This window comes from Saimiri boliviensis, chromosome 2 (assembly GCF_048565385.1).
Source record: "Saimiri boliviensis isolate mSaiBol1 chromosome 2, mSaiBol1.pri, whole genome shotgun sequence".
Classification (NCBI taxonomy): Eukaryota; Metazoa; Chordata; class Mammalia; order Primates; family Cebidae; genus Saimiri; species Saimiri boliviensis.
The window spans coordinates 232749997-232871892 of NC_133450.1; the positions used below are offsets into that span (position 1 = coordinate 232749997).

General features: G+C 40.8%; 1 protein-coding gene and 1 pseudogene across 1 annotated transcript; one reads left to right on the forward strand and one right to left on the reverse strand.

The window, feature by feature from the left end:
* Window positions 1–28515: 28515 nt before the first annotated feature.
* Window positions 28516–112022, forward strand: MFSD14B (major facilitator superfamily domain containing 14B). The gene is made up of 12 exons (XM_003938207.4): window positions 28516–28889; window positions 61367–61462; window positions 79194–79256; window positions 88274–88401; window positions 90566–90680; window positions 94631–94849; window positions 96766–96879; window positions 102011–102082; window positions 104390–104502; window positions 106360–106457; window positions 109416–109558; window positions 110264–112022. The coding sequence occupies exons 1-12, from the start codon at window positions 28782–28784 to the stop codon at window positions 110507–110509; spliced, it is 1515 nt and encodes a 504-aa protein (XP_003938256.1). The 5' UTR covers window positions 28516–28781; the 3' UTR covers window positions 110510–112022.
* On the reverse strand, window positions 51827–52799 carry LOC141583486 (very-long-chain enoyl-CoA reductase pseudogene; annotated as a pseudogene).
* Window positions 112023–121896: the final 9874 nt, after the last annotated feature.

Genomic DNA, 121896 nt, shown 5'->3' on the forward strand with positions numbered 1-121896 from the left:
TCAAACCTGACAGCCTCTCAGGGGACAAGAGGGAGACAGGATTTAGAGAGGAGATTTGAAATTCTTCTGCAGTGTGGTGGGGGGTTGATGGGGGTGTTGAAAAAGGTTCCTATTATGGATATTGAATATTTTATAAACTTTTCTTTAGAATATCAGTATATAGCTTGGACAATATTATTTCATCTGAATTTATGTAGAGAAATGCAACTCAGCCATCTGCTTGTAAACATTTAAAAGGTGCCAAACTAGAAAATAGGGCATTAACAATTAAAATTTTTATTTTATTTATTTATTTATTTATTTTTGAGCCCCATTTTGTTGCCCAGGCCAGAGTGCAGTGGCACAATCTCGGCTCACTGCAATCTGTGCCATCTGAGTTCAAGTGATTCTCCTGTCTCAGCCTCCTGAGTAGCTCGGATTACAGGTGTGTGCCACCATGCCCAACTAATTTTTGTATTTTTAGTAGAGACGGGGTTTCACCATGTTGGCCAGGCTGGTCTCGAACTCCTGACCTTAACTGATCTGATTGCTTTGGCCTCCCAAAGTGCTGGGATTACAGGCATGAGCCACCACAGCAGCCAAAAATTTTAGATTGAACTACATTTTATTTTACTTGCTATTGGGTTAACATATTTAGCATTTACCTTTAGGGTTCTTAAAAACATGTTATCAAGGTGTTATGCAAGAGTTTACCTCTTATTTATTTATTTATTTATTTATTTTTTTAGGATAGAGTCTCACTCTGTCACCAAGGCTGGAGTTCAGTGGCATGATCTGAGCTCACTACAACCTCTGTCTCCTGGGTTCAAGCGATTCTCCTGCCTCAGCCTCCCGAGTAACTGGGATTACAGGTGCGTGACATCATGCCTGGCAGATTTTTTGTATTTTTAGTAGAGAGTGGATTTCATCAGGTTGTTGGCATGTTACTGGTTTGAGTGATTCTAGTATACTGAACTTTCAGAAGTTTACCTACCTCTCAGTCCTGTGTCTTAGGTAGATGTTTGTAATCTGATTCACTTTCAACAACCTAATGTCCATGAATAATAATCTTATATTACTATTCTCCCCCAACATTGAGTAGAAAACGCTGGTTCCCTTACCAGTCTCCAAATCTAAATTGAATGGTTTCACTTAAAAGTTACTCAGTTGAGGCTGGGCGCAGCGGCTCATGCCTGTAATGCTGGCACTTTGGGAGGCTAAGGCAGGTGAGTCATTTGAGGTCAGGAGTTTGAGACCAGCCTGGCCAACATGGTGAAAACCCATCTCTACTGAAAATGAAAACATTAGCCGGGCGTGGTGGCGCATGCCTATAATGCCAACTACTCAGGAGGCTGAGGCACGAAAATCACTTGAACCCAGGAGGCAGAGGTTGCAGTGAGCCGAGATCGCACCACCGCACTTTCAGCCTGGGTGACAGAGCAAGACTCTGTCTAAAAAAAAAAAAAATTATTCGAGAACACTTAATAGTAAGTACAATTATTAATTTAGTTACTTTAAGTTGCACTGATGCTATCATCACACCACAGGGCACCTAACGCATAAAACAAATGAGATGAAGTCAATTATTTTTTTTTGACACAATAAATTTTATTGTTTCCTTAATAATAGGCTCTGGACAAAGACAATGGAGATAATGACAACACATTTAAACTCCTATAACGAATTAATGTCACAAATTTCCAGTGGTTCAACATATTAAAATGCAAAATATATAAAGAAAAAAACAAGAAATATAAATATTCAGATTTTTGTAGTAGTCAATTATATTTTTTACATTAATTAACAGTGCTACAGAAATACATTAATCCCTTGGTAAATTTGTTTTAGACCAACTGACAGCTATCTGTAAATGTGGCTAAATGTAAGCATTAGTACTTTATCTTATTTTGTCCCTGTACTTTAAGTAAGGTTTTACGTTAAAATGTCATTATTTCCTTAATCTGAAGAATTAAAGGAAACAGCTTGGTGGTTTGGGAAGAACACTTAGTGATGGAGGCTCGCTAAATCTGGCCCTGGCAAAGTTCTGATTAGCTTGAGATTCACAAAGTAAGCTGGGACCTGAAAAGTTAGAGTTCCAATTTTGATTATTTGGAACACTTTTGTTCTTTCCTCGTCTTGCATGGCCTGCCCTGCAGCTGCTGATGAGTTATAATGCTGCCTTTTTTCTTATGAAGAATCTTCACTGGGGGATTCTGACCCAGGGCCTGTCTATTTTTTGTGTTTATTTTTGTTTTTTGAAATGGAGTCTCACTCCATTGCCCAGGCTGGAGCTCAGTGGCGAGATCTCGGCTCACCGCACCCTCCACTAACTTTTGTATTTTCAGTAGAGACAAGGTTTCACCATGTTGGCCAGGCTGGTCTCAAACTCCTGACCTCAGGTGATCCACCCTCCTCAGCCTCCCAAAGTGCTGGGATTACAGGCATGAGCCACCGCGCCCAGCCTGGTATGAAGCTGTTGTTGGTCCTGCCAGCATTTCTAGATTGAGGGACTGGAATGTTATACCTCTCTCTACCACCTGTCTTCAGTTTCTTTGTCACCTGTCCTCTTCCTTGGTGTCAAGACCAGGACAATAGGTGTTGCTTTCCAACAGTTCCTTTCCTTTTGTCTCAATACAGAAGTTTTCATGGGCTGATCTGCTGAGTTCAGCCTGGGAACTGAGGCCAACATCGGAGTCCCCTCATCACTCAAGTTTGAAAGAAGTCCTAGTGACTTCAAGCTCAGAACGATGAATGGGAGAGCCTCCCTTTGGACATGGAATTCTCCATCCCTTTCCAGGGAGGGAACAAAGCCCACAAGCACTGGTGAGTGAACTGCTGACCACCCCTGCATCTCCAACCCTGAGATTTAAAAAATCTTTTTTTTGGCCGGGCGCGGTGGCTCAAACCTGTAATCCCAGCACTTTGGGAGGCCGAGGCGGGTGGATCACGAGGTCAACAGATCGAGACCATCCCGGTCAACATGGTGAAACCCCGTCTCTACTAAAAATACAAAACATTAGCTGGGCATGGTGGCGCGTGCCTGTAATCCCAGCTACTCAGGAGGCTGAGGCAGGAGAATTGCCTGAGCCCAGGAGGCGGAGGTTGCGGTGAGCCGAGATGGCGCCATTGCACTCCAGCCTGGGTAACAAGAGCGAAACTCCGTCTCAAAAAAAAAAAAAAAAAAAATATTTTTTTCTCTCTTGTCTTTACAAAAATAACATGGTGGCCGGTTATGGTGGCTCACGCCTGTAATCTCAGCCCTTTGGGAGGCCGGGGTAGGTGAATCGCCTGAGGTCAGGAGTTTGAGACCAGCCTAGCCAACAGAGTGAAACCCTGTCCCTACTAAAAATAAAAATTAGCCAGGCTTGGTAGCAGGCATCTGTAACCCCACCTACTCAGGAGGCTGAGGCAGGAGAACTGCTTGAACCCAGGAGGCAGAGGTTGCAGTGAGCCAAGATCACACCATTGCGCTCAAGCCTGGAAGAAGAGTGAGGCTTTAATCTCGAAACAAACAAAGAAAGAAAGAAACTGATTTTACCTGACAAACAGTGCCAGAGGTTTCACCTGAAGGAAAGACTGACCCGGCAGAGAAATCCAGCAATGAGGGTGAGGGTGGGAGTTCCAGAGGGGAAGGGGCACAGGTGGGGCCCGGAGCCAGGTTACGGATGCATGCTCCTCCCAGGTAGCACCAGGCCCAGCCCTGCTCCTCCCATGCATGGAAGTGGCAGGAGTTTATGACAGTGGCCCTGACAGCAGGTGGCTGGCCTCCTCTGTGCCACTGCCCATGGAGTGCTGTGGTGTCTGTCTGCCTTCTTTCTCCTCACCCTCCCTTGCCGCACACCTTTGGCCCTTCCTCCCTTTCCTCTTCACCAGGTCCAGGTGAGTGGGTTGAGCCCAGCCTGCGTAAAGGCCTCGGGCGGGGGAGCCGCAGCAGACCACAGGCATCTATCTATAGGAGTGTCCAGGTTGCATCTGGGGACCAGTCCTTCGAGGAAAAGGTGTCATTCAGTGCTCTTATCCTACACACTGTAATGGGGGTGACTGATTTCTTTTGGTAGTGTTTCTTTTCGACAGAAGGGGTCCCGCATGTCAGAAAGAGGTTCTTTTTTTTTTTTTTTTTTTCCGCAGAGAAAGAGTCTTGCTCTGTCACCCGTGCTGGAGTGCAGTGGCGTGATCTCAGCTCACTGCAACTAAGCCTTCTGGGTTCAAGCGATTCTTAACGTCTCAGCCTCCTGAGTAGCTGGGACTATAGGTTCGCGCCATTATGCCCAGCTAATTTTTGTATTTTTGTTGAGACAGGGTTTCGTCATCTTGGCCAGGCTCGTCTCAAACTCCTGGCCTCAAGTGATCTGCCTGTCTCCGGCTCCAATGTGCTGGGATTACAGGCGTGAGCCATTTCGCCAGGCCAGAAAGAAGTTCTTGGTGGGACAAGACATCAAAACCAGCTGGCAGCCAGTTCCCCTATCCTTGCTTTCTGTTTCACTAATTGTTCAGGGAGGAAAGAGTTGAAGTTTTAAGTGCAAGTATGATGCAGGCCACTCGCCTGGCATTTCGTGATGTTTTTTCATTATTCACTTTCCCTAGGTCTGATTCTCCTGTATATGTCTTTCAGTGCTGTATAAACCTCTCCAATGCAAGGGACCAGCTCTTACATTTCCTATGTTGTTTCCTAGAGAGATAGATGGATGCCTATAGATATAGATATAATATAAATAATATATGATACGTATTTGTATATACTTAATACATATTTTTAAATATACGACTTGCTGACTTGTATAGTACTGCTTGGGCAAGACAGATAGGTGGGAATAAAACAACAGTTGTCCTGCATGGCAGTCGGCTGCCTCTCCTGCTCACTGCCATGTGGGTCATCATGAATGGGAAAGTCCCCTGAGCACTACTGAGAACTGGGGGATATAGAGGTTGACACTTCACCAGGATTACTGCGCTTCACCTGGCTGAACACCACCTCTTAAGTCTCAGCTTAACTTTCACTTCCTCTGGGAAACTAGTTCTGATTTTCCCTCATAAAACTAGAAAACATAAGTCCTCAGGAATCCCACCGTTGAATGAACTAGGGAAAGTGGGTAATTTTTAGTAGAGACGGGGTTTTGCCATGTTGGCCAGGCTTGTCTCGAACTCCTGACCTCAGGAAATACGCTATTTTCCTTAATTTTCACATTTTCAACAATGAACAGGCACAATTTGCTAGTGAACAGGACCCCAATTTATTGTTTCCCTTATTATGATATTTCTCTATTTGTCTTATGATTCTACTTTAAGAAGACATTAATTTAATATGGAGTTGTAATTTATTATGTTGGGTACGTATAAGCCGTAGAATCAGGTTGAACAGAGAATTTTCTTGGTGTAATTAGTACAAATGTTTTATTTGTTTATGATCTGCACCAATATCTCCTTCAGAGGCAGGCAAGAGGGACTATGCTCTGAAACCTGGAACCCCCCAACACATTCTATACACCCCAGTACCTACGTTGCTTTGTTACAGGCGCATGGTACTTTTGTCTCTCAGGACCCCATGCTCTGTGCTGGCGCAGCATGACCCAAAGCCCTAAACACCCATGCTTATATGCAACGCTGTTCACCAAGGGATGTCTCTTGACCTATGCTCCCAAAACACAAGGCGCCTGCATACAATGGTCATGGGAGTTTGTGGGTTGTATGCCACTGACGTCAGAGCAGATTCTGTTCCAATTAGAGGAAGGATTTGAGAGGAGGAAGTACTTTGGAAAGAAAAAAACACAGTTGCCTGCCAAATCCTTACACGTGGATAGCATGAAAGCAATTAGCTCTTGCTTAATTGAAATATTGATATGCTGAGCATTCATTTTCTTTTCACATTCCAACTCTGATTCCTGAGGTACTTACATTACTCTGGTATTCACCATAGTTGCACATAACACCTGAGAAACATTTTGTAATACTGAACGATGCATGGTATTCTTTCATTTGTGTGTATGTAGGGCTAGATGGAACAAGCATCCATACTATCAGTAGAGCATAAATTACATGCAAATTTTAATTATAAAAACATGGGTGGGCCAGGCGCGGTGGCTTATGCCTGTAATTACAGCACTTTCGGAGGCCAGGGCAGGCAGATCATGAGGTCAGGAGTTTGAGACCAGTCTAGCCAATATGGTGAAACCATGTCTCTACTAAAAAACTACAAAAATTAGGTGTGGTGGCACATGCTTATAATCCTGCTACTTGGGAGGCTGAGGCAGGAGAATTGCTTGAACCCGGGAGGCGTAGGTTGCAGCAAACCAAGATTGCACCACTGCATGCCAGCCTGGGCAACAGAGCAAGACTCCGTCCCCCACCCCTACAAGAAAAAAGTTTAATGTTTTAGACAGGTGTATTTGTCAAGCTAGGAAGATAGAGCATGTTTTATCTGACAGTTTGTTAATTTGTTTTGCAACTTAAATACCTGGACATAGGATATTTGAGTCATCTTTTGCAGTCTTAGTCTGGGCCCTGCAAGTGTTAGGAGAAGGTCTGAACTACTCTGATGGTTTGATTTTAGTTTTAAAATTTTTTGAAATGGAGTCTCACTCTGTTGCCTAGACTGGAGTGCAGTGGCGCCATCTTGGCTCACTGCAACCTCTGCCTCCCAGGTTTAAGTGGTTCTCCTGCCTCAGCCTCCCAAGTAGCTGGGTTACAGGCACGTACCACCACACCTGGATAATTTTTGTATTTTTAGTAGAGATGGGATTTCACCATTTTAGCCAGGCTGGTCTCGAACTTCTGGCCTCATGTGATTTGCCCACAGTACTGGGATTACAGGCGTGAGCCATGCCCAGCCACAGTTTGATTTTAAATACCAATAACCTTGATATTTTTGCAGGCCTACTTGTTTATTATGTTTCTCTCTGGGATTTTTTTTTTAAGAACAACTCAACAAAATTAATTTCCTTTTTATTGTTGGACAACAGTGTTTCAGGCATACATCAAACAGGCCAAAAAAAGAAAAAAAAAAAGAAAAGAAAAAGAAAACCCACTGCAATTTCGTAGATAACAAGGGAAAAAAAGAAACCTTTTGTATTTGGCCTTTTTATTTTCTTCTTAAGATAGAATTTCATTCTTATTGCCCAGGCTGGAGTGCAATGGTGGGATCTCACCTCGCTGCAACCTCCACCTCCTGGGTTCAAGTGATTTTCCTGCCTCAGCCTCCTGAGTAACTGGGATTACAGGCATGCACCACCATAGCCAGCTAATTTTTTGTATTTTTAGTAAAGACGGTGTTTCTCCATGTTGGTCAAGGTGATCTCGAACTCCTGACCTCATGTGATCCGCCCGCCTCAGCCTCCCAAAGTGCTGAGATTACAGGCATGAGCCACCGCACCCAGCTGGCCTTTTTAACCATCTCATGCTTATAGTACTGCTAAGTATATACACGAAAAAGTTACTGGAATGCTCATGTAAGATTGTTTTTCTGTTGTCGTTTTTGCTTTTTTTTTTAACAAGGTTTTTTTTCTCCTTTGAGATGATAATGAACATGGTCACACCACAAGTAAAGTCAGAAGTAGGACAGAACACTCTGAAGGCTGGTTTGGTTGTTGGAGATCATTAAAAATGGCTGACCCTAACAATATGTACAAAAATATAAAATGTACATAAAAATACAAACAAATTTCCTTTTTAAAGTACTTTTAAGAAAAAAGCAGGGCCTTGGGAGTTTTGGTTCTTTTTTCTTCCCCTGTTGCAAATTCTCATGGTTTGGGTTGGGTGGTGGAGCGCGCGTGTCATCTGCAGGTGGCACTGCCCGTGGTGGGCGGGCGGACAGGCCTCTACTCAAAGGTGGTGACCACGTTTAGATTCTGAGATGGGAAGTACAAGGGGAATAGGTCACGATGGCCTTTTTTTTTAGTTTACGTTTTCCTTTATTGGTGTCTAGGCATCCTCATTGGTCTTCTGCTTGGTATTGACATCATCATCCTCAGCATCTTCTGCTGTCCGCTTGCCCATAGCTGACTCAGCTTCCTCATCTTCATCTCCATCCTCCTCCTCACCATCACCTTCTTCCTCCTCTTCCTCCCCACCTTCCTCCTCTTCTTCATGGACCTCAGTGTTAGCCTCCTGCTCCCCATTTTCCTCATTCCCGTTAGCAGGGGCATCTCGTCCGTTTCCGCCTCTTCCACATCTTCCTTCTCCTTTAAGTCGTTGGTGTGATTTTGGAGCTGGTGTCTGTGGCTGCGGCTGACATGGTGGGGCACGCCGGTGATCCGATGCAGGGGATTAAAAAGAAAGCGAAAGTTCGGGGACTCTGGCGATAAAGCTGCCAGAGTCCTCAGCGGAAGAGGCGAGGCACGCAGTAGAGGTGGCTGCGGTGAGCAAGGAGCTGGACGAGGAACAATGCAAAGATGGCTTCGGAGCAGGCAGTCTGGATCTCAAACTGTTAAGGCCTAAAATCATTAGCGCTGCTTTCTCCCTCTGAGCCATATGTGGCTTTTCACTTTATTTTCAACCGAATGCTTTCACTGTTTTGGGTTTAGCAAGGTTTTGGTCTTAAAAATATTCAACAGTGCAGTTAAGAGACCAAATGACTTTATGCATGAGACATTGTAAGATGCGAAATTTTCACATAGAATGGTGACTGGATTGGAGGAAATTAGTCATTATAAACATTCCTCTGGATTTCTACAGTACAGATTTTACTCTCAGGCTTTCTTAAAGTTGGAAAGGAGAAGGAAGAGTGTAACATCTCTTGCAAAATTCCAGTTTACATGTAGGACAGATAGGAATCTGGGAGAGAGGTGACTTGCCCAAATGACACACTGATTTGGGATCTATAAGGTGGAACCATTAATTCTTATGCATAAGGCTTGATTCAGAATTGCTTTTTATTTTAATGGAAGTTCTGTAGAAAGGAATACTTGGAAAAATTTAGCTACTTATAAATGCTTGGAAAATGAGGAAAGAGAGAAGTAGTTTAAAACCTTACCACCTCTGTCCTCCTCCTCCTCCTCCTCCTCATCAGAATCACAGTCAGTCAAAGGTAGCACTTTATTAGCATTAACAAAGTTAGTATGAAAATACAAAGTATAGGGAAGTTGCCACACCCAGTGTATACAATTTCCAAGTCACACTTCTCTGTTTCACATTTATTTCTTTCTGTGTTTCACCTTAATATGGTTATAAGACCACCAGGTTGGATTGCCTGTTGCACCAAAATGTACCAAAATAGTGGGAGTTGCAGCAGAGAAGGAGATGAATAATTGTAGGGCAACTGAACGAGAAGATGAGAGGAAACCTCAAATCTGCCTCCCTGGGAGGTCTGGGGATGAGTATTCTAAGGGATCTGGACAGGTGATGGGCTAAAGTATGGGGACTGCTGATTGGTCGAGAAGTGGGGAGTGAAGTCATTGGACCAGGAGATGCTGGGTCAGTTTCCTGGTAGGGATCTTCAGACCTGTTGGCATCAGGGATTCTGCTGGAATTCAGGATCTGTAAAACACCTTAAGCAATTCTTGGGTAAAAAGGTCCAGTGTCAGTTTCTATCAATGGGACAAATGGGGGAGCAGGTGGTCAGTGTGCTGCGAGCCCCTCGGTTAGTTAGCAGCTGCAGGGAAAGGAGTCAGGGCACACCAGTGCATCCTGGTTGATGCCTGACCACAATTCTGCCTAAAGCCTGGCTTGGAATTCTCATTAACCCTGTGAGGGTGTTTTTTCCCTTGGGCTTTTGCCCCATTCTAAGCAACACTTCTATGGATATTTTTGACTACATATTTTTTGTAGCACATACTGGGAAATATTCTGTGTGCTCAAATTAATTTTTGCCAAGAGTGTGTGTTTCTCATTTTAATATCCCAGAGCTTCTCTTGTATTTTAAGCTGCAGTGGGTAAAGGAAGGTATATCTTCATTCCTTTGTCATTCCTTTGTGGGAGGATTGCTGGAGCCTGGGAGGTGGAGGCTGCGGTGAACTGTGATCATGCCAATGTACTCCAGCCTGGGTGGCAGTGAGACTCTGTCTCAAAAAAAAAAATTAAACTGATAGAATTGTACACAAGAATAGTCAATTTTACTGCAGGCTAACTTAAAAATAATGTTAAAATATATAAAATAATGTTTACATGAATACAATAAAAATGTTAACATAAATAACATAGCCATGTGAAAAATAACTTCACAAAAGAATTTCCAAAAGAAAAAAGTTATAATGAGAAGAAGGGCATTGTTTTACAATTTTGCAATTTTTTTTCTGCCTTAATAGAAGACATTAGATTCAATTGTATATATACAACTCTGTGTATCTTACAGGCTCAGCAAAGTTCTACTGTACACTCATGAGACCACGAAAGTAAATTAGACAAGTTGTTCCCAGTATTATTGTTTTTTTAATACACTCAGTGTGTGCAAGTATTATTATTATTTTTTGAGATGGAGTTTTGCTCTTGTCCAGACTGCAGTGCAGTAGCATGATCTCAGATCACTGCAACCTCTGTCTCCCGGGTTCAAGCAATTTTCCTGCCTCAGCCTCCCAAGTAGCTGGGATTACAGGCACATGCCACCACATCCAGCTAATTTGTGTATTTTTAGTAGAGACAGGGTTTCACCATGTTGGCAGGCTGGTCTCAAACTCCTGACCTCTGGTGATCCACCTGCCTTGGCCTCCCGAAATGCTAGGATTACACAGGCATGAGCCATTGCAATTGGCTGCCATTTCTTTTTTAAAGCGAATAATGGGATTCCTTTTAAGGAGTGGCCCATCATGGCTGAAAAGACACTTGTATACCCCATTTCAGCTCATACTGCACTGTTCTGTGAGCAGTACTATTCTTGGAAGCCATTTACAGTCTATAAGTCAGAAAGTTACTTCCTCAGAAACTTTCTGAAATCTATAAGCAGCTTCTTTGAGGATGGCCTTTTGTAATGTGCATATGACCCCAAGATTCTGAAACTGACTAGGACTGATTGCAGCATCAGGAAGGAGGAATTTCCTGCCTCTGAGAGGGTTGGGCAATGCGGAGGTTGGGGCAGGTGCCACCACCCTGGGGCTCAGACTCAGTGGGTTTGCCTGGGACCCAGCTCTGTGAGCTTAACCAATATCTCGGGGTAAAGGTTATTACAGAGGACAATCTGATCTGGTCTAAACTATATTTCAGCCTGGTACAGTGGCTCGCGCCTGAAATCCCAGCACTTTGGGAGGTCAAGGCCAAAGGATTGCTTGAGCCCAGGAGTTTGAGACCAGCCTGGGCAACATGGCAAAACCTCGTCACTACTAAAAATAAAAAATTAGCTGGATGTGATGGCACATACCTATAGTCCCAGCTACTCAGGAGGCTGAGGTAGGAGGATCACATCAGTCCAGGAGGTTGAAGTTACACTGAACCAAGATGGTGCTACTGCACCCCAGCCTGCGAGACAGAGGAAAACCCCGTCTCAAACAGAAAACAACAAAATCCCATTATAATTGGAGTTGGCTGTGTTTCCCCCAGTAGGCAGCCTCATTATTGAAAGTTGGAGGCTTACCATCCAGCTAACACTGTGGATGGTTAGACTGCTTTATCCTGCCAGCCTCTGGGAAGCAGTCAAGGCAACCAGGCCTTTGCTGGAAAAAGGAGAGCAGGCAGGAATACCAGATGCAGCCCCTCAGCCTTGGAGTTCTCCATAACTGTAAGAAGTAAATTACTTTTATTTATAAATTACCAAGTTTCAGGTATTCTGATGTAGGTAACAGAAAATGAAGCAATATAGTACCAGTGGTCCAAGATCTTTAAAGGGAGCGCCTAGGTCCAGTATCTGGAAGAAATGTTCCAACCGAACAGCAGAAAGATTAAAATATGGGTAAAGGACTTAGAGATTTCTCTAAAGGTATATAAACAGTCAACAAGCACATGAAAAGATATTCAGCATCATTACTTATTAGGGAAATGCAAATCAAAGCCACAGTGAGGTACTACATCCTACCTGCAAAGGTAACTATAACAGTTTTTTTTTAATTTTGAGTCAGAGTTTCCCTCTTGTGGCCCAGGCTGGAGTGCAGTGCCATGATCTTAGTTCACTGCAACCTCTACCTCCTTGGCTAAAGTGATTCTCCTGCCTCAGCCTCCCGAGTAGCTGGGATTACAGGCATTTGCTACCATGCCTGGCTAATTTTTTGTATTTAGTAGAGATAAGGTTTCACCATGTTGGTCAGGCTGGTCTCGAACTCCGGACCTCAGGTGATCCACCCACCTTGGCCTCCCAAAGTGCTGCAGTTACAGGCGTGAGCCACCACATCTGGCTTATAATAATTTTTTTTAGGCCTGGTGCAGTGGCTTATGCCTACAATCCCAGCACTTTGGTAGGCTGAGGATGGTGGATCACGAGGTCAAGAGATTGAGACCATCCTGGCCAACATGGTGAAACCCTGTCTCTACCAATAATCCAAAAATTAGCTGGGTGTGGTGGAGTGCACCTGTAGTCCCAGCTACTTGGGAGGCTGAGGCAGGAGAATTGCTTGAACCCAGAGGGCGGAAGTTGCAGTGAGCCATGATGGTGCCACTGTACTCCAGCCTGGCAACGTAGCAAGACTGTGTCTGAAAAACATAAATAAATATCTTTTTTAATGGAAGGCAAGTGTTGGTGTGGATGTGGAGAAATTGGAACCTTACACTGCTCTTGAAAATGTAAAATGGAAAACAGTTTGGCAGATCCTCCTAAAGTTAAACAAGAATTATTGTGTGATCCAGCAATGCTGCTTCCAGGTATATACCTCAAAGAGTTGAAAACAATATTCAAAGAAAAACATGTGCATAAATGTTCACAGCTGCACAATTCAAAATAGTCAAAAGGCAGAAATAATCCAAACGTCCATCAAACGATGTATGGATAAACAAATGTGATAGATACATTCAGTAGAATCTCTCCTTTAAAAAGAAGGAAAATTTGACACATGGATGAGCCTTGAAGACATTATGCTAAGTTAAATAACTCAGTCACAAAAGGAAAAACGCCATATGATTCCACTTATATGAGGTACCTAGAATACTTACAATTGGGAAGACAGAAAGTAGAATGGTGGTTGCCAGGGATTTGGGGGACAGGAGTGGAGAGTCTATAATGGACTTGGAGTTTCAGTTTGGGAGGGCGAAAGAGTTCTGGAGATGGATAATGGGGATGGTTGTACCAAAAGGTTACAGAACTGTCCACTTAACATGATTAAAATGGGCCGGGCATGGCGCCTCATGCCTGTAATCCCAGCACTTTGGGAGGCCCAGGTGGGTGGATCACCTGAGGTGAGGTGTTTGAGACCAGCCTGGTCAACATGGTAAAACCCCGTCTCTACTAAAAATACAAAAATTATCTGTGCATGGTGGTGCATGCCTGTAATCCCAGCTACTCAGGAGGCTGAGGCATGAGAATCGCTTGAGCCCAGGAGGTAGAGGTTGCGGTGAGCTGAAACTGTGTCCCTGAACTTCAGCCTGGGCGACAGAGACTCTCTTAAAAAAAAAAAAGAAAGAAAAGAAAAGAAAATGGTTTAAGTGATAGATTTTTGCTATATATATTTTACCACAACTTTTAAAAAGAAATGAAGTGTTGATACTTCATTAACAATGTGGATGAACCCAGAAAACATTATGACAAGTGAAAGAAGGCAGAAACCGAAGGTCATATGTTGTTGTATGATTTCAATTATATGAAACATCCTGGATAGGTAAATTCACAGAAACAGAAAGCAGATTGGTGGGTGCCAGGGGCTGGGGGAGGAGGGAACAGCGAGTGACAGTTTGATGGGTACAGGAGTTGGTGTGATGAAAATATTTTAGAACTAGAGGTGATGTTTGCCACAACCTTGTGAATATACTAAATGCGTGTTTTAAATTGGCTAATTTCATACTATGTGAATTTCGCCTCAATTTTTTGCAACAGAGACTCCTTCAGGGTGAGCGAAGGCCTGGAAACCAGAATGCAGATAAAGAAAAGGAAAGAAAGAGACCATCAGTGCATGCAGCTGTCAGCTGGCCGCTGGGACCTGAGGAGAGTCACTTGTGGAGGCGCCTGGTCTTTGTCCCTGACGTGTCCTGTACAAGGCAGGCATTAATACTGTGATCCTTATTTGAAGCTCAGGTTTGATTTGTTCTTAAGTACCTAGTGTTACCCCCAAGCTTGTAATAGTATTTTCTTAGTTGTTACAGCCAATATCTCAGAAGTAAGATGCTTGGGAAACCAAGACAAGGAACTGTGTGTTGCAAACAGCATCACCCTGGAGAAGAGGTGGCAGGAGGTGACCTACAGAACATGGAGCAATAGCCTAGAGCAAGAAACAGAACAAAAGAGACCAGAGGCGTTAGGCAACCTCCTGGAAGCACCAACGGGACAAGCACGTATTCAGGGGCCTTTTAACAGACTAGACTTCCAGTATCCTCAGATGGGGCTAGACATGTTATGTAGACATTCAAGACTAGAGAACTCAGGGCCATGTGATTTATACCCAGAAATGCATGCACAGCAGACGTGTGCCTGTGGAGTGGAATTCTGGAAAAGCTCACAACCCAGGACATAATGCAGACTCCTCCAACCGCGGCACCCTCCAGTCCTGAGAAAAGTGCTGATTCTCCATCTGAGCACCCTTCTCCTGCAACTTCAAGAGAGAGTTCACCTAAGGGTCAGACCAGTGCCTCCAAACCCAGCTCCCCACGTCTGCCTGTTGGTGGCACTTGTGGGAGAAGGGGAGATGGTTTGAAAAGAGCCACAACAGGAGTCACCTGGACAGGGTGGAGCTTGGTGGAAACTGACAGTTGTGCCGTTGGAGGCAAATGTGGAATTTGGTATCTTCCCCAGCATCAGGCACAAGAAACTCTCCAGTGCCCATGACTTTTGACAGTGACTTCAAAGCACATCTTGGAGACCCAGTTGGCCCAGGCACCACACAGGCAGGAGCTCAGCCTCACCCACAGCAGGATTCCTAGTGCCAAGAACACCATGCGTGCATAGCAGATGATCAGAGTAATTGTATGTGGCTGAATCAGTGAGCAGGAAGAGAGGGGACTTGATCCTGGCTGCAGACTAAGAGACCTCATTATAACCTAACACATGAGGCCCAGCACGGTGGCTTAGACCTGTAATCCCAGCACTTTGGGAGGCTGAGGCTGGAAGATTGCTTGAGCCCAGGAGTTCAAGACCAGCCTGGGCAACATAGTGAAACCCTGTCTCTGAAAAAAAAAAAAATTACCTGGGCATATAGTCCTAGCTACTTGGAATGCTGAGGCAGGAGGATTGCTGGAGCCCAGGAGTTGGAGGTTACAGTGAGCTATGATTGCACCACTGCACTCTAGCAATAGAGCAAGAACCTCTCTCTCTACAAAAACTATATATACATATAGTGTATGTGTGTGTATGATTCAGAAAAAAATAACCTATTCATTGTAGGGGAGAAAAGAGCCTGACTTTGGAGGTGTATAAGCACATAGCTGGGTTCAAATTAGGCTCTGATCCCTCTGGCTCTGTGATAAATGGCAGGACATGTTACCAAGCTCAGCATCAGCATCTCTACCTGTGAAATGGGCTTGATTCAGTATCTACCACACAGGACCACTGTAGTATTAAGTGAATTAATGCTTGTGAAATATTTAGCATGATGACCGACACATGGTTCTCAGAAACAACTATTGCTATTAAGTGCCATACACTTTGGTTTTCACAGAGCTAACAATTTTTTTTTTTTTTTTTGAGATGGAGTTTTGCTCTTGTTACCCAGGCTGGAGTGCAATGGTGCGATCTCGGCTCACCGCAACTTCTGCCTCCTGGGTTCAGGCACTTCTCCTGCCTCAGCCTCCTGAGTAGCTGGGATTACAGGCATGCGCCACCATGCCCAGCTAATTTTTTGTATTTTTAGTAGAGACGGGGTTTCACCATGTTGACCAGGATGGTCTCAATCTCTTGACCTCGTGATCCACCCGCCTCGGCCTCCCAAAGTGCTGGGATTACAGGCGTGAGCCACTGCGCCCGGCCCACAGAGCTAACAATTTTTACTCTAGCTTTGTGTCTTTGAAAGATTTTTGAGCTCTGAGAATGCCCTTTTAAAACCTCAGCACTTCTGGAAGAGATAACACTTTGAGCTTCAACAGCTGGCATTTTTGTCAATTAGTTAACAGTGTGCTGAAAGCAAGTCCCTGGAGAGAGTGTCCACAGGCATGAGCCACAGGGATTACAGTGCGAGGTCTGTGTAGGTAGCAACTGAGGATGTCAACAGAGAAAGCACAGAGTACCAAAGACAAAGTAGCCCAGGACAGTTCTGTGTTCGCTACCTGGTTGCAGCCTGGACACCCAAAGATAAAGTTGAAAACACCTCTAATGCAAGAGGCGGATGCCCCAGAGACTGGCTGATTCTGTGGCTGATTCCCCAGCCCTGCTATGGTGCAGCTTTGTGACTTCTTGGAGAGCCTACATGCAAGCAGAAAAGTCCCAGGGTAAAGAAATGTGGATATTCCACACATTTGAAAAAGAACTGGAGGGGTAAAAAAGCCAAGCTGTCCCAGTAGGCCCAGGACTGCCCTGGTCTTAACACTAAATGTCCCACATCCTAATGACCCTTAGTCCCAGGCAAATCAGGCCAGTTGGTCGTCTAATTCAAGGTTATCAAAGGAGGTAGGTTTTAACATCCTTTTCCCTTTCCTGTTATATTGAGACATGGGGTGCTATTGAATAAACTTGATTCAATTTCTTTAAAAAGCCAGAAATTGTGCTAATAGGTTTTGCTCATGTTTGGTATTTGAATTGGACTATATACAGTCTGCATGTTTGCCTTATTTTCCATTATATAATGGCACCAAATATCACAATTATTTTTAAAAATTGTGTCTTTAGTACTGGATTACTAGGTGTTGAAATGCTTTATAATATACTTATGAAAACATTTGTACAAATAATTGTATCCTCCACATGACATTTAGGAAAGTTTAGTTTGGCTGGGCACAGTGGCTCACTCCTGTAATCCCAGCACTTTGGGAAGCCAAGGCAGGTGGATCACCTAAGGTGAGGAGTTCGAGACCAACCTGGCCAACATGGTGAAACCGCATCAACAAAAGCAAAACTCCGTCGAGAGAGAGAGAGAGAGAGAGACAGAGAGAGAGAGAGAGAGAGAGACAGAGAGGAGACAATGTTAATTAGCATTATCTTTTTTTTGGCAAAAGATTTAAAATAAGAATAAACGGCCGGGCGCGGTGGCTCAAGCCTGTAATCCCAGCACTTTGGGAGGCCAAGGCGGGTGAATCACGAGGTCAAGAGATCGAGACCATCCTGGTCAACATGGTGAAACCCCGTCTCTACTAAAAATACAAAAAAATTAGCTGGGCATGGTGGCGCGTGCCTGTAATCCCAGCTACTCAGGAGGCTGAGGCAGGAGAATTGCCTGAACCCAGGAGGCAGAGGTTGTGGTGAGCCAAGATCGCGCCATTGCACTCCAGCCTGGGTAACAAGAGCGAAACTCCGTCTCAAAAAAAAAAAAAAAAAAAAAAGAATAAACAAAATAAAGTTTGTGTACTAAGAGAACAATGGAATACTTCCATAGTTTCTTGAACAGCTGTAGTAAAGCCAGAGTATCCAAAGTGTCCCCAGCCTGTAAGTCTACAACATGAACATGAAGCTGTAGCCTCACAGCTCTGCACACTTCCTCACCATCCACATCTGCTCATGCTGGTGTTTAATCCCTACCCAAGTGTCACCCTGGACTTGTCCTCGAGGACATGCCCAGTGGACTCAAGTGCAAGTCCACCTGTATTCTTGGGCCTCTCCTTCATGATGGTGCCTTTCACTATGATGCTCCCATTCCCTTTGAGCTCGAGGGCAAGGCCAAGCTGCCCCACCTTCCAGATGGGAAGTATGCTCCTCCCCACTCTGGGTCCAAATAGGTCACCAGGGCCCTGGTCCTCTGAAAGCCTACTGAATACAAGTCGGTAACATGAGGCTGTTTTGTTCATTACCCATATAATTCAACAAACCCAGTTTGTGACATAGTATTAACTTGTGGCCAGAAACTCCAGAGTCATCCTGCCCTAGCTTGAATCCTTGCACCACTTACTGCTCTGTGGTCACAGACGCCATAACTAATCTAATTCTGTTTCCCCGAATTTGAAATGCAGACAATGTCCATGGGTTTGTCCTAATGACACAATGACTGTGTATTAAAGGGTTTACTATTGACCCGTCATGTCTCAATAAATGTGCTACCATTCTTTCTCTGTGTTGACACTGGAGGTACAATTGCAAATAAGACAGGTACTTGTCTTCAGGATGCTTGCAGTCTAGTGGGCTAGTTGGATTTATTTCAGTTCAACTATTGCTTAACAAATGAACAGTAGGATGTATTGTCAAAAAGATGAATGTCCAGAAAGAATCTATCTGGTACAGAAAGAATTGTGATAAGTACAACAGAAAAAAATGTGGCTGGGCACGGTGGCTCACACCTGTAATCCCAGCACTTTGAGAGGCTGAGGCAGTCAGATGATGAGGTCAGGAGTTCGAGACCAGCCTGATCAATATGGTGAAACCCCATCTCTACTAATAATACAAAAATTAGCTGGGCGTGGTGGCACGCGCTTATAGTCCCAGTTACTCAGGAGGCTGAGGCACAAGACTCTGTTGAACCTGGGAGGCAGAGGTTGCAGTGAGCCGAGACAACAGAAAGAGACTCCAATTTTAAAAAATGAATATAGCATCAGGGTAGACAATGATGGTGCTAGGCAAAATTACTCAAAACTAGGAAACAGAATAAAGATATTCCACTTCTATCAATGTCATGGTACAGGATGATTGTCTGACAAACCCACCCAAGGGTCTTCTGACTCTCTAGGAAAAAGAGTTTTGACTATTTATTTTTGACATTATTACTGATTAGGCTCAGATATTTTACAGCCCTGTAAAGTTAGAAATTATCTCCTAAGAAACTGATGAGTTGGTTTTCTTTTCCATGGTGGAAAAATGAGATAACCCCAACTGCTACAGTTTAATTGCCCAATAAGACATTAACTAGGGCTGCATCTAATGTAGCAATATTAATTCATACTTCCATTTTGTTCACATTGACTGTAATAATTCTAATTTTTCAAATTCTCTTTTGAACTCACTTTATGGGTTCCCTTATTATTGAGATAAATAAAATGTTGCCATGTGTGCACTATCTTTTTGGGTAAGATTATGGGTTTTTAAAATTTGTTTTGTTTTTTGAGAGGGAGTCTCGCTCTGTCGCCCAGGCTGGAGTGAAATGGCGTGATATCTCGGCTCACTGCAATCTCTCCCTCCCAGGTTCAAGCGATTTTCCTGCCTCAGCCTCCTGAGTAGCTGGGATTACAGGCACCTGCCACCACGCCCAACTAATTTTTGCATTTTAGTAGAGACAATGTTTCTCCATGGTGGCCAGTCTCCAACTCCTGACCTCAAGTGATCTGCTTGCCTCAACCTCCCAAAGTGCTGGGATTGCAGGTGTAAGCCACCACGCCTGGCAAGATTATGTTTTTTTAACATTCAGAGAACTATATGTTGACAGAAATCTAAACAAAGTGGATAGAAGGTGCCAGGAAAGGTTATGCAATACAGAAGGGGAAACTTGGGCAAGACCTGGTGGAGATCATACCTGAGCTGAGTCTTAACAGGAATTAGATAAATTAGCTGGAAGAGAAGGAGAAACAGGCTATTTCAGACAGAGGGAGCCTCACAGGTGATGGGAGCACAATGACATGGGTGTAGAAGAATGCCAGGAGATGAGGCTGAGAGGTGGGCAAAGGCCAGAGCCTGAGGCATCCATGTCATGCTAATTCGTCAAAGCCTTTTCCTTCATGAAAATGGGATATCTTTAGTTGGGGAGACAGAGCGAGACTCCGTCTCAAAAAAAAAAAAAAAATGCCAAGCATGGTGGTTCACGCCTGAAATCCCAGCACTTTGGAAGGCAGAGGTGGGCAGATCACAAGGTCAGGAATTCGAGACCAGCCTGGCCAACATGGTGAAACCCCATCTCTACTAAAGATACAAAAAATTAGCCAGGCATGGTGGCAGATGTTTGTAATCCCAGCTACTCAGGAGGCTGAGGCAGGAGAATCACTTGAACCTGGGAGGCAGAGATTGCAGTGAGCCAAGACTGCGCCATTGCAGTCTAGCCTGGGCAGCAAAGTGATACTCTTGTCTGAAAAAAGAAAAAAAAATTTTTTTAAAGAAAACAGGATATCTTGAAGAATTTTTAGCTAGAAAGTGATGTAGTAAGATAGATTTGTGTTTTAGAAAGACCAATATTTTTTTCCAAACTTTTAGGTTCAAGGGTACATGCCCAGGTTTGTTATATAGGTAACCTAGTGTCACGGGGTTTGTTGTATGGATTATTTTGTCACCCAGGTACTAAACCTAGTACACAATCGTTATTCTTTTTATAATCCTCCCTTCCTCCCACCCTCCGCTCTCAAGTAGACCTCACTGTCTATTGTTCCCCTCTGTGTGTCCTTGAATTGGCATCAATTAGCTCTCACCTATAAGTGAGAATATGTGGTATTTGGTTTTCTGTTCCTGTGCTAGTTTGGTAAGGATAATAGCCTTCAGTTCCATGAATGGTCCAGCAAAACACATGATCTCATTCTTTTTTATAGCTGCACACTATTCCATGGCATATATGTACCACATTCTCTTTATCCATTGTCATTGATAGGCATTTAAGTTGATTCATGGGCAGTTAGGTTGGACATTTAGCATGGGCATTTAGGTTGATTGCATGTCTTTCCTATTGTGAATAGTGCTGTAGTGAATGTTCACATGCATGTGTCTTTATGATAGAAAGATTTATATTCTTCTGGGTAATATACCAATGATGGGACTACTAGGTTGAATGATAGTTCTGTTTTTAATTCTTCGAGGAATTGTCACAGTGCTTTCCACAATAGTTGAACTAATTTACACTCCTGCCAACAGTGTTAAAGCATTCCCTTCTCTCTGAAACCTTGTCAGAATCTGTTATTTTTTGACGTTTTAATAATGGCCATCCTGACTGGTGTGAGATGGTATCTCACTGTGTTTTGATTTGCATTTCTCTAATGATAAGTGATATTGAGCTTTTTTTCATATGCTTGTTGGCTGCATGCATGTTTTCTTTTGAAAAATGTTTTTTCATGTCCTTTGCCTACTTTTTAGGGGCTGGGTTTTTTTCTTGTTGCTTTGTTTAAGTTCCTCACATTAACAGAGCCTGGACATTAGACTTTTGTCAGATGCATAGTTTGCAAAATTTTCTCCCATTCTGTAGGTTGTCCGTTTACTCTGTTGAGAGTTTCTTAACCTATATAGAAGCTCTCACATTTAATTAGATTCCGTTTGTCAATTTTTGCTTTTGTTACAATTGCTTTTGGCAAGAAAGACTAATTTTGTGTGTAGAGTACATGCATAAGTGGAAGTGAACCCAAAGATATACAGCAAACTACTGAGAAATGGGAAGGGTATGAACTAAGGCAGCAGGCAGGTACAGAACAATCTGACATGTAAAATAAATAGGGCACGACGTAGGAGCGGCGAAAGAGATAGGAACTGGGAAAGGTCATAAGCAAGATTTGATTATTGACTATGCGAGGGTGGCAAGGAAAAAGAGGAGCTGACCTACATCAGCAATTCCTGTGTAGGGCATAGAGATTTTATCACTTCTGTTGTGAGGATTACAGGGAGAGCAGGTAGCATGCCACATATATTTCTAGCATGTGAAACAGAAATAGGGCAAGGGAAAAGTACAACTTTTTATATGGTTCACACACATTGTAGAATAAATAAACTCTTTACCTGGATCACTCAAAATTCCACTTTTTTTTTTTTAAGATGGAGTTTTTGCTCTTGTTGCCCAGGCTGGAGTGCAAGGGCATGATCTCAGCTCACCACAACCTCTGTCTCCTGGGTTCAAGTGATTCTCCTGCCTCAGCCTCCCGAGTAGCTGGGATTACAGGCATGACCAGCACGCCCGGCTAATTTTGTACGAGGTTTCTCCATGTTGGTCAGGCTGGTCTCAAACTCTAGACCTCAGGTGATCTGCCCACCTTGGCCTGCCAAAGTGCTGTGATTACAGGCATGAGCCACCACGCCTGGCATGGTTTTTTGGTTTTGTTTGTTTGTTTGTTTTTTGTTTTGAGAAGAAGTCTTGCGCTGTCCCCAGGCTGGAGTACAGTGGCCAATCTGGGCTCACTGCAACCTCTGCCTCACAGCTTCAAGTGATTCTCCTGAGTCAGCCTCCCTAATAGCTGGGACTACAGGCGCATGCCACCATGCCCAGCTAATTTTTGTATTTTTAGTAGAGACAGGGTTTCACTATGTTGGGCAGGCTGTTCTTGGACTCCTGACCTCGTGATCCACTCGCCTCGGCCTCCCAAGGTGCTGGGATTATAGGCATGAGCCACTGGACCCAACATTTTTTTTTTTTTTTTTTTGAGACAGAGTTTTGCTCTGTCATGAAGACTAGAGTGCAGTGGTGCAATGTCGGCTTACTGCAACCTCCGCCTTCTGGGTTCAAGCGGTTATCCTGCCTCAGACTCCTGAATAGCTGGGATTACAGATGTGCGCCACCATGCCTGGCTAATTTTTGTATTATTTTTTAGTAGAGACAGGGTTTTACCATGTTGGTCAGGCTGGTCTCAAACTCCTGACCTCAGAAGATCAAGACCATCCTGGCTAACACGGCGAAACCCTGTCTCTACTAAAAAATATAAAAAATTAGCCAGGTGTGGTGGCATGTGCCTGTAGTCCCAGCTACTTGGGAGGCTGAGGCTGGAGAATCACATGAACCTGGGAGGTGGCGGTTGCAGTGAGCTGAGATCGCCCCACTGCAGTCCAGCCTGGTGACAGAGTAAGACTCTGTCTCAAAAAAATAAAAAGAACTTTATCTTAAACTAAAATCTGTTGCCAGGTGCAGTGGCTTACCCCTGTAATCCTAGCACTTTGGAAGGTGAAGGCAGGTGGATCACTTGAGTTCAGGAGTTTGAGACCATCCTGGCCAACGTGATGAAACCCTGTCTCTACTAAAAATACAAAAATTATCTGGTGTGGTGGTATGCACTTGTAATGCCAGCTACTTGGGAGGCTGAGGCAGGAGAATCACTTGAGCCTGGTAAGCGGAGGTTGCAGTGATTTGAAATCACACTACTATACCCCAGTCTGGGTGAGAGAGCAATAGTCCGTCTCAGAAAAAAGAACAAAAGAAAAATCTGTGAAAATAAGTTTATCTTAACACATTAGATTATAATTGCAATTACAAAGTAGTGCTTGGAACAAACAAAATTAAGTGAAGTGTGTTTGAAACATTTAGCCAATTATTTTAAGACAGTTTGATATCCTTTCACACAGGGAACAGTAGATGGGTGGAGAAACAGAGCAACAAAGATACCATGCTGAGGTGTTGCTTTATACACCTTAGCTTGGATCTGGGCCCTGTAGGTGCCAGCTCTGGATTTCCTTCCCAGCAGACAACTGCTAGCACAAGGAGACTCACAGACATTATTGAACAATGCAATTGCATCACAATTTAAAAAGATTCAAGTTATATACAAAAAGTGATGACTTTAGGCCGGGCGTGGTGGCTCATGCCTGAAATCCCAGGACTTTGGGAAGCCAAGGTGGGTGGATCACAAGGTCAGGAGTTCGAGACCAGCCTGGCCAACATGATGAAACCCTGTCTCTACTAAAAATAAAAAAATTAGCTGGGCATGGTGGCAAGCGCCTGTAATCCTGGCTACTCAGGAGGCTGAGGGTGGAGAACTGCTTGAACCCAGGAGGAAGAGGTTGCAGTGAGCCAAGATTGTGACACCGTATACCAGCCTGGGTGACAGAACAAGATTTTGTCTCAAAAAAAAAAAAAAAAAAAAAAAAAGTGATGAATTCAATACCATTTACCCCTTTCTGTTGATTACAAAGTGACCACACAAGGGAATATTTAGGGTCTTGTGGTGATAGATGCATAACTCTATCCATTTCTCTTGAACTCCTGGCCTCAAGTAATCCTCCCACTTTGGCCTCCCAAAGTGCTGGGATTACCAGCCTAAGCTACTGCACCTGGCCTATCCATTTGTCAAAACCCACAGAACAATACACTGCAAAGAGTTGACTTTACTGTGTGCAAATTAAAGAGGGATCTTAGGATAGAATGCCCTGTGTGACAAATGAACTAAATTATATTACAGGCCAGGCGCGGTGGCTCAAGGCAGTTCAAGAGCAGCCTGACCAACGTGGTGAAACCCCGTCTCTACTAAAAATACAAAAATTAGCCAGGAGTAGTGGCATGTGCTTATAATCCCAGCTACTCAGGAGGCTGAGACAGGAGAATTGCTTGAACCTGGGAGATGGAGGTTGCAATAAGCCAAGATTGCATCATTGCACTCCAGCCTGGGCAACAGAATGAGACTCCATCTCAAAAAATATATATATTACAAAGGTGTGGTATAACATCATCAAAGTGAGTGAGGAAAAAAGAAAATTGATTTGAGTAACTTTGGAAAACTGTTTTGACTGGCTACTATGAGGACAAAAACAAAAAGAACCAGGCTGGGCGCGGTGGCTCAAGCCTGTAATCCCAGCACTTTGGGAGGCCGAGGCGGGTGGATCACGAGGTCAAGAGATCGAGACCATCCTGGTCAACATGGTGAAACCCTGTCTCTACTAAAAATACAAAAAATTAACTGGGCATGGTGGCGGGTGCCTATAATCCCAGCTACTCAGAGGAGGCTGAGGCAGGAGAATTGCCTGAACCCAGGAGGCAGAGGTTGCAGTGAGCCGAGATCGTGCCATTGCACTCCAGCCTGGGTAACAAGAGCGAAACTCTGTCTCAAAAAAAAAAAAAAAAAAACCATACGTAAACACTACAGTTGGAAAATTTGCTTCCACAATTAGAAATTCTGAAACTACATGTATTGTTAACACACACACACACACACACACACACACACACAAATAGCACAGCACCCAGATCCATATCATTGCTGGGAGAATTAGGTGCTGTCAATAGACTACTTAGGAATGACAACTGGAACCTTGTGTGTGGTGGCTCATGGACTCTGCTGCCTCTTATCTTTGCTGATTTTTGTCTGTATCCTTTCACTGTAATAAACTACAACTATGAGTGTAATAGCTTTCGGGAGTTCTTCTAGTGAATCATTAAACCAGAGGACAGCTTTGGGGATTAAAGATTCTCAATTATTAAATACCTGCTTTTAGCATGAAATTTACCCCAATCTTAAATCCAGATTTAATACCACATGATTAATTTATTTAAAGGGAAAAAATCTCAACAAAAATATTAAATAGAAATCAAGGCTAGGCACAGTGGCTCACACCTATAATCCCAGTACTTTGGGAGGCTGAGGCAGGAAGATCATTTGAACCCAGGAGTTGGAGACCAGCCTGGGCAACACAGACACTGTCTCTAGCAAAAATAAAAAGTTAGCCAGACTTTTTTATGCACCTGTGATCCCAGCTACCCAGCAGGCTGAGGTGAGAGGATCAATTGAGTCCAGAAGGTCAAGGCTGCAGTGAGCTGTGATCACACCACTGCACTCCAGCTTGGGCGAAAGAGCGAGACTGTATCTCAAGAGAAAAAAAAAGGTCAAGTGTTGGACAGATGTTTGAAGGAGCAAACTGCTATGCTCTAGAGAGATCCATGAAGCAAGGACCTGAATGTGGCCTGTAGGAACTGAGAATAGTAGCTGGCTGACAGCTATCAAGAATATGGGGCCCTGACTCATAGGAAATGAAATCTAGCAATACCTCCAGGGAGCTTGGAAGTGAATCTTTACTTAGTCAAATCTCTAGATGAGTATGCGGTCAGCAGACACCTTGAGTTCACAAAACTGTGAGCAGAGGATGCAATAAAACATGAAAGACTCTTGACCCATGGACACTGAATGTATTTTCATTAATTTGAGTCACTAAGTTTGTGGTAATTTGCCTTGTGACAATAGGAAACAAAAATATGTAATTCATTTTTAAACATTGTTTATAAATTGGAAAATTGTTTTTCTGATAAAAAGTGCCATTACATATTTATAGCAAAATATCAGAAATCTATATCTCTATATTTTTTGAGACGGAGTCACCCAGGCTAGAACACAGTGGTACAATCTCAGCTCACTGCAGCCTCTGCCTCCTAGGTTCACGCGATTTTCGTGCCTCATCTTCCCAACAAGCTGTGACCACAGGTGTACACTACCAAGCTTGGCTAATTTTCGTATTTTTAGTAGAGATGGGGTTTCACCACATTGGCTAGGCTGGTCTCAAACTCCTGACCTCAAGTGATCCACCCACCTTGGTCTCCCAAAGTGCTGGTATTACAGGCATGAACCACAGCCTCCGGCCCAAAAAATTTTTTTTGAGACAGAGTCCCACTCTGTCACCCAGGATGTAGTGTAGTGATGTGATATGGGCTTGTAACCACCTGGTTGGTTCACCTTACCTGCTGCCTAGACAGAACTGATTTTATCAAGAGAGGGGAATTGAAATAGAGAAAGAGTAATTCATGCAGAGCCGGCTGTGCAGGAGACCAGAATTTTATTATTACTCAAATTAGTCTCCATGAGCATTTGGCCAGCAGTTTTTAAGGACAACTTGGTGGGTGGGTGGAAGCCAGTGAGCTAGGAGTGCTGACTGGTCAGAGATGAAATTATAGGGAATCGGAGCTGTTTTCTTGCACTGAATCAGTTCCTGGGTAGGGGCCACAAAATCAGAGGCGCCAGTTTATTGATCTGGGTGGTGCCAGCTAATCCATCAAGTGCCGAGTCTGCAAAATATCTCAAGCACTGATTGTAGAAGCAGTTTAGGGAGGGTGAGAATCATGCAGCCTCCAGCTGCCTGACTCCTAAACCATAATTTCTAATTGTGTGGCTAATGTTAGTCCTACAAAGGCAATCTAGTCCCCAGGCAAGAAGGAGATCTTCTTTGGGAAAGGGCTATTATAAACTAAGTTTCTCCCAAAGTTAGTTCAGCCTATGCCCAGGAATGAACAAGGACAGCTTGGAGGTTAGAAGCAAGATAGAGTTGATTAAATTAGCTCTCTTTCACTGTCTCAGTCATAATTTTGGCAAGGCAGTTTCAAGCTCACTGCAGCGTGTATCTCTCTGGCTCAAGGAATCTCCCACCTCAGCCTTCTGAGGTGCCACCACACCAGGCTAATTTTCTTTATTTTTTTTTTTTTTTGTACAGACAGGAATCTCATTATGTTACCAAGACTGGTCTCCAATTCCTGATCTCAAGGGATGCTCCTGCCTCGGCCTCCCAAAGGGCTGGGATTAGTCACCATGTTCAGGCCCCCACACCCCACCCTTTTTTTTTTTTTTTTTTTTTTTTTGGCAGATGAGGTCTCCCTCTGTTTCCCAGGCTGGAGTGCAGTGGTGTGATCTCTGACCACTGCCAGCTGTGCCTCCCAGGTTCAAGTGATTCTCCTGCTTCAGCCTCCCAAGTAGCTAGTAACAGGTGTATACCATACCCAGATAATTTTTGTATTTTTAGTAGAGACAGGGTTTCACCATGTTGGCCAGGCTGGTCTTGAACTCCCGACCTCAGGTGATCCCCCCACCTTGGCCTCCCAAAGTGCTGGCAATACAGGCATGAGCCACCTTGCCCAGCCTGTAAAACATTCTTAAATGAAGTAACTTTAATTAAAATAATCCTGTTAATAGAAATAATTTTACTCTTTTTTCTACTATTAATGTCTGTAAAAAGATAAAATATATTATTGTTTTCTAGTCTGTTTTGTTGTTGTTGTAGAGACAAAGTCTCACTCTGTTGCCCAGTCTGGAGTGCAGTGAAGCTATCTTGGCTCACTGGAACCCCTGGCTCCCAGGTTCAAGATATTTTCCTGCCTCAGCCTCCCGAGTAGCTGGGATTACAGGTGTGCACCACCACGACTGATAATTTTTTAGTTGTTTTTTTAAGTAGAGACGGGGTTTCACCACGTTGGCCAGGCTGGTCTCGAACTCCTGACTCCAGGTGATCCACCTCACTTGGTCTCCCGAAGTGTCGAGATTACAGACGTAAGCCACTGCGCCCGGCCGCTAGACTTTTAAAATCAGTATTAGATGCGCATCTTTCAAAATAAATAAACATAAAAAGCCAGGCTTTTCCAACTGTGCGCTACACATTCTGCAAGATATTAATCATGTTTCAAGAATAAAAAGTGCTGTAAGTACATTTGGGAAACATTGTTACTGTATTCTTTTCTTCTTGGAGAATCACAGAAAAACTTGAGAGATTGGTGGGTTGGCGCAAACCAGACTAGAACTGAACTGTAGTCCCTACAAAACCCCCACGCCTTTGCCCCTCACCACTTGACAGGCTCAGCCCACATTCTCCGGAAAAAGAAATCAGACGTAGGGGGCTCTCGGAGATGACGTATTTCCCGCGCGCCAAGATGTCCTGACGCCAAAGCTCCAGTCCCGAGGTGGAGGCGGGGCTTGGTGTGGGCTTGGCGTCGCAGGAGGCTGCTCAGGCCCAGGACACGTTCTTGAGGCGGGAGCTAAGGCGCGGGGCGGGGCCTCCTGCCCAGCGCCGGCCGGTGGGGAGGCGGGGCGGGGCGCAGTCTTTGGACCAATCAGCCCACACCTGACGCCACCGGCAGCTGCGAGAGACGGGGTCCGTGCGGTCTGCGAGTCTGTCGGTCCTTGGAGCTGCGGTCCTCTGCTAGCCGGATCCGCAGCTTCAGCCTCCACCGCCTCCACAGCCCTCGGCGCCGCCGCTGGCGCCGCCGCCCGACCCGCAGGCCGCCGCGGGCCGCAGAGCCCATGAGGGCGCGGGCACCGCCGCCGCCTCTGCGGCGTCGCCGTCGTCCCAGAGCGCCCCGAGCTGGCGCGGGCATGGCCGCGGCATGAGCTTGGAGCCGCCGCCGGAGCCGGAGGAGAAGGCGGCGTCGGAGCCCGAAGCGGGAGCCATGCCGGAGAAGCGCGCGGGCGCGCAGGCCGCTGGCAGCAGCTGGGTGAGCGGAGGCCCGGGAGGCTGGGTGGGGTCGCACCTGCGGCCCGCGAGCCCGGGGCTCCGGGCGGGGGCTTCGGCTCCGGGCAAGCCGGTCCTTTTCTGCGGGAGCCGAATTCATCACGAATAGAGGTTTTCCTAGTGACTGTTCATCCTAGACAAAACTTTACGGGATTTGGTTATTGTTTGAAAAGGCGCCAGACTTAGGACAGAGAATATAAGAAGTGATTTGGTTGTTTCGGAGTTCCCCGTCCCCGTAGCAGTTGGTAACAGTTTTCCGGACACAGTTTCCGCCCAGGTCTGCTTGGACAACGGTAGGGAGCGTTTTGAATCAGACCATCCGCCGGGAAGTTGGCGGCAGATTCCGGGCAGCGCCCGCGGCTCCTTCCGTGTCCTCCGGGCGTCGGAGGGGCGGTCGCCGCGAGGAGGAGCAGAGTTTCTGGGGCGTTGCTGGGACCGGCTGAGGAGCAGGTCAGGCTGGCCCCTTTCTCCAGGTTTACTTTGACTTGAGATCGAGATTGCTTCTGACACTAGTACAGAAGCAGCTGAGCCCTGACTTAATTGGCCTGGTTTCGGCAGAACAGGCCTTGGCAGTGTCAGTGGTTTCACGTGGTGGAATATTAAGCCTAGAGGGTCTGTGGTTTGTTGAAAGCCTAAGCTTAAAAAGGATTTTTTTTAATTTTTATTTTAATTTTTATTTTTTGGTCTTAGGACAGTGAATAGAAACTGACTCAATGGGAAAGTTTTTTCCAAAGAAAAATAGAAATTTTATGAAAGTTAAATACATGCTCTCGGCTTTAGATTTTTGGCTTACATACCTAATTTTGTTTTTAGTCGAAGAATGCTAAGTGGTTACATGAACGTATTTGGGGAGGTAAATCTCTATTAGGTTGGGAGGGCAGGTAGAGCAGAAGGAGCAGTAAGTAGAACGGAGCCGACAAAGCTGGTTTCTAGTCCTGGTTTTGCCTGAACAGTGCGCACTCTGGGTAGGGTATTGAAACCTTCAGTGCCTAATCTGTAAACTGAGGACTTAGTTGAAGTCCTCTCCCAGCCCAAGTGACTATTTTTTGAAAAGTATTTCAAAGTTAAGATCTCTGTAATATGAGAAGCTTATCTTGTCGGGGGAGAGAAATTCTGCAGGATTGCTTTCTCTCATTTTGATTTGTGTTAAGTAGACTTGTCCTCTTCCTGTTCCCTACACAAAACTAAAACACCAGTTCCTCTTCCTGTCTTCCATAAATTGATGGACAGTAATTACTAACCGGTGGCCCAGCTAGTAACCTGCGAGGTAGCTTCCTTCATCTCTTCCCATACTTAGAACAATCAGAAAGTCTACCTGAGTTTACTGGATACAGATTTTAGGCTTTTATCCTCTCTTATGCATTCTTATGCTCATTTCTCAGCATTTTTGACCCAGACTTTGACTGTCTCTTTCAAGACCCTTGCTCACCCCACCACCAGTCTGCCTTCCATATGGCTGAATAGTGTGTTGTAGCATGTATAGATAGATCATTACTGTTGTCCTTAATTTTTTTCATTGGCTCCTTATGGCTTACAGAATAAAAAATAAATTGGCAGGTTGAAGCATTATTAGCATAGTGATTAGATGAGCATACTTGGAATTCCAGTTTCCACCTTTAGGTAAGTTAATGTAATGCCTCCTGATTAATAATAATATTTACCTCATAGGGTTGTGAGGGTTGCTGCAATTTGGCATCTAGTAAGCTCTTAATACATATTAATGTTATTTTTCAATATTCTTTGCATATATGATTGATCGCAATCTATAGGTGATCTTCTGACTGTAACTAAAGGAGTAATTGTCTCCCATTTCCTAGTGTAGACAGGAACTACACCCCAAATTGAATTTGCTAAATTTGTGTGCTTAAGAGCAGAAACTTTTGAGGGATGTTTACTCAAAGAAACCTGGACTCAGTTTTTTCCCCAATTCTTTCTCTGTTGGGTCCTTATGGTAGCCTACTTTTGGGCACAGGTAGGTTTCTGCCTGGTCTTTCCTCTTTGAGAATGAATGGAGTTAATGTTAATAAACTGTGATGAATACTGACTTTTCTTGGTGTTTGCTGAAGTGAGAAGACTAGCATGAGCAGGTAGCAGTGTTTTTCTGAGTGTGTGGACGTTGGGAGAACAGTGAATGCTTTTAATCACGTATGTTTGTGTCATATGCTTTTACTCCCTAATTATGCATTTTTTTCTGTTTGCAGTTTCTAATGTCACCTCCAGGTGCTGTGTCCTATAGCCCCCTATGACTTGATTTCATTTTAATGTGTTCAAATTTCCTTACAGCTTGGTTCCAGTGACACTAATGATTTCAGGTTCTTAGATAATACTAGTAATCACAGGCAAGACTGTCCCCCTTACAACTTTTTGTTGTTGTTGTTTTCTGTTTTTTGTTTTTTGTTTTTGAGATTGGGTCTTGCTCTGTCATCCAGCCTGGGATGCAGTGACCGATTATGGGTCACTGCCACCTTAAATTCTTGGGCTCAAGCAGTTCTCTCACCTCAGTCTCCCGAGTAGCTGGAACTACAGATGTGTGCCTCCATGCCTCGCTTTTTTGTTGTTGTTGTTTTCTTTTTAATTTATTTTTTATAGCGATAGAGTCTTGCTTTGTTTCTCAGGCTGGTCTCAAACTTCTGGGCTCAAGTGATCCTCCTGTCTCAGCCTCCCAGAGTGTTGGGATTACAGGTTTGAGCCCCTGTTCTGCCCTGACAACTTTTTTCTACCTTGTTTGGCAAAGACATATATTGACTAGAAAAATATACTGGCAAAGAGATGTAATAATATGAAAAATAAGGGAGAATCCAGTATTTACTCCAAGAGGTCATTTCCTTCTAGAAAAGGGAGGTATGTGTTAGCTGTTGGCATTGCTGTAAAGGAATACCTGAAGCTTGGGAATTTATTGAGAAAAGAGGTTCTTAGGCTGGGTGTGGTGGCTCACACCTGTAATCCCAGCACTTTGGGAGGCTGAGGCAGGAGGATTGCCTGAGCCCAGGAGTTTGAGACCAGCCTGGGAAACATAGTGAGACCATGTCTTAAAAAAAATAAATAAATAAAATAAGTTGCCAAACTAATTATTTTAAAAGTAATTGTACAGTTTTACATTGCAACAAGCACTGTTTGATAATTCAAGTTCATCCACGTCCTTACCAACACCTGGCCAATTTTAGCCCTTCCAATCAGTCTTTAGTGATGTCTCATTGTTCTTTTAATTTGTGCTTCCCTGTGGCTAGTGGTATTCAGTCTCTTTCCATAAGCCTTTTTTTTTTTTTTTTTTTTAGGCAGGGTCTCACTTTGGTTTCCCAGGCTGGAGTGCAGTGGGACCATCTTGTCTCACTGATTGAATAGCTGGGATTACAGCCCAGACCTCCTGGGCACAGGTAATTCTCTCACCTTAGCCTCTCGAGTAGCTGGGACTACAGGCTTATGCCACCATGCCCAGCTAATCTTTTAAATTTTTTGTAGAGATGGGGTCTTGCTGTATTGCCCAGACTAGTCTTGAACTCCAGGATTCAAGTAGTCCTCCTGCCTCAGCCTCCCAAAGTGCTGGGATTACAGGTGTGAGCCACTGTGCCCATCCTCCCTAAGCTTATATGCCATCTGTATATCCCTTTTGGCAAAATATCTGTTCCTGTCTTTCAGCTATATTTACTGTTGTTGTTGTTATTGGTTGATTGTTTTCTTGTATTTGAGTTTTGACTGTTCTTTATACATTTGGGATGCAAGTCCCTTGTCAAATGGTTTGCAAATCCATTCTCTCTAGTCTGTGATCCATCTTTTCATTCTCTCAGCAGTGTGTTGAAGAACAGGAGTTTTAAATTTTGTGAAAATTAACAGTTTCTTTTATAGATCAGGATTTTGATTTCATATTTAAGAAATTGTTGCCTAATCCCAAATCATAGGAACTTCCTTCTATATTTTTGGAAGTTTTACAGTTTTAGATTTTACAATTGGGTTTGTGTTCCATTTTGGTTAAATTTTTTATATGGTGTAAGATATGGATGGAAATTATTTGCTTATGGATAATCAATTGTTCATTTGCTGAAAATACATTTTTCTTCACTGAATTGTTTTTATATCTGTCAAAAATCAGTTGTCCATGTATCAGTCAGTCTCTGAACTCTATTTTGTTTCTTCGATGTATTTGTCTTTACGTAGGTACCATGCAGTCTTGATTACTGGAGGTTCATAAGACTTCAAAACTAACAGAGTTAGTCTCCTTATCTTGTTACTTTTGAAAGTTGTTTTAGTGATTCTGGGTCTTTGCATTTTAGAATTAGCCTGGTAGTTTTCACAAAAAAGCCTTTTGGGACTTTCATTGGTATTCTGTTGCCCCGAAGATCTGTTTGGGAAAAATTGATCAAGTCTTCTGATGCACGAATGTAGATCTGTATTTTCTTTTATTTATTTTAGATCTGTAATTTCTTTTCAGCCAAGTTTTGTAGTTTTCAGTTGACACATCTTTTCCATCTTTTGTCAGATTATTCCATTTCATATTTCTTGATGTTATTGTAAATGATATCACTACATACATGTAAATTTTTTAAATTTTAATTAAAAATTGTTTGTTGCCAGTATATAGAAAAACAGTTGATTTTTTAAAAAATTGTTTAATTGTGGTAAAATACACATAGCAAAAAAGTTACCATTATAACCATTCTTAGTGTAGACTTTAGTAGTGTTAATGTGTTTACGTTGTCATGCAGTTGATTTCCAGAACTTTTTTCTTTCCAAACAAATTCTATACCCGTGAAACAACTTTCCATTTTTTGCCACCCTCCCATTCCCTGACAACCACTGTTCTCCTTTCTGTTTCTGTGAGTTTGACTGTGTTAGACACCTCATATACATGGAATCATATGGTATTTTATCTTTTTGTAATTTACTTATTTCACCTAGCATAATGTCCTCAAGGTTTGTCCATCATGTCTCCCTCTGTTGCCCAGGCTGGAGTGCAGTGGCATGATCATGGCTCACTGGAGCCTCAGCCTCCCCAGGCTTAGGTGATCCTCCCACCTCAGCCTCCCAAGTAGCTGGGACTATAGGCATGCAAGAGCACGCCCAGCTAATTTTTGTATTTTTTGTGGAGTCATGGTTTTGTCATATTATCCAGGGTGGTCTCAAACTTCTGGGCTCAAGTGATCCACTCATGTTGGCCTCCCAAAGTGCTGGGATTATAGGCATAAACCAGCCTCTTTGCCCGTTTTTAAAGTGGGTTATTTGCTTTTTGTGTTTATCGTTGAGTTGTAAAAGTTCTTTATACATATATTCTGGATATTAACTAACTCCCTGTTATGGTGTCAGTGTCTCACGTTGCAACTTAATCGCCATTGTAATAGTATTAAGAGGTGAGACTGCCAGGGTTATTCAAAGAAAATAGTAAAAATAAAAATGGAAACTTTAAGAAGTGATTAGGCTATGAGAACCCTGCCCTTAATTAATGGATTAATGCAGTGAGTTTTGTTATCCTGGGCATAGATTCCTTGTAAAATAATGAGTTTGGCTCCCCTTTGTCTCTTTTTTGTCTTTCTTTCTTCTCCCATGGGATAACACAACGAGAAGGCACTGGCCAGATGCCGTTCTCTGTCTTGAACTTCTCATCCTCCAGAACTGTGAGCCAATAAATTTCTTTTCATTATAAATTACTCAGTCTGTGGTATTCTATTGTAGCAGCACAGAATAGACTGAGACACTCCATTGTCAGATAGATGATTTGCAAATTTTCTACCATTCCGTAGGTTACCATTTATTAATTTTTAAAAAAAATTTTTTTTTCGCAGATGGCCGCAGGGGTGCCCAGGGGGGACCTGAGCTGTGGCTGCTGCCACCCTCACTTTTAATTCTGCTGATTGTGTCCTTTGATGCACAGAAGTTTTAAATTCTCATAAAGTCCAGTGTGTCTGTTTTTACTTTGTTGCTTGGGTTTTTGTTGTCATTTCCTAGAAATCATTGCCAAATTCATACCATGAAGCTTTTGCCCTATGTTTTCTTTTAAGAGTTTTATAGTTTTAAGTCTAATGATGGGTCTTTGGTTCATTATAAAGTTTGTAGTTTGAGGAAGCCCAACTTCTCTCTCTCTTTTCTTATAGTTTTGGTGTCGTATGTAAGAATCTATTACTAAATCCAAGATTTATCTCTGTTTTATATTTTTTAGCTCTTATATGTAGGCCATTAATCCCTTTGAGTTAATTTTCATATATGGTGTGAAGTAGGGTTCCAACTTTATTCTTTACATGTGAAAAATTAGTTGCTCCAACACCATTTGTTCAAGAGACCATTCTTTTCTGGTACTTTTACTCAAAATCAGTTGGCCATACATGGCTTATTCCTGAAATTTTCCTTTCTATTCCTTTGGTATATGTCTATCCTTATGCCAGTACCACACTCTTGATCACTGTAGCTTTGCAGTTTTGAAATCAGGAAGTGTGCATTTTTCAATTTTGTGATTTTTCAAGATTGTTTTGGCTGTTTGGTGTCCTTTGCAATTCCATGAGAATTAGAAGTGATCCTTAATTCTTTTTTTCTTTTGAGATGGAGCTCACTCTGTCACCCAGGCTGCAGTGTAGTGGCAGGATCTCAGCTCACTGCAGCCTCCGTCTTCTGGGTTCAAGCGATTCTCCCACCTCAGCCTCCTGAGTAGCTGGGATTACAAGCATGCACCAATACTCCCGGCTAATTTTTTTTTTTTTTTTTTTTTTTTAGATAGAGTCTCGCTCTGTCACCAGGCTGGAGTGTAGTGGTGCGGTCTCAGCTCACTGCAACCTCCACCTCCTAGGTTTAGGTGATTGTGCTGCCTCAGCCTCATGAGTAGCTGGGACTACAGGCATGTGCCACCATGCCCAGCTAATCTTTGTATTTTTTTTTTTTTGAGGCGGAGTTTCACTCTTTGTTACCCAGGCTGGAGTACAATGGCGTGATCTCGGCTCACCGCAGCCTCCGCCTCCTGGGTTCAGGCAATTCTCCTGCCTCAGCCTCCTGAGTAGCTGGAATTACAGGCACGTGCCACCATGCCCAGCTAATTTTTTGTATTTTTAGTAGAGATGGGGTTTCACCATGTTGACCAGGATGGTCTCTATGTCTCGACCTCGTGATCCACCCGCCTCGGCCTCCCAAAGTGCTGGGATTACAGGCTTGAGCCACCGCGCCCGGCCCTTTTATTCTTTCTTTCTTTATTTTTTAGAAGGTCTTGGTCTGTTGCCCAGGCTGTAGTGCAGTGGTATGATCGCAGCTCACTGTAATCTCAAACTCCTGGGCTTTTCTGTTTCTGCAGTAAAGTCATTGAGAATTTGATAGGCATTGCATTGAATCTATAAATGACATCGAAGAGTCTTGATAGCTTAGTGATAATAAGTCTTCCTTCCTATGGACATAAATGTCTCTTTATTTAGGTGAAATTTGTTTTTGGTAACGATTTGTAGTTTTCAGTGTATAAGTCTTTCACTTCCTTGGTTAAAGTTATTTTTAGGTATTTCTTACTTTTAGATGCTATTGAAAATGAAATTACTCAATTTCATGTATGTATAAGAACATATCATTATGTTTTTATATCATTTTTCTGCATTGTCTGATCTAAGTTAGCTTATTAGGCACATTTGGAGCAGTACTCATTGTAGGACTAATTATTCTCCACTACTCAGGCACGGTTTTCCTGATTTGTACTCAGCACCATGTGAGTGAAATAAGTTTTTTAAGCATGAATGGTGGAAACCTGTATGGGCTTAGAGTGACATCTGGCCAGATTTGTATACTGTTGGGATGTTTTTTTCCCTGGTTTTCGATAAGTACCTCACATTCATGTGCTTGTCAGTATCCTGCTGAATTCTTGAAGTGGATCTTCTGCAGATCTCTGGGCTCCTTATCTCTTCTCTCTCCATTTCTCTGTTCTGCCTTGGTTTCCATTGGCTCTCACTTTCATGTCAGCTCAGGAAGTTGTCCTCCAGGTTTTACCTGGGTTCTTCCTACCAGTGCAGAGGCCTGGAATCTGTATCATGCAGTAGTAGGCTTGGATAATAGTACAGCTGAGCTTCTCTCTCCTGATTTTCAGGGATCTCTGTCCTTCATTGCCTGGCATCCAGTGTGTCTTGGTTGTCTAAAGTAGGCAGGTAATTTTTATTGCTGTATTTTGGTCTGAAGGAGAAATGGCTCTCTTTATTTGTTAATATGTCCTACTTGGGGCATAGAACTTTTAGTAGTCTTTTCAAATAAACCAACTTTTGGCATTTACAAAGACCCTATTTTTAAATTTTTTGTTTCTTTAATGTCTATTGTTAGTTTTTTTCCATTCTGTTAAAGATTCATTTTGTAGCTCTTTATTGAGATGGATGAAAAACTTTTCACTCTTTTTCTACTGTCCACTTACATTAATTTTAAATGAGTAATTGTCTTCTCTCTGGCTTAAAAGTTTCTTCCTCTTATAAAATCAGTATTTCAATATGAATGTTACTATTTTGCCCCAGTGGTTTTCTACCTTTTCTTTTTTTTCACATTGGCCCTGGGCCATCCTCTCAATATTTTTATGGAGAACACTATCATGTCTACTGTGACATTCATTAAGATGGGAGGGAAGGGGCACTTCCTAGGAAGGGCACTATGTGTGTTGTAAAAAAGTTTTCTCCCTCACTGTCTTCATTTTCCTATGCTTCCTACACCCCTTTCTGCACTTTCTTCTTTTGAAATCTACTGTTTTAGAAATCATATTATTTATGTACAGTATTAGACCTTTCCAGTGAGGCAGAATAACTAAGCATCTAAAAACCTAGATGTTTTCCTGCCTTTTAAATTTAATCTTCTTAAATTCAGTGTATCTTATTTCACTCACCTGGTCTTGCTAGAAATTTTTTTAGAATTCGTGAATATTTTTATAATGTTCTAAGGAATGTGATATGCTTTTATTGACTATGACTAATTCTCATGATAGCTTTGAAGTAGGTGATAGAGCAGTGCATGATTTAATGGTGAGAAACATGAGTGCATGGAGTTAAATTGATTTGCTGAAAGTGACCAGGCTGACTGAACAATGGAGCTGGGACTTTCCTCAGCTCTGTTCTCAAACCTAATTTTTATTTGACGACAGCTCAATTCCTTCCGTTGCCTATGTAGTCAATTTTGTTTTTCGCATTCAACAGCAGAGGAAGGAAAAAGACTCCTGAGTTATCTGAGCATTGTTTTTTGTTGTCATTTGTGTGCTGTCACAGAGTTAGGCATTGTCCTGTAGTCACTCCATGCCTAAATAGCTCCACTGCTCTACATTGTCTATTGTTAAATTAGGTCAAGCCACGAGGAAATCTGAAGAAAACCTGAAAATTCTGTGAATAATCTGCTTCTTGATAATTACTATATATCTGACTAATTGTTCCTATTTGAAAATAGCAAAAGATTATGAATTTTACATCACAGTAGTTCTTTGTGCATAGATCTTAAAAGTACTTAAATAATTAAATGAAAGTATCTTCTCTTTTGTATAGAATGTAGAAGAGCATCTCTTAGTACTGTGATGCAGTAGAAGTACAGAGACTTCATTTAAGATCTGTAGCATGGTAATATATTCCCTGAAGAAAAATAGTGGCTTTATATTTTAAATTCTTAGCCAGCTCTGACATGTGAGTATCATGGGTCACAAAAAAAGAGTCATAAGATGGTGTTAGTGAAATGTGGAAATTATTTTTAGCAATAGGTGTCTTGAATACTGCTTTAGAGAAATCTTCAGTTCTTAAATTACCATTCTTTTGTTATATACTCCTTGAGCGGATAACTTATGGAGGCCAGACAGTTAATACACACTAAAGAAAAGCCCCTACCCTTGACCTGGCAGTCATTCTTCGAGGAACTTACTGTAAGGCACTGTTGCGACAAGATCACAAGGTATATTTGTAAGATATGTATGTATTAATTGTATATATATATTCATGAAATATTGTTAATTTAAAAGGGACTTGGTGAAACAATTGTGGCACATCCATGATATGGAGTACTAAGCTGCCATTAAAAGTGATGAAATGACTGTGCCTATTGATATGAATATGGTGAATATGTTTTTATGTAAATTGGCTACACAACTGTTTTAGCACATTAAAAGTACATTTATATATTTGCATGGAAAAATGTTTGGAAGGGTTTATACCAAACTTAAAAACACTAGTGATCATTGCTGGTATTGACATTTTTGTTGATTTTAATATAATTTCTTGCCCGTTTCTTTAATTTATACATTTTCTACTAACCATGTATGAGTTACAAAGCCAAAAGTAAAACATTAAAAGACCAATGGAAAGGATACATGAATACTGGAAGTCAGACACACCGTTGCCTCACAGTCTTCTGGTCCTAAGCATTTGGGTTGCCTCAAGTTCTTTCCTGTTTTCTGACCTATCTCTCCTCCTTCCTCATTACCTAAGGATCTCCCTTTTGTGTGAGTTGATCCTGCTCACAGATACATATGCACTAGAGGCTGTAAGGGGCCTTAAACACCAGTTCTAGTTTTCTCAGTTTATGTATGAAAGCACTAAAGGCCAGAAAATTGGTTAGAGACAGGAAGCTGTTAATAGCAGCAGAACCAGGAATAGAACTCAAATTTCCTTGCTTCTACTTGAGAATTTTTTTTTTTTTTAGACAGAGTCTCAGGCTGTTGCCCAGGCTGGAGTGCAGTGGTGGAATCTTGGCCCATTGCAGTCTCCACCTCCTGCATTCAAATAATTCTCTTGCCTCAGTCTCTCGAGTAGGTGGGACTACCAGTGTATGCTACCATGACCAGCTAATTTTTGTAATTTTTTTTTTTCAGTAGAGACGAGACTTCCCCATGTTGGCCAGGCTGGTCTCAAAACTCCTGACCTCAAGTGATCTGCCCGCCTTGGCCTCCTAAATTGCTGGTATTACAGGTTGAGCTACTGCGCCCAGCCTATGCTTAATTCTTAATAATGACCCCCTTTTATTCCTTACTTACTTGAGACAAGATCTTGCCCTGGAGTGCAGTGGTATAATAATGGCTCACTTTAGCCTCAAACTCCTGGGCTCAAGTGATGCTCTCACCTCAGCCTCTGGAGTAGCTAGGACTATAGGTGTGCACCACCATGCCTGGCTAATTTGTTAATTTTTTTCTAGAGATGGGGGTCTTACTATGTGGCCCAGACTAGTCTTGAACTCTTGGCCTTAGGCATTACTCCCACCTCAGCCTCCCAAAGTGCTGGGATTGCAGGCATGAACCACCATGCCTGACATCCCTTTTTCTCTTAAAATTGTTTCATTTGTGTGATAAATGTTTACCAGGTTCATAAGGGAAACAGGCGTAATGGAAAGTGTCATACAGGCTAACCCTGTAACTGGGATTCATTGATAGAAATTGGAATAGTTAGAAGGAAAGGCAGGTTGTAAAGTAAGATGCTTTTCATATGTTGAATTGAAGGTGTTTGCCAGGACATCTAAGTCATTATTTTCCAATCAGTAAAAGTAGCTGAGACATCATGTTGAGAGAGATATGTTTGTGAGCTTTCTTTGTTTAGAGATGGTAGTTGAAGTTGCATTAAGACATTCCATTCATTTTTAATCTATTGGGGGAGGATTAGTGAGCTCAGTTTATGAAGATTGATAAAACACGTTACCCAGTATGCATGCCTGAGGACACATATTGATCCCATATATGGGTGTGCACATGTGACTGCTTTGATTTTTGTCTAATGTAGACATGCTTGAACATTTATGTTTTGAAATATGTAGTAATGCTGGGCATGGTGGCTCATGCCTATAATCCCATCACTTTGGGAGGCTGAGGCTGGCAGATCACAAGGTCAGGAGTTTGAGACCAGCCTGACCAACATGGTGAAACCCCGTCTCTACTAAAAAAAAATAGCTGTGTGTGGTGGCATGCACCTGTAGTCCCAGCTGAGGCTGAGGCAGGAAAACTGCTGGAACCTGGGAGGCAGAGGTTGCAGTGAGCCGAGATCACGCCACTGCACTCCAACCTGGGTGACAGAGTGAGACTCCGTCTCAGAAAAAAAAAAAAGTGTAGTATTTTGTAACATTATTTTTTTTTTCTTCTCCTTTATGTCACAGAGCATGAAGCAATGTTTTTTTTTTATAGTGGCTGGAAATCATTGAGTAGTACTGATACATGCAAGGCTGGTTGATGAAGAGCCCAGTCTCTAGGAATTAGGAACACCTCAATTCAGATGCTGCCTGTGTAACTATGCATAGCGTATCACTTTCTTCCCAAGTTTAGAAAAGCTTGATCCTGGGAACAGGGAGAAACTATGCTCATGATTGTTCTTTGGGAGGGTTTATCTGATGCAATTCCTGAGTGTGGAGAGATATAAGGGTTAAGTGATTGATAAGGAGGCAAAACCTTAGGAGAAAGGAGCTTCTGGACCAGGGTCTTGACCTAGTAGATAAAGATTGGCTGGGTGTGGGGGCTCACACCTGTAATCCCAGTACTTTGGGAGGCAGATACAGGAAGATTGCTTGAGCCCCAGAATTTGAGACTAGCCTAGGCAACATAAACCCTTGTCTCTACCAAAAAACAAAACAAAAAAAAACCAAAGCTGAGCTTTTGGTGGTGTGTGTCTGTAGTCCCAGCTGTTGGGGAGGTAGAAGGATCACGTGAGCCTGGGAGGATGAGGCTGTAATGAGCTGTGATTAGGCCACTGCACTCCAGCCTGTGCAACAGAGTGAGACCCTGTTTGAAAAAGAGGAGAAAGAAAAGCGATTAATATGAGAGGTGTTAAGGAACTAGTAAAGGAGCTAGAAGAATATTGAATTTTGGGGAATGAGAAAAAGTAATAAGGTGAAAAATGAGTACAGTACTATCACTAGAGAAGTCAGAAGGAGAAATTGATTACTATGATTAAGTTTTCTTTTGCTGACTTTAAGAGTGCTTACTGCCTCTGGATGTGAACTCTAAAAAATACTTTGGCTGGACACAGCAGATCACCTGAGGTCAGGTGTTTGAGACCAGCCTGGCCTACATGGTGAAACTCCATGTCTACTAAATACACAAAAAAATTAGCCAGGCATGCTGACGGTCACCTGTAGTCCCAGCTACTTGGGAGGCTGAGGCAGGAGAGTTCCTTGAACCTGGGTGGTGGAGGTTGCAGGAGCCAAGATCATGCCACTGCACTCCAATCTGGGCAACAGAGTGAGACTCCATTTCAAAAAAAAAAAAAAACCAACTAGAGACAACCAGAGAACGTGCTACTAATTACTGTATTACATTAATTATGCAGCCCAAATTTTTCCACAAACAGAATCAGCACAAACATGGCAGGCAGCCTGCATTGCAGCAACCTGAGTAAGTGACAGACATCAGATGCAGCTAGTTCCTCAGGCAAAGCAAAGTGCAGACCTTCACTTGACCACTAACCCTGTTCTCCACACTAAGGAGTTCTAGCCTGCTACTGTGTACTTGGGCAAAAGTGTACTCTACACCAACCTCTCCACCTACTTTCTCAACATAACCTGAAAAGTTCAGGTGAACTAGGGCACATGGCTTTTCTCAATCAGGTCATCCGCTACCCACCAAAAAAAGATAAGGTTGGAAGTTGTTCCCACACATGATCGCCAACTCAAAGATCACAATACACAGTGTATATCAGCAACTTGGAAGCAACATGGAAGCAAAAGGAGATAGACTGTCATTTCCCCTGGACATGCAGTGTCATAGCTTTTTCCTCCTCCTTGGTTCAACCTGCTTTCTAATTCTGCATGGATGGCCAAGGAAGAGCTCAGCGGCTAATAGACAACATAACCACTTCAGTAAGAGAATTAATCATTGGCTTTTCATGAACTGATTTTAATGTTATTTTATTAGCTCATATTATTAGTCCCAGACACAAAATATGACCTTTCCTATAAAGCAAAATCTAGTAAGATGGGAGGAAATACCAAAGCTGATCACTATGAAATCTTAACTTAAAATTGCTTTTAAATACAAAGGAAATACTCCCACTATACTGCAGTCTTACAGTTCAATTGAAGATCTTGAGACAGATATCACACATGTTAACAACAGCTATAATCTTCCTCTAAGGCAGTCTAAGAAGTCTTGAGGAGGCGGGGTGGAGCGTTGCTAAATATCAGTGAAACTTTATAAAAATAGGCAGTGGACTAGATTTGGACTGTAGGCTGTAGTTAGCTAACCCCTCCTCTTATATTTAATAGTACTAGTTTTTCCTCTGTCCCTTTCTTTTTCTCCTTCAGGATATTTTTATATTCTTGTCCATTTACTTTTTAAAATAAGACTTTTTTAAAGAATAGCTTTATAGCCACAGAAAAATTGCAGATAGCATAGAGTTTTTCTATACTCCATACCCATATTCCCCTATTACTGACATCTTATATTGGTATGGTACATTTGTCAAATTAACGAACCTATGTCCATACATTATTATCAGCTAAAACCAGCCAGGCTCAGTGGCTCACACCTGTAATCCCAGCACTTTGGGAGGCTGAGGCCAGAGAATCACTTGAGGCCAGTAGTTCAAGAGCAGCCTGGATGTAGCTCTTAAACAAAAATGACCAGGCATGGTGGTGTGTGCCTGTAGTCCCAGCTACAGAAAAAAACCAAACAAACAAAAAACAAATCCACCACCACCAAAAAAAAAAACAAAACCCTAAAGTCCATACATACTTTATTGAGATTTCTTGTATTTTACCAAATGCTCTTTTTCTGTTCCAGTATTTCGTGCAGGCTACTACATTATATTTAGTTGTTGTGTCTTCTTGGGCTCCTCTGCACTGTGATAGCTTCCTGGGTTCTCCTTGTTTCTGATGTCCTGGACAGTCTTAAGGACAACTCATCAGGTGTTTTGTATAATGTCTCTCACTTGAGATTAATCTTAATGTTTTTCTCATGATTAGAATGGAATTACGGGTGTTTGAGAAGAAGCCCATAGAGGTGAAGTACCATTTTCTTTATATCATGTCAACACTATGTCACTGTTGATGTTAACCTTGATCACCTGACTGAGGTACTGTTTATCAGAGTTCTCCACTGTAAAGTTGCTCTTTTACCCCTGTTTCTATGCTGTATGCTTTGGAAGGAAGTCACTTTGTGCAGTCCATACTCTCGGAATAAGTAGTTATACTCCACCTCCTTGGGGGCAAAGTATCTGCGTAAATTACTGGAATTCTTCTGCATGGGAGATCTGGCTGTTTTTTTCCTATTTGTTTATTTAATCATTTTATCAGTATGAACTCATAGATATTTATTTTGTACTTTGGATTATCCCCAAATCCAATATTGCTTTATTTTCTTGTTCAAATTGTTCTAGCTTTGGCCATTGGGAGTGCTTTGATGTATATACTCCTATTTTTTTTTTTTTTTAAATGCCTATATTTCCAGACCAAACTGAGGGTCGGGCTGCTGTTTCTCATGGCCCAATAACGAGATGCAGATGAACTGGGGAGGAAGAGAGTTTTTATTTTTGCAGTGGGTTACAGGGAGAATGAATGCCTGGAAATTATTGCCACACCAACTCCATATTACAAAGTTTTCTAGAGCTTATATACCTTATAAGTTATATGTCTACCTGTAAGTATTCATTCATCTAAAGACATAAGTGATTAACTTCTTTTAGTTCATAACTAAGGTCTGAGTCTTGAAGACCTTCCTCTGGAGCCTTAGTAAACTTACTTAATCTAAATGGGTCCAAGTGCTGGGGTGATTACCCTTATGTTGTCTCCTGCTAAAACACGGAGGTTTGAGGAGTTCCTTCCAAACCCTAATAAACTTGTTTGAGAAGGCCTGAGGAGTTTCTTCAAGACCCACAGTAAAAATTCTTTAATCCTAAGTGGGTCCTATTAAGAATTCCTGCATTATTTTGTCATGCTTTAAGGCCCAGGAAAGGCCTAGGCAAAACTCTTGATGGACTTTTGTTATGTTCCAGCCTTAACATAAGGGAACTGGCTCTTTTTTTTTTTTTTTTTTTTTTTTGGTTTTTTGGCTTTTGTTTTCTTTGAGACAGAGTCTCGCTCTGCCTCCCAGGCTGAAGTGCAGTGGTGCAATCTCAGCTCACTACAACCTCCACCTCCTGAGTTCAAGCGATTCTCCTGCCTCAGCCTCCAGAGTAGCTGGGATTACAGGTGCCTGCCACCATGCCAGGCTAATTTTTTGGTATTTTTAGTAGAGACAGGGTTTCACCATTTTGGCCAGGCTGGTCTCGAACTCCTGGCCTCAGGTGATCCTCCCACCTCGGCCTCCCAGAGTACTAGGATTACAGGTATGAGCCATTGTACCTGGCCAGCTCTTTCAGCTTTTAATATTTAACCTAACTACTCAGTGTGTACAGAAAACAGTTGTTTTGGAGGCCTGAATTAGTGAGACCTGGCCTGCCACTATTATATTCTGGGATTACAAGATACTCCATGCTCCTCTTACATATTTCCCACTCTAGTCCCAGAATTAGCTGTTTCTCCAAAGAGCCCTGTTTTTTTGTTGTTGTTGTTGTTGTTTTTTTTTAATTTGAGAACGGCATTTGAAACCAAGATACCACACTAGATGTGCTTACTGCTTTTGAGTTTCTAGGGTGTCGTTTCTTTTAGGCTCTTTCAGCTAATCTTTTTGTATTTTTAGTAGAGACGTGACTTCTCCATGTTGATCAGGCTGGTCTCGAACTCCCAACCTCAGGTGATCCTCTGCCTCAGCCTCCCCAAGTGCTGGGATTACAGGCATGGGCCACTGCACCCAGCTGGAGAAAAAGCCTTTTTATTTGGGTATTATCCACTGAAGAGAATGGGAGATCAGTTTTGAGGTCATTCTTCTCTACCAACTAAAATTGGGGAATTTATGTATGAAAACAGGAATGTAACTTTGTGTAAGGAAAACAGCAATTAGGGAAGGGATAAGGAAGCAGTCCTGACCAGTGAGGTTGGAAAGAGGTGTATAAGATCTCATTGTCAGAATGATGATTTGGTGAGTTTCAGTCCCTTACTTGAGGGTCCATTTCCTGAAGAATGAACTCACTGGAGACAAATAATAAGTTACAGGTTTTAAAACTGGGAGGGTCAATTTCTGTGTTTATTCAAATACCTGTTAATATAATTTCTATGGGGGAAATTGAGCCAGTTTCATTTATGCATAGCTTTTTTGCCTTCAGTCTTAATAGACTGCTATTTCCCAAAGTTACTTGGATCACTACTTTTCCCCTTACTGTGTTAGTGAGGTTGTTTCATGTGTTTTCACTACAATTAGATTGTTTTGCTATATTCTGCATTCCATCCTAGGATTCCTCACCTCTGAAATGTTTTTCTAGAAATTAACATTTACTGAAGATCACTCTTGTTTTCTGAGTTCTGCTGGTTTTGAAAAATGTATGGTGTCATTTACCTACCGTTGAAATATCATACAGAACAGTTTTATTGCCTGAAAGTCTCCTGGGTTTCATCCATTTAACCCTACCCTCCCAACTCCAGCTACCACTGATCTGGTACTATCTATAGTTTTGCTTTTTCCAGAATGTCCATTAAATGGTATCTTACACTTTGTAGCCTTTCAGACTCGCTTCTTTTATTTAGCAATATGCATTTCAGATCCATCCTTCTAACAATCTCATTGTTTTAATTTGCATTTTAAAATGATAGTAACACACAATGAACATCTTTTCATAGGCATACTTGCCATCTATATATCATTTTAAGTAGACTGTTGTGATCCTGTCACCTCTCCCCCCTTTTCTTATTTACAGTCAGGGAATTTATTACCTCATTTAATAAGAAATCTGATGGAAAGACAGTTCCAGGATTGGTCCTTGACTTTTGCATCAAGGATCAGGTTCTTTCCATTTTCAGCGTGTTGATTTGTCTGGCTCTCATAGTCTCAAGATGGCTGCCATAGTTCTGTTACAGGAAAGGGGTCCTGATCCAGACCTCAATTCCTGGATGGACCTTGAGCAAGAAAGAATTCAGGGAGTCCACATAGTAAAGTGAAAGCAAGTTTATTAGGAAAGTAGAGGAATAAAAGAACGGCTACTCCATAGACAGAGCAGCCCCTAGGGCTGCTGGTTGTCCATTTTTATGGTTATTTCTTGATTATATGCTAAACAAAGGGTGGATTATTCATGCCTCCCCTTTTTAGACCTATAGATTAAGTTCCTGACATTGCCATGGCATTTGTAAACTGTCACGATGCTGATGGGAATATAGCAGTGAGGATGACCAGAGGTCACCCTGTCTTATTTTTGGTAGGTTTTAGCTGGCTTCTTTACTGCAAATACCTGTTCTGTCATCAAGGTCTTTATGACCTGTATCTTGTGCCCACCTCCTATCTTCATCCTGTGACCTAGAATTCCTTAATCGCCTGGGAGTACAGCCCAGTAGGTTTCAGCCTCATTTACCCAGCTCCTGTTTAAGATGGAGTTGCTCTGGTTCACATGCCTCTGACAGTTGTAGGCTTTGCATACAGTAAAGTATGTCCAGAGGCAGAAAAAGAAATCTCTGCTTTTTTTTCTCTATTGCATTTGAAAGATTGAGATATGTTTATGTACCATAGAGTTCATCATTTAAAAGTGTACAATTCTGTTTTTTTTTTTTTTTTGGTATATTCACAATGTTGTAGAACTATCACTAATTTCAGAACATTTTCATCTTCCCAAAAAGAGTCCCTATATTCGTTGTCACTCTCCGTCTTGCTGTTTTCTCAGCTCATTTGCACCCCCCCCACCTTTTTTTTAATGATAATACTTGGCATGAACATTTGCCCATTTTTAAATTGGGTTGTTGTCATATTAGTGACTTGTAAGAGCTCTTTCTATGTTCTTGATTCAAGTTCCTTATCAGATAAGGTTTTTGCGAGTATTTTCTTCTAATATGTGGCTTATTTTTTCATTCCCTTAACAGTGTCTTTTGCAGAGCAGAGGATTTTAATTTTAATGAAGTCCAGTATATCAACCATTTCTTGCGTGTGACGTGACTTTAGTCTTGTATCTACAGACTCATCTTGAAACCACGTGACCAAGGTCACTGATATTTTCTCCTGATAATCCTCTAGAAGCTAATAGTTTTCCATTTTATTTTTAGTTCCATGATATGTTTTGAGTTACTTACTTTAGTGTTATATACATAACATGGTTTTTAAAGTTTCAGTTCAGTAGCAGTAAGTACATTTCCATTGTTGTGTACTCATTATAACTGTCTGTCTCTAGAACTTTTTCATCATCCCAAACTGAACTCTGCCCATTAAGCAATAACTCCATCACCCCTGGTAGTCACTATTCTACTTTCTGTCTATGAAGTTAATTACTCTAGGTACCTCATATAAGTGAAATTATGCAGTAGTTTGATTTTTTGTGACTTTCTTTTTTTTTTTTTTTTGAGATGGAGTTTCGCTCTTGTTGCCCAGGCTGGAGTGTGATGGCACCATCTCACCTTATTACAACCTCTGCCTCCTGCCTCCTGGTTCAAGCGAGATTCTCCTGCCTCAGCCTCCTGAGGAGCTGGGATTACAGGTGCCTGCCACCATGCCCAGCTAATTTTTTTTTATTTTAGTAGAGACTGAGTTTCACTATGTTGGTGGCCAGGCTTGTCTCAAACTCCTGACGTCAGGTGATCCACCCACCTCAGCCTCCCAAAGTTCTGAGATTAGGTGTGAGCCACCGTGCCCAGCCGTGACTGGCTTGTTTCACTTACCACAATGTCTTTAAGGTTTATCCATATTGTGACAGTCAGTTTCCTTCTTTTTTAAGGTCGAATGGTATTCCATTGTATACATGTACCATATTTTGTTTAAACATTCATAAGTTGATGAACACTTGGATTGCTTCTACTGTTTGGCTCTTGTGAAGAATGCCGCTTTGAGTTTGGGTATATAAAAATCTGTTCAAGTCCCTGCTATTGTTTCTTTTGAATATATACCCAGAAGTGGAATTGCTGGGTCATGGAGTAATTCTATTTTTAATTTTTTGAGCACCTGCCAAACTGTTTTCCATAGGGGCTGCACCATTTTACCTTCTTAACAAGAGTGTGTAACTTCTAATTTTTTTCACGTCCTTGCCAGTACTTACTTTCTCATTTAAGAAAACAATCACGGCTGCTATAGTCTGAATGTGTCTCCCAAAATTCATGTGTTGGGAACTTAATTCCCAATGCAGCAGTATTGGGAGGTGGCACCTTTGGAGAGGGGTTTGTGTCACAAGGGCTGCACCATTAGCAGTAGATTAATTCGGCTATAAAAAGGGCTTATGGGAGAGGGCTCACCCTCTTTTGCCCTTCACCTTCTGCCTTGTGAGGATGCTGTAAGAATGTCCACCCCAGATGCTAACACCTTGATTTGGACTTCCCATCTCCAAAACTGTGAAGAAGTAAGTTTCTGTTAACTACCCAGTCTCAAGTATCCTGTTACAGCCGCACAAAACAGATTAAGACAGTAGCCATCTTAATGGGTATGTGATATCTCATTATGGTTTCAATTTGTATTTTCCTAATGATTCGTGATGTGTATCTTTTCTCCTCCCTCCTTCTTTCTCTCCTTCCCTCCCTCCCTCCCTGACTTCCTGACTTCCTTCCTTCCTTCCTTCCTTCCTTTTTTTTTTCTTTGACAGAGTTTTGCTCTGTCTCAGGCTGGAGTGCGTGGTTCAGTCTTGGCTCACTGCAGCCTCCGCCTCCCAGGTTCAAGCAATTCTCCTGCTTTAGCCTCTGGAGTAGCTGAGAACACAGGCATGCACCACCATGCCTGGCTAATGTTTACATTTTTGCTAGAGACAGAGTTTGATCATGTTGGCCAGACTGGTCTCGAATTCCTGATCTCAAGTGATTTGCCTGCCTTGGCTTCTCAAAGTGCTGGGATTACATACACGAGCCACAGTGCCCGGCCGATGTGTGTCTTTTAATGTGCTTCTTGGCCATTTGTGTATCTCTTTTACAGAGGTCTATTCAATTTCCTTGCTCATTTTTAATTGGGTTGTTATTTTGTCTGTGAGTTGCAAAAGTTTATTATATATTCTAGATATTAATCTCTTATCAGATATGTGATTTGCATATATTTTCTGCCATTCTGTAGGTTGCCTTTTCACTCTGTTGATAGTGTCCTTTGATACACAAAGGTTTTTCATTTTAATGGTTTGATTTATGTATTTTTTCTTTTGTTGTCTGTTATTTTGGTGCCGTATCCAAGAATTCAATGCCACATCCAATACCGTGAAGCTTTTCCTCCATATTTTCTTCTAAGAGTTTCATAGTTTTTGCTTTTATGTTTAGATTTTTGGTCCATTTTGCGTTAATTTTTATAGATGGTTTAGGGCAGGGATCCAACTTCATTCTTTTTAATGTGGATGTCCAGTTTTTCCATCACCATTTAATGAAAGACTATCCTTTCTTCCTTTCTCATTAAATGGTCTTGGTACCCTTGTTGCATATTATTTGTGATACATATGTGAGTATTTACTTCTGGGCTTTTTACTTCTAGGCTATTTATTTATTTGAGATGGAGTTTCACTCTTGTTGCCCAGGCTGGAGTGCAATGGCACCATCTTGGCTCACCGCAACATCTGCCTCCTGGGTACAAGTGATTCTCTTGCCTCAGCCTTCTGAGGAGCTGGGATTACAGGCGTGTGCCACTGTGCCCAGCTAATTTATTTATTTATTTATTTATTTATTTTTGGTAACATTCTCCATGTTGGTCAGGCTGGTCTCAAACTCCCGACCGCAGGTGATCCTACCTGCCTCGGCCTCCCAAAAGTGTCAGGATTATAGATGTGAGCCACTGTGCCTGGCCTTTATTTTCTAAAAAGACTGGGCTTTGCCATGTTTACCAGGCTGGACTTGAACTCCTGAGCTCAGGTGATTCTCCTGTCACAGCTGCCTCAGTAGGTAGAAATACAGCCACACACCACCATGCCTGCTTGGGCTTTTTATTCCATTGGTCTATATGTCTGTTTTTATGCCAGAACCACACTGTTTTTATTACCTTATGTTTATAGTAAGTTCTAAATTCAGAAAGTGTGATATCTTTAACTTCTTTTCATTTTCAATATTGTTTTGGTTACTTGGGGTCCCTTAAGATTCTATTTAAATTTTAGGATAGAGTTTTCTACTTTTGCAAAAAGCATCATTGGGATTTTGATGCGGCTGACATTGAATCTGCAGGTCAGTTTTGGTAACAATAATATCTTAACTGTATTAAGTCTTTAAATCCATGAACATGGGATGTCTTTATGTTTGTTTATACCTTATTTAATTTCTTTCAGCAGTATCTTATAGTTGTTTTTTTTTTTTTAGACAGAGTTTCGCTCTTGTTACCCAGGCTGGAGTGCAATGGTGCGATCTCGGCTCACCACAACCTCCGCCTCCTGGGTTCAGGCAATTCTCCTGCCTCAGCCTCCTGAGTAGCTGGGACTACAGGCACGCGCCACCATGCCCAGCTAATTTTTTGTATTTTTAGTAGAGACGGGGTTTCACCATGTTGACCAGGATGGTCTCGATTTCTTGACCTCGTGATCCACCCGCCTCGGCCTCCCAAAGTGCTGGGATTACAGGCTTGAGCCACCGCGCCCGGCCTAGTGTCTTATAGTTTTAAGCATACAAATTGTTCACCTTTTTGGTTAAATTTATTTCTAAGCTCAAGCTGTCTTTCCTGCCTTGGCCTCTCCAAACACCCTATAGGAGGTATGTGAACCACTGCACTCAGCCTAACTTGAATTTTGGCTTTCTTTTTTCTTTTCTTTCTTTTTCCTTCCTTCCTTCTTTCTTTCTTTTTTCTTTTCTTTTCTCCTTCCTTCCTTCTTTTTTTTTTTTTTCTTTTTTCTCCTTCCTTCCTTCTTTCTTTTTTCTTTTCTTTTCTCCTTCCTTCCTTCCCTTTTCCTCCCTCCCTCCCTCCTTCCCTCCTTCCTTCCTGGGAGGTGAAGGGCGGAGGGAGGCAGGTTTTATTTCAGGTGCTGGAGAGCTGTGGGCCATACTCCTCCCCCAGAATGCTGCCAGGGTTGGGGGATGAGCCCTGGCAGGGGTGAGTGCTCAGAACAGGAAGGGGATGATGGGCATGTACAGGAGCAAGTAGTCCCAGAACTCCTTCAGTTAGCTGCGGGTGCTTGCCCTTGGTCCAGAGGTCATCTGGCTGAAGCCCACCAGGGAGAACAGGGCCACTGGGAGACACTGCATTATGGCGAAGCTAATCCAGGACTCCACCTCATAGGTGTAGTTGGAGCAGGACACCAGCAGAAGAGCAGCGTAATGGGGTTCTTGGTGGGGTATGGATCTTCTGGGTCTTGGACTCGCAATCCACAGGTCCCACTGGGCCATGTGGATGGAGAAATTGCTGAGTTTGCAAATCACAAAGATGGCAAGCACTAATTTCACCTGCTGAGCTCCATAGATAGGGAGCAGAGAGAGGGTGGTTGATGTAATAGGCCATCCATGCTGCGAAGCCCCAGTAGTAAGTGCAGTTCTTGAAGGTGTTGCGCAAAGGCATGGTGCCATCTACGTGGCAAAGCCTCAGTAGTAGGTGCAGTTCTTGAAGGTGTTGCACAGAGGCATCTTGTCATGGGAGAAGCGGTGCACGAAGAGCTCTCCAGCAGGCACTTGACGTAGTGGAATGAGTGACAGATGCAGGTGAGGTGCACCGTAGTGTGCCAACTGGACATGAAGTCATATCTGTGGCCATAGATGAAGGTCACTCGGAAGTAGACGAACAGGTAGATGAAAAGGGGCTCCGCGTACTCTATTAGGAGGACTGTCACCCAGCAGATCAGCTTCTACTTCTGGCCCCCAAGTCCCGGAAGTAGTGTGTGGCTGTGGTGCCCGTGGGCAGCTTCTGCAGAACATCCTCATCCTTCAGGTACTTGCCCTTGGGGTCCAGGCAGAGGGACTGTGTGGGTCTTGGTGAAGAGATTCTTGATCTCCACGATGGTGGCGTGGGGCTCCACCTTGTCCAGGAAACGCAGCTTCTCCCTGTCATTGCATCTAGAATCTCCACCTCATAGTGCTTCATGGCTCCCTCCCATGGTGGCTACTGTTTGCAGCTGCTGTGCCTACCTGTGTGCGACACAGGACAGGGCCTCTAACCATTGATTGGTTTTTATGGGTGAACTGTTCTTACATTCTTGGAATAAATTCTCTTGGTTATGGTGTGTAACCATAATAAACTGTTTAATAAACTGTTGAGTTTGGTTTGCTAATATTTTGTTGAGGGTTTTTGCATCAGTGTGCATAAGGAAAATTGGTCTGTAATTTTTTCTTTTTTTTTTTTTTTTTTTTGAGATGGAGTCTCACTCTGTTGCCCAGGCTGGAGTGCAGTGGCACCAGCTTGGCTCACGCAACATCTGCCTTCTGGGTGCAAGCTATTCTCCTGCCTCAGCCTCCTGAGTAGCTGCAATTACAGTTGAGCACCACCACACCTGGCTAATTTTTGTATTTTTAGTAGAGACCAGGGTTTCACCATGTTGGTCAGGCTGGTCTAGAACTCCTGACCCAGTGATCCGCTTACCACCCACCCCCCAGCCTCCCAAAGTGCTGGGATTACAGGCCTGAGCTACCACGACCGGCCATGTAGTTTTCTTGTAGTGTCTTTGTCTGGCTTTTTTCTTTTAGTCTTAAGGTTATACCTGAATTGTCTGGCTTTTTTACAGAATGTGGTAGTACTCCCTGATCTGTGGTTTTGCTTTCTGTGGTTTCACTTCCTGTGGTTTCAGTTACCGGAGGTCAGCTGTGGTTTGAAAATCCTAAATGGAAAATTCCAGAAATAAACATTCAGAAAGTTTTAAGTTGTACACCATTCTGAGTAGTATGATGAAATGTTGTGCCATCTTGCTTCATCCCTTCATCTATCACTTACACTGTATACGTTGCCCATCTGTTAGTCACTTAACCATCAGTTATTGGATGGACTGCAGTATCACAGTGCTTGTGTTTAGGTAGCCCTTATTTTATTTAATAATGACCAAAAGCACAAGAAGACTATGCCTAATTAAAAATTAAACTCAATCATAGGTGTGTATAGGAAAAAGCAGTATATATAGATAGTCCCAAATTTGATGGTTGGACTTAGAGTTTTCAACTTTACCTTAATGCAAAAGCAATAATGTATTCACTATGCACCCCTACTTATGATAGGACTGTCTGGATAAGCCCATCTTAGGTTGAACATATCATAAGTCTAAAGTGACTTTCAATTTATGGTCAGTTTATTGAAACATAACCCCTTTGTAAGTCGAGGAACATCTGTATAAGGTTTGGTACTATTCGAGGCATCCACTGGGGGTCTTGGAATGTTTCCCCCTCGTATAAGGGGGCATCTACTGTAATGCTGGCTTCAGAGGGTGAGTTAGAAGGTGTTCTTTCCTCTTCATATCTTGGGAAGAGGTTTAATTCTTTAAATGTTTGCTGGAATTCTGAGAAGTTTTTGATTACTGATTCAATCTCCTTACTGGTTATAGGTCTATTTATGTTTTCTGTTTATTCATGATTCATTCTTAATAGGTTATGTATTTCTAGGAGTTTGTCCATTTCACTTCATTTATCTGGTTTGTTGGCTAATTGTCTATAGATCTCCCTTAGACTCCTTTCTATTTCTATAAGGTTAACAATGATTATCTTCTCTTTCATTTCTGGTATTAGTAATTCAGGTCTTCTGTTTTCTTAATTTGTCCATTATTTTGGTATTTTCATTAAATTAATTTTTGATTTTGTTGATTTTCTTTTCCTTTTTCCTTTCCCTTTTCTTTTCTTTTCTTTTCTTTTTTTTTTTTAAGGCAAGGATTGACTCCCTTCTCCCATACCCTAGTAAAGTGGTATGATCGTGGCTTACTGCAGCCTCAACTTCTTGGACTCAGGTGATTCTCCCACTGCAGCCTCCGGAATAGCTGGGACTCCAGGTGTGTGTGCCACCATGCCTGGCTAAACTTTTTTTGTGTGTGTATTTTTAGTAGAGATGGGGTTTCACCATGTTGCCCAAGCTGTCCTTAAGTCCCGGGCTCAAGGATCCATCCGCCTCGACCTCTAAAAGGCTAGGATTACAGGTGTGAGCCACTGCACCCGACCTAATTTTGTTGATTTTTCTGTATTGCTTTTCTATTCTATATCACGTTTGTATTGCTTTGATCTTACTTTCTTCACTTGCTTTGAGTTTAGTTTGCTCTTTTCTAGTTTCTTTTTCTTTTTTTTTTTTTTTTTTTTTTTTTTTTGAGATGGAGTTTTGCTCTTTTTACCCAGGCTGGAGGGCAATGGCGCGATCTCGGCTCATCGCAACCCCCGCCTCCTGGGTTCAGGCAATTCTCCTGCCTCAGCCTCCTGAGTAGCTGGGATTACAGGCACGTGCCACCATGCCCAGCTAAGTTTTTTTGTATTTTTAGTAGAGACGGGGTTTCATCCTGTTGACCAGGATGGTCTCTATCTCTTGACCTCGTGATCCACCCGCCTCGGCCTCCCAAAGTGCTGGGATTACAGGCTTGAGCCACCGCACCCGGCCCTCTTTTCTAGTTTCTTACAGTGGAAAGTTAAATCATTGATTTAAGATCTTTTGTAACCAACCACATATCTACAACTTTTGTTAAGCACCGCTTTGAGCTGCATTCAACTGGTGTATTGCATTTTCATTTTTGTTCAAATGAAAGTTTTGTTAATGTCTTGTGATTTCTTTTATCTGTTATTTAGGAGTATATTTTAATATTTACATATTTACGAATTTTCCAAATTATCTTATGTTAATGATATCTAATTTTATTCTGTGTGGTCAAAAACATAGTTTGTATAAATTAACTTCTTTTAAGTTCATTCAGATTTGTTGTACAGTCTTCTCATGTGCACATGAGAATTTATATCTTGTTGGGAAGAGTGTTCAATAAATGTCTGTTAGGTTTAGTTAGTGTACAGCATTACTGACGTCTTCTATTTCTTGCTGATCTTCTAATTGTTCTGTTAGTTATTGAAAATCGGTATTGAAGTCTCCAGCTATTGTTGATTTGTCTACTTGTGCCTTTTATTTTTAGAGAGTATTGATGCCAGTGGGTGGGGATAATGACTTTTTTTTATTTTAGTGAGACTGGAATCTTACTTTATGGCCTAGGCTAGAGTGCAGTGGCGCAATCATAGCTCATTGCAGTCTTAAACTCCTGAGTTCCAGCGATCCTCCTGCCCCAGCCTCGTCAGGAGGTTATACTGCAGGCACATGCCACATGCCTGGTTAATGTTTAAATTTTTTGTGGAGATGGGGTCTCACTATATTGTCTATACTGGTCTTGAGCTCTTAGCCTCAAGTAAACCTCCTGACCTGCTGCCTGAGCCTTACAAAATGCAAGGATTACTGGCATGAGCTACTGCACTGGTCTTATTTTTTTTTTCCCCTAGGAGGTGGGGGTTTTCTATATTGTCCAGGCTGGACTTGAACTTGTAGGCTCAGGTGATCCTTCCAAGTAGCTGGGACTAAGGTGCAAACCACCACGCCTGGCTGAGAATGATAATTTGATGTTGCAGTGTATACATATTTTAAATATTGATTCTAAAGGGGTTCTATAAATCAGTATGAAAGATTGAAGTTACCAATAAAAAATTGACAAAAGATGAATAGACAATTCACAGAAAAAGAAATGTAAATTCCTAATCATAGGAAAGAAGCTCAGCTTCATTGGGAATAAGGGAAATACAAAATGAAATTAGATAACCATTTAAAATATCAAATTAGCAAAAATTTAAAAATTTCTCTCTCTCTCTCTCTCTCTCTCTCTCTCTATATATATATATATATATATATTTTTTTTTTTTTTTTTTTTTTTTTTTTTTTTGAGATGGAGTCTCGCTCTGTTGCCCAGGCTGGAGTGCAGTGGCGTTATCTCCGCTCACTACAGCCTCCACCTCCTAAGTTCCAGCAATTCTCCTGCCTCAGCATCCCGAGTAGCTAGGATAACAGTGCCCGCCATCACACCAGGCTAATTTTTGTGTTTTTAGTAGAGACAGAGTTTTGCCATGTTGGCCAAGCTCGTCTCAAGCTCTTGACCTCGGGTGATCTGGCTGCTTCGGCCTCCCACAGAGCTGGGATTACTGGCACAAGCCACTGTGCCTGGCAAAAGTTTGAAAGTTATTATGCAGTCTTAGGATATGGGGGGACAGATGTCCCCCAAAATTGTTAATGAGACTGTAAGGTTTTTTTTTAAGCAATCTTTTTAAAGGTTTTTTTGTGGTTTTCTTTACATATTGTTATGAATACTTCCCCATATTCATCACTCTACTGCAGCAAGACCAATCTTGTTTTACCTGCATGTTCTGTAAACTGGTTTGTGTCTTGGCTGCATTGAATCCAGGTTTTTTGTTGTGCCAAAGAATATTTCTTAAGTGGTGGTAGTTTTTGTTGTATTATATCATGTGGCAAAGGATCTCTGATTGTGATGTTATGGTTGATCAGATTTCAGATGTTATCAGTCTGATGATTATCTTGTGCCTCATCAGCCTTTACATAGTGATTTTAGTGGCCGTTAATGGTCATGGCCTAGACCATTAGCGGGAGGATTCTAAGTTAATTATTTCTTTCTTCATTCATTAGCTTAAATTCTTAAAGAGAAGAACTTTCCCTAAGGAGGTATTTGGTTACTTTGAGATATAAAAAGGCAGAATAAATGCTTCCTTTTATTTCTCTCATTTACCAGTTTTCAGAGTAATGACTTGGTTTCCTGGATTCTTCCAGAAGTGGATGAACTTAAAATTTTGAACATATATGAATGTGTTTTAATCCATGACACATATTGCTCTTTTTCTTCAGTCTTTGCCCAGAGGGAATTCCTTCATTTTGACCCTCTCTTAGATAAATAGTACTATACATTGCACAGTATTCTGTATCTCACTGTGTTTTTTTAAAACACTTTAGTACTTACAGTAGTAAAATATTAAAATTACATTTATACATTATTCCAAAGCAGTATGTACAAATATAATTTTAATAATTTACTACTGAATAAGATAACAGTATGTAGATTCACTGTAGTTTATCTTGTCCCTACTCTACTGAATGAACAGAGTTAATTTTTTTTTTTTTTTTGAGATGGAGTCTTGCTCTGTCGCTCAAGCTGGAGTGCAGTGGTGCAATCTCAGCTTACTGCAGTCTCTTCTTCTTGGGTTCAAGGGATTCTCCAGACTCGGCCTCCCTAGCAGCTGGGATTACAGGTACCTGCCACCATGCCTGGCTAATTTTTGTATTTTTAGTAGAGATGGGGTTTCACCATGATGCCTAGGCTTGTCATGAACTCCTCACCTCAAGTGTTCCGCCTGCTTCAGCCTCCCAAAGTGCTGTGATTATAGGCGTGAGCCACTGCCCTCAGCCCAGAGTTCATTTTTGCTGTTACTTTAGCTTTGTGCATATGGCATCTCATAGTTTTGCCATTTTGTCTTTGGGACAAATCTCTAAAGTAGGATTGTTGCTTCACAAGTATGTAATTTGTCTAGATGCTGCTGCATTATCTTCCATAGTGGTATGCCATTTTTTGTTCCTATTTATGGTGTTGAAGTGTTTCTTTTCAGTTGCACTGACAGAAGCTTATTGTCAAATGTTTGAATTTTTAATGTCTGATACTGAGAAATCGTATTTGAATTTAGTTTAGTTTTGTATTTTTCTTACTGCAAATGAGGCTACTGAAGGGACATTTGATTTCTTCAGTGAACTGATTCCTATTTCTTGCCCATCTTTTTATTGGGCTGTTAGTTTTCCTGACATTTTTAGAAGCTGTTTATATGTTAGAGATATTAGTTGATTAGGTGACATAAGATGAAGTATTTTTTTGACTCATAATTAGTGAAACTTTTATAGTTGGATTCCAAATTAAAATGTGTATATTATTTGTCCCTGAAACTTCACTTCTAGAAATTTATCCTAGAATGCTAATAAAAGGATATTAATAGTCCCAGAATTTTCACCCTTATGTGCATAGCTAAGGGAATTGGAAATATGTTTATATAAAAACTTGTACATCAATGTTTATGGCAGCATTATTCATAATGGCCAAAGATGGAAACAACCTGAGTGTCTATGAGCTGATGAATGGATAAACAAAATGTAGTATACTGATGCAGTAGAATATTATTTAGCTATAAAAATGAATGAAATACTGATACATGGTACAACATGGATGAACCTCGAAAATAATGCTGATTGGAAGAAGCTAGACACAAAAGGCCACATGTTGTATGATTCCATTTATGAATTCTATTTATGTGTGATCCCAGAATAGGCAAATCCATAGAAACAGAAAGTAGATTAGTGATTGTGAGGGGGGAATATGGGAGAAGAAAATGAGGAATGTCTCCTAATGGATATAGGGTTTCTTTTGCGGGGTGATAAACATGTTTTGGAGTTAGATAGTGATAATAGTTGTATAACCTTATGGGTATTCTAAAAACCACTGACTTGTGCACTTGAAAGTGGTGAATTTTATGAGATGTGACATATTTTTAAAAAATAACAAAATGTATAACCTCAGTCCAGTCATGAGATAATACTAGATGAATTCAAATTGAGGGACACTCTATAAAATTACTAGTGAAGAATATACTGATTTTCCTTAAAAATGTCAGGATCGCCGGGCGCGGTGGCTCAAGCCTGTAATCCCAGCACTTTTGGAGGCTGAGGCGGGTGGATCACGAGGTCAAGAGATCGAGACCATCCTGGTCAACATGGTGAAACCCCGTCTCTACCAAAAATACAAAAACTTAGCTGGGCATGGTGGCACGTGCCTGTAATCCCAGCTACTCAGGAGGCTGAGGCAGGAGAATTGCCTGAACCCAGGAGGCGGAGGTTGCGGTGAGCCGAGATCGCGCCATTGCCCTCCAGCCTGGGTAATAAGAGCGAAACTCCGTCTCAAAAAAAAAAAAAAAATGTCAGGATCATGAAAGTAAAAAATAAAAGTCTTGGGAACTGACTTAGATTGGAAGAGCCTAAAGAAATGTGAGACTAAACACAGTGTTAAATCTTTTATTAGATTCTGAACCAGAAAAAAAAAAAAGGGAAAATGGCAAATTTCAAATAAGGTATGTAAAGTTTTGTAGCAATGCTAATTTCCTGGTTTAGATAATTATACCATGGTTATAGAAGATGTTAACTTTGGGGGAAGCAAAATAAAGGATATATAGGAATTCTTGTTTTTTGCAGCTTTTCTGTAGGTTTAATATTATTTCAAAATTTATAAAGTTAATTGTGGCAATTTTAAATAAGGGAAAATCTCACATACTCTTGTCATTATTGGAATGATTAAAATTATGGCACATGCATACAATGAGGTACTGAGTAGTTAGCTATTAAAAAGAATGTGGGCCAGATGTGGGGGCTCATGCCTGTAATCTTAGCACTTTGCATTGAGCTGAGATCATGCCACTGTACTCCAGCCTGGGCAACAAAGTGAGACTTGGTTTCCGGAAAAAAAAAAAAAAAAAAAAAAAAAAAAAAAAAGCTAAATAAGAAGCAACCCTAATACTTAGTGGCTTAAAGCAACAACCATTTATTATAATACTTTGGGCTAGTGGTTTGAGTGGAACTCAGAATTCCTCAGTGATTTCTCTTGGTTTGTCTCATGCTCCTGTTGCCACCTGCAGGCTTGATTGTAGTTGGTGGTCTAAGATGCCCTTGCTCCTACGTCTGGCAGTTTGGCAGTTGGTGATGGCTGTTAACTGGTTTGTCTGTGAGGTCTTAATAGGGAGATTTTCTTATGCTCTCATACTTCTGTATGGCTAGAAGAGATTTCTCCTTGTGGTAGTCTTGAAGATCTTTGGCAATCTAAGTTCAGAAATCCATGTTTTTACCTTACTTGGTCAGAGGAAGTTGTTAAACCAGCTTTGATGTAGGGATGTGGAGAAATGGAATTGGAAGCAAAGTCATATTGTGAAAATGTGTGTGTACAGGGATGAGAGGAATTTGTAGCTCTTTGTTTTTGCAGGTTTCCACAGGAGTGATAGGATAAGATGTGTAGTTTTAGAAAGTTCACTGAGTCTAATGTCACCACAGATTTGGAGGGGGCAGGGAAAAATGAGTCAAGGCAGGGTTAACAGGTCATTGCAGTAATCTATGAGAAAGATGGTAAATAAGAGTGTGCAGAGACATTATTGTACACTTTTCATCTTCTGCTTCTAAACATCTCTGGAATTGGGATATCTCAAGATATTCCATATTGATTTAGAATTATCTGAGCTGTCCCTCAGGCTTTTGAGCATATGACACCCATAACCCCTCTCTCTTACTGTATAGGTAAAGAAACTTCAGTCCTAGAGAGGTTAAGTCGCTAAGGAATACATAATTCATAAGGAACAGAGCAGTCAGATCCTGGAACCTCAGTCTCTTGAAGACCCAGGTGATTTTCTATCAAAGCTCCAGTGATTTGCATTGATGGGACAGATTAAAAGTCTATAATCTTAGCACCTTCCATTATTAGGGGAAGTGAAGGCATCAGGGATAACACAGAATAAAGTTTTATCTTAAATAACAGAGATAGACTCTAAATTTATTTTACATATTTTTTTCTATACCATTTTAAAATAATGAATTTCTTATCTTTCTTTGCTAATTTTCATAATAACTTTCTTTTTTAGCTACAAGGCTTTGGCCGACCAAGTGTGTACCATGCTGCTATTGTCATCTTCCTTGAATTCTTCGCGTGGGGCCTGTTGACAACTCCAATGTTGACTGTAAGTATTGCTGAACTGGGTTTTTGTTTTGTAAGAGAGAGTGTTAAATTCTTAGGCATGTATCACTGTATATGTCTGGATTCGTGTTTGGGAGTAGCTCTTGATAGTGATTTAAAATAGTTTTCTTTTTTTTTCATTGTTTCTCTTTTGTTTTTTTCCTCCTGTGGTTTCTGAACCACCTGTAACAAAACACCTGTTTAAATATTCCTGGGTAGCAATGCACTGCTATTGAACTAGACTTGGGGGTGCTGCTATACAGATGAATTGTGTATGTTTAGGAACATCTTTAAGATACTGTATTGCAGCAATACCCAACCTTTTTAGTACCAGAGACCAGTTTCATGGAAGATAGTTTTTCCATGGAATTTGGTTGGTGAGGGGATGGTTTCAGGATGAAACTGTTCCACCTCAGGTCATCAGGCATTAGTTAGATTCTCATAATGAGTGCAGCCTAGATCCCTCAGACGCATAGTTAAGAGTAGGGTTCCCGCTCCTATGAGACTCTAATGCTGCTGTTGATCTGACAGGAGGCAGAGCTCAGGTGGTAATGCCAGCTCAGGACAGGCCACCGACTCAGAGAGTCCTGTCCTACAGGAAGTTGTAGAACATTGTTGAAGTTTATAACTTTATGGGGAGGTTAATAGTCTTTGACTTAAGAACATAGTAAATAGCAGATTGGTGAGTACTTTGTAACAATGAGTAATAATTGTAGGAATGTCTAAATTTCAGTTTTTTGTAGCTTATCTACAGCCATTTCTTGAGAGGTGATATTGAATCTCTTAGCAAGAACTTGTATATTTAATCTATGATGTGGTTAGAGGGAAGAGAGATGCCAAAGAAAAGATTAAGGGGGCAGATCTTAGCTTACAACTGTTTAATGCTTAATTTAAATAAAATATTTTAAATTGGTGTCAAGTTTCAGTTGTCTTAATTATTCTTTTTTTTTTTTTTAAAGATGGAGTTTCACCATATTGGTTAGGCTGGTCTTGAACTCGTGACCTCAGGTGATCTGCCCGCCTCAGCCTCCCAAAGGGCTAGGATTACAGGGGTGAGCCACTGCACCCAGCAGTTATTCTTTAAAAATTATTGATGAACCAGGCACAGTAGCATATATGCCTTTAGGCCTAGCTACTCAGCAGGCTGAGGCAGGAAGATTGCTTGAGCTCAGGAGTTCTAGTCTAGCCTGGGTGACATAGCAAGACCCCATCTCTTTAAAAAAAAAGAGAAAAAAAACCCAAAATTAAAAAAAAAAAATCATTGGAGCTTTAATTCTTCCCAGTCATCATTTTGCCTTACTAAAGAATCCCTTGGTTGGGTATGGTGGCTCATGCCTGTAATCCCAGCACTTTGGGAGGTTGACGTAGGTGGATCACCTGAGGTCAGGAATTTGAGACCAGCCTGGCCAAAACGGTGAAACTCTGTTTCTACTAAAAATACAAAAATTAGCCGGGCGTGGTGGCAGACACCTGTAATCCCAGCTACTTGGTGAACCTGGGAAGGCAGAGGTTGCAGTGAGCTGAGATTGTGCCACTGTACTCCCTCCCACCTGGCTGACAGAGTGAGACTTTGTTTCCCCACCCCCCCAAAAAAAGAATTCCTCTGGGTACAGATGGGTATAGATAATCTTTATTCTTAAATAAGGTTAGACAACAGAGAACTTTAGAGGGTGGTTGGGCTTTAATTCTTCTGTCACATTTAAAATACCGTTTGATTAATTAAAATTGTAATGTGGGTGGAACAGAGGACTTACAAATTGCCTACATCCTTAATCCTTTTTTTTTCTTTTGCAGTAGTTTTTCCTTCATAGTAGGAAACCTATAGTAGATTATTAGTTATTAGTTAATGAGGATAATTGGTCCCATTTTGAGTTTCATGAGATTCTTATTTTTCTGACTGTGTGCATAGTACTACCTGGGGTATAACTGGTGCTTAATAACTATTTTCTTTGAACACATACATGTGTTTTTTCAGGACATATTTTTAGTATGAATGTAGACAAGCCAGGCCACTGGTTTTTTTTTGTTTTTTTGTTTTTTTGTTTTTTTATTTAAAAAAATTAGCCGGGCGCGGTGGCTCAAGCCTGTAATCCCAGCACTTTGGGAGGCTGAGGCGGGTGGATCACGAGGTCGAGAGATTGAGACCATCCTGGTCAACATGGTGAAACCCCGTCTCTACTAAAGATACAAAAAATTAGCTGGGCATGGTGGCACGTGCCTGTAATCCCAGCTACTCAGGAGGCTGAGGCAGGAGAATTGCCTGAGCCCAGGAGGCGGAGGTTGCGGTGAGCCGAGATCGCGCCATTGCACTCCAGCCTGGGTAACAAGAGCGAAACTCCGTCTCAAAAAAAAAAAAAAAAATTATGGTAAAATACACATAGCAAACTTACCATTTTCACCATTTTGAAGTATGTAGTTCAGTGGTATTAGATACATTCATAATGTTGTGTATCTGTCACCACCATCCATCTCCAAAACTCATTTCATCTTTTAAAAATGAAAACTTTAGTCCAGGCACAGTGGCTCATGCCTGTAATCCCTGCACTTTGGGAGTCCAAGGCAGCGGATTCGAGACCACCCTGACCAATGTGGTGATTGTAGCAGGAGCAGCAGCAGGAATCAGATCTCTCGAACACCAAATTAAGAAGGAAGAAGTTTATTTGGCCCGGGAACCTGAGCGATAATGTGTCCAAAGCTCAGCTCGTCTAACAAAGGAAGGCTCCACCTTTATATAGGCTTATACTTTAGATATTACACTTGGAAGAATCTTGGATTTACAGTCTTAGAAGTCACATATGAAAAGGGTTTCAGTTTACAGCTTCAGGAATCACATATGAAAGGGTTCCAGTTTACAGTTTTAGGACTCATGTGAAAAGGTTTCGGTGTACAGTTTCAGAAATCACATATGAAAGGGTTCTGGTTTACAGTTTTAGGACTCACATGTGAAAAGGTTTCGGATTTGATCTTGTTTTAAGTAAAAGCAGTGTCTTCCTTAGAGTTTCCCTAAGACGAAGCCTGCCAGCTACAGGAAGGAGATTCAGGAGGCGCCATCTGGCCTGCTCTCTATTCTATTGAGATGCACGGTTGATGACAGAGAGGGGAGGGAATCCCAGATGCCTGGGTCTCCTTCCTCACCTAAACCCCGTCTCTGCGGAAAACACAAAATTAGCTTGGCATGGTGGCGCACGCCTGTAATCCCAGCTACTTTGGAGGCTGAGGCAGGAGAATTGCTTGAACCCAGGAGGTGGAGGTTGCAGTGAACCAGGATCGTGCCATTGCACTCCAGCCTGGGCAACAAGAGTGAAACTCCATCTCAAATAAAGAAAAGAAAGGAATCACGAGGTCTGGAGTTTAAGACCAGCCTGGCTAACATGGTGAAACCTCATCTTAAAATAAAAAATAAACATTAAAAATTAAAAAAAAAAAAAAAGAAAAAGAAACTCTATGGTCATTAAACAATAACTCCCTGTTTCCTACTTCCCTCAGCCCCTGGCAACCACTGTTTTCCTGTTTGTTTCTATGATTTTGACTATGTCATATAAGTGGAACCCATGTAGTATTTGTCTTTTGTGACTGACTTATTTCACTTAGCATAATGTCCTCAGGGCTCATCATGTTGTACAATAGTATATGTCAGAATTTCCTTTTTTTAAAGGGCGGAATAATACTCTATTGTATGTATATACCACATTTTGTTTATGTGTTTGTTCATTAGTCAGTGGATGCTGGGTTGCTTCTACCTTTTGGCTATTGTGAATAATGCTGCTAAGAACTTGAATGTATAAAAATCTGTTTAAGTCCTCCTTTCAATTCTTTCAGGTGTATATATGCAGAAGTGGAATTGCTAGATCACAGAGTAAATATATTTTTGACTTTTTGAGGAACTGCCAAACTCTTTTCCATAGACCTTGTCCGATTTTGCATTCCTACCAATAGTGCACAAGGATTCTAGTTTTTCCTCTTGCTTGTCAACACTTACTATTTTCTGTTTTTTTCAAAATTATTTCCTTATTTCTATTTTTGTAGTAGCCAATCTAATGGGTATAAGGTGGGCCTGGCCACTCATTTTAAGGAACTGTTTTGCTTTCTCCCTTTTTTCCCTTTTCCTTTTTCCCTTGACCTTCCCTTTCCCTTTTATTTTCTCCCCTAACTTCTTTATGTTACAGGGTTAAAATTTCAAAATAATATTTTTTTCTGATGCAGTCAGTTGTCTGTAATGGTTCAGCTGTTTTCTCAACATAGAACTAATCCTGCGGCCATTCTTTGGTAAGAATTCAAATTAAAGCAAAGAAAGGATACCTTAGTATATTTGCTGCCCTGTCAGATATTCCAAAACCTTCTTCCAGATGGTTTTTTTTGGGCTTTTTTTTATCCTTGATCAGATGTCAGATGTCTTTTTGCATTATTTAACTAGTGAATTAATTTTAATAGACCCTACAGACTGATACACTTTTCTTTCTAACTGTCCAAAGCAAATACTCTTTCTAGGGTTTTTGTGTCCCTGGACTGTATAGTCTTAGAAGCAACTGAAATGCTGCTCTGCTGCCTCTCTGCACTTTCTCAGCAGTTGTGCCGCTTGCAGAGACTTGTTAAAATGAACTTTAAGCGTGAGGAGTATAGACTTGCTAGCATCATTCTATAATGCCATGGAAGGAATGTTACTGAGTTAGCAGATGTGCTCATTTTCTTTTTCTGGTTCCTGATGTTGTTAAATTAAGCTAAGTGTTTTCTCTTATACTTTGCTGTCTCTCCAGTCTTCACATCACAGTGTGCTAACTCTACCTGTTTTTGACTGAGGAGACTTTCTCATTCTTACTGGGGTTTGGGGAAAGGATTTTCTCTGGTACATCCCTTCCACATTGTGCCTTTTCTGGTTGGTCAGGGATGATGATGTTGGGTTGTTTGATAAGGAAGGGACAAAATTAGAGTTTATTTCTTTGCAGACAGAGCTGCATATTCAGCTGATGGTTCATGTGGTTTTTTTCCCTTACTGTAACCAATGCACAGTCTTCTCTCTTGTTTCCATCAAGGCAAAAGTCAGTCTTGAGATTGTGATTTGAAAAGATAGGATAATACTTATGTTTCAGTATATTGTCTCATTGGACTAACTCTGCATTCTGAAACCAACTAGAAACACATAGAGCCTATATGATCAGTATGAGCAGTGTAGAGCAATTACTTCTTAGTTAACAAAGTCATTTTCTCCTTGAGATTTGTTATCTTTAAGTAGCCAAGGCCTAAATTATAACTTTAGTTTGTCTACTAAATACTGTCAGAAAGGTCTCCACTCCTAATACATTGGAGCAAATTTATAAAATGGGCTTCACACAGTGGCCTTACTTTCTAGTAGTAGTAGTAGTTGTTGTAGTAGTGGCCTTACTTTCTAGTAGTAGTAGCAGTTATTGTTGTTTGTACCTAAGATTCTTCTCGTCTTATACCCCTGCCTCACATTCTACCCTATAGTCAAAACATGCATCCTCTTAGAGGACCTGACCTCCTTTTATCATGATCTGATTAAACTAATTTAAATGTCTTCAGATATATTTAAATTGATCACTTATTTCTGTGAGCATAAATGTTCATTGAATGTCAGTTGAATGAATATATGTTTGTTAATGTTAGTTCCTGTAAGTAAAGAATTTTATTTCTTACAATTTGCAGATTTTCTTTTTCAAGTTGATTTTTCCAAAATCCTGCTGGAGATTAAAGGATTCAATATTCTCTACTGTGCTCTCCTTTTCATGTGGTGATCTGATAATTCATGAATGCTCTTTAAATACTTTCCTGCCACATTCAATTTTTCTATCCCTTTTTCCTGACTGTCAACATATGTGCCTGTTACCCATCCATCCATCCATCCGCCATGATGTCTCTCTTGTTAGTTCCTTAATTTGCTTTGCTGTCTAGTGCTCCTGTGTCCTTCACTTAATCATTGTTTTCTTTCACTTAATCATTGTTTTCTTTTCAGGGTCTGGAGTGGCTGGGCTGGGATAGGACTGTTTGTGAGGCATTTTTGTCACATTACACAAGGACTTTGTTGGATAATTTGCTGTTCACGTGAAAAGGAAGTGAAGTATTCTGACTACAGTTGTGTGGAGATGATCATGCTTTCTTTAATGACAAGATGTTTTAGGGTCACCTTCATGGTTTTCATAGTTTTCTAATGGTGTGATGACCAAAGTACCCAGAACTTGGCCTGCTTATGTGCCTTAAAATTACTAAAATCAGATAAGTATCATTCACCAAAGTATCTGTATCATCACTATTTGTTAAATTTTTGCTTTTTCTTGCATAGTTGACGATTAGGCTGTAATGAACATTAACCAAACAAATGAAATGAACTTTGCTTGGCATTTACTTCTGGTAGTATTGTATGTTGTAACCTGTAGCAAACTTTTATTTTACTAAACAAGTGAATGCTTAGAAAAAGAGCAATGCTGATTTCTAGCTTTTCTAATCAACAATATAATTATAAAAAGAGTTAACATGACAATTTAAGATAACCATTCATGGGTATCTTTGTCTTAAAATTTGGCTTGCAAAACATTTGGTGTGCATTCTGATTTCGTGACAGATTTTTCCAGCAATGGTATATTTTAAATATATTATTATGTTGCCTCTGGCATGCATTATATCTGATGGGAAGACAGCCCATGACAGGAAGTGTTATTAATCTCCTTATGTCAGGAGTCTACATACCATGGCCCATGGGCCACATTTGGCATACTGCCTGCTTTCTTACTGCCATACTAACTGTGTGATAAGAATGCTCTTTAAATTTTTATTTAATTGGTTTTTTTTGTTTGTTTGTTTGTTTGTTTGTTTGTTTTGAGATGGAGTCTTACCCTGTTGCCCAGGCTGGAGTGCAGTGGCATGATCTTGGCTCACTGCAGCCTCCACCTCCTGGGTTCAAGTGATTCTCCTGCGTCAGCCTTCCAAGTAGCTAGGACTATAGTAGGTGTGTGCCACCACACCCAACTAATTTTTGTATTTTTAGTAGAGACAGGGTTTCACCCTGTTGGCCAGGCTGGTCTCGAACTCCTAACTTCAAGTGATCTGCCTGCCTTGGCCTCCCAAAGTGCTGAAATTACAGGTATGAGCCACTGTGCCTGGTCCATACTTTCCTTTGATTCTTTTTTACTTAATTTTTTTAAAGAGATGGGGTCTCACCATGTTGCCTAGGCTGGTCTTGAACTCCAGGGCTCAGGCAGTCCTTCTGCCTCAGTCTCCAGAAGTGCTGAGGTTATAGGTGTGAGCTACCACACCTGGCCTCCTTTAATTCTTTTTTTTTTTTTTTTCCTTTAATTCTTTAAACATGGTTTCCTTTAGTTCTTTGAACATATTTGTAATGGCTGCTTTGAAGTTTTCGTCTGCTATATTTACATCTGGGAACACTCAGAGACTCTTTTGATTGCCTTTTTTCCTGATTGAGTTATATGTTCTTGTTTCTTTGCATGTCTCAATCATTTTTTGTTAAAAGCGATATATTTAGATAATACATTTTTGCAATTTTGGATTTTTTTTAAAGGGACAGGGTCTTGCCCTGTTGCCTAGGCTGAAATACAGTGGCACAGTAATAGCTCACTGCAACCTCGAACTTCCAGGCTCAAGCAATTATCCTACCTCAATCTCCTGAGTAGCTAAGACTACAGTTGCATACCACAACACTTGGCTAAGGCTTTAATTTTTTTTTTGTTTTTATTTTAGAGATGGGGTCTTGCTATGTTGACCAGGCTAGTCTTGAACTCATGGCCTCAAGCAGTCTCCCACCTCAGCTTCCCAAAGCATTGGGTTTACAGGCGTGAACCACTGCACCTGGCCATGGATTTTGATTTTTTTCTTACCTTGAAGGTTATTTTTGTTTTGCTTGTTTAGTAACTTGCTTGAACTAAATCTGTGAAATCTCCTCTATAATATGCAGCTGCTGATGCCTCTTTTCAGTTTTTATTTTTAGTTTTAAGTTTGGCTGCCTTGGGATCTCTGCCTCCATAATTTAGGGATCAGCCAGATTAATAAGAGATTATAGTTAAACATGTCAAGACAGTAAACGTTCTGCTCTCTACTAATGGATCTGTATGTGAGCTGGAACTGCATTCATACTTCCGGCTGTTTTCAGTTCTTCCTTGGCTTTTGCTCTCTTCCAGATTCTCTTGAAATCTCTGAGTATGTGCAGCTTCTGATGGCCAGGGATATATGGGTGGCTTGAACATGTTCCCATCTCATATGCCTATGTGTAGTCTAGAGTCAGCCTGGGATTTGGGGAGAGCTTTTCAAGCTTCTTATGGCTGTCGCACCTTCTACAACTCCCTGTTCTATCCCTGGTCTAGTCCCTCAGTCTGCCGCTAGCCTTCCCTCTTTGACTCGTTGGCTGACAGCACTCCAAAGCCAATGAGTCCTCTCAAGCAGCAGCAGTGGCCTGTTTAAACCAACCTACCCACAGAGCTGAGGTTATTGGGAGGGGCAAGTGGCTGATAGCAGCTCAAAACTGGAAACCACTGTTTCTAACTGAACTTAGTAACTTAATACATAAATGCTCTCAGTTTGTTTTACGCCTTTGGTTGAATTTCAGAGCACTGAAATGGGCTTATCTGGCTGTATTGAAAGATAATGTGTTAACCTTTTTTTTTTTTTTTTTTTTTTTTTTTTTTTTTTGAGACGGCGTTTCACTCTTGTTACCCAGGCTGGAGTGCAATGGCGCGATCTCGGCTCACCGCAACCTCCGCCTCCTAGGTTCAGGCAATTCTCCTGCCTCAGCCTCCCAAGTAGCTGGGATTACAGGCACGTGCCACCATGCCCAGCTAATTTTTTGTATTTTTAGTAGAGACGGGGTTTCACCATGTTGACCAGGATGGTCTCGATCTCTCGACCTCATGATCCACCCGCCTCGGCCTCCCAAAGTGCTGGGATTACAGGCTTGAGCCACCGCGCCCGGCCATGTGTTAACCTTTTTATATTGCCATGTTAAATGTGAGAAGTCTGACAATTTTTTTTATATAGTGTTTATAATACATTTTTTAAAAAGAAATTCAAGGCTGGGTGTGGTGGCTCATGCCTGTAATCCCAGCACTTTGGGAGGCCGAGGTGGGCGGATCACGAGGTCAGGAGTTCGAGATCATCCTGGCCAACAAAGTGAAACCCCCGTCTCTACTAAAGTTACAAAAATTAGCTGGGCATGGTTGTGCATACCTCTAGTCCCAGCTACTTGGGAGGCTGAGGCGGGAGAATCCCTTGAACCTAGGAGTCAGAAGTTGTGGTGAGCCAAGATTACACCATTGCATTCCAGCCTGGGCAACAGGCTGAAGAAATCATAGCCAAAAACTTCCCAAATCTGATGAAAAGCATTAATCTACAGAAGCAACAAATTCAACAAACCCCAAGTAAAATAAAAATGACATTTACACCTGTATGCATTATAGCATAGTCAAACTGTAGAAAGACAAAGGGAAATCTCTAAAGCAGCAACAGAAAAAATGAATCATCATGTACAGCAGGGAGCAACCCGCTGTTCTATAAGGGGACAAATAGTAAATATTTGGCCAGGCGCAGTGGCTCACACCTGTCATCCCAGCACTTTGAAGCCGAGGAGGGCAGGCTACTTGAGGCCAGGAGTCTCCGACCACCATGGCCAACAGGGTGAGACTCCATCTCAAAAAAAAAAAAAAGAAATTCAAATCATTATAGGGTCCCTAAAACATTTCTGAGGAATATAGTTAGAAAAACCACTGGATTAGTGGATATCTCAATACTTTTTAAACTTTTCCATTTCTGTATTTCCCTGATTCTTCTAAAAAATGGAAAACAGGGAAGCTGTTCTCCTACCCTTGCAGTATAAAATTATAGGATTTTGAGTTGTGTTAGGAGTTTGATCTGAGGAAAATATGATTCTGTAGAGTGATGTATTTTCCTGAAGTTTCCTCGTGGCTAAAATAGGAACCAGAGACCTTTCTGTGTAAGCTTTTAACTTAAGTATAATGTGTATAGAAAGGTGTATAAATTATAAATACACAGCTTGATGAATTTTTATACAGTAAGTACACTTATATATCCAGCACTATACCTACCACCCTCCCAGAAACAATCCTAAGTAATTTTTGTCCTTGTCACAATTCTCATATGACAGTTTGGCCTTTGTGTATGTGTATTTAATATTATGTATGTAAATGGAATCATACAATATATACTTTTTGTTGTCTGGCTTTTTTGGCTTTGTAGCTTTATAAGCTTAATCCAGGTTGTACGTAGCAACATTTCTTTGTTGTGTAGTGGTTGTAGCATAACCACATATGATTTTCTGTTATCTTGAGCAGGAAAAGATTAACTCAGCAGGGCCGAGTTGCTCAAATCTTTCATTTTCCTGGGAGGACCGTTTTCTGTGACTGGTCCTCGACAGGCCAGAATTGAGCTCTTGGAACATTCTGCATTTTATGTGATTGAATATTTGAACTTTGCTGTTCTAGTTTGTGCAAACTTTATTTATGGTGAACACCTCCTTTCCTTCTCATGAACTAGAGCTCTGGTAACTGGTCATTCATAGTGCCCTTCAAGATCACTGGCCACTAAAAACCCTGGATGCCCAGGCTTCTTTTGTGAGCTTCCATAGTAGACAACACTTTGCATGATGTTACAGTTTCTCTTTTTCTTTTCTTTTCTTTCTTTTTTTTTTTTTAATTTCCGAGACAGAGCCTGGCTCTTGCCCAGGCTGGAGTGCAGTTGCGCTATCTGGGCTTACTGCAGCCTCTGCCTCTTGGGTTCAAGTGATTCTCCTGCCTCAACCTCTTGAGTAGGGCACCACCATTCCTGGCTAGTTTTTGTATTTTTAGTGGAGTTGGGGTTTTGCCGTGTTGGCCAGACTGGTCTCAAACTCCTGGCCTCAAAGTGCTGGAATTATAGGGTTGAGCCACCATGCCTGACCATTGTTCTAGTTTATTGCTGGAGGAATTAAATGCTTTATTTTTGACTCCACTGGGAGAGAATTCTTAGAAGCTTGCACCTGGCTTCCTACAGACTTTTCCTGATGTCCCTTTCCCCTTGGCTGATTTTGCTTTGTGTCCTTTTTCTATAAAAAACTATAAATTTGACAGTTTCAGAGTCCTTGAATCCTCTTAGCAAATTGCTGAACTTAGAGATGGTCTTGGAGTCTATTGACACAAATCCATTCTGGCATTGGACATTTGGGTTTCCAGTTTTTGCCTATTAAAAATACTGCTGTTGTAATATTTCTTATATATATCTTTTGATGAACATGTGTTCATGTTTCTTGGACTATATATCTGGGAGTAAAATTGCAGGGTTGTGTTCAATGTCAGTATGTAGTGCTAAAAGTTTTTCAGAGTGGGTGAACAATTTAGTCTTCAACCAGGCAGGCTTCATATCTTCACCAGCAATTTGAATTTCATTCTGGTGGGTCTGTTATGGTCTTAATTTATGTATCCCTGATGACCAATGAAGTTAACCTCTTTGCGTATAACATATTTGTTGGCCATATGAATATCTTTTTGTTAAGTGTCAGTTGAAATGTTTCATCAATTTTTTTTTTTTTTTTTTTGAGATGGAGTTTCCCTCTTGTTACCCAGGCTGGAGTGCAATGGCATGATCTCGGCTCACCGCAGCCTCCACCTCCTGGGTTCAGGCAGTTCTCCTGCCGCAGCCTCCTGAGTAGCTGGGATTACAGGCATGTGCGACCATGCCCAGCTAATTTTTTGTATTTTTAGTCAACAGGGTTTCACCATGTTGACCAGAATGGTCTCGATCTCTTGACCTCGTGATCCACCCGCCTCAGCCTCCCAAAGTGCTGGGATTAGAGGCTTGAGCCACCGCACCTGGCCCTTTTTTTTTTTTTTTTTAAGACGGGGTTTCACCATGTTGGCCAGGATGGTCTCAATCTCTTGACCTCGTGATCCGCCCGCCTCAGCCTCTCAAAGTGCTGGGATTACAGGCATGAGTCACTGTGCCCGGCCATCAATTTTTTAAAAATTGAGTTGTGTTCCTTTTTCTTATTTGTACGAGTTCTTTATATATTCTGGGTATAATTTTTTTTCATGTGTATGTGTGTGTTTATATACATGCATGTACTTATTGCTGATATCTTTTCCTTATTCCTAGATTGCCTTTTTTTCCCCCTTGGGGTGGAGTCTTGCTCTGTCATGCAGGCTGGAGTGCTGTTGGACAATATTGGCTCACTGCAACCTCTGCCTCCTGGGTTCAAGCAATTCTCTTGCCTCAGCCTCCCAAGTAGCTCTGCATGTAGGCGTGTCCCACCACGCCCAGCTAATTTTCGTATTTTTAGTAGAGACGGGGTTTCTCCATGTTGGCCAGGCTGATTTTAAGCTCCTGACCTCAAGTTTATCTGCCCGCCCTGACCTCCCAAAGTGCTGGGATTACAGATGTGAGCCAGAGTACCCAGCTTTGTATTGCCTTTCTCTTTCTTAACGCCTTTGGATTACACTAATTTTAATTGAATTTACATTTTTATGTAGTTCAGTTTTGTTTTTTTTTAATTATGGTTAGTCCTTTTAAAAAAAATCCTATTTAAGAAAACTTTTTCTACTACAAAGCTTTATTGGTTTGTTGTTCTCCTGTAGACCTATCACCTAAAAAGATCATTGTGTTTGGTTGGGGGGCGGGGGTCAGTATTCACTTTGGTTGCAAAAGAACGTGTAGTTGAACCAGCATCATTTATTGAAAAAATTATTTTTCCCCACTGTACTATGTCACCTTTGTCATAAATAAGACAACCGTCTACGTATGGGTTTGTTTCTAAATGTTTTAGTATTCTATTGAGCTGTATTTCCTTGTGCTAACACCATCCTGTTAACTTCTATAGTAATATATATATATGTATATATATATTATTTATTTATTCATTTGTTTTTGGGCAATGGAGTCTCAATCACCCAGGCTGGAGTGCAGTCGTGTGGTCTCAGCTCATTGCAACCTCTGCCTCCCGGGTTCAAGTGATTCTCCTGTCTCAGCCTCCTGAGTAGCTGGAATTATGGGTGCGCACCACCACACCCAGCTGATTTTTATATGGAGTCTCACCATGTTGGCCAGGCTGGTCTTGAACTCCTGACCTTCGGTGATCTGCTTGCTTCAGCCTCCCTAAGTGCTGGGATTACAGGTATGAGCCACCATGCCTGGCTGTAATATCTTGTATAAATTCTGTAGTTTATTTTCCTCAAGATTGCTTTGGTCTAAACCTTGTGTGTGTGTGTGTGTGTGTGTGTGTGTGTGTGTGTGTGTGTGTGTGTGTGTGTATTTTAATCAGCTCTTCAATACCCACAAAAGAATTTGCTAAGAATTTTGGTTATGATCTGCATTGACTAGATTGATTGTGGAAGAACGGACATATTGTTGTCTTTTTTTTTTTTTTTTTTTTTTTTTCAGTTGTTTGATTGAGTGCCTCACTCTGTCACCCAGGCTGGGGTACAGTGGCCCGATCTCGGCTCACTGCACCTCCTGGGTTCAAGTGATTCTCCTGCCTCAACCACACCTGGCTAATTTTTTTTTTTTTCTTTTTAGTAGATGTGGGGTTTTGCTGAGGCTGGTCTTGAACTCCTGGCCTCAAGTGAGTATCTTGTGGAGAAATACTTTGAGACTATCCGGATGTCTTGTTCCTGTTCTGTTGGCCTACTTTGGCATCCATCAGTACATGTCTGCAACAGTTTTTACTGTGGTTTTTGTCTAATAACATCTGTTTCACTATTTTGTTCAAGACCACCTTCAGCAAAACCCCGTCTGTACTAAATTAGCCAGGCTTGGTGGCGCACACCTGTAATCCCAGCTACTCAGGAGGCTGAGGCAGGAGAATTGCTTGAACCCAGGAGGTGGAGGTTACAGTGAGCTGAGATCATGCCACTGCACCCCAGCCTGGGTGAAAGAGCAAGACTTTGAATCAAACAACAACAAAAAAAGATAATATGTCTGTTCTTCCCCAATTAATCTGTGGTCAATGCAATCATAATCAAAATTCTTAGCAAATTATTTTATGGATATTGAAGAGTTGATTAAAAAATATAGAGAGACATAAACAAGGCAATCTTGAGGAAAATGAACCACACTACAGAATTAGTCAGGGGTAAAATCATAGGGAGTCAGAGCTGTCTTCTTGAGTTGAGTCACTCCCTAAGTGGGGGCCACAAGATTAGATGAGCCAGTTTATCGATCTGGGTGGTGCCAGCTGAATCCATCAAGTGCAGGGTCTGCAAAATATCTCAAGCAGTGATATGAGGAGCAGTTTCGGGAGGGCCAGAATCTTGTAGCCTCCAGCTGAATGACTTCTAAACCATGATTTCTAATCGTGTGGCTAATGTTTGTCCTACAAAGGTAATATAATCCCCAGGCAAGAAGGAGGTCTGCTTTGGGAAATGGCTGTGATTGTCTTTGTTTTTAAAACTATAAACTGTTTCTCCCAAAGTTAATTCAGCCTATGCCCAGAAATAAACAAGGACAGGTTAGAGGTTAGAAGTAAGATCGAGTCGATTAAGTTAGATCTCTCTCACTGTCTCAGTCATAATTTTGCCAAGGCAGTTCCAAGTTTACAGTCAAGTTGTAGTCAATTTTCCACCTGTAGTCTAGACACCTGTGGTTACTAGAAAGTAGTTCTCTAGCCCAGGTAGAAAGCCTATTCTGTAAAATTTAATGCAGGGTCTGGTTATAGGTACTCTTGCTCTGTCAAAGTGTGGGTACTGTAGAGTACTGAAGTACTCTGTGGGGTTACCATGCGGTCGTAGGGCTTTGTCCACTTTGGCAGCCATAAGAGATCTAGGGCACCATCTGTTTTGAATCTCAACCCATTCAATTCTGCAAGTATCCCACTTAGAAGTCCCACAGTTTTCAGAGAACTGCTTGTGATCATTATCTTGGGGCCAAATACGTAGGTCAGCAGCTTTGAGAGGAATACACCAGGAAGCTTACTTTGTGACCTTTAATAACCCTTTCATTTATGACTATTTTCTCCTACTTCTCTGATTTGGGAGGTTTCTTTCTGGGTTCTAGAAAATTAACTTCTTCAAGGTCTTCTCTTTCACTTTCAAGTGCTACTTTTCTTCAGCTCTTTCAGGTGTTGTTGTTGGCCTTTTCTCATCTGTTCTGTGTCATCCAGAAGCGCCTAATGATTCTTGGCTTCCCAGGGATGCTGTAAATTCAATTTCATATTTTTTCTATTTTATCTGTGGAAGTAGAGAAACACAGCTCTGTATGAGTGTAGGTGTGTGTTTATTTAATACCTGTAGATATTTCTAAGCTTTATTGTTACTGGAAGAGAGTTCATTTCTCAAAATTTTATAGTCATTGTTTTAAAAGTAAGAAGCAAATGTCATTTTTAAAAATTAAAATTGTTTTCTTTTAAAATGCTTCCTATTTTTTTCAAGCAAATTCCATTTTATTTTATGTTTAGTGTAATCCTTCTCAAGAATATTTAAAGGGGATATTTTCCTTGAGTTTTATTTATTTATTTATTTTATTATTTTGATAGAAAGTCTTTTTCTGTTACCTAGGCTGGAGTAGTGGCTCAATCATAGCTCATTGCAGACTTGACCTTCCAGGCTCAAGCCAGTCCTCCCACTTCAGCTTCCTCAGTAGCTAGGACTACAGGTACACACCACTGTGCCTGGCTAAGCTTGAGTTTTTTTTAAATACAGAGATGTTAAAAATGAAAGCTTTGATCTTAGCTGAGTTATTTAATATACCTTTTATTGTTAGGTTTAGTTTATTCTGATAACATTTGTTGCCTTTTGTAGCTATATTATTTACATACTTTATTTTCGTTTTTATAGTTTATCAAAAGTCTGAGTAGAATATTGCTGTTTTGTTTACAACTGCTTTATTTTATGAAGGTTAGTCTTTTTAAAAAAATTACTGACTTGTTTTACTTTTTTCTCTAGTAAGATTTCGCTGTTTCCTTTTTGCGGGGAGGGTGGGTAGGAAACAGTAGAAAGGTTTTTAAAAACGTAGAGTGAAAATTTTTAGAGGAATTGCCTGCATGGTGGCCTGATTGCTCAGAATGGGCCTGTACTGTCATTCATCCGTGGATATGGTTTTGCCAAATTAAAGTGATGGTCTCTTATTCCTAAACTGTATCACCTGTACAAAGGGAATGCAAGTTTGGATCATTTTTCATGTAGAATTGTTGTAGGGGTGGTCTTAGGTCAAGAGGGTGAGATTTGAGGTAGGGGCAGGGAAGGACCAGCACTGCTGCTCCTTTGACAGCATGAGAGAACCCTGGTGTTGTTGGTGCGGTGTTCACCAGCACTCACTCCACCCTCTTCCCACTAACAAAGTAAGAGGAAGCCTGTGGGCAAAGGGAGTCTGAGACATGTCCGAAGTCTCTTAGCTCTGATCTGACAGAGTATAGAAGGGAGAATGTGGGGCTGAGAGACAATGGATTAATAATTGACATGATCAGATAAGCATTTTTTTTTTTTTTTTTTTTTTGAGACGGAGTTTCGCTCTCGTTACCCAGGCTGGAGTGCAATGGCGCGATCTCGGCTCACCGCAACCTCCGCCTCCTGGGCTCAGGCAATTCTCCTGCCTCAGCCTCCTAAGTAGCTGGGATTACAGGCACGCGCCACCACACCCAGCTAGTTTTTTGTATTTTTAGTAGAGACGGGGTTTCACTATGTTGACCAGGATGGTCTCGATCTCTCGACCTCGTGATCCACCCGCCTTGGCCTCCCAAAGTGCTGGGATTACAGGCTTGAGCCACCGCGCCCGCCCCGGTTAAGCATTTTTTTTTAAATATGCTTTTTTGTTTTGTATTTTGTTATATTTTTGTGATGCGTGTGACAAATCAAGTTACTCAAGAGTTCTAATCTTTATATTTTTTCAAGACAATTTCTATATCTCTGACTTTATTATTTTTGGGAAGATTTTTCTGAGAACTTTGATATTTCACTTGAAATATTTGGTGTCCTTCCTTTGCTTTTCTTTTTCTTCCATACAGGCAAGTAGAGTTCAAATGTCAGTAGCTGAGATGACAAACTTTTCCTAAACCTTAAAAATAATGTTGTTAGAGGAAAGATTGGAAATAATTTGTGAGTGGATTATAATTTCCTTTTTTTAAAGGCTTAATTTTTTAAAGAGTCATTTAAGGTTTATAGCAAAATTGAGAGGAAAGTATAGAAATTTCCCTATCCCTTTCCCCTATGTATGCATAGCCTTTTTTACTATGGACATTCCTTTCTAGAGGGGTACATTTGTTTTATTTGATGAACTTACGTTGACATATTGTTATCACCCCAATTCTGTAATTTAGGGTTCATTCTTGGTATTCTATGCTCTGAGTTTTGATAAATATATAATGCACATATCCATCATCATGGTATCATACAAAGCATTTTCATTGCCCTAAAAATCCCCTGTGCTCTGTCTGTTCATGCCTCCCTCCTTCACAATTCCTGGCTACCACTGATCTTTTTATTGTTTCCATAGTTTTACTTTTTTCAGAATGTCATATACTTGGAAGTATACAGTACAACATGTAGCCTTTCCAGATTGGCTTGTTTCACTTAGCTATGTGCATTTAAGATTCCTCTATGTTTTTTAATGTCTTGGTAGCTCATTTTTTAGTGATAGTCTGGATGTACCACAATTTATTTATTTATTTATTTTGGATTTCATTGATATTTAATAATTTTTTATTGTAGGGCTCATTTATGTAGCATGTCATTAAGAGGGGCAGAAAATATTTCCTTTAACTTAAATTTGAATTTGTCTTCTTGTTTGTTTGCTTTTTGTAGGTTCTACATGAAACATTTCTTCAACACACATTCCTCATGAATGGTCTCATTCAAGGTGTAAAGGTAAGAAAAACTTTTTAGGTTTGTAATGAACCGAAGCCAGGATCCTTGGTAGTTTAACTCTGAAGTTTTAGTGGGACTTTGGGAAACATACTATTTGTTCTGGAGACTGAAATCTAAATTTTTAGGTGGGTTATTACCAAAGTCACTGTGAAATACAGCACAAATACATAAGGCATAGAATAGTTTACTGGCAAAAGCAGTGTGAATACTCTATAGGCCTAACTTTATTTTTATTATTGTGTACACAACAGGTTATAAAGGGTTTAATTATTATGTAACTTTTAACTGCTGTGCTTATCAACAGAGTAAAGTGGGCAATTGCTACTGTCTTCTTTTTAGGTATCTGAGGATGAAGGGAAGCCAAGCTGACAAACTGGCCATGACTTTGTGATAACTCAACCACTTGATTTAATTAGCCTTAATTCATTATGTCACTTTTAATATGATATATATCAAAACTGCTTTTAACTGTTTTTCTGTTTGTGCTGAGAATATTCACCAGTAGTGCTTGTGGCTGCAGCATTACTCCAAGATAACTTTGCCGCAAAAATGTTGCTTTTATTAGTATTTTTGCATTGTAGTATATTGACTTTGAGAACAAAAGACATTATTTTACTGATAGCATTCTTTTTCCTCATTCTTTCAAATAAATTTTTTTTTGAGATGGAGTCTTGGTCTATTGCCCAGGCTGGAGTGCAGTGGTAAGATCTTGGCTCACAGTAACTTCAACCTCCTAGGTTCAGGTGATTCTCCTTCCTCAGCCTTCTGAGTAGCTGGGATTTCAGGTGTCCGCCACTATGCTCAGCTAATTTTTGTATTTTTAGTAAACGGGTTTCACCATGTTGGCCAGGCTGGTCTCGAACTACTGACCTCAAGTGATCTGCCTGCCGTGGCCTCCCAAAGTGCTATAATTACAGGCATGAACCACTGCACTCGGCCAGCATTCTGTTTTTAACAGTGATATTTCTATTACAAAATATAGTAACATTCTGTCACTGAAAATATCAAATTTCTACCTATGATGTTAACCTTGTTCTTGAACTTAATGGCTGAAGATTCATTTGATGAATCCAGTTTTTCTGAAATAGAGATTCTGATGATTCAGATGATTCTGATGTTAGCTCTGTTTAGAAATAACTCAAAGAACACTTTTTATATTTTATAATCAGTCAGATTTGCTTCAGCCTCAATAGTGTATTTTTGTAAAATGAACATTGACACTGAGCTGCACTTGTTTTTTCTAAATAGGAAAAGGGTTAAATAGAGGGTTAAAATATAACAATATTTTTTAGTCTCTTACAGTAAAGTATATGAGTGTAGGGTCTAATTTGTGCTTCCCAGTTTAAATAATATCAATCTATGCATAATTATACTTTGTACTGAACAACATACTTAAAATTATGTCTTACTAATGTATTGAATTTAGCCATTGTAATTTGTTATATTCACAGCTCTTACACAGCATTAATTGTAATGAATATTCTTTATTCTTTGCCTGTTTTAAAGAATTTAAGGATACTTATATGTAAAACATTATTTTTATTTTTTATCATTTGGGTACTTTTTTTAAATAGCTGTATTTCTTTATACTAAAGAAAAAGTTCAAATGCCCAACAGTAATTATGTTGAACACTTAGTCCACATTAAACAGACAAAAGGCTACTGAGAACACTGGATTTAGATAAAAGTGTTGTAGATAAAAGTGTTGTAGGCATAACTAACTACAACTTAATTTATGAATAAATGAGAAAAAAAGTTCCTAGCTGAAAAGGATAGAGGAGATTTATTTCCTAGTCTTCTTTAATTTGGACAACCCCCATCAACTGAGTAGACATGCCAGTATTAGACCAAAATGACTGCTCTCCCCGCCAGCAGTTTTGACCACTAGCCCTGCTGGCTCAGAGGAGAGAGTGGCCCCATGGCTCTACCTGGTTTTCCAGTTTCAGGAGCCCAACCGATGCCTTTGGTCAGCTGAGACTTTTCACGCAGCATTGGCACTTTTAGCTGGTCTGAACTATTTTAAATGCCACAACCCAGCAGAGGGGAGGCTTTCGTTAGATTCTAAATCTGCTATTTTAATTAAAAAAGAAAGAAAAAAAGAGAAATTCATTAGAATAAGGCCACCTAGAAATGTTATTAACATCTCCATTCAGCCTTTGGCTGATATCTGAGACTACAAATAATAAATCTTGCCTTTCCCCCAGATGCAGCTTCTGGGGCTTCGTCTACAGTTTTCAGAAAGACACATTAGTCTATAGCTCCAGTGGCTTCTGCAAATGAGGGCTTGGCAGTTATCAGTGGACCAACACATAGTATTCAGCCCCAGACCGTGGGCCTTCATGCTTCCTGAGTTTCACAAGTAGAATGCATGTTAGAGGAGCAGCTCATACTTCTGTTGAAGGAAGGCTGTAGTACTTTCCAGGGCACAGCTTAGACTAATGATGCCAGACTTTCTATGCACAGGTAAGTCAACCATAGTTGAGCCGAGGCAACATTCAGGGCTCTGGCTGTCCCCACTTTGTCTCCCCCATCAATGACCAAGAACAAGTGAGGTCAGAGGTCTAACAACTCCTTGACATTCGGAGAACTGTCCTGGGAGCTGAGGGTGGCACTAGTGAGAGCAAGAGGACCCTCATACATGTTGGCCAAGTTTTGCATAAAGGCATAATTAGGAATCTGGATGTCTTATAAGAGGAGTAAAGGGGTTTAGGTCCTTGCTGAGCTCCTCCAAATGTTCCATAACCAGGGGTACTGGTCCTGGCAATAGGTCTTTCAGGAGCTCCTGGGGTATTCTCATACAGTCACTGGCTTGGCCTTCTTGCAGCCCTTGAGGCAGTACAGAGTACACAGGGCCACTGAGCAGCTTGCTGCACAGGCCACATCATATGACATATTGGTGGGGGTGGCTATCATGGTGTTGGTGTGTACCTCAGCCATGGCTGAACACTCTGGGCTTGCTCCTTCGCTCAGTTCCACGCTGGAAACCACTGTGGCCCTCATGCTTCTGGACTGACATACCAGGGACACCCTCCCATTTGGGTGCTTTTTATTATTTAAAAAACACTGGGGATACGTAAACAAGAGATAGACAACCTAGAAATTATTTATAGACTTTCTAGTTAAATGGAGAACTGTAACTAAAGTGTTAATAACATACAGATTATATGCATAATAAGTACATTTCTAAATAAAATTCCCAATTTACCATTTTTTTTTGCTTGGAGTAATGCTAACAAAGACATTCGAATCCTAAAGTAAAAATCCATTTATCACTTAAGTTAAATCAGAAACAATGAATTAAAAGTGAAAAGTAGCTAAAAGTCTGAAATGTTTTTTCCCGTAAACTTAGAACTACCTTCTACTTCCATAAATACATTATGCTTTATAACAATGCATTGTTGCCACATACAGCAGACCTTTATGAATTGCTAATCTAACTGTTTCAGTGTCTCACTCTGAACAAGCCTAGATTGTTGAGAAACCTTTTGTTGCTGTTGTTGAAATATATTCTACAAACATAAAAGAAAAAATTTTGAAATGACAATTTGGGTAAAATTTTAAATTTAGCAAAAAATATATTCTGCATTAAACTTAAGTAGTTTTAAAAACAATAACAAATGACCAAATTTAGGTAATTTGTGTTTATCACTAACGTGCAACAATATAATAATCCTACCATGGGCTGAATAGGAAATTTTAGCAATATTCAAGACCTGTCTTATTTCTTCATGATTTCAGTATCCACACAGATTATCCTTCCGATAATAGTGGTCTTTCAGTTCCTTGATGTATTTCCCAGTGATTTTTGTCCTCCACCCTGAGTTAGCCATTCACTTACAATAACTCTAACCATCACATAGTATTAATAATAGCAAACTTTCTAAGAGATAGGTACTCATAATTCACTCTCATAGTTGAGTAAATTGAGACATAAAGGTAAATAATTTGCCCATTGTTTCATAGCTGCAAGTGCTCAAACCAGAATGTTACCCCAAACAGTATTGTTTCCAGCATCCAAGCTCTAACCATTATACATACTGATTCTCTATATATCATAGTATTCAACCTCTACCTCCTTAACATTCTAGCTTACTCTATTTTGTACTACAGCTCAATATGTCAGCACTGAAAACCCATCTTACTTGCCTTTCACTGTCACCCCACCCCTGTATCCTCACTTTCATCTTTCTGGGCTTAAATTCTGTGGTTAATCATTATAATTATTGCTTTGCATATAAAGCTTGCCCTGTTGTTACTCTGTCACACTTGGTTGGCTAAACCCCATCCCTTGAAAATTTAATTCTCCAGCTACTCTATCCGGAGGCAATGCCTTTTCTACCATCTGATGGCCTTAACTATGTCACTAAATAAATAGAAGTAATCCAAAGAGAAATTTAAGTCTCCCATCACCACATCTACTATCCACCTACATGTATCTGTTCTTATTTACTCTACCACCTCTACTGTTTCTAACGATAAACTGTCCTTGGTCCTTGCTAAAGCCAGCTTCTTCACATATCCCATCCATTCTCAAGGATTCAGCAATAATGTTTTTTCCCCCAGTATTTTAAATTTTTCCTTTAAAGTATTCCTACTAGCATACAAGCATTCTGTTTCTCTAATCTTTTAAACAAAACCTCTTTTCCTTTTCTCCACAGGCTACTACCCCATTTCTTTCTTTCCCATGCTATCTTACATTCATTACAAGTAGAATTCCAGACTCAGGTTTCCACCGGAATTATTCTGATCCGTTTTCCTTCTTCAAAGGCTTTCTTTACTTGCTCTGTTCACTTGGCCTACCATGGTTTTCTTTCTACCTGTTAGGCCACTTATTCTCATTCTTCTTATACTCTATATCATATCTAAATCACTTATAATACCTAATACTATGTAAATAGTTATACTGCATTTTTTGTAGTTGTTGTTGTATTGCTGTTTTTAATTGTTTTGTTCCAAATATTTTTTTCCATCCATAATTGGATGAATCTGCAGATATGGGGCCTGCACATTCAGAGGATTGGCAGTGTAGTGATTTAAACTAGATGCGTGGACAATGAGCAAATGATCCAAACTAGATCAGTGATAATTCTCCAGAAGAATTTTCTGCTAGAGCTATTGAGATTTTCTTAGTCCACTGGGGTTGCTTTACTTGTAGTAAGCCGAGTATTGCAAAAACTACTTTCTTACTACATTGAGACACCTTACTAAGAATTGGTAAGATAACCCAGATGACACTGCATGACCAACTCCTTCCCTGTTTCCATCCAGCTCTGGCTGAAGCTAAACTACCCACAGCTTCCTTCATATAAAGTATTGATAATAATCCTTCTTTTGTACTTTACCAAATTTCTGCCACTTGGAAATGCAAGAATTCAAACCACTGGGCAAAAAGACCAGTGCCTTTTATGAATATTGTATGTGCCTATACTTCTGTGGTTTGCAGTTCAGCAGGACTAAAACACATAGTCAGCAATAGTTAATGGAACCTGGCCCTGTTCCATTTGTCATAGTAAAAGGCTAGATTCTCCATTCCTACTTGAGACTTGGCTATAACAGATTAATTATAAACCTAACCACAATACCACCAATTAGTTTTTCTTCCTGTTCCTCAGCTTTATGCACATCTATATCCCACTGCTGAAATAAAGTTGAAAACTGCAGAGAATATTCTTGGTTAAGCTTCTGCCTTTGCTCTTGTGTTTTCTAAACATGTCTGATTTTCTGGTTACTGGTTTTGAGAGAAGCTTTGGTATACATTTCTAACATTTTTCTCTTGACAAGAAGAGCCTTGATAATGTCAGCTCCAAATCTTTACAACATATTCTGTACTTGACCGCTCACCCCTGATATCTTCAATGATTCCTGTAAGAAGGCTTCCCATGTTTCTTAATGACTGGAGTCATTCCTTCAGTAATATCTTCCTCTGAACAATTCAGATCTTTTTTTTATCTTCAGTCTCAACGTCGTAGGCTTTTATAACCTGATCCTCCATTGATGGCTTCCTAGATTTCTCACAGAGTGCTTTCTTCCAGAGGTCACCATATTTAGATATTTCCTGACTTACTCATCAAGTGTAGCCTCTGGCCTGGACACCTGTGCTGGACAGACTCCTTCCCTGCTCTCACCTGAGATGTCCCCTTAGCTGGTGACGCTTCTGACCAGACAATTTAAATAAAGGGTGAAACAAGCACTTTTTAATATTAATTTAGAGGAAGAGAAATATTATGAATTTGGTGTGAGGTTGTTTGAACACTTCTTTGTAAGCAATGTGTATAAAAAGAAAAACTAAAATTATGAGAGAGAGCATTATAGCATTTAAGTTTATTCTTACAGTAAATTCTTGGTGAAGATCTTCACAGATCTTGTCTTGTAAAAAAGCTGATAAAATGTGTTTTGGTCTGTTTTTGCAAAATAAAACCACCTAAGTCTACACCCCAGAGATGAGCAGCATGTTATGCTTTCACAAGGGATATCACACAGTTATTCTAGGAAACAAAAAAGAAAAGGTATTTCAGTTTATACAAGGGCTTGAACTTAAGTAAGGGCTTAAATTCTTTAATAATTGGTTATTGTTTTCAGGGGTGAGAATATAAAGATAGAACTCTGTGGCCAGGCACAGTGGCTCATGCCTGTAATCCCAGCACTTTGGGAGACTGAGGTGGGCAGATCACCTGAGGTCAAGAGTTTGAGATCAACGATGGTACATGCCCATAATCCCAGATACCCAGGAAGCACAGGCAGGAGAATCACTTCAACCTGGAAAGTGGAGGTTGCAGTGAGGGAAGATTGGACCGCTACACTTCAGCCTGGGCAACAGAGTGAGATTCTGTCTCAAACAAACAAACAAACAAACAAAAACCCGGTAGAACTGCATGTACAGTGTAGCTGGGCATGGTGGTACCTGTAATCCGAGCTACTCAGGAGGCTGGGACAGGAGAATTGCCTGGACCTGGAAGGTAGAGGTGACTGTGAACTCAGATCACACCACCACACTCCAGCCTGGGTGACAGAGCAAGACTCAGTCTCAAAAAAACAAAAACTCCTTAAACAGTAAAACATAGCTGTATTATGATGTAATATGCATCTGAGCACATTAATATGTGGTTATGGAATATAGCTTCAGAGTGCTTTAGCTCTGAATCATTTTTCTTCATTTTACTATGTTACAGTAGTCAAACAATTTAACCTCTCTGAACTTTAGTTTCATTATAAAATGGAAAAGGTAAAAAGTACTTTTTAATAGGGTGACTGTAAGGACTAAATGAGATAGTGTATGTAAAGGTATTAGCATAGTGCATTCATGTGCTAAATACTAAATGAATGTTAGACAGAAAAATACGTAAATAACAAACTATCTGAATAAATTTTTGTAGGTTTTTGAGACAGAATCTTGTTCTGTTGCCCAGGCTGGAGTGCAGTGGCACCATCCTGGCTCACTGCAACCTCCACTCCCAGGTTCAGCAGGTTCAAATGATTCTTGTGCCTCACCCTCCCGAGTAGCTGTAACTACAGGCATGCGCCACAATGCCCAGCTAATTTTTGAATTTTTAGTAGAGACAGGGTTTCACCATGTTGGTCAGGCTGGTCTTGAACTCCTGACCTGAAGTGATCCACCCACTTCAGACTCCCAAAGTGCTGGGAATACAAGGGTGAGCCACTGTGCCTGGCTGGCAGTATTTTAAAATATCTATACTTTTAACAAAGTCATTTTATTTCCTGAAAGTTCTAATCAAATGGAGCTATTCAAAGATTCAGGTAAAGACTATTAGTTTTATTTGCAATAGTAAATATGACTTTTTTAAACAACACCAGATATGTAATGTGTGAAACAAATAGAATATAAATATATGGTAGAATTCCAGTTTTATTTTGATTTAAAGTATATATACGTACACTTTAAGTGTGATGATATATGGATGATTTTTAATTTTATTCTTTATGTCTTTCATTAATTTTTATAGATTTCTACAGTTAACTTTTCCCTGCAACTTACAGTTAATGTCTTCCTACCTCTATCTCTCTCTCTCTCTTTTTTTTTTTTTTTGAGATGGGAGGCTCACTCTGTTGCCCCAGCTGGGTGTAGTCGTGCAGTCATGGCTCACTGCAGCCTCAAACTCCTGGGCTCAAGCAATCCTCCCACCTCACCCTTCCAGGTACCTGCAACTACAAGTGTATGACACCATGTTGGGCTAAGGGGTTTTTAAAAAAAAATTTTTTTAATTTCAATATTGACAGGATTTTACCACCATGTTGCCCAGGCTGATCTCAAACTGGGCTCAAGCAATCAGCATGGTTCAGCCTCCCAAAGCACTGGGATTGCAGGTATGAACCATGTCTGGCCTATTAATTTTCATTCTGCTTTTATTTATTTCTGCTTTTTTTTCAGTCTTCCTTGTTTTTCTCTCCTTACTTCCCTTGTCTCCAAAATACCCCAGCCCACCTTCCCATATTGCTCTTTACCTGGAGTCTGATACATAGCTTTATAAATCCCATACTTAGGAACCACTTAATTTAATTAAATTTACTTTATGTGTTACTTTTCATTTGCCCTGTTGAACTGATTTTTTTTTTTGAGATGGAGTTTTGCTCTTGTTGCCCAGGCTGGAGTGCAGTGGCACAATCTCGGGTCACTGCAACTTCCGCCTCCTGGGTTCAAGTGATTCTCCTGCCTCAGCCTCCTGAGTAGCTAGGATTACAGGCACCCACTACCACTCCTGGCTAAGTTTGTGTATTTTCAGTAGAGACTGGGTTTTATCATGTTGGCCAGGCTGGTCTCAAACTCCTGACGTTAGGTCATCCACCCACCTCGGCCTTCCAATGTGCTAGGATTACAGGTGTAAACCACCATGCCAGGCCGAATTTGCATTTTTTAAATAGTTTGTATTTAATGTTTCAAATCATTATTCTGTTTTGGGGCCAGTACAGTGAATTAGAGCTAATGCATTTAGAAAATATGAATTACAGGTAATTGAGGGATCAAATTATAAAACTAACCTTTGCTTCTGTTTCTTCTCAAGGGCCTGCTCTCTTTTTTGAGTGCCCCACTCATAGGTGCCCTGTCTGATGTGTGGGGGAGGAAGCCCTTTCTCCTCGGCACTGTATTCTTTACCTGCTTCCCAATCCCACTGATGAGGATCAGCCCATGGTGAGTGACTTGGCCCTTCACTATCCTGATTGCCTGTTTTGAGTCACATGTAAATTATACTTACATTTGCACAGCACTTCTTAACTATTACAAAAACAGTTGTAATTGTGTTTTCCTTTGATCTCTCTTATAACACTGAAAGCCAGTTTGGACAGTTGTCATTATATCCATTTTATAAATGGGGAAGGGAAGACAATGTCTGAGATAAGTTACTCAGGTGAAGAAATAGAAATAAAAGATGCCTCTTCAGGCAGCTGATACTGCCATGATGTCAGGTATGGGAGCTTAACCCTGAGAGTGGGCTAACAGTCCCCTGTCTTCATCACTGTGGCTCTTAGTTGACTTTTAAAATATATTATCTTTGCCAGCCAATCGCTATGGGGCACTGACACAAACATAGTTTATATCATAATAGGCGGAGGTCACTTTAAAATATAGTAAGGCTGATAGCCTATTTTAAATCATAATATGAATTTGAATTTGAGTGCATTTTTTTTTTCTTCTTCTTCTTTTTTTTTTTTTGAGACCAATTCTTGCTCTGTTGACCAGTCTGGAGTGTAGTGGCGTCATCTCAGTGGCTCATTGCAACTTTTGCCCCAGTTTCAAGCAATTCTCCTGCCTCAGCCTCCTGAGTAGCTGGGACTACAGGTGCCCATCACCACGCCTGGCTAATTTTTGTATTTTTAGTAAAGATGGGGTTTCACCATATTGGTCAGGCTTGCTTTGAACTCCTGACTTCCGGTGATCCACCTGCCTCAGCCTCCCAAAGTTGGGATTACAGGCATGAGCCACTGGCCTGGCTCATTTTTTTTTTTTCCTTCTATGTAAATCGGGAGAGTATTTAGCATGTGACCAAAGCCTGTTTAGTTACCAAAGGTGTTGGAATTTGGTCGTGAGCGGTAACTTAGTTGTTTATGGATAACAGTTGTATTTTGGTATGTATTCCTATTGCAGAAATGTTCTTTCTTATGTGAAAAATATGCTTACATATGGAAGTTTCATTTTGATTTTTAACTATTTTCTTTTTTGGCTCATGTTAAAATACTTTCATTTGATTATTTGATAGGAATTTTATGTTAACATTTATCACATTCTAAATTTATTGGGTACTCATAGTCATTTTATTTTCTACCAGTTGATGCATTTTTTTGGGTATTGAGTCTTTATGTCCAAGAAGATGGCATACTTTTCCAATGAATTGGGACTTTTTTATGTCCTTTTTTTAATTTAAGATTTTTTTCTTTGGATCTTGTGCATTTCTTAAATTTTGTTTCCATAAATTTTATCCTTTTCGGCTACACCATGAGCTCTTCTAATTGCTTGATTTTCTAGATACATTGAGTATGTCGTCTGTAAATAATTTTATCTCTTTCCTTCCAGTTTTCCTACTACTCCCTGCTTTTGCTAATTGCTTTGATTAATGAATATTAGTAAATCAAAGGGATGATTTGAGACTTATCTTCTTCATGTATATAAAGGGTGTATTGTAATGTTTTGTCATTAGGTGTTAGGCTAGTTTGTAGACTAAAACATATTCCCGTTGTAGCCACAGATTTAAAAAAAAAATTAAGATTACATGCCAGATCTTGTTTTCTCTTTAGAGCTATTAAAATGAATATATTAATGGATTTGTAAATGTTAAAATGTTTATATATCCTGGAGTAAACCCCACTTTTTGATCTATAGGATTTTCTTTGTTAATTTTTAACTAGGTTTTTTTAAAAGCATCTATCACATGATAGAAATTTTTGGTCTTAATTACACTAATATTTTTTGTTATGATTTCTGCTTTTATGTAGATCTTTTCAAATCATTTGTTGTATGTCTTTTTCTTACCTAAAGCTAGCATATTTGAGAAGTTGTTTTTTTTCTGTTGGCTACTTTTAAAAATATAACTTTTACCTAATCCCCTTACTCGTTTTTCTCCTTCTGATTCTTTTTTTTTTTAGGCTGCATGTACTGACCCCCTTTGAACAGTGATGAAATTAGTATGTTTCTACTTCTTCGTCTCTGTCTTAAAATTTTTAGGTATATTTAAATATAAATATATATACAAGTATTCTTATTTCTTGGTGTGCAATCTTTACATGATGTCTTTTGCTCAGGTAATAAAAGTGTACATACACTCCCTTTCTCTTGGGTCATTAAAATAATCTTTTTATAGGTGGTATTTTGCGATGATTTCTGTGTCTGGAGTCTTCTCGGTCACGTTCTCTGTTATATTTGCCTATGTAGCTGATGTCACTCAGGAGCACGAGCGAAGTACAGCTTATGGATGGGTAAGATAATAGAGACTATATTTTTTTCCCCAGAGTAGTAATTAAGAATGTATTAGAAATTCACTGGAAAGTGAGTGTATTGGTCCTTTCTTGCACTGCTATAAAGAAATATCCGAGACTGAGTAATTTATAAAGAAAAGAGGTTGAATTGTCTCACAGTTCTGCAGGCTATACAGGAAGCACAGACTCTTAAGCTTCTAGAGAGGCCTCAGGGAGCTTTTACTCATGATGGAAGGCAGAGCTGGAGCAGGCATATTCACATGACCAGAGTAGGACGGAGAGAGGGCGAAGTGGGAGGTACTACACACTTTTAAACAGACCATATCTCACAAGAACTCACTCACTATTACAACCAAGGGAGGTGGTGCTAAACCATTCATGAGAAACTGCCCCCATGATCCAGTCACCCTGTACAAGGCTCCACCTTCAACATTGGGGATTACAGTTGAACATTTGAATTTCAAAAAAAAATTAGTCTGATTTGTTTGTTGTTATCAGATCCTCTGAGGAACATTAAACGTTAAGCAGTCAAGATACACAAGTCTTTGTGCACCTGATTTGAATTGGAGACATGCTGAACCTCAGCAATGTTAATCCATTGTTACTCCATTGACTCTGTTGGTGGTTGTGCATTTTGGACATACATTTGGAATGTGGTAGGTAGAAAAGGACTACATTCACTCATTCATCAAATAGTTGCTCAATAACAAAAGTTACAGGAGACCTTTTTTCTGACAATTTCACACCAGTGTTTCTAATTTTCTCAGGCATGCTAATCCTGTTATGGTTATGTAGAAGAAAGACTTGTTAGAAGATGGCTGAAGCATTTTACATCAGTGTCAGGACTCTGCAGGTTACTTTCAGATGGTTCAGCGGGGAAGATAGCATAGCATGTTGATGTGGATGTGGATGCACATGTGTGAGCATACACCTGAACCCGTGAGACATGAAGTATGCTTTGTATTCTCCCATCTTTCTCTGTGTTTGAAAATATTCAGAATAAGAAGATGGAAGAAGAAAGATGATCCAAGTTGTGGGGAATTAGGTGGGAGATTGAATAGTAGGGAGATTGAATGCCAGAAACTCAGGTTATTTAATCTCCTTTTCCTGGGTCTTTTTCTTTTAAATCTACTTCATGGAGTAGAGTGAGTTCTCATTCATTGCTGACTGAATGAATAACTTCCTGAATCCATGATGGGCATACAAATGAGTTACTACTGTTCCACAAAACACAACAATTTTTACTTTCTTGACTTCAGACATCAGTAGTTTGAAACCTACTCTTTCATCCCCACTTGTGACTCTTCTGCCTTCTCTCTCTTTCTCTTTGCTTCTTCTCTCCACTCCTGAATGTCCCCTTCATGCCATGCCCTAAAACAGGCATCTCTAGAGCCGTGATGGAGGAGGACAGAGATAGAAGCTGATAGGACGTCTTCAAAGAAGACAGGATTTTGGGCTCACTCATGACCACCAAAAAGAAAAACAAAAAATCTCCCCCCTAAACCCCAAAAATTAACAAACAGAAAGCCCCTGAAAAAAAACAAAAAAGGGGGATTGTTCATGTTCAAGGTGTGCCTGTAAGGCTTGGCCAACAGAGTAGTGGGGGATGCTTTCTTCTACAGCATGGGAACTACCTGTTGAGATAATCATTTTTCTGCAATTTTACTGCATTTTTGTTCCTCACTTTCAGCTGGAAAACCATTCACACAGCTGTTGTGCTGAGCAGTAGCAGTTTCAGGAAAGATTTCAAAGAGAGTTCTAAACAGTAGTGCCTACGACATTATCCTCTCCAGCTCAGCTCCTCGTTGTATAATGGCAGTTAGGATTAATGTGTGCTCATAGGGGCATTGAGAGAAATCAGTGAACATGCATATCCAGACTGAGAAAACACTCAGTTGAAGTGTGCTCCCAGCCAACTAAGCAACTCGGCATGCAAGGCTGCCTGGATTGCAGTCTACCTATCTTCCAATTATAGGAGAATTTGTTGCGAATTAATTACCAGATGTGTCAGTCAAGTTCTAAGGAGCATTTTGAGACCCATTAAAGAACAATATAAAATATGTGCACCTTCCTTACTGAAACTTCTTCAGTAAACTAAGAAAATGGTAATTATTGCAGGACTGCAGCAATGATTAGTCATATTAATAAGTGAGTTAACACTAAGAGTTTGTTGTGGTGAAGCCATTCTTTAGATTTATTCATCAGAGTTGAATATTAAGTGAAAGAGGAGTTTAGATAAAAACACAAACTAAGCAAATAGGCTACTTTAGGCTTTAAGATAGACACATTTTGCGTAGAATTTCATGAGGCCATAGACTCTTTCATACCTGAAGATGCTGCAGCAATGCTCCCATAGCGCCCCAGGATGCGTCAGCAGTGCCTTCTTAACACCTGAGAAGAGTGTAGCAATGTTCCCATAACTGTTTGCATGTTGTTGCAGTTTATAATGCAGTTATTTGGTTGCCGTGATGTTCTTGAATAAAGTAGGAAGACCTGAGAACAAGAGCTTTGTCTTCTTCATCTGGTACATAGTAGATACTCAGTAAATACTGAATGATTTCTGTTCCCCAAGTTGTAATTCTCCACATTCTTTTATCCCTCCAAAAATGTTTGATTTTTAGCTTTTGTAGTACTTTTAGTATAATACTAATTTCAGATATATTTTGTTTTTATATTCACTTGGCAGATGATGGATAAAGAATGTCATTGGCTTACCAGAATTCTTGTGATTTCTAATAAAATCCATTAGAAGTTTAAAAAGCTAACTTACAGATATGCTTTTGACATTTAGTGTGGAATTACAATTTGGAGTTTGCCCAGTAAGCATCTGAACATTCAGGTTGTGTTCTAAAATAAAGTAGACATTTCGCAGGCTTATAGGAGTGCAGTGTGCAGGGGCTCACTCTGGCTTCAGGTTGTGGGTGTGCTCAGCTGACTCTGTGGTCTTTATCTGAACAGGGTCAGGTGGTGGCATGAGAGACAGAAATCTACAACTGTCTAGTCAAAAAGCTTCAACTTCCATCTCAACAAATTCTTTTTTGTTGTTAGAGGTTTTTTACTAAGAATAACAGATGGTTTTCCTCCCCCTCTCAATGCTAATGAAATGACCACCAAATGATAAAATGTTTTTTTATTTGTTTGTTTTTGTTTTTTTTTGAGACGGAGTTTCGCTCTTGTTACCCAGGCTGGAGTGCAATGGCGCGATCTTGGCTCACCACAACCTCTGTCTCCTGGGTTCAGGCAATTCTCCTGCTTCAGCCTCCTGAGTAGCTGGGATTACAGGCACGTGCCACCATGCCCAGCTAATTTTTTGTATTTTTAGTAGAGACGGGGTTTCACCATGTTGACCAGGATGGTCTTGATCTCTTGGCTTGTGATCCACCCACCTCGGCCTCCCAAAGTGCTGGGATTACAGGCGTGAGCCACCGTGCCCAGCCCGATAAAATGTTTAAACAGTGCAGTATTTTTAGAAGATGAAATCAAGCACAGTCCCTGAATAATTTGTGGATTTTATCAGTCCTGCAGGAATTTTTTTCATACTTTCTCACATCCCCAGCCCCCAGTTAAAGAAGACCAAAGAGCTGATGTTTTATTTGTGGGGAAGGTTTTTACAGTTCTGATTTTTACTAAGATAATCATTTTTTCTCTTGTAGCTCTGCAGGGTACCTTCAGTTAGTTAATAGTTTGTGAACACATTCTTAAAAAAAAATCATTTAAGAACACATTCTTAAATGAAAATTCTCTTTCATTCTTAAAATTTATATGCAACACATTTCTTTTGTCTTACTTAAAGCCAGGAAATCATGCCTGCAGGTATGCACCTGTGGGATCCTGGTTGAATGTGCTTTCCTGAAGGTGTGCACCTGCAGTAGGCGGGATCTGGGTAAGGATATGCTTTCTCCACAGGTGTTCACCTGTGGGACCCTGGGTGAGAGTTTACTTTCCCACAGGTCTCAGCCACCTTTGCGGCTAGTCTTGTCAGCAGCCCAGCCATTGGAGCATATCTTTCTGCCAGTTATGGAGACAGCCTCGTTGTGCTGGTGGCCACAGTGGTGGCTCTTCTGGACATCTGCTTCATCTTAGTGGCTGTTCCAGAATCTCTGCCTGAGAAAATGAGACCAGTTTCCTGGGGAGCTCAGATTTCTTGGAAACAAGCAGATCCTTTTGCGGTAAATAAAAATATTGAAATATTTACTTTTCTAAATGTCTTTTTAAGCCAAGCAAATATATATGTATAGCCTCAAGGATCCTAGCAGTTGTTGACTCATTTCTTTAGTAAAAATAGAAAAAGAAAATTAATTGCAATTAAGAGATTTAGTGTTTGTATTAAGAAATATATAGAATTGGTACTTATGTCATTAGGAAAGAGAGAAAATGTCTAGCTAATTCTTGAAAGTTTGGGAAGAAAATTTCTTTTCGCATGGCTGTTTTCATCCTTTTTAAACAAAATTAAGTGGAAGTGGTCATTTTCACTCAAAAAGGATAAATGCCTTTGGTTTGAATGAGTTATTTTAATTTTGACCAGAGACATTGAATTTGTATGTTACAGATTGAATATTGGTTTTTTTCTTTTTTTTTTTTTTTTTTTTTTTTTTGAGACAGAGTCTCTCTCTGTCACCTAGACTGGAGTGCAGTGGCGTGAGCTCAGCTCACTGCAGCCTCAGCCTCCCAAGTAGCTGGGACTACAGGCATGCGCCACCACGCCCAGCTTATTTTTCTATTTTTAGTAGAGACGGGGTTTCACCATATTGGTCAGGCTGGTCCTGACTTAGTGATCCGCCCATTTTGTCCTTCCAAAGTTCTGGGCAGCCAGCCTGAATATTGTTTTCTATAATATGCCCCTCGCTTTCTCTTTTCTTCCCTTCCTCCTTCCCTCCCTCTTTGCTTCTCTCTCACTTCTCCTCTCCTCCACTCTCTCCTTTTTTTGGCATGGGAAGGTGATGTGTCACACAACTGGAAAAAGTATCTTACCTCACCTTCTGTCTGCCTTACCAGGTTTGAAATTGTTCTTGGGAAAAAAATATATATTTGTAGACTAAAAAGGAACCTGAGGTTTGTTTGGTTTTTGCTCTTTGTTGCCCAAGTTTACATTTTAGAAAAATTCATATAAATAAGAAAACTAATCAAATTATTTTTTCTAAAATACCCCCTGAGGATATGACCTAGGGACCCTGCCTGTTCTATTACTGTCACGGTGTCAGACACCAAAATAAATATTTAGAGAAGAAAGCCAGTACTGGGCTTGGGATCCAGCGGGTTAGGGTTCCCACCTTCTTTTGTAGTGATCAAGCTATGCTTGGAAGCTCCTCTGTGAAGTAGAGCTACTGTGGCTTACTTTTCAGGGCCATTGTGAGGATTATTGTTAATGTGTGTAGCTTAACTAGCCTAGTGTCTGTTGGGTAGCAAAGTCTCAATAAACATGAGCTGCTTTTGCTATTAATTACATAAAAGCTTTGGTCTGATGACCTAGAAGCTCTGCAGCACTTTCCACTCCTTTGGTAACAACATACCTTTTGGTTCTATTCAACAATCCTATATATGTAAGAAGGATTTTTCAACAAGGTTGTAGCATTCAAGTTTCAACAAGTTCTTACCAGTTTGACCCTAAGGCTGGAGTGTACTTATTTGTCTGCCAGATTTACAGGTAAAGTGAACATGAACACTTTGAAGAATAGAGACAATTTACATATAAGGAAACTTCTATACTGAATATGGCTTTAAAGAAGTTACGTTATGAATCAAGAGAAGTGATTTTCTTAAAAGGTTCTGTAGGAATATATTTCCAGAGTCTGTTTATAGGAAGTTCAGGATCTGTTCAGGGATTTGAATCAGTTTGTTAGCAAAGATGAGTGTTTTGTTTTGTTTTGTTTTGTTTTGTTTTAGTTATACAATTTGAAATACCTCTGAAATTAAGATTTGTAACTTCCTCAGAGAGATGGTGATACGTTTAAGGTTTAACTTTTATTAACGATTTGCCTTTTGTTATTCATCTTAATAGATCTAAATAATGAAGCTAATGTTCCAGAACATTGGCAACATTAATGTGTATTGGCATTTTAAGTGTGTTCTTTCTGCTTATTCTCAGTCATTGAAGAAAGTTGGAAAAGATTCTACTGTCTTACTAATATGCATCACCGTGTTTCTTTCATACCTTCCTGAAGCTGGACAGTATTCAAGTTTTTTTCTCTATCTCAGGCAGGTGAGTAGTGAGTGGCTAGTAGCCTTTCAATACCAGGAAAATCAAAGATGGAGATTTGTCTAAAGATATTTTGAGAAAACCACTGCAGAGAAAAAAACGTGAACCTGCTTGTGGTTGTGAATGTAGGTGCTGATATAATTAGTAAACAGGGCACCTTTAATGCAACGATGATTTAAAATATAGTAAGATGATTATTGTGGGTTTTCGGGGGTTTTTTTTGTTTTTTTCTCTTTTAATGAGAATCAGAATTAGCAAAAACATTTATTCATTTATTTATTTATTTATTTATTTTTGAGATGGAATTTCACTCTTGTCCCCCAGGCTGGAGTGCAGTGGCGTTAGCTCACTGCAACCTCCACCTCCCGAGTTCAAGCGATTCTCCTGCCTCAGCTTCATGAGTAGCTGGGATTACAGGTGTGCACCATCACACCCAGATAATTTTTGTATTTTTAGTAGAGATGGGGTTTTACCATGTCAGCCAGTCTGGTTTTGAACTCCTGACCTCAAGTGATCTGCCTGCCTGGGACTCCCAAAGTGCTAGGATTACCGGTGTAAGCCACCACACCTGGCCTATTTTTTTTTTTTTTTTTTTTCGTTTGTTTGTTTTTTTGATTATTTTTCTAGAGCAGTTTTAGGTTCATAGCAAAATTGAGAGTAAGATACAGAAATTTCCCATATATCCCCTACCCCAACACGTGCATATCCTCCTCCATTATGAGCATCTCCCACCAGGGTGGTACATTTTTACAACTGATGAACCTACATCGCCAAATTATCTTAACATAAAGTCCATGGTTTACATTAGGGTTCTTGCTTAGTGTTGTACATTCTATAGGTTTGGACAAATGTATGAAGACATGATAACATGTATCCACCCTTACAGTATCACACAGTGAATTTTCACTGCAAAAATCTCTTGTGTTTTGCCTGTTCATCTCTCCCTCCACTGCCAACTCCTGGAAACCACTGATCTCTTTATTGTCTCCATAGTTTTGTCTTTTTCATACAATATGTAGCCTTTTCAGATTGGTTTCTTTCACTTAATAATATGCATTTAAGGTTTCTTCATGTCTTTCATGGCTTGATAGCTCTGGTTTTTTTTTGTTTTGTTTTGTTTTTTTTGGCATTTGTTTGGATTTACCAGTTTATCCATTCACCCACTGAGGGACACCTTGCTTGCTTCCAAGTTTTGGCAGTTGTTCATAAAGCTGCCGTAACATTCATGTACTGTAATATTTTAAATCTTCAGTAATATCCATTAAATTTCACAGAGAGGTAAGACTTATTTCACACATACCTTTAGCTCAGGACTGACTGAAGCCAGTTTGCTGAAGCGTCTTCAGTATGTCATAGCTCAACTGCTGCTGTAGACTTCACGGGGACTCACAAGCAATGATCAAAATCTTCCCTCTCTTGGGTCTTTTACACTTTGAAAATTTATACCCTATTTTGTCCCCCAAAACAGATAATTGACTTAAGGCAATTAAAATAAAAAAAAAACTTCCCATTTTCATCTGTTCTTCTGATCTTTGGGATTGCTCAGACCTAAGTTTTCCATTGCATCCTGTGGTTTTCTGCTGATTTCATTGGAAGGCAGGCCTTTTCCTAATAGTTTTACTTTGACAGAGCAAGCTTCCTCCTAAGATAATTTCCTCCTTTTCTGGTGATATTTCAAAATGAAGTATGTTAAATTCTTCATACTGAAAGTTTTCCTGAGCATATGGGATTAATATTTTATGTGGTAGCGTATACATAAATCCTTTTCCAGGCTTTTGTTTGTTTGTTTGAGACGGAGTTTCGCTCTTGTTACCCAGGCTGGAGTGCAATGGCGCGATCTCGGCTCACCGCAACCTCCGCCTCCTGGGTTCAGGCAGTTCTCCTGCCTCAGCCTCCTGAGTAGCTGGGATTACAGGCACGCACCACCATGCCCAGCTAATTTTTTGTATTTTTAGTAGAGACAGGGTTTCACCATGTTGACCAGGATGGTCTCGGTCTCTTGACCTCGTGATCCACCCACCTCGGCCTCCCAAAGTGCTGGGATTACAGGCTTGAGCCACCACGCCCGGCCCTGTTTGTTTGTTTGTTTGTTTGTTTGTTTGTTTGTTTGTTTGTTTGAGACAGAGTTTCGCTCTTGTTACCCAGGCTGGAGTGCAATGGCCCAATCTTGGCTCACCACAACCTCCGCCTCCTGGGCTCAGGCAGTTCTCCTGCCTCAGCCTCCTGAGTAGCTGGGATTACAGGCACGCGCCACCATGCCCAGCTAATTTTTTGTATTTTTAGTAGAGACGGGGTTTCACCATGTTGACCAGGATGGTCTCGATCTCTTGACCTCGTGATCCACCCGCCTTGGCCTCCCAAAGTGTTGGGATTACAGGCTTGAGCCACCGCGCCCGGCCTTGTTTGTTTTTTGAGACAGTCTTACTCTGTTGCCCAGGCTAGAGTGTAGTGGCGTGATCTTGGCTCACTGCAGCCTCCATCTCCTGGGTTAAACCAGTTTTCGTACCCCAGCATCCCAAGTAGCTGGGATTGTAGGCATGCACAACCATACTTTGCTAATTTTTGTGTTTTTAGTAGAGACAGGGTTTCACGATGTTGTTCAGGCTAGTTTTGAACTCCTGGTCTCAAGTGATCTGCCCACCTCAGCTTCCCAAAGTGCTGGAATTACAAGTGTGAGCCACCACACCTGACCTTTTCCAGGCATTTCTCTCTTGCTCTTTTTTAGTGGTTGGATGCTAGAGATGTAGAGGGAAAAATGGTGAGATAATGTAGAAAATCCTTGCATTTCAATTAATTGGTGCATTGCATTAAATATGCATTTGACACAAAAAATAATGTAGGAAGAAAACTAAAAAAAAGAACTCTCTTTATATAGGTAATAAACAACTATGATTATTTTATTATTCTAGCTTTTTTCCTACACATATACTCATGTCACCACCACCATCAATTATGACAAATAAGAATCATTCCATGTTATTTTATATTGGTGCTAGCTGCCAAGAACAATTAACATACTCACGTTTTAGTTAAATTTGCATGTGATATTTGAAAATCATCGATTTGATAAATAACTTGTATCCAGAATACATGTAGAACTCTTATAATAAAAGACACAATAACATCTTACAAAAACTCAACAATAAAGAGACAATTCAGTTTCAAGATAGGCAAAGGATTTTGCAGAGAAGATCTACAAAAGGCCAATAAGCACAGGAAAAGATAACATTAGCTGTCAAGGAAATGCAAGTCATGGCAACAATGAAATACCATTTCACATGTACTAGGATAGCTATAATCAAAAAGACAAGACAACAATGTGGAGAAATTGGAACCCTCATATATGCTGGTGAGAATGTAAAATGGTGCAGCTGCTGTAGAAAAGAGCCTGCAGTTCCTCAAAATGTTCAACATAGAGTGACCATATGTCTCAGCAAATCTACTTCTAGGTATATATATCCATGAGATATGAAAACACACTTCTACACAGAAACTTATATACAGATGATTATTCACAATGGCCAGAAAGTAGAATCAGCCCAAATATCCATCAGCTAATGAATGGATTAACAAATATAGTATATCCATACATTAGAATGTTAATTATTCAGCAGTGAAAAGCAATGAAGTACTGATACGCTACAACATGGGTGAACCTTGAAGTCATGCTCAGAGAAGCCAGTTATGAAAGACTGCATATTATATGATTTCATTTATATGAAATGCCCAGAGTAGGCAAGTCCATAGGGACTAAATGGTTGGAGGAAGGGTAGGTTAGGTGAGTAGAACTCCTAATGGCTGCTATGTTTCTTTGAAAACTGATGAAAATCACTTTGTGTTGATGGTTGCCCAACTCTTTGGATACACTTACACACTTAAAATGGATGAATTGTATGGTATTTAAATTCTATCTTAAAGGTCTTTAACAAAAATATATACTTACAAATAAAGGCTGAGAAATAATCCCTAAATCTACTGAATTTGATTAGATAGTAACAAAATGTTAATGTCAGCAGCACTGGATTGGCCATCAGAGATTCTAGCCCTAGGTCTTTTCATTAGCCAGTTATGCACCTGGAAGCAGGACACTCATTTATGAAATGAGAATAATGTATATAATTCAGTCTCACAATTTTTAAGGTCCTTTTCCTGAATTTTATAGAATTTCAATATAGGGAAAAATAATACAACTTTTAAAAAATTTCATATTTGAGACTTAAAAATTTTAGGCATTTCAGAGATACTGTTAAGGTTAGAGGCTTAGAAATCATTGCCAGGTTACTTTGCATGCTTATTAGAATCACCATGGGAGCTTTTAAAACATACCTGTGCCTGGGTCATAACCCTGGTGAGCCTAATTTAATTGGTCTCCAGTGGCCTTCCAGCATCTCACTGCTCTCCTTCCCTTGCTCTCCTTACCCCTTGTCTTTTCCTCACATGATTTTAATGTGTAGGCTACGTTGAGAGCCACTGGCTTAGATAATGAGCAATGCTATATTGATAGTCATTTTCTTTCTTTTTTTATTACTTGATATTATTAATTTATCAGTTTGTTGGGGGATAGAGGACATATAAAGTAACAGGTAGATATATAATAGAAAATCTAAAAAATTTCACAATTTCAGTTGTGCCTACTTATGATGATTTCCTATATCAGTTTTAGATATAAATTACTGGTTTGGCCGGGCGCGGTGGCTCAAGCCTGTAATCCCAGCACTTTGGGAGGCCGGGGCGGGTGGATCACGAGGTCGAGAGATCGAGACCATCCTGGTCAACAAGGTGAAACCCCGTCTCTACTAAAAAATACAAAAAGTTAGCTGGGCATGGTGGCACGTGCCTGTAATCCCAGCTACTTAGGAGGCTGAGGCAGGAGAATTGCCTGAGCCCAGGAGGCGGAGGTTGCGGTGAGCCGAGATTGCGCCATTGCACTCCAGCCTGGGTAACGAGAGCGAAACTCCGTCTCAAAAAAAAAAAAAAATTACTGGTTACACAGGTTCAGCTTTCAGCACTGTCTTTCTTAATTTGCCACTGGTTTTATGAATTTTCCTCAACTATCCTATCATTGTAATAGAACATAATATTCCTTATTTTATAATATCTATATTACTAAACTATTTTCATTCCATTTCCATAGGTCATAGGTTTTGGATCTGTTAAAATTGCTGCATTCATAGCTATGGTAGGAATTCTGTCCATTGTGGCTCAGGTGAGTATCATTTTATCCATACTTAAAAAATGAAGAAAATCCTGATAACCATAGTTTCACAGGAACCCACATATAAAAGTACAAGGAGATGTTCCCTGAACTGCTACCTCAGTCCCTCACCCCTGCTATGGTAGCATCTTACACAACTATAGTGTAATATCAAATTGAGAATCTGAAGTAGATGTAGTCCGTCCACAGAACCATTTCTTCTTATATAATGTGTTGAGGTTATAATTTAGGAGAAAATTTTTTTTGAAGTTATAATTTAGGAGAAATTTTTTGTATTTAAAACAATTTTTAAAAATTATGTTTTAGACCAGGTGGCCCAGCTTGGTGACTGGCATCCACTCCTTGTCTTCAGCCTGAGCCGTGGGGGCCCGGGCCCCTGATGCTGCTGCCTAAGCCTCCTTGGAAGTCACGGTGGTGCCCCATCCCAGGGCCCTGGGGGCCTCTGGCACCCTCCCCCAACACCACACTGGCATCATCTGCCATTTAGTGTTTTCTCAGAGAAGATGATTTAGGAGAACTTTAATACAACTTTCTCTGCTTTTTAGAATATTTGTTGTACTCTCTGCTGGGCAAATTCTTTTATTTGCTTTTATACCAACCAAAATAGTGAATAATTATAATCTATCTCTGGATTGCAGAATCAGCTAGGAAAATGTTTCAGTGTTATTTCGATGTTGAAAAGGAAGTAGAAAAGAAAAGCAGAAATGAAAATCGGTAACTACTTCAACTCCTATTGTCCCCAGGACTGAAGAAATATGAATCAGAACATTAAAATATATTCAGTGAGGGCTGGGTACAGTGGCTCATGCCTGTAATCCCAGCACTTCGGGAGGCCGAGGCAGGTGGATCACTTAGGTCAGGAGTGCCAGCCTGACTAACATGGTGAAACCCTGTCTCTACTAAAAATACAAAAATCAGCTGGATGTGGTGACACACACCTGTAATCCCAGCTACTCAGGAGGCTGAGGCAGGAGAATTGCTTGAACCCAGGAAGTGGAGGTTGCAGGGAGCCAAGATTGTGTCACTGCACTCCAGCTCAGGTGACAGAGCGAGACTCTGTCTCAGAGAGAGAAAACACACACACACACGAGAGAGAGAGAGAGAGAGAAAGCATTAACTATTTCCCCATCTGTTACAAACAGAGTACCAGAAAAGGTGAAGCATATTGTCCTTAAATTAATTTACTGTGCCCAGACATACTCACTATTTTGTATGGTACTGCTTAGGGGCTGTTTCCCCGAAATGGCTACCAGTGAAGCAAAACATTCTGTGATAACCCTCTCTCAAGGAGAAATGAGAAGGCTGCAAAACTGCTTTATGCAAATACTAGATTTGACAAGGCTTATGGGAATGCATCAAGGGCAAAGGCCGTTTATATTTTTGTTTTTGTTGAAATGTGTTGCAAATGTAAATTATGTTAACCTTTCAAGTTGATCATTATTTTGGTTTTTTACAAAATCAAACATTAACTCTAGTTAGCCCAGTCATCTTTTTTTTTTTTCTTTTTGAGACGGAGTCTCGCTCTGTCACCCATGCTGGAGTGCAGTGGTGTAATCTTGGTGCACTGCAACCTCTGCTTCCTGGGTTCAAGTGATTCTACTGCCTCAGCCTCCTGAGTGGCTGGGACTACAAGTGTGTGCCACCATGCCTGGCTAATTTTTATATTTTTAATAGAGACAGGGTTTCACCATGCTAGCCAGGCTGGTCTCGAACTCCTGACCTCATGATCTGCCCATCTTGGCCTCCCGAAGTGCTGGGATTATAGGTGTGAGCCACCATACCCGGCCAGCCCAGCCATCTTTTATCCAGCTTCTTTTCAGACTATCCCAACTAGTTATATTTAGCAGAGTATATATTTATTAAAATCAAACTTATTTCAATCTCAACTTTGTAAAACTTACAGCAGAATCTCTCATATTCTGTAAATGTTCAGCAGGAGTTTGCTCTTCACAAATATACAGGTGATTAGTATTTCTCCAAAGAGGCTGAGGCTGTCCCTCTGAATCATGGTAACTGGTGAACAGTTACAATAACCTTTTGGAAAGTGCCAGCAGAACACCAAGTAGACAGGCTTCTCAGGAAGGAGGCAGAAAGCATGAGCCCCAGGTCAGGCTGGGAGCCTCCAACACTCCACCCCTGTGGAGATTCATCAGTACAGTCCAGACTCTGAGGTCACAGATCAGGCAGAGTACCCTTAGGAGGTCCCTGGCCATCAGGGAAGGGTTTTCACACACAGAGCTTGTATTTTGATTCTGTGTGTTGATGTGGTTTTTCAGAATTGTCTCCTTTACTTTGCAGACAGTCTTTCTTAGCATCTTGATGAGATCATTAGGAAATAAGAATACTGTCCTCCTTGGCTTAGGCTTCCAGATGCTCCAGTTAGCCTGGTACGGTTTTGGATCGCAGGCCTGGTAAGCCTCACTCTTAGATTCTCATGAACTGTGAGACAGATACCTCTTAGAGGAGCTTGGGCTGGTTGGGTGTGATGAGAAGGAAGCAAGGGTTATTTTACTGGTTTGTTGTATTCAATGTTGCAGAAACCATTAGGCTTTAATTTGGAGAAATGTGGAGCTAGGTAACAATTATTTATGAAGACTGCCTTTATGTCATTGGACTTTCATGGGATTGTTCTTTGCCCCAGCCCCCAAATAAAGTTTTATGTCTACTTTTTAAACACAAATGCCAATTTTTAGAGACATTGAATACAGTCAAAAGCAAAACAAGAAGATCCAGAAAAGTAACTGATTATGGCAAATTAATTATCATTAGCTATCATTAACTGAGTGACCCTGGGGCAATAACATAATCTTTATAAGTCATTTGAGTTAGATGAACACTTAAGATTTCTTGCAAAACCATGTGCATTCTGCCACAGTTATTAATTACTACTACCATATTGATTGCTATAAATGGGAAGGAAGATCAAAATAAGCTCAGTGGAATAAGAAAAAATAGAAGGAATCATGAGTTCTGTTTTGTTAATATGACAGGTTTCTCCATGTGTCCAGTGGGAAGATGCAGGAATGTCATCTCCATTTTAGATGGTAGAGCTCGTCCTCACTTTGAACACATAAACAGACAACATAAGTTAGAGAAACTAGAATTGCCTTAGTGATTAGTGTTTAGTTTGGTGAGCAAGTACATGTGCCCATTCTGAATTTCGGAATTTCATTTGATCCACTTGAGAGTGCTCGCGCTCTCTCTCGCTCGCTTGCTCCCGCCCTCTCTCCCCCAACCCCCTCTCTTTGGAGAGAGAGGGTCTGGCTCTGTTGCTTAGGCCAGAGTGCAGTGGCATAATCATGGCTTACTGCTTGCCTTGAGCTCCCAGGCTCAAGCGATCCTCCTACCTTGGCCTCCTGAGTAGCTGGGACTATGTACACGTACCACCACTCCAAAGGTTTTTTGTTTTTGTTTTTGTTTTTAGAGACAAAGTCTCATTATGTGGCCCATGCTGATCTTGAACTCCTAGGCTCAAGCAGTCCTCCTTCCTTGGCCTCCCAAAGTGCTGTGATTATAGTCATGAGCCACATCCCCTAACCATCTGTGACTCTACTGGATTAACTTGCTTGATTCTCCTTGTTCTTTCTGATTTTGCTCTTGTGAACTTTGGTTCAGTAACTGATTTAGTCACACTCATGCAGTGTTAAGACTTTGTCATCATGTAAGGTTGTGTTTTTTGGGGTTTTTTTTTTTTCCCTTTCAGTAATGACCGTCCCAAAGTTGGGGCCTTACTTTACCACACTTCATACTGATATAGTTAAGCCTTTTTCATTGAGAGAAGGACAAAGGTGTAAAGAGGGAGGCAGGGTCTGTTTTTCCAGTTGGGGGCACACCATGTTCTGTTGAGGGGTAGCAAACTGTGTAGCTCAAGGGCAGTGTGGAAGTGAGCCTTTTAAAGGAAAAATGAAAAGTCAGTGGAGAAAATGTATTTATAGAAACAAAAGAAATCTTATGAACTTCACTGAGCTTATGTCTAAAGATGGTAATAGGGAGACCAGGGAGAAGAAAAATTTCTGAAATAAGTAAAATGAAGAAACAAGTTCTCCTGGCCCTTCTATCCCCATCCCAGGCCATTAAGTGATTAATTTTCTACAACGTGGTGTGTAACCTTTTCGGTTAAAAAAAATGCATTTTTTAAAAAGTTGGAAATAGTAAAATATAACAGGAGAAAACAGAAGGCATTTGTACTTTTGCCACTGATTGCATTCTGAATAGTGACCTCCTTGAGGCTGACCTGCTGCCTGACCATGCTTGTCCTGTCTTTGCAGGATGATGTGGGCAGCAGGGACTGTGGCCGCCATGTCTAGCATCACGTTTCCGGCAATCAGTGCCCTCGTCTCTCGGAATGCAGAGTCAGATCAGCAAGGTAAGATCACTGCCCCCTCTGTTTTTCTCCTTCAGCTGAGATCTTGCTAGAAGCAGGAGAAGCTCTGAGTTCTCCCCACTGACAGCAGGAGCTGACAGCCTTCTCAAGGATTATACTTAGATAGGAACATTCTATTTTCCTCTCTCTTTGATCTTACACTAATTTTTTTTTTTTTTTTTGGACGGAGTTTCGCTCTTGTTAACCAGGCTGGAGTGCAATGGCACGATCTCGGCTCACTGCAACCTCCACCTCCTGGGTTCAGGCAGTTCTCCTGCCTCAGCCTCCTGAGTAGCTGGGATCACAGGCACGCGCCACCATGCCCAGCTAATTTTTTGTATTTTTAGTAGAGACAGGGTTTCACCATGTTGACCAGGATGGTCTCGATCTCTTGACCTCGTGATCCACCCACCTTGGCCTCCCAAAGTGCTGGGATTACAGGCGTGAGCCACCACGCCCAGCCACTACACTCATATTTTTTAAAGCTGGACTTAGCAGTTCAGATTACTAACAATTAGAAATATATTTTCAAGGCCAGGTGCGGTAGCTCACGCCTGTAATCCCAACACTTTGGGAGGCCGAGGCGGGTGGATCACAAGGTCAAGAGATCGAGACCATCCTGGTCAACGTGGTGAAACCCCATCTCTACTAAAAATACAAAAAAATTAGCTGGGCATGGTGGCGCGTGCCTGTGATCCCAGCTACTCAGGAGGCTGAGGCAGGAGAATTGCCTGAACCTAGGAAGTGAAGGTTGCAGTGAGCCGAGATCGTGCCATTGCACTCCAGCCTGGGTAACAAGAGCGAAACTCCGTCTCAAAAAAAGAAAAAGAAAGAAATATATTTTCCCTTTTCAGTTTTGATACCTCTTTTGTCCTTTAGTGTCACAATTAACCAGACTATAATCACATTTTAACAGATGTCTATTAAAGAATGAAATACCAGTTAATCACAAGTTACTGATTTAATTACTTTATGCACTAAAACTTATTTCATTTGGAATAGCCAAAAGTCTGTGAGCTTAATTTAAAAAATAGTTCTTTGAGAGCAGAAAGAAAAAATCTGTGTGGTTGTTGTAATTAGATGTTGAGTGAGAGATGAAATTAAAATTAAGACTGACATGTGGAAAATAGCATTCCACCATCTAGATCCTTATCCCATCCTTCCCATGCCCCTGCTTCCCTTCCCTTCCCGTCCTGTCCTCTCACCCTCCTTTCTTCCCTCCCTCCCCACCTCGCTTCCTCCCCACCGCAGGGTCTCACTCTGTCACCCAGACTGGAGTGCAGCGGTGTGATCTTGGCTCCCTGCAGCCTCAGCCTCCTGGGCTCAGGTGATCCTCCCAAGTATCTGGGACTAGAGGTGTGTACCACCATGCCCAGCTAATTTTTTGTATTTTTAGTAGAGACATGTTGCCCAGGCTGGTCTCGAACTCCTGGGCTCAAACAATCTGCCTGCCTCGGCCTCTCAAAGTGCTGGGATTTTAGGCATGAGCCCCTGTGCCTGGCCTGCTTTCCTTTCTAGGAGTTCCCTTGGCTAGTTTAATCCCTTTCCTTCTCTGTCTCCTAATGGCTCACCTCATTGTATTCAGGAAGAAGTAGCAGACAGTTTTAGAGGGAGAAAACTTTGTTAATGCCTAAGAGCTCCCCCCACCTTTTTTTTTTTTTTTTTTTTTTTGATATGGAGTCTCACTCTGCCTTCAGGCTGGAGTGCAGTGGCACGATGTTGGCTCACTGCAACCTTCGCCTCCCGGGTTCAAGCCATTCCCCTGCCTCAGCCTCCCAAGTAGCGGACTACAGGCACACACCACCATGCCCAGCTAATTTTTGTATCTTTAGTAGAGGTGGGGTTTCACCATGTTGGCCAGGATGGTCTCAATCTCTTGACCTTGTGATCTGCCCACCTCAGCCTCCCAAAGTGCTCAGCCTCCCAAAGTGCCTGGCCCTAAGAGCCCTTTTAAAGGTTTTAATAAGAAACTATATTGGAAAGCATGGTTTATTCATGGCACTTTTTTTTTTCCATATCAGAGGTTAGGTACCTTACTCGTATTCATTGTTAAATATTGTTCCCTGAATACCACAAATTCTGTATGTCACTCCTGGCTACAGGAACTCAGTTGGCTTGTATCCTCAGGAAGGTGCTGCCTCTGAGGTGAAGATGTGAGCTATCTGTGGAGGACTGTAACTACCTTGGGATCTTAAAGACACTGTTCTGTTATTTGGGGAATAGATTTTCTTTGACTGTTTTTATACTTCATGTCAATATACATGTTTCTAAATGTCAGCATATAAAAGTTTGAGAACACATTGTATTAGGCTGAATTACATGCTACCATTTTTGATTTACAAAAACATTCATTTCATATGGTTCAAGCTAATTTTTTACTTGCTATGTTAGAAAGCAGAGACATTTAGGAATTTGGCACTTGTGGGTTTTCAATGTAGGTCTATAGGGAGAGAGGGCTGGAATACATCTGTGAAGATGGAGTCTGCCTAATGGGAACTGCTCTGTATTCCTGAGAGCAGGGTTGCCAGAGGTGAAGGGCAGGTTTTTATTGCCAAAGCACCAGTAAATGACTGGAGCAGAGAAATCTCAGTTGACAGAAAAGTGGAAATTGCCTCAAATGGGACGATATTAAAGTTTTGGATTTTATTTTTTTTTTTCCCCACTTTTTAGACAGATCTAGCTGAAATGGAGAATTTAACTCTCCAAAATTTGGGAAACATCACTGTCATTTCCTCTCCTTATAGATCTCAGCACAAAAAGGACAACACTAAATGGACATGGTAAAACCAAGAAAACATTTGTGCAGTGAATGAAAATAATAGATGACGTCTTCCTAATCTACTTTTATTAGCATGCTTTCTCCTCAGTCTTGCTGAATTAATGTGAGAAAGTGCTATTCAGCTCCAAATCTTGAGATGCCTTTCTGAGAAGACTGGCTTTCTTCTCTTTGTTCCAATTTAGGAGTTGCCCAGGGGATCATAACTGGAATAAGAGGACTATGCAATGGCCTGGGGCCAGCACTGTATGGCTTCATATTCTACATGTTCCATGTGGAACTGACTGAGTTGGGCCCGAAATTGAATTCTAACAATGTTCCCCTGCAGGTAATTTGGTCATAAGTCTATTTTTTAACAACAGTTGTGTATGATTATAGCAAAATCTTGTGACCTTAAATTTGGAGGGGATTCTTACCTGTGTATTACTATATTTTATTTGACAGCAATAAGTTTTGTGTTCATTGCCTCTCGGAATCCGGGGGTGGGGATCATTGTAGTAATTTAATATCTTATGTACCAGATATATCTTAATTTTGTTCAGATCCTGTTTTCACCTAAACAACCACTGTGCTATTCCTTGACTAAGCCCAGGCTAATTAAAATTTGAAATGACCTAAAAATCCAGCTAAAAATCGAGCTAGAGTAGTTTTTGTACTATTTATTTGAAATTTCTTCCTGTTCCTTCTAAGCTATATTGAGTATAGATCTCTGTACAAAGCTGGAATTAATGTTTATATACAAAGGTGTGTAATATGAAGTCATAGGATGGGATTATAGGTAAATAGCTGTTACTTACAAGCTTACAGGTTTGCTTAAGCTATTTAGAAGTGGTACAAAAAGCTGTAATTAGTTGCCCTCTGTAATATTCCAAACACCAAGCTCTATTAGAATTTGCCTTGACATTTAATGAAACATTTGCTTATGAGAATGATTCACTTTTTGGTGGTGTGTTTTTTTGGGTAATCTAGGAATAATTTGAGTTAAAAAGACTAACTATATTCTTTGTCTCCACTTGTTTTCCACATCCATCAGGGAGCTGTCATCCCAGGCCCACCGTTTTTATTTGGGGCATGTATCGTTCTTATGTCTTTTCTGGTTGCCTTATTCATTCCTGAATACAGTAAAGCCAGTGGAGTTCAAACACACAGTAACAGCGGCAGCCTGAGCAACACCCCAGAACGGGTCAGTGATGAGGACATTGAGCCACTGCTGCAAGACAGCAGCATCTGGGAACTCTCTTCGTTTGAGGAGCCTGGGAATCAGTGCACCGAGCTGTAAACTCGGCAGAAAGTGGGATTCTGCATTTGCCATCTCTGAGAACCATGGAAGGAGCCACACCACCTGGTGACTTCATGGTGCTGGATGGGAGATGCCAGCAGCATTCTTCAGGGCCAAGTTTGATAAATACCACATCCATATTCTGCTCTTCCTCCTCCAGTTTTTTTGTTTTGTTTTTCCCTTTTACATTCTTTCCCCCCGCCTCCCCTGTTTGTACACTAGAATAAGGTAAGATTTGAAATACTTCCCTGCAAATAATGTGCAACCCCCAAGGTAAAACTCCAATAGAAAAAGTCATCTCTCTGGTATAACGGCTGGCTTTCCTGTAATGACTGGAGTAAGAGTGACAGCAATCTTTCTATGCCCTTTTCAGCCAAAGGTGCAGAACTATAATGAGTCTGCCATCTCTGGCAAGATTTCAGGTAAAGAATTCCTTCTTAATTTCTACCTTTCTGTTTCTCTGAATCAAGCCCATATGTATTGACGAGTGGCCACTCTTAAGAGTCACTCAGTATCAGGGATCTATTGTCTTTGTTCGAAGGTCAAATAAAAACCTAGTCTCCTTTTATTCTACTTCCTATTCTTGTCTAGAATGAAACTCAGCATATATATATACTTCTGGACATGAATAATATTAAATATAATACCTTTACTAGATGAAAGAAATTTTTATTACACACTTAAATCATGTAAAACTCAACTCAGATTCCCGAACCTGGTGTCCTGGTTAGGTCCAAGGTGATTTTACAGAAGGAAAAAAAAAAAAAACTCAAGCATTCTGGTGGCAACATAGGAATTGTAGGCTGCTTCTAAGAAAGTTTTTAACAATTTGGAAATTCCTAAATAAGATGAGAGTAAGTAACTGGATACAAGTGAAGTTTATATCCAAGTTCAGACTCAGGCATTATTATGAGTCATTATTACTTCTTCCCATGTCTTCCAGTCCTACTTCTCAAAGTTTTTCTAACCCATCACACTCCTGCCTTAACTGCTCTGTAGTGTGTATTTGTTTTCAGTTCATCTTTATTTCAGTCCATTTGTCTGACTTTTGAATCGCATGGGAATACGGACATTAAGTTCCTTTCTAAAATATGGTTTTATGAAGCTGAGTTTCACGATAAGTGTCTTGCTAATTTTTGAGATGTTTTATGGATAAAGAAAACTTTACAGATTTATATGTATTTTGCTGCACCAGTAAATGGACCATTAACTAGGGCCCACCTTTAACAGCACTCCTTTGAAAGTTTTATAGGTATGAAATATATGTAGATATTTGTAAAGGGTTTTAATTTTTTTTGATGGGGTGCTGTGTAAATCTTGTATTTATAAATGTAATGAAGGTATTGACAGAAAAAATATATACAACTTTTATAAAGGATTGTGTACTGACTGAATACATTTAAAAGAATATATTTTGAAACCTGTTACAAACAGAGATAACATCTTTTTACGATGCTATTGGTTTTTAGGTTAAGCTTCCTAATGCATAATAAATTTACAGTGGATACTTTTATGTCTTTTGGTTTTTTTTGTTTGTTTTTTTTTTGTTTTTTTTTTTTTAAGCAGATAGTATCATTGCTCTTTTGGGTTTGGTGGCTTTGAATTAAATTGAATTGTTAGTCCTTCAGCTGATATAAAAGGTATGTATTTTCAAAAAGTTTTTATTTTTAATAAACTTACTTCAAAGTCTCCCTTCAAAAACATCCTAACCGTAGATGCTCCTTGACCTACTATGGGGTTCCATCCTGATAAACCCATTGTAAGTTGAAAACATGGTAAGTTGCAAATGCATTTAATACATCATAGAAGGTTCAGCACTTTCAGTATCAGCATGGTGGAGTATTGGTTGGTTGTTTGCCCTCCCGATGGCATGGTGATTGGGAGCTGAAGCTCACTTGCCATTGCTCAGTGTCATGAAAGAGTATCATATTACCTATCACTAGCCTGGGAAAATTTCAAAATTTGAAGTATAGTTTCTACTGAATGTTTATCACTTTTATACTGTCATAAAGTTGGAGACCATGTGTATTTTTATTTTTGAAAAGCAGAGACAGAACGAAACAGGTATATCCATGTTCACAGTATTCATAACAGCCAAAAGATGGAAAAAAACTAAATGCCCATTGACTGATGGTGAGTGGATAAACAAAATATGGTATAGCCATACTATGGAATATTATTCAGCCTTAAAAAGGAATGAAATTCCGTCACCCACTGCAAAATGGATGAGCATTGAACACATTATTCTAAGTGAAACAAGACAATCACAAAAAGAGAAATATTGTATGGTGCCACTTACTGATGTGCCTAGAGTAGTTAACTCAGAAAGGAGAGTAGTGCTCACCACGTGGTGAGCACCACCACCTGGGGGAGTGAAGTATTGGAAGCTGTTATTTAATGGGTACCAAGTTTCATTTTGCAAGGTAAGAAAAGTTCTAGGATGATAATGGTAATAGGTTGTACAACAGTGTGAAAATGTACTTAATGCCACGGGACTATATCCTTAAAAATGGTTAAAATGAGGCCATGTACAGTGGCTCATGCCTGTAATCCTAGCACTTTGGGAGGCCAATGTGGGCGGATCATGAAGTCAGGAGATGAAGACTATCCTGGCTAACATGGTGAAATCCCAGCTATTGGGGAGGCAGGAGAATCACTTGAACCCAGAAGTGGAGGTTGCAGTGAGCCAGATTGCGCCATTGCACTCCAGCTTGGGCAACAGAGCAAGACTCCATCTTTTGGGAGGGGTGGAGAGGATTTTAAAATGGTAACTTATATTATTATGTCTATTTTACCACAGTTTGAAAAAAAATGCTCTTACAGCATTTTTGCCTTTTATTGTTACTTAATCACAATTAGTTACTTTACCCATTTTAACAAATATCCGAGCATGACAAATGTCATTTACATTGTTACATAGTTTAAATGTAGAAAAAAAATACCATTTTAACCATTCTTAAGTGTACAGCTTGTTTTTAAATATATTTATAAGGTTATGCAACCATTAGTGCTAATTCCTGAACTTTTCTTTCCTGAAAAAGAAATACTGTACCCTTTAGCATTCACTCTCAATCCTCCTCCTTTTCCCATCCCTTGGCAACCTTTAATCTATTTTCTCTCAAAATTTGCCTGTTTTGAACATTTCATATGAATGGAGTCATATATGACCTTTTGTGTCTGGCTTCTTTCACATGTTTTTGAGGTTCATCCATGTTATACCATGTGAAAATTTTACTCCTTTTTGAGGCTGAATACTACTCCATTGTATGTATACACATTTTTAAAATTCATTTATCAGTTGATGGACATTTGAGCTTTCTCCCTCCTTTTGGCTACTATGAATAATGCTGTTGTGAACATTCATGTACAAGTTTTTGTACGAACATATGTTTTGAATTCATCCTAGGGATATAGTTGGGAGTTAGATTGCTGAGTTCTGTGGTAATTCTATGTTTAACTGTTTGAGAAACCACCAAACAGTTCGCTGCAGTGCTATACACTTCAGTTTCCATCAGCACTGTAGGAAGGCTCCAATCTCTCTGTATGCTTACAACACTTGTTATTTTCTGTATTGTTGGTTATAGCCATCTAGTGGGTTTGAAATGATCTCTCATTGCGTGTGCTTTTTTTAGACAGAGTCTTCCTCTGTCACCCAGGCTAGAGTGACCCACTGGCACCTCTGCCTCCTGGGTTCAAGCAGTTCTCATGCCCTAGCTTCCTAAGTAGCTAGGATTACAGGCGCCTGCCACCATGCCTGGCTAATTTTTGTATTTTTAGTTGAGACAAGGTTTCACCATGTTGGCTGGGTTGGTCTCAAACTCCTGATCTTAGGTGATCTGCTCACCTTGGTCTCCCAAAGTGCTGGAATTACAGGTGTGAGCCACCATGCCTGGCCTCTCAGTTGTGGTTTTGATTTGCATTTCTCTAATGACTAACCAAGTAGAGCATTTTTTCATGTGCTTGTTTGCCATTTGTATATTGTCTTTGGAGAAATCTATTCAAGTTTTTTTCTCTTTAATTCCATTGTTGCATTATAAATATAGTTCATGTATTCTGGATATTAGAGCCTTATCAGATATATGATTTGCAAATATTTTCTCACATTATGTGGGTTGTCTTTTCACTGTGTTGATGGTACTCTTTGATGTATAAGAGTTGTAGTTTTTGATGAAATCCAGTTTAGCAATTTTTAAATTTTGTTTCTTGTGCTTTGGGTGTCATGGCTAAGAATAAATACATTAACCAAATCCAGGGTAATGAAGATTTGCCCCTGTGTTTTCCTCTGATAGTCATACAGTTTTAGTTCTTATTTAGTTCTTTAACACAGGGCTTATTAAAAACAGATTCTTGGTGACACCATCAGAGTTACTTATTCATTAGGCTAGGATGGTGCTTTAGAACCTGAATGTCTAAGTTCCCAGGAGATGCCAGTGTTGCTGGTCCTAGGACCACAGTTTGAGAACTACTATAAAGTATTGTAGGGGTAACAACTGCAGTTTCTACAAGGCTGAAGAAACAAAGGGTATAGGTTTGAATTACTGGAACTTAAAGAAGGATCCATGTGTAATTGAGTCAGATGTCTGAGAAGGGGCCACCTGCTGGTTGGTGGTGATATTTCTAGGTTTAGAGAAAGGTCCATGGTGGGTGGTAGCTGGGGCTGGCATGGTGTACCTAGCTTGCGTGTATTGGAGAAACTGCAAAACCACTAGCTCGGTGCAGCTGCAGCTATGGGAGGGAACTGGCTTTGTCAGGGCTAAGGAGCATTGCTGGAAGTGAGAAGCAGACAGGAAGGAGTAAGTCAGTGCCACCTCTTCAGTTTGCAGTCTCCCTCTAGTTTCCTCTGTTAGTAGAACATAGAGCCAGCTGGCAAAGCAGAAATGGGTATGCTGAGCAGAGGAGGACAGGAGAACTGAAAGACTGAATCACCGATGCCATCAACACAGCTGCTACATGTGTGTGTGCATGATTCTGTGCAGCTATCAGCTGGCTCCATTTTCCATCTAATGAGGTACCAGGTAGTGGGGCACTGCTGTAAAGATACCTGAAAATGTGAAAGTGACTTTGGAACTGGGTAACAGGCAGAGATTGGAACTGTTTGGAGGGCTCAGAAGAAGAAAAAGATTTGGGAAAGTTTGGAACTTCTTAGAGACTTGAATGGCTTTGAATTGTGTGGGATTCCCCCCCCCCAATCTCACCTGAGATTAGCTTGATTAAACTGAATCATTTAGAATTCTCAGGAATGACTGGGGATCCAAGATAGCCAAGTAGGAGTAGCTCTGGATTGCAGGTCCCAGCAAGCGTGTGGAGGGTGAGTGGTCACTATATTTCCAGATGGATTCTTATTGCCCACAGACCAGGAGATTCCTGGGCAGAGGAGCACCACGGGTTTCTAGCACAGCTGTTTCGGCCAGCATGGGGGCTCTCTGCTCAAAAGACTCACACGGGTCTGGGTGCCGTTTCAGCTGGCTACTGGAGAACCTGGGAGACAAAAAGGGGACTGAAATAGGGAGCCAGGCCAGGAGATTCCCAGGTAAAAAAAATCATTACAAGTCTCCAGCACAGCTATTTCAGCCAGCGCAGCGGGTCTCCACACAAAATCTCATACAAATCAAGTGCCTTTCAACAGGCGCCTGGAATGCCTGGGAGACAGAGTTGCCCATTCAACTGATAAAAAGAGTACTGAAACAGGGAGCCAGGCCAGGACATTCCCAAGTGGAAAAGTGCCTCCAGCACAGCTGGCACAGCAGGTCTCCACACAAAATCTCACACAAATCTAGGTGCCTTTTTAACTGGCAACTGGAATGCCTGGGAGACAGAGTCACCTGTTCAACTGCAGAAAAGGGGACTGAAACAGGGAGCCAGGCCAGGAGGTTCCCAGGCAAAAAAGCTCCACAAACCTCCAGCATGGCTTGTTTCAGCCAGCACAGTGGGTCTCCCCACAACTCATACAAATCCAGGCGCCGTTTCAACTGGTGACTGGAACACCTGGGAGACAGAGTCACCTGTTCAACTGAAAAAAAAGTGGGGGGTGGGCTCTGAGGCAGGGAGCCAGGTGATCAGGCACAGCCAGTCCCACCCCCACAAAGACCAGGAATCTGAAATGCTCTGGATTGAGTTTCACAGCAAGCACAGCTGAACCCGGGATGGTCCAACTGTGGGGGAGGGGTATCCACCATTACCGAGGCAGTCCACCATTGCTGAGGTGGTCTGCCATTATAGAGAGACTCCACCATTACAGAAGCAGGCCACCATTGCTGAGGAGTTCTAACTATACCCCTATAAACAAGACTGCAGGGAAGTTCACACAGTAGCTGGGCAGAGCCCACAGCAGATCAGCAACACCTCTGCTGGCAGACTGTGACTAGGCTGCCTCCTCGCTGGGCAGGGCATCCCTGAAAAAAGGCAGCATCACAACAGAAACTTATAAAGCCCTACCTTCCCAGGACAGAGCACCTGGGGAAAAAAAGGCTGTTATGAGTTCTGCTGAAGCAGACTTAAACGTACCTGCCCAGCAGCTCTGAATGGAACAAAGAAGCTCCAGCTCAGCACTTGAGCTCCTATAAAGGACAGATTGTCTCCTCAAGCAGCTCCCTGACCCCCATATATCCAGAGTCACCTCACAAAGGAGAACTCAGACTGACATCTGGCAGGCATCCTTCTGGGACAAAGATAGAAGAAACTGGCAACAACCCTCACTGTTGTGCACCCACTGCAGGTGATCCCCAGGCAAGCAGGGTCTGGAGTGGACCTCCAGCAGTCCTGCAGCAGAGGGTCCCGACTGTTAGAAGGAAAACTAAAACAGAAAGGAATAACTTCATCATCAACAAACAGGATGTCCACTCAGAGACCCCATCTGAAAGTCAACAGCTACAAAGGCCACAGGTAAATAAATCCACAAAGATGGAAAGAAACCAGCGCAAAAAGGAAGAAAACACGCCAAACCAAAATGCTTATCCTCCCCCAAGGGATCACAACTCCTCACCAGCAAGGGAACAAGGCTGGATGGAGAATGAGTCTGATGAATGGACAGAAACAGGTTTCAGAAGATCGATAATAAGAAACTTCTCTGAGCTAAAAGAACATGTTCTAACCCAATGCAAAGAAACAGAACCTTGAAAAAACGTTTGACGAAATGTTAATGAGAATAAACAGCTTAGAAAGGAACATAAATGAATTGATGGAGCTGAAAACATGAGAACTTCAGAAAGCATATACAAGTTTCAATAGCCAAATTGACCAAGCAGAAGAAAGGGTATCAGAGGTCAAAGATCAACTCAATGAAATAAAATGAGAAAGAAAGATAAAGAAAAAAGAGTAAAACGAAACAAAGCCTCCAAGAAATATGGAATTATGTGAAATGACCTAATCTATGTTTGATAGGTGTACGTGAATGTGATGGAGAGAATGAATCCAAGCTGGAAAACACTCTTCAGGATATCACCCAGGATAACTTCCCCAAACTAGCAAGGCAGGCCAATATTCAAGTCCAGGAAATACAGAAAACACCACAAAGATATTCCTCAAGAAGAGCAACCCCAAGGCACATAATAGTCAGATTCACCAGCATTGAAATGAAGGATAAAATGCTAAGGGCAGCCAGAGAGAAAGGTCAGGTAACCCAGAAAGGGAAGCTCATCAGACTCACAGCAGATCTCTCTGCTGAAACCCTACAAGCCAGAAGAGAGTGGGGCCCAATATTCAACATCCTTAAAGAAAAGAACTTTCATACAAAAAATTAGCTGGGCATGGTGGCACGTGCCTGTAATCCCAGCTACTCGGGAGGCTGACGCAGGAGAATTGCCTGAACCCAGGAGGCGGAGGTTGCGGTGAGCCGAGATCGCGCCATTGCACTCCAGCCTGGGTAACAAGAGCGAAACTCTGTCTCAAAAAAAAAAAAAAAGAAAAGAAAAGAACTTTCAACCTAGGATTTCATATCCAGCCAAACTAAGTTTCATAAGCAAAGGAGAAATAAAATCCTTTATGAACAAGCAATTACTCAGATTTCATCACCACCGGGCCTGCTTTACAAGAGCTTCTGAAAGAAGCACTAAATATAGACAGGAACAACCAGTACCAGCCACTCCAAAAACATACCAAATGGTAAAGAACATGAACACAATGAAGAAACTACATCAACTAACAGGCAAAACAACCAGGAACATCAAAACGGCAGGATCAAATTCACACATAAGAATATTAACCCTGAATGTAAATGGGCTAAATGCCCCAATCAAAAGATACAGACTGGCAAATTGGATAAAAAGCCAAAACCCATCAGTGTGCTGTATCCAGGAAACCCATCTTACATGCAAGGATACACAAAGGCTCAAAATAAAGGGATGAAGGAAGATTGACCAAGCAAATGGAGAGAAAAAAAAAAAAAGCAGGAGTGGCAATCCTAGGCTCTGATAAAATAGACTTTAAACCAAAAAAATCAAAAAAAGGAGGACATCATATAATGGTAAAAGGATCAATGCAATAAGAAGAGCTAACGATCCTAAATATATACGTATCCAATACAGGAGCACCCAGATGTATAAAGCAAGTTCTTAGTTACCTAAAAAGAGACTTAGACTCACACAATAATAGTGGGAGAATTTAACACCACTGTCAATATTAGACAGATCAATGAGACAGAAAATTAACAAGGATATCCAGGACTTGAACTCAGACCTGGACCAAGCAAACCTAACATACATTTACAGAACTCTCCACCCCAAATCCATAGAATATACATTCTTCTCAGCACCACATCACACCTACTCTAAAATTGACTGCATAATTGGAAGTAAATCACTCCTCAGCAAATGCAAAAGAAGGGAAATCATAACAGTCTCTCAGACCACAGTGCAATCAAGTTAGAACTCAGAATTCAGAAACTAACTCAGAACCATGCAGCTTAATGGAAACTGAAGAACTGGCTCTTAAATGTTGACTGGATAAACAATGAAATGAAGGCAGAAATAATGACATTCTTTGAAACCAACGAGAACAAAGACACAACATACCAGAATCTCTGGGACACATTTAAAGCAGTGTCTAGAAGAAAATATATAGCAATAAATGCCCACATGAGAATCAAGGAAAGATCTAAAATAGACACCCTAACATCAAAATTGAAAGAGCTAGAGGATCAAGATCAAAAAAAATCAAAAGCTAGCAGAAGACAAGAAATAACTAAGATCAGAGCAGAACTGAAAAAGATAGAGACAGGAAAAAAACCCTTCAAAAAAATCAATCCAGGAGCTGGTTTTTTGAAAAGATCAGCAAAATAGACCACTAGCCAGATTAATAAGAAAAGCAAGAATAATCAAATAGATGCAATAAAAAAATGATAAAGGGAATATCACCATAGATCCAACAGAAATACAAACCACCATCAGAGATTACTACAAACGACTCTATGCACATAAATAAACCAGTAAACCTGGAGGAAATGGATAAAGTCCTGGGCACTTGCATCCTCCCAAGCCTAAACCAGGAAGAAGTTGAAACCCTGAATAGACAAATAACAAGGGCTGAAGTTGCAGCAATTAACAGACTACCAACCAAAAGAAAGCCGAGGTCCAGATGGGTTCACAGCTGAATTCTACCAGACATACAAAGAGGAGCTGGTACCACTCCTTCTGAAACTATTCCAAACAATCCAAAAAAAGGGAATCCTTCCCAAATCATTTTATGAGACCAACATCATCCTAATACCAAAACTCGGCAGATACTGAACAAGAAAAGAAAACTTCAGGCCAATATCCATGATGAACATAGATGCAAAAATCTTCAATGAAACTGGCAAAGCAATTGCAACAGTATATCAAAAAGCTTATTCATCACGATCAAGTAGGCTTCATCCCAGGGGTGCAAGGCTGGTTCAAGATATGCAAGTCTATAAATGTAATTCACCACATAAACAGAACCAAAGACAAAAACCACATGATTGTCTCAATAGATGCAGAGAAGGCCTTTGACAAAATTCAACAGCCCTTTATGCTAAAAACTCTCAATAAACTAGGTATTGACAGAACGTATCTCAAAATAATAAAAGCTATTTACAACAAACCCACAGCCAATATCATACTGAATGGGCAAAAACTGGAAGCATTCCCTTTGAAATCTGGCACTAGACAAGGATGCTGTCTGTCACCATTCCTATTCAATATAGTATTGGAAGTTGTAGCCAGAACAATCAGAAAGAAAAAGAAATAAAGGGTATTCAATTAGGAAAGGAGGAAGTCAAATGGTCTCTATTTGCAGATGACATGATTGTATATTTAGAAGACCCCATAGTCTCAGCCCAAAATCTTAAACTGATAAGCAACTTCATCAAAGTCTCAAAATACAAAATGAATGTGCAGAAATCACAAGCATTCCTATACACCAATAACAGACTTAAAGAGAGCCAAATCAAGAGCAAACTGCCATTCACAATTGCTACAAAGAGAATAAAATACCTAGGAATACAACTAACAAAGGATGTAAAGGACATCTTCAAGGAGACCTACAAACCACTGCTCAAGGAAATAAGAGAGGACACAAACAGATGGAGAAACATTCAATGCTATCCCTGTCAAACTACCAATGACCTTCTTCACCAAACTGGAAAGAACCACCTTAAACTTCATATGGAAAAAAATTCATATGGCTCTCAAAAGAGATCCCGCATAGTCAAGTCAATTCTAGGCAAAAAGAACAAAGCTGGAGGCATCACACTACCTGACTTCAAACTATACTACAAGGCTACAGTAATCAAAACAGCATGGTACTTGTACCAAAACAGAGAAACAGACCAATGGAAAAAATCAGAGGCCTCGGAGGCAACATCACACATCTACAACCATCTGATCTTTGATCTTTGACAAACCTGAAAAAAAACAAGCAATAGGGAAAGGATTCCATTTAATAAATGGTGTTGGGAAGACTGGCTAGCCATGTGCAGAAAGCAGAAACTGGACCCCTTCCTGACACCTTACACTAAAATTAACTCCAGATGGATTAAAGACTTAAGCATAAGACCTAACATCATAAAAACCCTAGAAGAAAACCTAGGCAAAACCATTCAGGACATAGGCATAGGCAAGGACTTCATGACTCAAACACCAAAAGCATTGGCAACAAAAGCCAAAATAGAAAAATGGAACCTAATTAAACTCCAGATCTTCTATACAGCAAAAGAAGCAATCATGAGTGAATCAGCAACCAAGAGAATGGGAAAAATTTTTTGCGATCTACCCATCTGACAAAGGGCTAATATCCAGAATCTACAAATAACTAAAACAGACTTACAAGAAAAAAAACAAGCCCATTCAAAAGTGGGTGAAGGATATGAACAGACACTTTACAAAAGAAGACACTGATGAGGGCAACAAACATGAAAAAATGTTCATTATCAC

Excerpts from the sequence above, each read along its gene's own strand:
- MFSD14B (XM_003938207.4), top strand. The coding sequence starts at position 28,782 with ATGAGCTTGGAGCCGCCGCCGGAGCCGGAGGAGAAGGCGGCGTCGGAG. Across the intron at positions 28,890-61,366 it reads AGGCCGCTGGCAGCAGCTGG|CTACAAGGCTTTGGCCGACC; the intron begins GTGAGCGGAGGC and ends TTTCTTTTTTAG. Across the intron at positions 88,402-90,565 it reads CTGATGAGGATCAGCCCATG|GTGGTATTTTGCGATGATTT; the intron begins GTGAGTGACTTG and ends ATCTTTTTATAG.